At 46.7% G+C, this 144,179-nt stretch overlaps 1 protein-coding gene across 5 annotated transcripts; it reads right to left on the minus strand.

Moving 5' to 3' along the window:
* Positions 1–23,257: 23,257 nt before the first annotated feature.
* Positions 23,258–88,236, minus strand: UMODL1 (uromodulin like 1). 5 transcript variants are annotated; one of them, XM_066370122.1, is made up of 22 exons: positions 88,104–88,236; positions 84,027–84,269; positions 78,636–78,797; positions 76,690–76,811; positions 75,261–75,447; positions 73,368–73,508; positions 65,288–65,542; positions 64,040–64,152; positions 62,481–62,700; positions 57,088–57,225; positions 55,097–55,660; positions 53,802–54,059; positions 43,686–43,798; positions 40,394–40,607; positions 38,143–38,280; positions 36,206–36,543; positions 32,090–32,235; positions 31,319–31,555; positions 30,879–31,038; positions 29,086–29,170; positions 26,271–26,473; positions 23,258–24,428 (listed from the first exon to the last, which is right to left on the minus strand). In XM_066370122.1, exons 1-21 carry the CDS (start codon positions 88,177–88,179, stop codon positions 26,292–26,294), a joined length of 4,092 nt encoding a protein of 1,363 aa, XP_066226219.1. In that variant the 5' UTR covers positions 88,180–88,236; the 3' UTR covers positions 23,258–24,428; positions 26,271–26,291. The 5 variants fall into 5 exon arrangements, with proteins under 5 accessions (XP_066226219.1, XP_066226221.1, XP_066226218.1 ...); XM_066370124.1 differs by having other exon boundaries at positions 30,879–30,984; positions 55,097–55,663; XM_066370121.1 differs by having other exon boundaries at positions 55,097–55,663.
* Positions 88,237–144,179: the final 55,943 nt, after the last annotated feature.

Below are 144,179 nucleotides of genomic sequence, written 5' to 3' on the forward strand. Positions count from 1 at the left end.
AAATTTTAAATATTCCTCCGAATATTGATGAGTTTTTTTCTTGCTTGCACCATTCATTTTACTATGGGCTATAAGAAATAAAAATAAGATCAATTAAAAGCTAATATTAAAATATGTGTTAAAATATATTCAATGTGACATAGAGTAAACGTATACTAAAAATTCATATTTATTTAAATGTATATAACACATTTACTACACTACCACAGCAAATCAAAAGATATCTATATTTTTTCCACTTGACAAAATTTTCTGGAAAGTTATGCTTCTAAAATTAAAATTGTCATACATGCACTATTATAGCCCCAATAATATTTATAAAATATTAGTGCTTTCTAGCCCCAATGCAAGAAGTACTTAATAAAGAGTTTAATATTGATAAAAATAAAATCAAATACTTACCAATTATATCTATACAATATATATATATGTATATTTATTAAATCAATGAGCTTTTACAACAGTTTTGACTGACACTTATTTCAAATTAACACCAACTGAATGATGTGAAACACTACAGAAGTTGCAATGGGCCAATTAGGTGAGAATAACTGCGTTGTTTAGCAAATTTTTAAAACGTCTGGGGTTCCCCGCGGCAGATGGCACGCTCCGCGGTGAACCCAGGACGAAGCTTACTCGACGACACCAATCACCCAGTTGATATTTTGGTCTCGTCAAACGAAATTATACTTAATAATTATTTACCGCAATTATTTAAGAATTGCATTTTTTGTTAAATTTGGCACCGATATCTAGTATTGCATTTAAATGGCCCAGGGCGAAAGAGTTAAAGTCTTGTCGAGTCCATTTTCAAATTGCCCCCCTTAACTATCGAATTGCCCCCCTGTGGGGCGTGGGCCCCTACGTTGGGAAACACCGAACTAGAGAGTAGTAATTTACTAAAGTGATACCTTATCATTTTGGAAGAGGTAATGGAGCTTCTTTTTCTTTTTTTTTAATGGAGCTTCTAAACAACAGCTGGCTTACTTTTTTGGAGCAGTTTTAAAAATTTTTTTGAATTAGTTGAATCAGGTTGAATAGTTCCAGAAAACTAAGCTGTAGCCATAGACTTACTCTTTTATTTTATTTTATTTTATTTTATTTTATTTTATTTTATTTTATTTTATTTTATTTTATTTTAAAGATTTTATTTATTCATTATAGAGAGGGGGGGGAGCAGGAAGCATCAACTCCCATATGTGCCTTGACCAGGCAAGCCCAGGGTTTTGAACTAGCAACCTCAGCGTTTCCAGGTTGATGCTTTATCCACTGCACCACCACAGGTCAGGCTAAACACACAGATGACACAGGTACTATCTCATGTGGTGAAGTTGCTGGAGGTTTTAGATGATGATCTGGAAAGTTTTGGAGCAGACCTGCTGCTCCTCTTCCTGAATGAGCCATATGGGATGTTTCCTGGGGGAAAAGCCCTACCCCAACCTCCTTTGAGGGTCTCCTAGATTCCCTGCCCTCTCCTCACCATCACTAGGTGAGCCGGCAGCTCTCTATACCAGTTGGGGCCCAGATGAACAGGCTTTTTTGCAGGATTCTTTCGCAGCCCTCAGGCTTGGAGAGATCCCTGCTCCCAAGGTTCGCTGGACACTGGGAGTTCAGCCACCAACTCAGCTGGTCATCACTGTTGTAGCTACCAGGCCATTTCCAGATGCCCAGAGATGCCAGTCATTTCCCAAGGCAGGATCTCTTCTCCCTGCCCACACCTTAGCCTTCATTGAGGGATGAGAATGGGCAACACTGATCGGGGGCATGTGACCCCAACTGACCCCAATTGAAATCCTTGTTTTCCTCTTCCTGCCTGTCAAGTATTCAAACTATCCACTGCCCAAGGCTGCTGGGGATAGGACAGAGTGGCAAGCCTCCTACCTGCCACGGGGCAGCCCCTCTTCTGTCTGAGCAACCAGATATCGGCTTCCTTGGCTAAAAGGAAAAGCTTGAAAACTACCACAGTACATTATCCTCGAAGGCCTTTCCAGTTTTGTGACACAGTGAATGGACAGATGGATGGCTAATGCATAGTACATCAAAAAAGACAAAACTAAAGCTGGAGAGACCCGATTTCGTTGGGCAAACTGTCCCATACCTGTCTTTGGGCACAGAGCACCAACTGCCTTATTCTACTATAGTGGACGCATATTACCTTCATCACCCCGTGGACAAGTGCCTGATACATAGGTGTTAGATCAATAAAAGAGGAGACAAGAAGATTGTTGAACCTAAGTTTAATTTTACATTTGAAAGAAATTTTTTAGCTTTTAAAAAATTTTGATGTATGCATTAAAGATCCCTCTTAGAAATAAGTTCTCTCCTAGAAGGTTAACACTCGCCAAAAGGGAGAAATATTGTTTTGCTTTGTTTATTTATGATGTTAAAAAATTTTAAAGCACATTGTGAACATTTTTATAATCTCAACATTTCAAGGATTGGAAAATTACAGAAAAGTCAGCAAAGCAGGGTATCCATAATGCTCTGACTGTTCTGAATTCAAAATGATAGAAGGGAAATATTTCCACAACCTCATTTTCAGCACTGCTGCCTGTTGTGAACCAGCTTTCACTATTCCCAAGCCATCCAACCACTAGAGAAAACATTCAGGACATTACTTCAAAGGTTTAAGCAAGAAATCTCCACATCCCAGATCATTATTACCATCTACATTATCATTCAGCCAATGCTTTAGTTCAGCTGCAGAAATCTTTCTGCATTTGATAAAGCTGTTTAATTTCTCCAGTGAGATCAGAAGCAGTCAAGGCTACAAAGACCCAAGCAGGCACCAGGGCTCTGGGCCACTTCCCAGGCCAGTGAGGACATGATCCAGAAGTGACCCACTCTCCATTCCCAGATCTCACCCAACTGTCACATTTGTTCCCAATACAAACACATCTGAGGCCTCAAATGGCTGATCCACTGGGGCCACACCCAACAGCTCTTGGAATGTGGCCACAGTCAGTTTCCACCCAGAGGCCTGATCTGTGACCTTTTAAGATCTCTTTGAAGTGTGCGTGTGAAGTTCTGGTTTTCCTCTTCCTGCCTGTCAAGGTTTGAATGGGAGGTCAGTGAGGAGAGCTAGGACAGAGGAGAGGAGGTATCCATACCAGCGATTAGGAGGTAGTGTGTGTCTGCCCGCCTGCTAGAGCACGTTCTGTCTGTGCTTCCAGTATTTACGTTGTATCGTCTTGTCATTCTTTCATGGGTAGTCAGGAACTCAACGAGAGGTGTAACGTTTGTTGAACTCCTTCCAGCTAGCTACGCACTATGCTAAGGTTACAAGATGAATAGATATTGTTTTGGCTCTCAAGGACTTTATTGTCTAATGCAGAAGAAAAACAAATAACGACAGCAGAAAAATAATACTGCAATCACAGTACAAACAGGACATTCTGGAAGTGATGCGCTTGCTGTGTCATTGTGGCATTTTACATTAATGCTATTTTTATATTTTTAAAAAATGATGTTTTTATTTGTGATTTTAAAAGGCTTGCTTTTTGTTTTAATGACCGTGTATTGTGAGATTCCTAATGTGCAAAAGTGAAATGTATGAAAATAATAGGACAGAAGAAAGAATGGGAATAAAGAAAGGACAGTCATTGTTCAGCGTTCTCACACTCTTTAGGTGAACTGGCATGATATTACCTGAAGGCAGCCGGTGACGAGTTAAAGGTGCAATTGAGCACAATATGAAAAACAACAGAGCTACCACTAAATGACAAAACAATTAAGTACAGCTAATAAGCCAAAGTGGAGATAAAATGAAATACGGAAAGTACTCAATTTAAAATATGTTATGTTTATGTTACTACCACCCATACATAATAATTGATGCTCATTTGATCAAAATAAGAGAGAAAACAAAGAAAAAGAAACAAGATGATAGGTTTTAACTCAACCATACCCAAATGATCTCTACTCTAAATATGCTAAACATTCCAATTAAAAGGCTGAGATTGTCAAAGTAGACCAGAAAACAGCACCTGAATATTTAAAGAAACCTCCATTAAATACAATGACACAGATAGACTAAAGGTAAAATAAAAGCCAGAAACCGTGGGCCAAACTGAAAACACGAGGCTAGCATGTTCCAAAAGGAAAGTTGATTTTATTTTATTTTTTAAATTTTTATTTATTTATTTATTTTACAGAGACAGAGAGAATCAGAGAGAGGGATAGACAGGGTCCGACAGACAGGAACGGAGAGATGAGAAGCATCAATCATTAGTTTTTCGTTGCACATTGTGACACCTTAGTTGTTCATTGATTGCTTTCTCATATGTGTCTTTACCACGGGCCTTCAGCAGACCGAGTCACTCCTTGCTGGAGTCAGTGACCTTGGGTCCACGCTGGTGAGCTTTTGCTCAAACCAGATGAGCCCACACTCAAGCTGGCAACCTCGGGGTCTCGAACCTGGGTCCTCGGCATCCCAGTCCGACGCTCTATCCACTGCGCCACCGCCTGGTCAGGCAGGAAAGTTGATTTTAAAAATGCCTGGGTGCAGACAGGCTGAGATCAGCAAAGGGTGTCAGCCCCGAGGGAGGGATGGGGCCGGAGTTATATGAATTTGTCAAAGGGCCTTGGGCAAAGGCAGCTGCAAGATAACTTCTTTTGTTTGTGGTTGGGAATGATGCCACAGTTTCTCAAGACGCCACAGTTTCTCAAAATCCTCTTCACCTTGATCCATTGTCCCTATCAGCATTCAGCTACAAGGGAGGTCTGAGCCAGATTACCGAGTAGACAAATCCTTCTTTCTCCTTTCAGGCCTGCTTTGTTCTTAAGAAGGATGGTGGCTGAGTAGCCATTTTATCTATCATAAAAGAATAAAAGAAGATATATAGTGCATATATTAGGCATGAGATTAACTGGACTAGTCATATCAATATCTATCACCAGGATGAAAGGGCAATTTCAGAATGAAAAAGTTCATCACGAGGATGTTTAAGGTATTTTCCGCCACCGAGGAAGAAAGAAGGACGTTGCCACCAAGTGTGGATGAGCAAAAGCTTTATTTAGTGCACATCTTGGGTGAGGTTCACTGGTCCGTAAGACAGGGGCCAGGGAAGTCGCACAGCTTCCCTTGCCGGGGGGGGGGGGGGGGGGGGGGGCGGGGGCTGTATAATTTATAGCATCGGTAGGGTGGTTGGGTTGATATGTTGTGGCGAAATTTCACTGGCTGACAGATCTTTTCAAAATGTTCCCAGGCCATTTCTTTTGGCGGTCATGGGTGTGGGTGGTTTCGGCCAAAGTCCCCAGACCTGGTTCCTCAAGTGACCTTCCCCTATTGCCAAGGGACCTCTCAGATATAATAGTCCCAAATGTGTATGCATCTAATTACAGAGCTTCAAACACACATAAAAGAAAGGCTTACAGACCTAAAAAGAGAAAGAGACAAATTAGCAATTCTAGTTGGAGATTTAACTGTCCCTCCTTCAATAACTAATAGACAGAAAATTAGTAACCATATTATCTTTACTCAGGAACACAGTATCATCCCACTTGCCTAGTTTGTGGTTGTAGACACTCCACCCAACAACAACAAAATAGAACATGCAGCAAGAAAGATCATAGGCCAGGCTATAAGACAAGTCATCATGAATGTAAAGTGGTTCAAATTACATAATGTCTATATTTTGACCATAAAATAATTAAACTAGAACCAATAACAAAAAGTATGGAGAAAAAACTCCCTAAATATTTGGAAATTAAGTAACATACTTCTAAAGAAAAATCCATGGGTCAAAGAAGAAACCACAAAAGTAATTAGAATCTATAAAACTGAATGAAAATGAAATCACAACACATCAAAATTTGTGGGATATTGCTAGAGTGTGCTTACAAGGACACTTAAGGTTTCAGTGCTTCTGTGAGAAAAAAACGAAGGCTTCAAAATCATTGATCTAAGTTTGCAAGTCAAGAAAGTAGAAGGACAACAGTGAGTAAACCCAAATTAAGAAAAAAGGAAATAATGGGTGGAAATCATTGAAAAAGAAAGTAGAATATAATTGAAATGAATAAGTTTCATGAAAAACACCAACTACCAAAGCTCACTCAACAAAAATAAATAACCTGAATATTCCTGTATCTACTAAAAAAAATCAAATTTGTAGTTTAAAACTTTCCTCAAGGAAAACTCTAATCCCAAATGGCCTCATTGGTGAGTTCCACTAAACATGTTAGGAAGAAATGATATTAATTCTGTACAAATATTTCCCCAAAATCCTGGCAGTGTTTTGTTTTGTTTTGTTTTGTTTTGGTAGAAATTGACAAGTTGATTATAAAATACCATAAGAAAATACAAAGAATCTAGAAGAGTCAAATTTTTTTAAAATGAATGAAATTAGAGAAGTTATACTTGTCTTTAAGACTTTTTTTTTTTTAGTTTTTATTTTATTTTATTTATTCATTTTTAGAGAGGAGAGAGAGAGACAGAGAGGGAGAGAGAGACAGAGAGAGAGAAGGGGGGAGGAGCTGGAAGCATCAACTCCCATATGTGCCTTGACCAGGCAAGCCCAGGGTTTCGAACCAGCGACCTCAGCATTTCCAGGTTGATGCTTTATCCACTGCGCCACCACAGGTCAGGCAGTCTTTAAGATTTATTAGAAAGCTACTGTGATCAAGACATTGTAGTATTGATACAAAGACAGACATAGATTCATGGGAACAAATGGAGAATCCAGCAATATACCCTCACGTATATGGTCAATTAATTTTTAATTAATTCATATTTAATTCAATGGGGAAAGACATAGTCTTTTCAGAAATGGTGCTACAATAGAACGACAAGATGTCCATATAAGAAATAATAAATAAACCTCAAACCTTACCTCACATTATATTTATTGGTTGGACACTTAAAATGGATGGATTGTTGGCCATGTAAGCTACTACTCAATCAACTTAAAATTTTTAAGAGCTATTTATTTTTAGCTGATTGTCTCAGGATAAAAAATGTCCACAATATTGGATCCTTAGTCTTATGATGTTCATCTGTGAGTAAATAAATGCTGACACACAAGTGTTTACCTGGCAAAGATCGATCTAATTTTTTACTTGACAAAGGGAGATATATGAATGTCTAAAAAGTACATGAAGGCCCTGGCCGGTTGGCCCAGTGGTAGAGTGTCGGCCTGGAGTGCGGAATTCCTGGGTTTGATTCCCGGCCAGGGCACACAGGAGAGGCGCCCATCTGCTTCTCCACCCCTCCCCCTCTCCTTCCTCTCTGTCTCTCTCTTCCCCTCCCGCAGCCGAGGCTCCATTGGAGCAAAAGATGGCCCGGGCGCTGGGGATGGCTCCTTGGCCTCTGCCCCGGTCGCGACAGAGCGACGCCCCGGATGGGCAGAGCATCGCCCCCTGGTGGGCGTGCCGGGTGGATCCCGGTCGGGCACATGCGGGAGTCTGTCCGACTGCCTCCCCATTTCCAGCTTCGGAAAAATACAAAAAAAAAAAAAAAAAAGTACATGAAAAAATATTTAGCATCATTAGTAATCAGAAAAATCCAAATAAATCATAAAATATCATCACACACTCACCCAAATGGCTGAAACTGAAGAGATGGCAACACCAGTTATTGGACAAGACATGGTACAACTAGAATTCCCATCACTGGGAGGTGAAATGGTTCAATCACTTTAGACTAATTCTGACAATGTTTTATAAAACTAAACATCCACACACCCTGTGACTCAAACGTCTACTTTTAGGTATTTACCCAAGAAAAGTAAAAGCATCAAAGGGGCAGTGTAAGAGACAGTAGCTTTATCCAAACTAACCAAACACTGGAGTCAGCTTGGGAGCCCATCATCAAAAGGAGTAAATAAATATTGGCATAGTCCTACAACAAAATAATAATCTTCACTATCCCCAAGCCACCCAGAGAATTCAGAATGTCACTTCATTCTAATGAAGAAGAAAGGTCTGTACAATCATGATTCTTGTGCGGCGTGGAAAAGCCCTTACACACGAGAGTACAGACTATGCAGTTCCATTTGTATAAAGGGGCAGAACTGGCAAAACTAACCTAGAGTGAAAAAAGAATGGAACTATGATTGCCTCAGTGGGATGATAGGTTTGGGAAAGGCCATGAGAAAATGTCTTCTATTTTCAAAATCTTTTTTACTGATTTATTGATTTTAGAGAGGGGAGGGGGCACAGAGAAAGAGACAAACAGACATCAATTTGTTGTTCCACTTATTCATGCATTCATTGGTTGATTCTTATATGTGCCCTGACCTGGGATCAAACCCATAACCTTGCCAAGGCAGAACTTTATCTTAATAGAAAATTAGACTTAAATATTATACATTTTGTTGTTTGTACAGTTTATTTATTTATTTATTTATTTAGAGGAGAGAGAGAGAGAAAGAGAGAGAGAGAGAGAGAGAGAGAAGGAAAGGGGCAGAAGGAGTGGGAAGCATCAACTGATAGTAATTGCTTCTTGTATGTATGTGCCTTGACTAGGCAAGCTCAGGGTTTTGAACTGGTGACCTCAGTGTTCCAGGTCGATGTTTTATCCAATCTCTGTTTTATTCAATCTCTGTTGCATCTACTCAATGAGTCCACTGGGGCAAGAAACCAGCCATGAAAAATGTGCATGAGCCTATGTTCCCATACAACTCTATTTATAAATGCTGAAATTTGAAGTTCGTGTGATTTTTATATGTCACAAAATATTTCCCTTCTTTGATTAGTTTTCAACCATTTAAAAACATTAAGCCATTCTTAGCTTGCAAGTCATGCAAAAACAACCAATGATTGAGACTGAGCCCCAGGGCTGGAGTTGGCTGATCCCTGACCTGGGAGAGGGCATATGACAGTTTATTGCACAATTCTTTCAACTTTTCTATGTATTTGAAACATTTTCATAGTAAAATATTGGGTAAAAATTTTTAAAGTTAACAAATAAACCACAACAGCTATTTCCTTAAAAGTCTGCCATAAGAACTGTGACCTTGTATACACTTTCTGGTGTCTCCTATAGTTTTTACTTTGCATAGATTGAAATGTATTTGGTACATAAGTATTCACAGTGGGGACAAATATGTTGTGAATTACATTCTTTGTTATGTCAGAGAGCCCTTCACAGTCTTGCCCAGTGCTTTTCAATTTAAACTCAGCCTCACCTTACATCAGCCTCTGTTCTTGGATTTTCAGCCTTTTAACAGGTATAGGATGTCTCCTGGATGGGGCACAGAGTTGGGTTTCTAATATTCAAGGTAATCCCATTTACATTAAATGACCTGACACGTGCTTAATCTGAGTTCTCTGGTGTTCACGTAGATTATACTTTCTCTTTTTAGGAGAAGATGGTGTGACACCCACACCCAGCTTCCTGGTCATGTGGTTTTCCAACTAATTCCTCATTCAGCCCCACAAGCTCTGCTTCTCAAGACCAAGTGGGTTAAGGGTGTCCCCCTGTGCCTGCACCTGGACTTTCTGCTCTCTCCATCTGGGAGAACTTGCCTTCTGCTAGCTGAGTTTTCTAAAATTCACAGCTGCAGGGTCTTCTCTCCAGCTCGCCCATGCTTGCGCTCCCACACCCCTCCCACCTATCTCAAGGCCTGAGATGGAGTTGACCCCACTATCCTCATTCCCCCTGCTGTCTGTGGGTCTTCCTCGAGGTTATGGGAATGTGGACTTGGATTACGGTCTTTAACCCAGAAGTCTGACAGTGTATTCTAAAAGTGTGCCAGCTCTAATGGCCATTTCCTTTCTTCCCATCTCTCCTACCCATCCACCCCAGGCCAGGAAGTTTTCCTCTGCATCCCAAGACTGGGAAAGGAGGCCAGTGGAGGCCTGCTCTCTGTCGAGCACTGGCTTCGGCTGTGGGGCAGGCATTTCATGGGCATTTCCTGGTGTGAGGACAGCGGAGAGGCACACAGCTGGGATAGTCCTGTGTCCCATCTGTCCTACCCACTGCTCCAGAGTGGTTTCCCAACTGCAGGTAATGGGAGAGGAGGTACCAAGATGAATGCCTCCACCTGGGAGTGGGGCAAGTACAGGAGAGGGGCCCCGATAGGGCATGGACAGAGCATTACAGGTACTCCATGGGAGCTCTGCAGCCTCAAGCCAGGTGAGTGGCATTAAATATTTTAAGATCACGGTCAAGAAGTATTTTGTGATCTCAGGGTCTAGGAGGTTGTCCTGGTGCTGACATTCACTAGGTGAAAACCTCAGTCTCCCAGTTGTAAAATGGGGTGATCCTGAGGAAAAAGCCTAGCCCAGGGTCAGGTCTGGCCAGGTTCCAGTAGGCACTGCTGCCATTATTGCTAGCCGAACTGGTCTCTCTCCTGGGATTCCATCTGGCCTCTCCACCTTCACCCCATCCCACTCATCAGGGTTGTCAGTGCCCCATGAAGCAGTGGGGCCAGCACTGCCCTCATTATCACCTCCTGCCATTTGCCAGGGAGTCCTGATTAGAGTGGAGAAAGGGCCGCCCATGAGGACACCCTCCATATCTGGGTTGACTGTGCCGGGGATCCTTGGGAAGCTGTTTTCCTATTAAGTGCCTCACCCTGGATACTGTTTATCCTCTGAGCACACCTGGTGCAGGAACCAGCTTCCAGGCCCCCAGGGTCTTCCCCTGACCTGCCTGGAGTCCTGTGTTCCCCTTCCCCCATGGATTTGCAGAAAAAGACTCTGTCAGGGATGTCAGCCCTCCAGGTGTAGGGGGCTGGTATGTGGTATTCCCCAATGGTCACTTAATGTGCCCAGCGACCCTGTCCACTGGGAGCCAACTCTCTTCAGAACTAGTCTACATCTGTGCTTTCTGTCCTCTTTTCTGTTCCCTTCCATGTCTGGGGAGAGACTTAGAGGAGTTATACACAGTCAAGAACAACTCCAGCTCCTTACAGGAGTGTTCTACCCATTCCATGGAGTAAGTGCTCATTGAGCACCTACTATGTAGGAACTGGGCTACACTGTGCACAGCCAGGGTCAGCAGTGAAGACAGAGGTGGGAGCCTGCTTCCAGTGGATGTGATATGAGTGGAGGTGGAGAGAAGCAGGGGACAATGAGAAAACAGGAGAGGCACTCCGCCCAACATGGGGGTCTGTCTCATAGAGACAATAGCTCCTGGGCAATGTCTGAAGGACAAGCAAGATAAGCAGGCATGGAACAGGGTGGAGTAGGTTGGGGTCTTGCCACACAGAGCAAACAGTATGTGAATAAGCAGGGAGGATTCTGGGAGGTGCAAGTGGTTTAGATGGCAGAACACAGAGCATACGGTGCTGGGAGGTGAGGCTGGGGGAGGGGTGGGCAGTGATATGCTAGTAAGTGCTTAACAACCAGTCCTGTGCAGAAGGAAGCATGTTCCTATCTCTGAACATCAGCTTACTCTTCAGGTTATTGCTATAAAGAGAACATAGTGCACAACTTACAAATAATAATAAAATAGACAGTTTTTTTGGTTGTAAATTTTATAGAGGCAATGTATTCTCACAGAACCCTTTCGTTGAACTTTGTTAAACTCATTATTTGTAGCCTACCAGATCGTTACAGTTCAATTATGATTTCACCAGTTTTGAAGCTATTCACAATGTAACAACAGTTACAAACCTGACAAACTTTTCAGTTAATCTGCATTAATACTTTCTCCATTACTCTAAGTCTAAATAACCACCACCAACAACAAAATAACTCAAGCCCTGATTGGGAGTGTTTGTTCATTTCTATGGCATAAATACTTCCATCGTGGCCAAGTTCAGGCTGCCATCGTGATGTCACTGAACACAGATTTGGCAAGAACACAGGTTTTTTATATGTTTATATAACTTTTTAACAACAGCCATTTAAGACGGATTCCAAAAGCTGAGATAAGCCAGTCCCAGCACATCCCATAGGTAGAGACTGGACCTTGGAGGGATGCCCAGCTCACGTTACAGAGTGAAAGAAGTTCCTGGGGGCACAGATCTGAATGTCACCCCAGCTGAAACCCTTTCCAGGTCCTAATCTTGAAAACTGTGAACATATTATCTAACAGCTGGAAAGGTATTAAGGCAGCAGATGAGATTGAAGTTTATCAGCTAACCTGACAATGGGAAGATTAACCTGGTCATCTGGGCAGGCCTGGAACAAGCGCCAGGATCCTGAGACATGGCAGAGAGAGGCAGAGAGCTCAGAGCAATGAGAAGTGGGAGAGCCTGGACTCGCCCTTCTGCGTTTGAAGGTGGGGAAGGGGCCATGAGCCAAGGAACAAGGGTGCCTCTGGAAGCCAGAACAGACAGATGGGAAACCTCCCCAGACCCTCCAGAGGGAACCAGCCCTGCCGACTCCCCAATTTTAGCCCAGGGAAACACGGGTCATATAAAATCATACAGGGGTATTATTTTAAACTACTACATTTGCGGCAATTCATTGCAGCAGTCACTAGGACACACATAGCCCTGGGATTCCCATGTCCTGTTCTGTGACCACTATGTACCGCCAGCTTGGAGAGCAAACAGCCACGGCCTGGGTGGACCCACAGGGGCCCTGGGCGGTCACTTTGCTTCAGACGGGACTGGAGGCAGGAGGGGCTGAGTCCTCTTTAAGCCAGCTTCTCTGGGAAGACTGGCCTCTCTTTTTCCAGAAACAACAGTGGTTGGAAGCCAATCCAGTCCTCAGGACAAGAACTGCTGTGCATTGTTTCACAACAGATGTGCTGCAGAATCGAGTTCCTAACCATGGTGTGGCCCCAGGCCAGCAAGGCTCTGATGTGTTGTTTGCTTTTAATGATTTGGGAGAAAGCCATCTTTGGGCATTATGTCCTCCAAACAGATCAGCAAAGCAGAAAATGCCCCTTTTCTCCACCACAGCTAGACGGGCGCACCAGGCCCCACCCCAGCGCACGGAGCTGAGCCATATCCCAGCTTTCCAGTTGACCACCGTGTGAACTTGCCTGCCTCCTTCTTACCTGAGAGCAGGTGGAGGGAGCGAGGGTGGGTGTAAGTGCCCTCAGAGGCTGGAGTATGGACCAGCAGGTCTTTCTCCTAAATGCACCTGCTGGGAGAGTGAGGGCTGCCACAGAGCAAGGCTGCTTCCCGGTTTTGAGGTTCTCCGACACCTGCCTCACCAGATGTTATCCTTCACCATCTAGTCCCTGCCAAGTCAGGCCCCCCAGGCTTCATCCAGGGTCAAAGGTGTGGGCTTTGGAGTCTGGAAAAACCCCAGAACGAACTTGCTGTGGCAGGGCAGACTGAGAGAGAAGTAGGGAGCTGGGTGCCAGGCTTTCCTTTCCACCTGTGCCTCTTGCCCCCTCCTCCCACCTGGCCTGGTGTCTCCACCTGTGCCCCGCCCCCTCCAGTCTCAGCAGTGGCCAGGCAGACCTGGGCCAGGAGGATGAGCCTTGAGGCCCGCATGTGAGGAGCTGGGGCGTTGGGCTGCCGGCCCCACACTGGCTTTCTCCAGGGAAGTTCAGGAGAGAAGACTGGGCTCTACTGCAGAGGCCTTCTGGAGGATTCCTGTGTGGACATTAGACTCTGGCAGCCAAGGCCAGGATAGTACTGTGCGAGGTCCTGGACTGTCTGAAGTTTGAGACAGGGTTTGTTGACGTGTGTTTACCAGACCCCATGCACCAAGTCCATGTCACCTAGAAGCACTGGGACACCTGCTGCCTCTCATTTGTTCAGCCCTGCAGAAGGCACAGAGGCCCGGTGCCAAACAAAAAAAAAAAAGAGAGAGAGAGAGAGAGAAACACCCCTTCGTCCCTCTGCCCCGGGAAGGTGGCTACAGTGGGTTGTGGGATTGCAATCGCAGGGCAGCTGGGAGAGAGGGAAACCTCCCACTGCCAGTCTTCACGGTGCCATGCGTGCGTGTGGGTGCTGAGGGAGACAGTGCAGGGCGTGAAGAGTCTCAGGTCAGGACAGGGCAGGGGAGACCTGGCTGAGCAGACAGGCCGCTGGCAGGGCCCCCTGGTGTCGACACAGGCCTGTTTGCTTATGATGGACGGGCTCTGGAGCTCTGCACTGGGCCTTCCCCAGCCCTGCTGAGTTGCGGCACCCCATCTGTACCCCCGCCCTCTAGCACTAGAGCCCCTGGGCAGCACCCTGCTCTGACCTGAGCACTGGCTTCTGTTTCCCCCATTCTCCTCGGCGATCAGCCCTCAGAGGCATGGTTGAGGTCTCATTCCTTTTTCTCTCCTCAGAACCTCTCTTAGCTGTATACACAGTACTGTACTCAACAGGTATTTACTTCGCCAGCAGTTGTACAATTTACCCCACTATGCCCCATAAAGTCCGGTCCAAGAAGCAGGGCCTCAGGTAGCTCCTCCTCTCCAGTTCTCAGCAGAATTCACAGCCCACATCAACCTGAGCCACGTGAACAATGAGGGTCCATCTGCATTTGGAAATCTGCAAGGACGATTCCTGCAGTGCTTGAATCCTCCCAGAAGGGAGGTCCAAGCTTGTAAGAACCGTGAATAAAAAATGAGGCTCCCTCCATTTATTGTATCAGAACTCCTGTGGGTGAAGCCCAGGAATCTCAAATACAACTCCTGCGCCAGTGGTGCTGATGCTGGTGAAAGTTTGGGAGGACCCTGCATCACCACACAGGTCATCCATTGCACAGATAAAGAAGACCCAGGAAGGGCTTCTTCCCACCCTCCGAACACTGGCAGCAAGTAAAGCCAAGCTCCCCACAGTGGCATTTGAGTTCATAGTCTCCACAGTGGCTCTAAGACTGCTCTGCACTAGAAGGACGTGTCAACAACCTGGGATATGTCTCTAGGTTGTTTTCTGCTGGCCTCCTCCCCCCTCCCCCAAGAATCACCAAGAGCCACTAAAGGTGCTCACCTGGCAGGCTGGTCCCATCTCTGCACGCAGCCCATGTGATAGGCCTCCCTACACCCAGCCTCTGGCCCTTCCCTCTTCGTCTGTTCATTTGAGGCCAGGGAACCCCTGGACTCCATCAAATGAGAAAGGAAAGCCACAGGAAGGAGGCTGTGGGCTTTAGGAGTATTTTTTTTTTTTTTTTTTTGTATTTTTCTGAAGCTGGAAACGGGGAGAGACAGTCAGACAGACTCCCACATGCGCCTGACCGGGATCCACCCGGCACACCCACCAGGGGCGACACTCTGCCCACCAGGGGGCGAGGCTCTGCCCATCCGGGGCATCGCTCTGCCACGACCAGAGCCACTCTAGTGCCTGGGGCAGAAGCCAAGGAGCCATCCCCAGCGCCCGGGCCATCTTTGCTCCAATGGAGCCTCGGCTGCGGGAGGGGAAGAGAGAGACAGAGAGGAAGGAGGGGGGGGGTGGAGAAGCAAATGGGTGCTTCTCCTATGTGCCCTGGCCGGGAATCGAACCCGGGTCCCCCGCACGCCAGGCCGACGCTCTACCGCTGAGCCAACCGGCCAGGGCCTTTAGGAGTATTTTTTAAATGTTGTAAGGTGGTTTTTACAAAGCATTTCTTTTCATGTTGCCACGCCCAGCTTAGCTCACACCAGCAATGTGCACGTGCATGGATTGAGACACTTGGCAGCCACTGGCTGTGCCCTGGGCACCTCTCCCTCCCAGGACCACAGTTTCTCGGTGCTCTGGGGATGGGAGTTTTCCTCCTGCTTCAGTGGTGTTTGTCCCATGGCTTATCGACCCCTCTGCTGTTCAACATATTCCTGCATTGATCAACTCAGCATTGCATCTCAGCATTGATGTGGCCCCAAACTCCACGTCTGTCTGCAGAGGCACACTCCTGCACCCTCACAGGGGTGTGGCCGGGGTCTCTTTCTTCTTTTTTTTTTTTATAATTTTATTTTTTTAATGGGGTGACATCAATAAATCAGGATACATATATTCAAAGATAACAAGTCCAGGTTATCTTGTCTTTGTGCCCCTCCCCCCTCCCCCTTTCCCTCTCCCTCTCCCCCCTCGCCCCCTAACCACCACACTCTTATCAATGTCTCTTAGTTTCACTTTTATGTCCTGGGGTCTCTTTCTAACCTCACAGACAGTTGTAGATGTAGCTACGAAGTGAGTGGAGATGCATGTTGAGGGATTTTTCATTGAAAGCTCTGCATGCTAATTTTCTCTCACTCTTAGTTTCTTGAGGTTTTGTTGATGTTATTTTCTTTGTCTCTCTCTCTCTTTTAAATTACAAAATTCGCAGAGAGTGGACTGGAGTTAGCCGGCGAACTTTGCAATACTTTGGCACCAACTTCGTGGAAAGGAAATGCAGACATGGTGGGCATGGCTGAGGGAAGGAAGCCTGGCTGGGCGGTGTCCCCCATCCAGAAAACTGAGCATGGCCTTGGGTGACCGGCCGTCAAGACAGTGACCACGGCTTCTTGTGGGCGCCAATGGTTGTGAAATGGGGACAGACAGCTGCAGGAGGATGGGAGGTACTGCTCCCCGGTGACTGTGAAGGTTAACCGCATTAAACCCGGTCTGCCTGAGACCTTTTCTGGCTACTGCTGAAACGCTCACGTCTCCATGGTTACCCTCGTGCTTCTTTTTTGCTTAGCCGGTAGCAATGTCTGCCACTCTAAGGAGAACAGTTATAAACACTTGGAGAGATGTGTGAAAGGTGACGCAGCCCGACTGACTGAGGGGCCGTCTTCCCGGCCACATACTCCTGTTGGTCTTGTTCTGCAGGCGGGCCGGAGTCCAGGAGACCTGCGCTGAGCCCTGGCCCTCGCAGCTCAACTCTGCCTAGGTCTCAGGGTGGCTTCCCCGCTCTGTAAGGGAATCTGAGCTGGGGGAAGGGAGGGGCCCCCTCCCAGCAGCCAGGATATCTCTTTACAAGAGTTTGGTCAGCAGAGGCCACGGGTACCCTTAGACACTTGCTTCCTCCCACAGGCAAGGCCCTGTGCAGTAAAGGGTTAACTCAGCAGGGTTAGGCCATCCAAACCCTGCATCTTCCCAAAAAAACCACACCAGGTTTCCAGGTTTCTGTGGCTCCTGGGACTGTCCCACCTGAGAAGAGGTCTGCACACCTGGGCCCTGACTGATAGTCATGCACACCAGGTATCTGTTGGTCAGGGGCCACAATGTCCTGGGAGGCTACCGTGCACAGAAGACACCTTCCCCGCTACTGAAAATTTAATGGACAATTTATGGAGGCTAAATTTTTTAAAGACAGCTTATGTTCCTTAAGTACATTCAGCTGATGAATCTTACTTACTTATTGATGTTTTGTGTACATCTGGGAACTTTTAACAATCTTTCGAGGGAACCTTTTGAGTTTGATGAACTCCGGTGATGAAAACCCTTGTAACCAATCAATCCTGTTCATTGAATTGCCTTGGTCATTTAAAACTGTACTTACTACCTAATTTATTCGACTTTCTTTGGAAGGCGTGCGTGCACTTGGACAAACTCTGGTGGAAGTAACGCCGGAAGCAGGGGCGCGCAGCTCTCGGATTGGCGTGCACAGTCTGTTGACATATTTAGTTTTTCTCCCTTGAATCTTGCAACATGGATTCAACAGCCCAGAAAGAACAGCGCATTTTATTTATTCTTATATGTTTATTTATATACATTTTAAAAAAATGAATGGCACATTTTAAACTAAAGGCAGCTTTTCTGAGGCATAAACTCTAAAAAGCTGAGCTGTGGGGGCCTCTGACGTGCCTCCATCTCCCAGCAGCATGAACACTGTAACACACACAGAGATTATTCCTGAACCTACCAGAAAAGTCTTACTCCGATGGCTTGGATTTATCATCTATCTCTGATTCTAAACATTCCTAGAGTTAAAAGGGGCTTCTCACTACACAATTTCCTACCCTAAGCAAGAACAGGGTATGCTCTCAGAGTGTGAGAGATTTTGGTCTGAATTGGAGACCTCGGATGACAGACGTTCTGGCTAGTTAGTTCTATTAGACCACTAATGAGACCTTCTGCCACAGGACTCCATGTTCTACGAAGGAGCTGGCCCCTCAGGCCATGTCCCCAGGTCAGGTGCAGAGCAAGGAAGCCCCAGGAGCTGAAGGCTGAGAAGCCCAGCACCAGAGTGGACAGTGGACAAGCCGGGCAGTGACACTGATCCTGAGGCTGCCTCTTCTCAGCCTCCATCGCAGTCCCTTCCCACCATAGGAGTCACATGGCTTCAGGCCAGCGGGTGAGGGAGGCACCTGGCGGAGAGCTCCCTGCTGGTCAGGAGGGCTGTGTTCATCCCACACCCAGCACCTGCCTCCCTCGGGGCATGGGGTGGGAAGTGGGTGAGAGCTCTGGGCAGGCCCAAGAAGCCAGGCCTTCTGGGCACCTGGGCTTCCCAGAGAGAGCCCGCGGTCCTGCTGTTGGGAGGAGGAAACAGCTGTGAGAAGAGCCCTGGAGGATATGGGGTCTTGGCATTACCGGGGAGCACATGGTCCACCCTTGTGAATCTACAGACTCACACAAGCCTCCCTGGGAAAGGGGAGGAAAGGGGGTGCCTGGTGGTTCAGACTTCTTGTCACAAGTGGGCCAGGCGAGACTTCTTCCTAGAGCAAAGAGCTGCCCTGCCCCCTATAAGGCCCGTTTACTCATAGGTGCTGGGTGAATGGATTCCTTCCCAGCGGGTGGTCCAGTTGGGCGTTCCAGGGGGTGCAAGATAGCTCAGAGCATGGGGGTGGGGGAGGGTGGCAGGAGCCAGAGGCCATGGCAGCCACCATAGTGACCCGACTTCATGTAAAGCATGTATGGTAAGGTGGCCCCCATATCTTCAGTTAAGGCTCCATGGCCACCCACCTCCCTGGGCCACCCACCTCCCCGACTACAGCTCCCTGCTTTGGCTGAGTGACTGGGGGTTCTAGGAGATGAAGTCCCAGCAGGAGGTCCCTGACAGCTACTCAGAGAGAGAGCAGGAACTGCTCTCAGGAGGGTTACACCCCAGCCTCTTTGGGGTCATGCCGGGTGCTGACTCACCACCCCAGGGGGAGGAGGGTGCTGGGGTGACAGTGGCAAGGGGCTAACCTTCACTCAGCTCCCCTTGGGGGGCCAAGTATCATGTTCACCTTGTGTCATGTCTTCACTGTTCTCTCCTGTCTCCCTGAGTCATCGAAACTTCTGTTTCCAGAGATGGAGAGGAAAGGTCAAGGTTACTGCATGGCCAGGACTGGGGCAGAGGCCAGTACACCACCCAGAGAAGTGGCTGAGAGGTCCTGTGACAGCACACTGGTGAGGCTTTGTTTAGTTAGCCTTTCTCACATTTGTTCGGACGTAAACCCTTTCCTCCCTGAACACCCAATAGCACCTAGTAACATGGAACTGCCCTTTTGCAGTCCACACTTTGGGAAGTGGTGTGATGGCCATGGCCATAGAAAGCCCGGGCTCAGGTCCAGCTCCAGCACTGACTGCATAACTGGAGGAAGTTACTGATGTCTCAAGGCCTCCATTCTTTTCTTGTGGTCATGCCTCCCAAGACGATGGCACCAAGAAACAGGCGATGTGTGTCCAGCCCCCAGGGGCTCAAGTGAGCGCTCTACAAGTGTCATCATCGCCTGACTAGGAAGATGAGCATCACAGCCCTGATGCTAAAGGACAGGTGACATCCTCAGTGTCTCTCTCATCTGTTGAAGGCAGAACTCAAAGGAGAACCCGAGTAGCCAGCCTGGGTCCCCTGGATCCCCTCACACACACCACACACACACTGCCAGGACTGCGCTCTCTCTGCAAACGGCTGCAAAGGAGGAATCAGCATGAGCATTCTTGAAGGATCATTTGACAAGGTTGCTTTATTCTTCATGGTTCCTGGAAAACATTCTGAGGGAAGGAAGCCCACAGAGCCTGGAGCCTGGCCAACCCCAGAGTGAGTGGAGAGGTAAACATTGACACAAACTTGTTCAAAATTGTCTCAAGTCCCCTCCTCTTTGCCCAGGTGCCAGGCTTGGGCGGTGTGAATCAGAAACATGGGACCCTTCTCTTTCCTGGGTGCATTAATTTCCTGTGCCCTCCAAGTGGCTGAAACTGACAGGCATGATGCCCCCACCCTGCGCCCCTGCCAGATGGAAGTGGCTTCGTGCTGAGCTGAGGCTCAGATCCCAGCACTCAGCTCAGGAGACCCACCTGGCCAGAGTGTCTGGCTCATGGTTGGGGACATGACCCAGGATGTTTCAATCAAGAGACAATCTCAGGCCCTTTGATCAATAGTTGGGGAGACACTGTCTTTCTTCTAGACATGAATGAAGGAGCATTTAGTCCTGATTACCATCCACAGTTATTTGGGGACAAAGAGAGAACTTTTGGTTGAAGCTGAAACCACAGAAGGAGTGCAAAAGATGGACAAAAGCAGGGTCCTTGAGAGCTGCAAGATTGAACCTTGCCTGAAGCCTGCCTAGGGCTTTGCATTTACAAGAGGGCAAAATTTTTCTCTATTGTTCATTAAAGCCTGTTGGATTAGATGTTTCCATTACTTTTAGCCCAAAGCTCCCTAACCAATGCTAGTACCATCTCCATTTACAGGCAGGGAAACTGGCGCTCAGAGAGAATTGGTGCCTCACATAGGAGAGCTGGTGCCCTTAACCTCAACACCACCCTGACTCCCATAATCACACACTGCACTGTGTGATGCAAAATCTAAATATTCTCTGGTTTAAGGAACCCCCAAGTGAAATCTTTATTGTAAAGTTCTTCCCATCAGAATGACTTTGGTGTTTGCAATCTCAAAGTGAGATCGGCAGTCCCTGATGATGGAAATGACCCTTCCTGCCCAACCACGGTGTTGGTCCAGAGTCCTAATGTGGGAACCAGTAGGGCTGTTGTTCCAACCGCCCAACTCCCAGCCCCTGTATACCTTCCTCCCAGCACTTATGTCCCTCAAAATGCCAAAACTGTGTCCAGGCCGGAAGCACTTCTACTCAAACACACACGCTTGCTTCCTCAAGTCGGCCAGATCTCCAGCTTTGCTCGAACCCTGAGAACCTGCTGTAGGCAGCCACCACTGTCCCCTCCCAGGGTCTTCACTCAGGAAAGCTGCCACCCTCCCTCCGTCCTAGGGGCTCCTTCACACACAGACTGTATCTTGGTGAGGCTGCCCTTTTCCTTCCAGAAATGAGGAGGAAGGGTAAAGAAGGTGACTCCCTCTAGTGAGAAATCAGGGTGGGAAAGCGGAGTCCATACCGGCTTTGCCCATACACCAGTTGCACTGGCCACAGCATCCAATAACTCTTTGTTCATAAAATGCTGGGTATGTGCACCCTAAAGGACCAGTATCGTTTTCTGGGCTGCTTCCAGGGTGCCCCAGACCCCATCTCAGCAGACATGTGCTTCAGGATCCCAAATGCCTTTGTTGGATGGATGAATGGATTTCAAATTTTCTTTTGTTTGCCGGCAAGAGGTTCAAATTGGGCAAAAAGCACCCACAAGAAAAGCGGAGAGGTGAAGGCTGTAGAAATGGAAGGACCTCCCGCCCTGGTCTGCCCCGCCATCTAGTGGTCAAAAGTGGGTGGTGCACCTGGGCCAGGAGGTGCGAGGGAGGCACAGGTGATTCTCCATCAAGACCCTCCATCCACCACAGGGGAAATCACAGCCTGGGTTCCTGGGCATATAGGCACTTAGGGTCCCTGGTGGTGTCTGAATGTGAGAACTACCTAGGACCCAGAAAGTCAGCCGCCCAAGGCCAACTTGCCTTGGGGTATGCCGTCTCAGAGGTCCCTGAGTTCTAAGGTCTTCAAAGGCCCTCCCTCCTATTCCTTGCCAGTAGAACCACTAGGTCTTCCCTGGAGGAGCAGGAGGGGACTGAAGTAGGAGGAAGGAGATCTCAGTTTCCAGTCTGAGTTGCTTGGACCAGAAATGTAAACATTTGGCCTCAGTTTGCTCATCTCTAAAATGGGGTCAGCAACTTCTAACTCATAGGATTGTTGCAACAGTTAGACAAGTGAGGGGAGAACCCCCTCAGTCATGCTCACTGTCCTACCATGGCTCATGGCAGGAGGCAGAGTGGGAACATGGGCTCACAACCAGACAGGCTTGGCTTTGATTCCAGCTCCTGCACTCACTAGCTGTTTGACTTGGGAAAGTTGCATAATATCCCCATTCCTCAAATGTAAAGGGAGAATAATTATACACGGAGGCTTGTAAGGAGGATGAAATGGGATAAAAACTGCAGAGTACATGCATAGCTCCTACAAAATCCCCTCCACAGACACGAAGACCCAGAGCACACTCAGTGTGTGAAGGGGTCCTCCAAGACCTCCAGGTCTGGCTTGCAGGTTGTGCGCTGCATGCCTCAGAGGATGACATCTGCATCGAAGAGCAGGCGCAACCTCTGCAGATGTCCAGGACCACACTGGATGCCTCCTATCTGCCTTCTGTTTCAGGGCGCTTTGGATTTATATAGTTTCTTGAGCTGTGCCAGAAGAAGGAGTCTAGGACTCGAGGATTTGAATGACAAGCAATAGGCTGACTGAGTGGATTCCTACACAGCAGCCTTGACAGAGCAGCACCCCAGAACCCACCCGTGAAGGTAACATGAGCACACACACATGTGCTGGCCCAGGTGCAAACGCGTGCACTATTCTTTTTCTCTCCCTCCCTTCCTAGCCTCCTGGCTATAGTATTCATTCTCCAGATGGAGTTTGAATTCCTAAGGGCAAGGTCTCTACCTCATTCCTTTTGTCTTCTTATGATCAGTAAAAAAAACCCTGAAACTCAGTAAACATTACTTTGTTGGATGGATGAATGGGTGGGCGGATGGTAGAGTGAGTGGTGGGTGGGCAGATGGAGGGGTGATGGATAGATGGTTGAGTGCAGGGATGGAGAGGGGAATGGTGAATGGTTAGGTGAGTGAATGGAGGAACTAGGTCAGGGATGCCTCTTAGCACACATGCATTTGTCCCTCTCAGCATTTGTCATCACAGCCATCATCTGGTGATTTGAGTGTCTCTCTCCCCAACGTGACCATATGCTCAATGAGGCAAAGCTCAATCTGCTCTCTCACAGTTTCCTTTGAGCCCGGGACCTGGAGCATGGTGTGTGCTCAGGAAATATTTGTCAAAGAAGAGACTGGGGCAGGTGAAGGAAGGAAAGGGGAGACCAAACCTTCATTGTTATGGAAAACACAAATGAATAGAAGTAGCCTGTTTCATGAGATGGCATGACAACTGTGGATGGAGTTTCCAAAAGCCATGCACAGCCGCGGAGCTCAAAGCCTGGATTATTGCATGTTTATTGTTTCCTCTTCAAGAAAGGTATGTTGTAGGTCCTGAGCTGATATCAGAACAAATGGACCCAGCTCAGGAAGAGCCAGAGACACATTCTCAGCTTCCCTGGGCTGCCCCGCTCAGCGCTCAGCACTCAGAACCTGGCCCTCAGCAGACACTTAGCTGAGCATATGAACCAAACAGAGCAGCCAGCACAGTCACATGTCAATGTCATATGCAATTTATTCTACTTGTTCAAAATCGCTTTCCACAATATTGCATATTGCAATTCTTTACTGACTCTGAGAATATCCGATAAACCAAAAACTCACTTTCCCCAAATGTCTGTATCAGTGGTAGTTAATGATATCCAACAAAATTAATTTCATGAAATTAAAAACTAAAGATCATGTTACAATTCTAAGTTCATCAAGGAAAAATATTATATACCTTCAGGTGTTTACTATCAAATACAATTCAGTTTGTTTTAAGTAAAGTAAAAGGTGTTAACTGTTAGCATGGTATAATGGAGAAAACTCTAGACAAAAATATTTAGGTTCTAGACCTATCTCCTCATGAATTCATTTTGTGACCTTAAGTCAATAGTCCACCCATTTCTCCTCTGGGTTTCGTTGTGTGATGGTTAAATGGTTCCTCCCACTGTGGCAGGGTTATATTTAAAATGGTTGGGAAAATGTTTGGAAAAATATAAAATGCTGATATATATTATGTTATTTGTATTCATTATAAAAATGTTCATATTACTAGAGTGCCCTTGGGGTCACTGTTGTGTAAATAAAGATAATTTCTCAGGGTTGCAAGAGAAAAGTTAAAGAGCATGGACATCTACTAAACACAACATCAACGATGTGTTTATCACTGACCTTACATCAGAAAAACTTTAAGTGCACAGTCCAATATCTTTGAAAATCAGAAATGTTATGTATTTGACCCAGAGTTCAGGCTGGCTGGCTGGCTGGCTGGCTGAATGAATGAATAGATGGATGGATGGATGGAAGATGAATGGATTCAAAGATGGATGGATGGATGGATGGATGGATGGATGGATGGATGGATGGATGGATGTCAATGGTAGCAAAACCAGGAAGTACCACTTGGACCAAATTGGACGGTAAAGGGGCTGGGAGCACTGGAGTTGTGGAGGTGCGTGGTTTGAAGATCTCTGTGTCTGAAGCTCCAGGCATCTCAGTGCCCTGCCCACTTCTCCAACAGCTCTTCTCACCTGCCTACTTGTCTAGAGCCTACATAGTCGGCAGGCCCCCTAGGGGCAGAGGTTATGTGTCCATCATCTCTGGGGCTCCTCCTCGCTCTGGTTGTGAGATAGAGTAGGCTTCCATCGATGCTTGAAGAAGAACCGAACTTGATTTACAGCTACCTGCATGGGACAGGAGGTCACGCGGGTCAGTGTGCATGCAGAAACGGAAAGGTTCAAACAGGAAAACCCCTAAAGTCTGGGTACTAGAGTGTTACCACCAACCCTGAGGGCACAATTTCTGTGCTGGCCGCACAGGAAGAGACTTCTTCAAAAGAAGGGCAGCAACTCCCGGGAGCCCAGAGGAATGGAACTGAGGGGCTTGTGTCCTGGCTCCTGGTGAGCGCAGCTCCCCTTTGTCAGTGGGTAGGTGTGCTGGCACGCACACCCTTGAGCTGGACAAACACTTCCTCAGGGACTTTGTGTTATCTGCAGAGAACCCCCTGTGGGCACAGGGCTCCTGTGCCAAGGGCCAACCTGGTGTGTGGAGGGGTGGGTGGTTGTTTAACACTTTCCAAAGAGCAGATGTTTGTAGGAAACTGAAAGCTAGTTATACGTGGTTTTCACTTTGGGAGACAGAATCCTCAGCAGAATAAAAAAACCAGAGAGGCCAGTTTCCCCTCTGGTGTTTTAATTTCAAGGAGGGGAAACACCCAGCACAGCCTCAACACCACACACCAGATTTCCTTACATTTCAGAGGACAAGTGTTGGTCCCATTGCTGGGATCCACATTAAGTAAAATCCACTAAAATTCTTTTGTGAGTCTCTCCAGGGAAGTGACTGGCCTCCAGTGTAGCCCTTCCGTCTGGGCGGTAAGGGGTCCGAGACCCCGGGAACAGGTACAGAGCTTTCAGGGTCCTCAGAGCAAAGATGTGATCTTGCCAGCATCTGGGGCAGCTCCTTCACCTCAGATGGAGGTGACACGACCCAGGCAGGGCCGTCACCCTGAAGACGAGTGTGCGGTGACCTCCTCTGCTGTGTGACCCGGGGGAAGGGGGATCTCTGGGGCCGATTTCTTAATTTCCAGGACGCGGCCATATCTATCGCACTTTACTGAGTTGTTCTGAAGGTCTGTCACCTCAAGAGAAGAAGGAGGCAAACGCCGGGAGGTGATCTTGGCTGGGGAGCTGCTGGCCCCAGTGAGGAGATGGGCAGCAGTGGCCAATCACTGTGGCGCATGTCCACATGACAGTACCCCTGACAGGGTACAGGGTGGGACAGGGTCAGTAAGCAGAAGGGTATTCATAACCCAAACCTTGTAGGGCCTAAAGCAGAGACTAAGGCACCACACTGAGGCAGGTGATTTTTTTATGATTAGAGAGTCAAGGTGAACTGAAATTTGCTGCTGTTTGCTCTCCTATTTGGGACTCTCAGGGGTGGCAGAGGACCCCAACTAGTAGGAGGCTTCAGGGATCCCAGGAAAGAGCTGTTCTCCTGACCCCTATAGTCGCTCCATCTACTGTTGGATGTCTGGTACCTCACCTTGAAAATTGTGGATATCTTAGATAAATGCTCCCAGAACCCCATTATTTTTTATGGAGACTTCAATACATGGGCTTGTTTGATTAAATCATCAGTCATTAAGGATTGATCCAACTTCCAACCCCTCCACATTTCCCCAGAGATCAAGGGTTGGGACTGAAATCCCCAACCTTCCAATCACATGGTGGGTTCTCCTGGCAACTGGCCCCATCCTTGGGTGATTTCCAAAAGCCACCTCATCACATAACAGAAGACACCTTTCCTGCTGCCATTACTCAGGAAATCCAAGGGTTTTAGGAGATCTGGCCAGGAACAGTGAGCAAAGACCAAATATATATTTCTTATTATAAATCACAGGCACAAAATGCTGACACCCACGAATCTAGCTTTTGCCAAAGCCACTGGAACACACTGTGCAGCCTCTGTCAGTGGCACAGGCGGGACACGTTACCAGCAGTGTCCCATGCCTGCTCCTCACCCACCGTCAGAGCAGCCAGGATCTGCTAGTCACGGAACACCTGGTAGCTGAAGTTGTCGGGCTGGGTTTTGAAGTTGTACTTTCCGGTCATTCTCTGGTAGCGCACAATGAGAAGGGCAGCTGTCCCGGTCACCACGGCAAAGATGGCCACCACAATGAGGACAATGTAGCCAGGACCCAGGCCTGGTTTCACACCTGGAGATTCACCTGCAGGGTATGAGACAGGCACAAAGTGAAAGGTCTGCCCAAAGGAGAAGCAAAGCATCTTTGAGGGTTGGTACCCCCTGCAATCCCAGCATTGAGACGTTGTTGTGAGTGTGGAATGGAGGGGTCAGGACAGAGCCTGGACAGAGCTAATTCCATGCTCCTGTTAGCTGCTCTGCAGCACTATCACCTGAATGTGGTTCAGCTGAAGCAACATAGCGGTGAGATGTCTGCCCGTGTACCTGGGGGCTCCCAAGGGTGACGAGGAAGGTGTCCCAAGGCCAGAACAGCACAGCAGCCAAGACAGCTCTGCCTGCCCAGCGTTCTGGATAATAAGCACTGGACCACAGGAGGAGGCTATGTGGCAGCAACAGGCCCTAGGTAGAGGGGGACAGCTCAGAGGGACTGCCCACATGGAGACACACAAGGCTCACACACTCTACAGCTCGGAGGAGTGCGGCTGACCTGGACCCAGAAGGGGCAATAATAATAATAATAATAATAATAATAATAATAATAATAATAAACACAGAAAAATGTGGAGCCAAAACAGAACTCAAATACACACTTGTACACCCATGTTCAAAGCAGCACTATTGTGGAAACAATCCAAGTGTCCTTCAAAGAATGAATGAATAAAAATGAGGTACAATGTAGCACATCCATATTCCAGAGAAAAAGCAGTGCCTGGCCTACATAGATAAAATAATGACTAAGTGGGTGGGTGGGTGGGTGGGTGGATAGATGGTCTGATGGATGGATGGTCTGATGAATAGATGATGGATGGATAGAACCCAGAATATTCGGTAATTTTCTCTAGCCCACATCCCATAAGTATGAGAGCTGGTATTCAAACTCAGGTCCCCTGACTCCAAGCCCACTGCTTTCCCACTCTGGATTTTATGCTATCTACCATACCTATGAATAAATAGAAGATGTGTGCCTAGAAACGGCAATGCAGCTCGTGTATGCTCTATTTCATATTAGGACCCCTGTTCTCCCCAGCAATTTAAGAAAATGAAGAGGGTAGGAAAAGCACGTTGTCCTAAGACCCAAGCCTACAACCACTGGAGGACCAGTGAAAACACGAGGGCCTAGCACCCAGCTCTGGACAATGTGTTAGCCAGGGTGTGGCCTGGGACCTGTGAGAGTTTACGTTTCCCAAATGCTCTGGGTGAGAGCCAGCATCTGAGAACCTCTGGCCAAGAAGCCCTCTCTGCCCAATTCCTGATGAGCATTCACATCGTGGCTCAGATCCTACACCCAGAACACAGATGTTCTTGTACCAGAAACTATCAAGAGGAAGGAGGGCCGTCAAAGTGAGGAAGAAAACAACAAAGAAGATTAGGAATAGCTGCAAAAAAAGAAAAAAAGAGAGAGGAAAAACCAAAATAGCAGTGATGAAGACTGTGGAAGTTTCTTTCTTTCTCGCATAAAATCCAGTCGTTGCCTTGCAGCTTTGCTCCACGGTGTCCTCGGGACCTGACTCCCCCAGTGCCTATCCCTGTAGTCCTCACTGTCCAGGACAGTGGCTGGCGGCAGCCGTCCCACCTGCGTGTCAGGCAGCAGGATGGGGAACGAGAAAAAGGATGGGGTAAAGCACAGGCATGGGATGTTTCTGAGGAGGGCAGCCCTTGGGAAGACCTCATGGGGCACTCCCATCTGCCTCTCATTGGCCAGAACTTACTCATATGGCCACACTTGGCTGCCAGGTGGTTATATGTTTAAAAATTACAGTTTTTATTCCTGGCTAAAAACTGAAGTTTCTATTACTGTGGAAGGAAAGGAGAGCAAATATTGGGGACTAGCTAGCAGTTTTTGTCTTAATACCAAAAGCACACAATTTTCCCAGTGGATTTTTTTTTAATATGATAGACCACAAAGAAAAGAAAATGTCTTCTTGAAAACTAATGCTGAATTTCAAAAATAATGGGAATGTCATCAGCTGATGGAAGTTTTATACTGAGAGAGAACTGCAGTGCCATATTTCTTGTCTTGCACCTCTGATTTAGCCAAGCCTAAAATACAACACTGGCCCCATTCACATGCGTGTGTGTGTGCATGCGTACACACACACACACACACATACACACACACACACACACACAGAATTTGATCTGCCTACTGCCTGAGTTCCTTCCTCCTAACTACCCATTGGATGCAGTTATCCAGGATCAGGGAGCTTTACTGTCTTCACGTGGTCCAGCTCCAATATGCATTATTCAAACATGTGCCAACCTCCTGAAGCCTCAGTCTTTTCATCTGCAACATGGAGATAATAATAGACCCAACTTCACAGGGCTGCAAGAACAGCAAATTGCGTTCTGCACGTAAGGAATGTAAGGTGGTGTTTCAGGTGCAGGTTCTGAACCAGGATGTGGATGCTGATCAGGACTTGGGCAGGGAGGGTTTCTCAGCCAGGGGCTCTTAGCTGAAAGGCCGGGCCTCTACATCAGTGTTAGTGGCATTATTGCTACTGTTATGATTCTTTTGGGAAAATAATAGGAGCTCCATGTTCCCAGGAATTGCTTTTTGGTTTACATGCTGGTAAAAATGGAATTGGTTGTGTCTTTTCTTTAATTGTCTTATTGTCTTAAACCAAGTCACCAACTCACCATCAGATCGAACAAGGGGCCCCCAGGACGTCTGGTGTGTTTCAGATTGCTCCCCACTTCTCAGTGACCGGAAGTCATTGCAATTCTGGTTTTAGATTTTTGTTTTTTTTAAAGGAAAGAAATTTCAAGTTAGTTGAACAATGCTTATGAAAAATTTACCCGCTCCCAGGGATGGTACTCTGATTCATGGATATTTGTTTCCTGATGCAGACATGAAACGATGGGTAAGCTCGAACAGGGAGGAGGAAGGCTGCAGAGGGCTGGACCTCAGGCTCTGCCCAATGTGATGGGAGGGAGGATGGAGCAGGGAGGTGCATGAGACAGCAAGATGCAGCCACCCCTGGAGCTGTCTCCAGTTACCAGCACTGGTCCCTTTGTCCCTTTGTGTGTGTGTGTGTGGGGGGGGTCTTTTCTCAGAAAAGCAATCAGAGTCACCTTGCATTTACCATAGTCTGTTGCAGCCACCTTTGCTTTTAATGCCTGTGCCTCACAGAGAGTTTCAGCACTAGGGTAGGTCCCAATCCAATATGACCATGTCCTTAAAAAGGAAACTTGAACACAGGCATAGACACTCATAGAGGAAAGACTTAGATGAACCAGGGAGAAGATGGGCAGCCACAAGCCAAGCAGAGCAGCCTGGAACAGATTCTCCCTCTTGGCCTCAGAAGGAACCAACCCTGCCAACACCCCAGTCTTGGACTTCCAGCCTCCAGAGCCATGAGACAACAAGTGTCTATTGTTTAAGCCAACTCCTTCTGGGGTACAATGTTATAGCAGCCACAGGAAACTGATATAAAACCCATCTCAAAGGAACTTGGGAAGAAATCTGCAGAGCTCATAGTGTAAAGACATTGGGAACTGGCAGCTCTCTGCCGAGGTGAAGTATTACTGTGTCTATTAATATTCTTAGCATTTCTGAGGGGTCAGTGGAACCAGATACAGGCTCACACGAGCCCTTAGCTGGCAATCATCAGTAGGGTATGTCTCTTTCCTCCTGTTCCAGAGATCTAGTGTTTGAGCAGAAGTGCCATCAACAAAACCAATCGTCATTGGCTTTCTCATCCATGACCTACTGGCGCTGGGAAGCGAATCACCCAGGGAAGCCTCAGAACTGTATGAGAAGCAGAGGGACAAGCCTATCTCCCAACATGCAGAGAGACATGAGCAGCCAAACCAACAGCCAGCAGAACCCTCTACGCTGTCCTTGGCCATGGACAACACGTGGCAGCCACTTCTTATACACTTGTTACTGGTATAAAGAAGAGTTTTCAAACTCAGGACTGCAAAGCATATTTTGAATTCAAAGGTCTAAGGAATGAGAATGTAAAATTATTCATAGTCGCAGCAGGAATGCTGCACAGGGGAAAGGAAAATAAGCTTGATTAAATATCATAGTGGCTATGATTCAGCCGTGTTCCATCAATGTAGCTAAAAATAATATTACATGAAAATAACATCTTTACACCTAAATATGCATGAAATCACCTCAAGGAGAAGCACAATAACATCATAACAAGGAGGCTCGGAGGCTCTGAGGTCACAGCCAGCAGATGGTACAGTGTCAAGAAGGACTTATGTAACCATCCAGCTACATCGGTCCTCCACCCACGGCCGCCTGCTGTTGAAATCTCATTTCCCACCTTTCAGGGGCCACATCCGCAGGGCTCAGCACCTCTTCCCACAAGTAGGGCCCCACAGCTGCCCACGCCCCAGGCTTCTGATAACAGAGCAACCCTCCCCACAACAACAAGAAGTGATGACCCAGACAGGAGCTTAGAACACCTAACACCTACAATTTTGCACGTGGTCCCAGGGGTCTCCATGCAGACGCGCAGTTTGCAGTGCAGATAGACGATGGAGTTGTTGATGAAGGAGAAGATTTTCAGCTTAAACTGGGCCCTGTTGGAGTCCCCATTCTCAATCACGTTGGTGTGCGTGTTAGGGATGGGGCAGCTGAGAGGAGAGGAAAGGAGACTCATCTGTTATAAACCCACCCTCTTGTCCTTGTTTCTAGATGATCAAGTTATGATACACCTGACTGCACGTGGAGTTTGCCCATGTAGGCTCGGTGAAAGGCAAGGATGGCTCGCTTGCCAGTTCCCAAGAGGAGAGGGTCTCCTGTGGGTGTTACTCAAAACCCAAGACCATACCTGGGCAAGTCTGGAAATTCAGAGGACCTAAGCAAGCCACAAGCAAGGGGAGCAGTGATGCCCAGGGCCTCCTGAGCCTCTACCTGTTGTTAATGAAGCCAAACATGACCGGGTCCCTGGCGTTGCTGGACGGCGTTGCCCAGCACTCGGTCAGGACCACCTTGAGGTTGCTTTTCTGTTTATAGAGCCCCACTTCGATCTTGACGTCATCGCTGGCAGACACGCTATAATTTCGAGGTATAGGAGAGTCTCCAATAAATAACTGCATTTCGGTGACAAAATTTCCAGCGCCATGGAGGTCCTCGATGATGGTATAAACCCTGCAAAACGGAGCAGTTGTCAGGAGGTTCCCTCCTGGGATCCCTTCATCCCATTCCTCTTGAAAGGCAACCCCAAAGAAGTGTGGAAATAAAGAAAGACCACCCAAGTGAGTACAGGCAAAGAAAGGCTATATAGTCCCAGCTGGCTGCAGCAGGAGCTCAGCCTCCATCACCTGCATAGTGAGGACTCTCAATGACAGGAGAGGGACAGCTTCATGGTGGAGAAGGGGACCTCAGCTGTGCCCTGATGGGGGCGTCTTCCTGGGGAAGCTGTGGGCAGGCTCTCTAGAAGTAAGGTGACCTATGTGGTTGATTCAGAAAGCATATTTGGCTCTCTCTGGCTGATCCTGAGTTAGAAGTGGGAACAAAATTTAGGGAAGCTGGCCATTATTAATCAAGCCCTGGCCACTGGCCATTTGTATGTTCAGTCTCTTGGACGAATCCTCGGGTGATTGGAAGCCTAAAGGAACCCACAGCAGGGGTGCTAGAGAGGAACACGAGCTGGGGAGAGATGGGTGGGGCCTCGCCACTCACCCCCACTCTGGGGTGTAGCCCGATGATGTCAGGAGGTCGTTCTGGAAGGCGCAGTGGATAGGGCTCAGGATCTTCAGATGGTGGATGATACCCTCTGGGGACAGGTCGTTCCTCAGCGTGGTCCTCACTACAGTATTGGTCATGTTCTAAACAAACCAAACGGGGTGTGAGCGAGGTCCCGGGTCCCAGAGGACCCCAGCACAGCTGCAGACCATGGCTCTGGGTGCTGGAGACGGTCTTTTTTTAAAGGTTTCCCCCCCCAAAAGTATAAAAGCCTTAATAATTTTTTTTCTAACATAATTGTCAAAGAGAGGATAAAGTCCCAGTGTTAGCTGTAGCCTGTTTCTTATGCCAGTTTCTCCAATGGAAGAGAACCAGAGGCAGCCTGGATCAGAGAGTCACTGAAATAATAGGTCAGACTCCTGTCCAGGTGACCCCATGTGCATGTCTGGAAATGAGAGCACAAGGCCCCACCGGAGAGTTAAACGAGTAAAGATCTGTGACGCCCTGGCCGGTTGGCTCAGTGGTAGTGCAGGAGTCCCGGGTTTGATTCCCGGCCAGGGCACACAGGAGAAGCGCCCATCTGCTTCTCTGCCCCTCCCCCTCTCCTTCCTCTCTGTCTCTCTCTTCCCCTCCCACAGCCAAGGCTCCATTGGAGCAAAGATGGCCTGGGTACTGAGGATGGCTCTGTGGCCTCTGCCTCAGGCGCTAGAATGGCTCTGGTTGTAACAGAGCGATGCCCTAGATGGGCAGAGCATCGCCCCCTGGTGGGCATGCCGGGTGGATCCCAGTCGGGTGCATGCAGGAGTCTGTCTGACTGCCTCCCCGTTTCCAACTTCAGAAAAATACAAAAAAAAAAAAAAAAGATCTGTGACGAAGCAAACCAGCCCTCCAAGGATGCAGAAGACAACCTAATAGATAGGAATGTGACTCTGACAAGGACTTGGGTGTGAAAGTGACCACACAGCTAACTCTGTGGACTTGAGGCCTTGAGGACTAATATTAAGCCTGGTTAAGCCTGTTAATGTGAATGCAGTGAACCATGCCAAATGGTTCAAGCGTGCAGAGAACCAGTCCAAGGTCAGCTGGGATTGAGGTCTGGTTGCTGGGAATGTGGATGTTTAGCAGAAAGCGAAGCCTTCTGACTGCTGGGCTGGCCAAGACGGGCTTTGCTGAGAGATTCCTGCAACAGGTCACACCAGAGGCGAAGACCTTGAGACGGGCCACTTCGCCATGTGCGTCAGCAGAAGGGGCCGAAGGAGGAGATGGAGCTTTCTGTGAAAAGGACCATCAGGACCCTGGAGTCTTCTGTTGGACAATATATCTTGAAGCTTTAACTATCCATTTAAAGCACTTTGCTGGTTAGTGGCTTGGAGTCTGACTGTCATGGTGGTGGGCTTTCCAAAGCCCCTTTACTGACATCTGTTAGCTCGTTGCCAGAATAGAGCACAGGGTCTGCCAAGGACAGCTCTGGGTCACCTGCAGTGATGACAGTCAGTGTGGGCACTGCTCTGCTCTGAACTCGCCAGCCTCACCTATTTAGAACTAAACAAGGGAAATTTTGTGCGAAATCAGTCAACCAGAACCATCAAACAAGGAGGGTGCAAGGGGCAGGGCTGAGAATTGACGACAGAGAAAAAGTTTGATGAGAGTTTTGAAAAGACAAGCCCATGACCTGACCTGTGGTGGCGCAGTGGATAAAGCATCGACCTGGCATGCTGAGGTCGCCTGTTCGAAACCCTGGGCTTGCCTGATTAAGGCACATATGGGAGTTGATATTTCCTGCTCCTCTCCCCCTTCTCACTCTCTCTCTCTCTCTAAAAATGAATAAATAAAATCTAAAATAAACTTTAAAAAATTATTTAATAAAAAAAGGAAAAAAAGAAAAGACAAGCTTCTCAGGGGACAAGAGGGCGAGGCAGGTGGATTTTGGGCTACAAGGCAACACGTATGGTCCTGATAAGGTTGTCAGTCGGCGTTTGCTGGAAATAAAAATTTTGAGACTAACATTACTAATGGCACCCATGAATCTGATAGACAAAGAATCCAGTGGCCAATCAGGCATCACCATGAGTGGGTTTGAGAACAATATGTTGTAGGTAGGGCAACACTTATGGAGTGGGAGGGCAAGTGGTTGCTTTCGACAGTGCTGACGTCGAAGCCACAAAAGGAGGTGTTTGCAAGTCTCTTTCCAAGTCTCCGTACTTGCTACTTTATACAAAACTGTAGATTGAATGTATTTTCCTGTGTAGTAAACAGACCGGGACAAACTTTGGTAAAGTTGAATTACATCAGAGCCCTTGGTTTTTCTTTGGAAGCTATTAGATATTATTGGTCTAGGTTTTTCTATAAATAGTGAAATTTGAATCATAGTAAACCATGTTAATCTTTAGAATTCATTTTCCTTAGGAGAGATAAGTGATGCATTCTTTTCTGGGAACAAACGTGTATTGTTCTGAAATGATTTGTCCTATATGGAAGCCTCTAAATGTTTTTGAATTTAAGCCTGTCTTTTGTTTGCTTCTTTAAAAAAAAAATTACTTGTCTTTGTATCTCCACGTTTTGGGGTGATTGTCGACATGAGGTTTACAGGCCTTCTGGTTTTTCAGCCAACGAACAGACTGTCATTTTGCTCATTAATTTAAACAACAGTCAGGAAGCCAAGTCTGCGATGGCCCATAGTAGAGACACCGGGTCTGGCACGTCTTCACAGTGATGTACGTTTTGTGCCTGGAGTCATTTGGCAAGTGTCTCAGAAAAACTGAAACGTTCCCTCTGTCTTCATCAGAATTTTACATGTATTTATAAAGATGATTCTGTGCTCCAGTTAAACTTATGGGATATGGACATATTTGTATCTCTTCATCACCACACCTGCATGATCTGTTTATAGTGATCAAACATACAGCTGTGACCTTAAATTTAATTAAAAAACAAACAAACAAACAAACCTGGAGGTCAATAAAATTTAAACTGCTTAACAAAGACACAAGGGAGGTGGCACCTGCCAAATGTGTGCAATCCACTGTGTTTGTACAAATAAATCTTCAAGGCAAAATTAGTTTTCGACAAATATCAAAGAACATGCAGAACTTGCATGAAATCCAGGCCTGGCATGACTCACGAAAGACAGATCACCCTTTGCTGTGACCAGGGCCCAAGCCCGACTAAATGTAACTGCTAACCCAGGGGCTTGTGTACCTCAGAGAAACCAGGGGAGCGAGCTGCAGCCTCGACTCTGGGCCCCCTCGCCCACGCGGTGGCAGACTCACCCTTGGGAACAGCCTACAGGAGCATCACAGGCAGGAGCTGGACAGTTCTGCCCATGCCCAACCTCCACCAACACCCCCCCACACACACATGGCATACTCACTCACACATACACACATTCATGTTCTCTCTCACACACACACACGATGTTCACGTTCACACACAGGCTTGGGCTTTCCTGCCCCTTTTCCTCTCCCACTGGCTCTGCCTGTGCATCACAGTCACCGAGAGGATATTTTGAACCCTGACTCTCAGACCTACCCCAGGTCTTTTGCACCAGAATCCCTGCAGGGAGGGACTCTCAGGTCCCTGGTTCTAGGGTATAACCCAGTGGTAGTCAACCTGGTCCCTACTGCCCACTAGTGGGCGCTCCAGCTTTCATGGTGGGCGGTAGCAGAGCAACCAAAGTATAAATAAAAAGATAGATTTAACTATGGTAAGTTGTTTTATAAAAATTTATTCTGCCAAACAGCGAAAATCTGGCATAAAGTACTTGGTAAGTAATTATTATTATATGCTTTAATTTGCTATAACTCTGCTTTATAAATTTATAAAGTAAAGTTACTTCCCTACTTTATAAATCACCATTACTGTAGAACTGGTGGGCGGTTAGAAAATTTTACGACTAACAGAGATACAAAAGTAGGCGGTAGGTATAAAAAGGTTGACTACCCTTGGTCTAGGCCAATCTCCAGTGAGAACGCAGCCCTATCCTGGCTTCTTTGCCGGGTCCTTCATTTAAAATCAGAGACCTCGAGGCGCTGAGTCCTTCCTGGTCCCCAGGTCAGGTGCGGGCCCTTCCCATATCCAGGCCCAAACAGCTCGGACATCCCCTGCTGGACTCACATTTTGCACGAGGGTTCCACACTCGCTCCATCCGGCCACCAGGAACACGTGTGTGCTGTTGCTGTCGCTTACATTGCAGGACGGGTGCCCCAGGTACAGGGAGGACTCAGGGATGGACTCCTGCTGCAGGAAGCGCCTCTCAATGGCGATGGCCACCTTCTCGATTTCGCAGAGCACCCTGACTGCCCCAGTTAGGTTCAGCCTCTGGGGCAGGTCCTGGGGCACTGGGCTGTCACCTTGCACAGAAGCAGCCCTAGTTTCTGCTGGGGTGGGGGGCTGCTCTCGGCCGGGAGCCAGAGAAGACCCAGGGGCCTGGGTTGTGTTGCCAGAAGAGTCACCTGTAAGGCATGAGGAGACAAAAGCCAAGTGTGGGTCTGTGTTTGGGAACTGGTGTGTGAGCTTGGACAGTGAGGCCAGCACAGAGGGCCAAGCAGTGAAGAGCAGACGGGAACCACCCTGCACCCTGCAGAAGCACACACCTGGGATTTGCACATCCCAGCCACAGCCACACACACATGTGTTGCACGTTTCTGCTAGTCCAGGCAGCTGGGCTTGGCTTGGTTCCCTATGGGTCCCTGTGAGCCAGGGAATCGAGGGACTCTGCCCTCCCAGCCTTACCCAGGCTAGTGCTGGGCATGTGCCAAGCCTGTGGACTTGGGACAAGCTATTTCCTTGAGAGTCCCCAAGTCCTGGCTCTAAGATAATTTAATGATGTTTACTCTCAGGATCCTTGAGTCTCTTGCTCCTGCTCAAGCCTCCTGCTTCTCCTAAAGCACACTTGGTTTCACCCCCAAGAATAATGAAGAGGCTCCTCAAAGGTGTCCACCATTCTCCCCAGGCCCCCTCTCTGGTCTGCATGAAGCAGACCCATGATGCATCTTGGCCCGCCCCTGGGCACTCCTCTGTAGTTCAGTGCCTGTCACCTGGCACCTGCCTTCTCTTGTCTCAAGGTGGGGGACTCTCCCAGCACTCTGCTGCCTCCCCTAACTCCTTTGCCTCCAGGGTGCAGTACAAATCACTGCCCCGGGTGTTTGCAGCCTGCTCAGCTGGGCTTATACAGCACTCTTGGCAGCCCGCCTCCCACTCTCTCCCTCCCATCTCCTGAGGTCACCCACTTGGCAGCCAGCCCAGCTGCGTGCCTGGACCATGCCCGCCTTCAACAGCTCTGTTCTCACCATTGTCCCCACCCACCACAGCCGGTTCCACCACAACGCCCTCTGCCCAGTGCTGAGTCATCTTCTCAGACCAGCTGTGAGACACCTCTCCAGGAAGCCCTTCCTGACCGTACACGTGAAGCTGCTTCTGCCTCAACCAGAGTACATTCCGAATTCCCTGTGACACTGTGTTTACTCGTATAAACGTCTGTCTCCCACCACTTGACCACAAATCCCTGGATGGCAGGCATCATCTCTGAGTCAATGCTGAACCCTCCAAGGCCCCATTGAATGGGGAAAGTGTCGAGTGGCAAGAGGTGCTGAATAGAAATGTTTCACATGTGTTGCTTGTCCCATAAGCTGTACATTTTGCAAGACCATCTTTTAGCATTTGAGAGAAAACACCTCAGTTCGTGTGTGTGTTTTCTCATCTGGTTCAAGAGAAAAAGCATTTGGGGATATGAGGCACCATCCAGAAGGCTGGAGATTTATGGGAGAATGCGAAGGGACAGCATGCACACATGTGTGTGCATACACACATGCATGTATATACATATACATGTATACATGCGCATACACACATGCATGTACACGCTCGTGCACATATGCACCCATGCATGTACACATATCCACTCACACAGGTACATGTGTGTACACACACATTTGGAAACTTGCTTAGGATATAAAAATAGACTGACCTCGTTGGGAAAAAAAGCGCTTTGTTTCTTTTAAAAGAAGAGATGATCCAACAGTATTCCAGAAAAAGGACCAGGAGGATATTACCTTCACAGGGTCTTCCAAAATATTCTGCAGGAAGGTCAGGGGCACCCCCCACACAGCCGCAAGTGAAAGACCCAAGGGTGTTGCGACAGGACGCGCCGGGTTCACAGTCGTCCTCCCTCATCTCACACTCATCGTAATCTGTGTGACATTTAGGGAACAAAACGGGAGAACTTCTCAGGGGGCTGGAGGGTTGTGGTGGGAGGGGTATCCGTGCCAGCAGTTTCCAGACAGCCTTGGGGAAAGTGCCTCTCAGAGAAGGTTGAAAACTATCAAATGACAGCAAAAACAGCCAGTTCTAAAGAGTTCTGGAGACAGGGATGGCTGTTCTGGAAGGAGATTCCTGGTCCCGGGGCTGGGCAGAGTAATGTCACACCAGAGCAGCCAGGAGGTGAGCAGGAGCCACCCAACCCCTGGACCTCAGCCCACCTGCTTTTCATTCCTATGTTCAGTCCCTTATCTTAGTAACAGTAATTAACAGGTTTACTGATGAAAACAGACAGAAACCAGAACAGCCTAGCAAAGAACACGAGATCCACCCCTGAGATAACCTCCCAGATATAACAGTGTTCGCCCGGTTACGTAGTTCACCCTAGTCCTTTATAATACAGACAACCACACAGCTGAAACCATGTTCTGTGCACAGATGTGAGTCCGCGCTTTCTTCCCTTATCCTTTCTCAGGTAGGTTGTCTGTCTCAGCAGAACTCATTTTCAATCATTGCCTGACAGTCTGTGGCACAGCCATACCACAATTTACAGAACATTTCCCCTGTTTTGGGACGGTGGGCGATTTTTAAACTTTTCCTTTTAAAGAAACAGGGAAGTTTCTTTATAAATATCTTTGTGTATAAACTATGGTCCCAGCTGTGACCTACCTACTTTCTTAGGATGGAGTTCCAGATGCAACACTCTGAAGTCAAAGTGGAGGGGGGACATTCTTAAAGCTCTTGACAGATACTGTCAAACTGATTTCCAGGAAGCATGAGCTAATTCTATTCCTGCCTTTAATACACGTTTATCAGTATTACTATTTTAAAAATTGCTCTTAGACAGGGAAGAGGTGCTACTCCTTTAGTGAGAATGCCTTTGGTTATTGAATCTTTGTTAGTCATATGTGTTTCTTCTTTTGCGTATTGTCCGTTTGAGACTTTTCTGCATTTATCTATCAGGTTCTTAGTATCTTATTATCAGTGCAGGGGATCACATTATATATTCAGGGTATAAATCTTCATCAAACTTTTGAAGTAATTATATTTTGGTTTATTGTTGGCTTTAGGTTGTTTGACATAAGAGATCCACATTCTGATGTAGTCAAACAGTCCAGGCTTTTCTTCTGTTGGCTGGTTTTCCTTCTGCTTTTAAACCTGGAAAACCCTTCTCATTCCAAAAAATCAGGAAAATATTTATCTATGTTGTCTTTGACTTTTTTTATACACTAGAAGCCTTTTATCATATATTTTTCAAGCAGGATATAGGCTATGGGATGAGTTGTACCCCCTGAAAGTTCATCTGTTGAAGCCCAGCCCTCCTCCCCCCCAATGTGACAGTGTTTGGAGATGGGGCCTTCAGGAGGTAATTAGGGTTAAATGAGGTCATAAGAGCAGGGCCAGGGATTGATGTCCTCCTAAGAAGAGACACCAAGGAGCTCTCCTTGCGAGGACACACATCAGGAAGCGGACTCTCCTCAGAAACCAAATCAGCTGGCACCTTGATCTTGGACTTCCAGACTCTAGAACTATGAGATAAATGTCTATCGTTTAAGCCACCAGCCTGTGGTATTTTGTTATGACAGCTCAAGCTGACTAAGACAATATGAGAAAAGACTCTAGGTTGCCATTTCTTCCTGCTTTTCTTTTCAATCATTTTCACTAGGATCTCCTTGGCAACTGTGCTTGGGAGGAAGCCGAGCAGCAGGGAGGCACGTATCTGCCCTTGGCCCACGGAAATGGGCAGCGGAGGAGGGGGCAGGATGCAGCCTGCGATGAGGGAGCAGCACCCTGGGAATCTTTGCAGGTTTATGGGAAGATCTTTTCAACCTCTACAACTTAAAAAACAAAAAAACAAACCAAAAAAAAGTAGTAGAAATAAGCGAGAGGAGGGTCCTATCAGTTCCCCATTTTCATCTAACATAGGGAAGCCCTTAAGAGGAAGCACATGGAGGGGCATCTTTCCAAAACAAAGGCAGTAGCTGGGCTCTCGCTGCCTCTTGTTCCAGACCTGGCAAGCCCCCCTCAGGCCCGACCTCCACGTACCCCATATGAAGGTGTCCCTTCCGACCACCTCCAGCAGAGAGGCATTCTGAAAGGCAGCGAGGAATGCAGCAGACACCTCCTGGACATCCAAGTCCGCGATGATCAGTAGGTTAAACTCCACCACAACACTGTCATTGGCGATGCGGGTCACTTCTACCTGCACCCCACCAGTGTCCAGGTGCTGACGCATGGCTGGTGACAAGGAGTCCCGCACCTATAGGGAAACAGAGCTGGTGAGAAGAGCTGCCTGAGAGGAAACAGGGACTTGTCCTTAGGTGGCTCCCCCTGAGATTCCAGCCAGCAGCAAGGCTGGCCTTGGCATAGAGGTCAAAGCCACAGGTCCGTGCTCAGCCCAGTCCCAGTGCCTGCGGCTCTGAGACACTGAGAAGAGCCCTGTTCGCTCCTGACCAGCTGGTCTGTACAGGGCTGGGTGCAAACGCCCTACCCGAGGGGCTTATCACTTGGTAGTGGACTTGCAATGGCACTTAGGATCTGCTTCCTTCAGCTCAGAGTCACGGGGGCCAGGGACTGAATGAGTGGTCACAGGAGGGACACCTCCTCTCTCATTTTGTTTTTTTTTTACAACAATCCTGTTATTCCTGATATGACACATTTCTCCTCTATCTTCCTCCCCACCTCTCTAGAAACTGTTTCTTCATGAACACCCCTACTGGAACAGGCTGTTCCTGCCTCTGAAAGCCTTGTTTTTATTCTACACTTTGGAGAGCACATTATACCACACACGGTAGCATTCCATTCTAGCCCATCATGGCTGAAATGCTCAGGAAGACCCCTGATGTAGTAATGAGCTCTAAGGAATCCATACAATGGAAACCTTCTATGGAGAAGTGCACCTCCAGGCTTTGCTGTCAAGGAGATAACCTCATCCTCCTCTGCACTGTATGCAGTGCGCAGAGCATGGAATTTCCTTCCCAGCCTTGGGACAGTCAACCAAGCCAAGTCTATTGTCACCCATCAGAGGCAACACAGGCCCAGAGAGACCAGGAGCTTCCTACAGTCGCACGGCTGGCATTATTATCATTTGAACAGTCAGCTCTTACCTAACATCTGTCTGTCTATCTATCTATCTATCTATCTATCTATCTATCTATCCATCCATCCATCCATCCATCCATCCATTCATCTATCCATCTCTCCCTCCCTCTCTTCCTTTGTGTCTCTTTTGCTCTTCTGGGACCTCCTAACTGGGATCTGTCACAGTCTTGGATTAATGCCACCTTCAGTTGCTTTTCAAACTAATCTCAAACCAAGTTCCAGGCTCCTTGCTAGCAAGTTACAAAGAACAAGATACTGCATTAACCCACAACTTCCCAGAATTTGTTTTAAAGTCACACCTATGAGGTTAGTGGCACAGTTACTTGCTATCCTGAAATTCTAGACAAACAAACAAACAAACTGCCCTGAAAATAAGCAAAAGAGGAAATGGTTGAAAGAGAAAAGATTAATCAAGACAGTTGGGGTGGAAATTGAGCTCCCTTGTATGCTCACTAGAGAGATGTGGACTGATTTTGTCATTTATGTGTAACTATCACTAACTCTAAAGAAGACAGATACACAAATGAGTCAGACCATCAACTACTCTGGAACCCATGCATTGCACCAGAAGCTGGAGATCCCAGGAAAAATAATGTGAAATCTCAGGTCCTGAGGAGCCTCGATTGAACAGTTTCTAGAAGTGGTGTGACTGTTTATCACGAAGTAATGTTGACAGGGTTGAGCAGATTCAAAGGCGAGGCCACCTTCATTGCTAAGGCATCCCCATGTCATCACACTCCACCACTAGGGGGCGCTGCCAAACTCTTGCCATTCTGTGTCTTAAACTACCAGAATAACGAAAAGCTAAAATACACAAGGGCAGTGAACACACAATACTGCAGGTGATGTATTACAGAATTGTGCACCTGAAACTTACATGATTTTATAAATCACTGTCACCCCCAATAAATTCAATTAAAAAATAAAATAAAATATATGAGATTTCCCCTGTGCAAATAAGATTACTAGGTCATGATTATAAGTATGTCCTTTATTCATCAAAGGGTGATCTAACCTCCATCAAAAGGAATATTGAAATTGTTACCCTGACTAAATGTAACAATATACCATCTCAAAGAATGAGCAAGAAAGAGTAAAAAAAAATAATTTTTTAAGGTAGGGGGTTATGGAAGCACTAGTCTCAGTAGTCAAAAACTGTCTGTCGCCTGACCAGGCAGTGGTACAGTGGATGGAGCATCGGACTGGGATGCGGAGGACCCCAAGGTAGCCTGCTTGAGTGCGGGCTCATCTGGTTTGAGCCAAGTTCACCAGCTTGAACCCAAGGTCGCTGGCTCAAGCAAGTGGTTACTCAGTCTGCTGAAGGCCCACAGTCAAGGCACATATGAGAAAGCAGTCAATGAACAACTAAGGTGTCGCAATGAAAAACTAATGATTGATGCTTCTAATCTCTCTCTGTTCCTGTCTGTCCCTGTCTATCCCTCTCTCTGACTCTCTCTCTGTCTCTGTAAAAAATAAAAAATAAATAAAAAAAACAACTGTCTGTCAATGAGTGAATGCATAAAGAAAATGTGGTCCTTCCCCATGGAGGAATATTATTCAGCCATTAAAAGGAATGAAGTTCTGATACTGCTACAACATAGATGAACCTTGAAGACATTATGCTCAGTGAAATAATTCAGACACAAAAGATCACACATAGTATGATTCCATTTCTATGAAATGTCCAGAATGGGAAAATCCATAGGGACATAAAGCACGTTAGGGGTGGCCAAGGGCAGGGAGAAGGGGAATGGGAAGTGATTACTAATGGGAAGAATTTTGGGGGAGATGATGAAATGTTCTGGAATTTGAAGGTGGTGATTTTTGCACAATTTTGTGACTACAACACAGTCCGAACCACTGAACTATGCATTATAAAACGCTGAGTTTCATGGAGTGCGAAATAGATTTCAATTGTTTTAAGTGTTCTTTTTAAGGCAAGAGGAGAGGCTTTCTGCTTCAAGGGGTCCAACTCAATAATGTTTCATGGAACAGTAAACAGTGTGAGGCAAGGACTCAGCAGAGAGAGAGCTGTGTCTCCCATATACTGCCGAGTCTGCTAGTGGCAGACCCAGGGAACTCAGGCTCCACACCGGGGCGGGGTGTCTCAGCTTCCTTCAGGAAAGAGGAGTCTGCAGCACCTACAGGTCGAAGTGCTGCTTGGCCGCAGCTAGGATTCTATCTGCCAGCCTCCTTCCCACCCTTCAAGGAAACAAGGACAATGCCGCCAACTTACCATCCTAAAGAATAGCTCTAGGAAATCCCGGGTCTCCCTGCTGCTGCCATTGTGGAAGGATTCTGAATAGCTGACGTTTGCTATTTTGACTTTCCCAATGAGCTTCTGGGCAGCTGCAGGATAGAGAGTAAATATGTTTGGAACAACAATATGTTAAGGAACAGATGATCACTTCTATCATAATAGTAGTATTTTTATGTTGGCTAGGAAGGACATCAAATTGAAGCTGACTAGGACTCTATAAGGAAGGAACAGTGCCCGACACACCCAGACACAGCCCACCATCCTGGAGGACACTGGGACAAAGCCTGGGCACAGAAGGAGAACCTTCTGGAGCCCAGGGACCTTCTGGAGCCCCTGTAGCTTTTCCTCCCTGTGCGTAGCATGTCCAGGTAATTTATCAGCTCGTAGGTACAGCTTTGAGAGGGAAAGGAGGCATTACTAGTCTGTTGTGTGCACTGGGTGTCTCTGGCAAGCCAGGACGTGGGTGGCCTTGCCATGCCTCTGCTCAGAGGTCCTGGTGGTCAGTTCTGTCTCCTCCTCAACAGCGCTGCTGTTCTGCAGTTAAAGGGCAGCCCCTGTGTCTGCACTGGCCAGCCCCTTCCTCTGCTTATGACTTCTAGGATGTGTGGTACAGAGCTGGTCCAGGAACGTTGCCTGGTTGCATCCCACTCCCAGCTTGGCAGGTGTCTCACTTCCCATTCAGCCCTTCACCAGACATCTGTGAAGCCCCTGCTATGGTCCAGGCCTTCTGGGCAACAAAGGAAGACAGGGCTCTCCCATTGGGAGCTGGGAGTCGTTCCCCCAGGACCTGCTTGCCCCCGACGTAAGACAAATCACAACACTGTCCCACTATGCATTCCAGCATCAGCCCAAGCTCTATGCCCCTGGATCACTGCCTGCTGCATCTGAGGGCCTCCAGTCCGAACTCAGGACAGCTGGAGTGTGCAGCCTGATCTAAAAGTGTCAGGGGAGTGACGTCATGGAAATGGCGCCGTGAGCAGCGCGTCCGACAGATCTCCCCAAAATCTCAACAAATTTATCAACTAGAAACAGAAAAATTTATCCTCGGAGCATTCCGGAGTTCCACACACACACTGAAAGCAAAAGGACTGTTGCTGAGGAGAGAGCACACCTGTGGTGAGTCAACCCACACGTGCAGCTGCCCGCCCACACTCGGGGACCGCAGCCTGGGCACTGGCAGCCGCCCCAGCATACCCTGAGAAACCCCGCGCGCGCCCCGTGCCGCGGTCCCCGGCCACTGGCGTGCCGAGAAACCGCACGCGCATGCACGCGCCCGAGCCGCAGTCCAGGAGGAGCGCCAAGGCTGTCTTTCTTAGTCAGGAGATTCTCTCCGTGGGCGGGGCACCTCACCCAGCCATTCAAGCTAACAATCAAGCGCTGGGGGGAGCGCAGCCAGCCTGAAATACTTTCTGGAGCACAGCTGCGGATCCAATCAATGAAATTAGCTTAACCCACGAAATCTACGCACCCATGGGGCTCTAATTGATAAGATCTCTCCCAGTTCAGCGATCCAAAACAAGAGGCGTGATATTTTTCAGTGCCTTTCGCTAAAGGGGTGGGGGCAACTTCTGATTGACAGAGCCTCCATATTCAGGGATATACCTAACAAGAGGGACTTGGCAGATATTAAGATCCATAAAGCAAACAGCGACTAGTGCTTCTTCTTCCCAGCCAAAACAGGCTACCAAGTGTGGAAAGCCTGGGTTGAGTGGTCCAACTGAATGATAGGCGCTGAACAGTCACCTTGACAACAATTGACTCCCAGCCCCACCTGATTACGCTGGAGGCTCTGACTACCAGAGCCTTACCCAGAGCCTTGCGCTGAGTGAGGATAGAGTGGGGATTTCCCAGCTCTTTGAGCCTCTTACTCCCCAGTCAGAAGCAGTGGCAGCCTCATAGCTGGATCACCAGGCTGCTAATTCAGGAAGGGGAGACTAGGAAAGAGACTCCAGGAAAGCAAACTCTCTCATTGTTGGACTTTGCAAACGCCAACAAGCCTTGACTACCAGCGAGACTACAGCCAATTATATGACATTGCCATAGAATCCCATCAACTGCAAATTCCTACCTAAGAGTGACACAGGGGCAGAACCTGGGGTACAGAGTCACTGACCAGGAAGAGGGGGAGAAAAGAAAAAAGGAAGAAGTTAACCTCTCAAAATCAAGAAAAATCCACAGACTTTATAACTTGTTCCACTAATTCTTTGTTGTTGTTGTTTCTTTCTTCTATCTTATTGCCTTTATTATTATTTCTATTTCTTCCACCTCGGTCCTTTTACTCTCTGCCCATCTTATGCTACCCTTTTCTTGAACTACACTACCCATGAGTGTTACATTTTATTTCTTTTCTTCATCCTAACTCTCCTTTAGGGTTACACTCCAAAACCCTTAACTCTCACTCTCTCCCCTTTTGTTTTTTTTTTGTTCCTTTCCTTTTTTTCTTCCTTCGTTTCTCTCTTACTCTTATTTTTTCCTTTCTATTCATTTCTTCTTTTCTCCTTTTACTTTTCCTCCCATTTAAGCCTCAATCACGAACAAATTATTTAATTTGGGACTCAAGTTTTTGTGGGTTTTTTTCTGTTGTTGTTCTTTTTTCTTCTTCTTCTTCTGCTTTTGTTCTTGGTTTTCCTCTATTTGTTTGTTTTTGTGGCATTTTGGGCACTTCTTACATTGCTTTTTAACTCACTAGCATTCCTCCCAACCCAAAGTCTCCATTGTATTTAGTCTTCGCTCTACTTAATACAACAGATTTTTACTTATTATTTTTATTTTTATTTTTTAATTATTGTTTTTTCTCTCCTTTTTTCTGTTTCCCTCTCATCCCTCTCATTATATCTCTTAGTCGACCATCACTTACAAGCAAATCATTTTATGCTTGTCTAAGATTTTCTCCCCCCCCCTTTTTTTTTTTTTGTATTTAGTAGGTCCCTACTCCCTTTTTTGCCCCTTGAACTCTTCACCCCAAATTAGGCCCTCCATTATAGGCAGTTTTTGTTCCATTTAGCATAATATAATTCACAGGTCATCACGATATTTCCCTAAGGAGGTGAGAGGGGGGGAAGAGAAGAAAGAAAAAAGGGGGAAATAATAAATTATTACTTTTTTTTTTTTTTTGTGGACTGTTTTCCTTTTTTCTTTTTTTTTCTTTTTTTTTTTTATTAATTCCAATTAACACTATCATCAAGACCACCTTCAGATGCCAATAAGAAAAAGGAAATCGAACATTATGGATACAAAAGACAGAGAGGTAACACAAATAGATGTGGAAAAATCTGTGGAGAAAAGACTTAACATATTGGAAGCCTTGGAGCCAAATGACAGAGAATTTAAAATAGAAATCTTAAAAATACTCAGAGATATACAAGAAAACACAGAAAGGCAATTTAGGGAAATCAGAAAACAACTCAACGATCACAAAGAATATATTACCAAGGAAATTGAAACTATAAAAACAAATCAAACAGAAATGAAAAACTCAATTCAAGAGCTGAAAAACGAGGTAACAAGCTTAGCTAATAGAACAGCCCAGATAGAAGACAGGATCAGTGAAATAGAAGACAAGCAACTTGAGGCACAACAGAGAGAAGAAGAAAGAGACTCAAAAATAATAAAAAACGAGAAAGCCCTACAGGAATTGTCTGACTCCATCAGAAAGAATAACATAAGAATAATAGGTATATCAGAGGAAGAAGAGAAAGAAAATGGAATGGAGAATATACTCAAACAAATAATAGATGAGAACTTCCCAAGCCTATGGAAAGAATTAAAGCCTCAAATTCAAGAAGCAAACAGAACACCAAGTTTTCTTAACCACAACAAACCCACTCCAAGGCACATCATAATGAAGATGACACAAACCAATGACAAAGAAAAAATTCTCAAGGCAGCCAGGGAAAAGAAGAATACAACATATAAAGGAAGGCCTATTAGATTATCATCAGATTTCTCAGCAGAAACTCTACAAGCTAGAAGAGAGTGGACCCCAATATTTAAAGCCCTGAAAGAGAGGAACTTTCAGCCAAGAATACTATACCCATCAAAGCTATCCTTCAAGTATGAAGGAGATATAAAAATATTCACAAATACAGAAAAGATGAGAGAATTTATCATCAGAAAGCCCCCACTCCAGGAAATACTAAAGGGGGTTTTCCAACCAGATTCAAAGAACAAAAGAAAACATAACCACAAGTAACAGCTCCACCAAGAAAACAATAAAACCAAACTTAAACTGTGACAACAAAAGAAAAAACAAAGGGGAGAAAGGATGAAGATTAATAGTAGCAAAGGACGATGAAGTGCAGAAATACTCACAAGAAAGGGTACTACAATGAATATGGTAGGTACCCTTTTCATTACTTAATGGTAACCACCCTTGAAAAAACCACCACAAAAACACTTGACTTAAAAAAGGTAGCAACAGAGGAAAGAAGTATGGAATACAAACAAACAAAAACAAACGATAGAAAAACAAAAGAGAAGAATAAAACAAGATACAAAACTAACAGAAAGCAATTTATAAAATGGCAATAGGGAACCCACAAGTGTCAATAATTACACTAAATGTAAATGGATTAAACTTACCAATAAAAAGACACAGAGTAGCAGAATGGATTAAAAAAGAAAATCCAACTATATGCTGCCTACAAGAAACTCATCTAAGCAACAAGGATAAAAACAAATTCAAAGTAAAAGGCTGGAAAACAATACTCCAAGCAAACAACACCCAAAAAAAAGCAGGTGTAGCAATACTCATATCTAATAATGCTGACTACAAGACAGAAAAAGTACTCAGAGACAAAAATGGTCATTTCATAATGATTAAGGGGACACTGAATCAAGAAGACATAACAATCCTTAATATATATGCACCAAACCAAGGAGCACCAAAATATATAAGACAGCTACTTATTGACCTTAAAACAAAAACTGACAAAAATACAATCATACTTGGAGACCTCAATACACCGCTGATGGCTCTAGATCGGTCATCGAAACAGAGAATCAATAAAGATATAGTGGCCTTAAATGAAATACTAGAACAACTGGATATGATAGACATCTACAGGACATTTCATCCCAAAGTGAAAGAGAATACATTTTTCTCCAGTGTACATGGAACATTCTCAAGAATTGACCATATGTTGGGCCACAAAGACAATATCAGCAAATTTAAAAACATTGAAATTGTGCCAAGCATATTTTCTGATCATAAAGCCTTGAAACTAGAATTCAACTGTAAAAAAAAGGGGGAAAACCCCACAAAATTGTGGAAACTAAACAACATACTTCTAAAAAATGAATGGGTCAAAGAAGAAATAAGCGCAGAGATCAAAAGATATATACAGACAAATGAAAATGAAAATACGACATATCAGAATCTCTGGGATGCAGCAAAAGCAGTAATAAGAGGAAAGTTCATATCACTTCAGGCCTATATGAACAAGCAAGAGAGAGCCGAAGTAAACCACTTAACTTCACACCTTAAGGAACTAGAAAAAGAAGAACAAAGACAACCCAAAACCAGCCGAAGAAAGGAGATAATAAAAATCAGAGCAGAAATAAACGAAATAGAGAACAGAAAAACTATAGAAAAAATCAATAAAACAAGGAGCTGGTTCTTTGAAAAGATCAACAAAATCGACAAACCCTTGGCAAGACTCACCAAGGAAAAAAGACACAGGACTCAAATAAATAAAATCCAAAATGAAAAAGGAGAGATCACCACAGACATCATAGATATACAAAGAATTATTGTAGAATACTATGAAAAACTATATGCCACCAAATACAACAATCTAGAAGAAATGGATAAATTCCTAGAACAATACAACCTTCCTAGACTGAGTCATGAAGAAGCAGAAAGCCTAAACAGACCAATCAGCAGGGAGGAAATAGAAAAAACTATTAAAAACCTCCCCAAAAATAAAAGTCCAGGCCCAGATGGTTATACTAGTGAATTCTATCAAACATTCAAAGAAGACTTGGTTCCTATTCTACTCAAAGTCTTCCAAAAAATTGAAGAAGAAGCAATACTTCCAAACACATTTTATGAGGCCAACATAACCCTCATACCAAAACCTGGCAAGGAGGGCACAAAGAAAGAAAACTACAGACCAATATCTCTAATGAATACAGATGCTAAAATACTAAACAAAATACTGGCAAATCGAATACAACAACATATTAAAAAAATAATACATCATGATCAAGTGGGATTCATCCCAGAATCTCAAGGATGGTTCAACATACGTAAAACAGTTAACGTAATACACCATATCAACAAAACAAAGAACAAAAACCACATGATCTTATCAATAGATGCAGAAAAGGCTTTTGATAAAATACAACACAATTTTATGTTTAAGACTCTCAACAAAATGGGTATAGAAGGAAAATATCTCAACATAATAAAGGCCATATATGATAAACCATCAGCCAACATCATATTAAATGGCGTAAAACTGAGGACTTTCCACCTTAAATCAGGAACATGACAGGGGTGTCCACTCTCTCCACTCTTATTTAACGTGGTGCTAGAAGTTCTGGCCAGAGCAATCAGACAAGACAAAGAAATAAAAGGCATCCATATCGGAAAAGAAGAAGTAAAGGTATCACTTTTTGCTGATGATATGATCCTATACATCGAAAACCCAAAGGACTCCACAAAAAGATTACTAGAAACAATAAACCAATACAGTAAGGTCGCAGGATACAAAATTAACATACAGAAGTCCATAGCCTTTCTATATGCCAACAATGAAATATTAGAAAATGAACTCAAAAAAATAATCCCCTTCACGATTGCAACAAAAAAAATAAAATACCTAGGAATAAACATAACAAAGAATATAAAGGACCTATATAAAGAAAACTACAAGGCATTGCTAAGAGAAATAGAAAAAGACACAATGAGATGGAAAAATATTCCTTGTTCTTGGATAGGAAGAATAAATATAATTAAAATGGCCATATTACCCAAAGTAATATATAAATTTAATGCAATTCCCATCAAAATTCCTATGACATTTTTTAAAGAAATGGAACAAAAAATCATCAGATTTATATGGAACTATAAAAAACCCCGAATAGCCAAAGCAATCCTAAGGAAAAAGAATGAAGCTGGGGGCATTACAATACCTGACTTTAAACTATATTATAGGGCCACAATAATCAAAACTGCATGGTATTGGCAGAAAAATAGACACTCAGACCAATGGAACAGAATAGAAGTAAACCCAGAAATAAAACCACATATATATGGTCAAATAATCTTTGATAAAGGGGCCAACAACACAAAATGGAGAAAAGAAAGCCTCTTCAACAAATGGTGTTGGGAGAACTGGAAAGCCACATGCAAAAGGATGAAACTCGATTACAGCCTGTCCCCGTGTACTAAAATTAATTCAAAATGGATCAAAGACCTAAATATAAGATCTGAAACAATAAAGTACATAGAAGAAGACATAGGTACTAAACTCATGGATCTGGGTTTTAAAGAACATTTTATGAACTTGACTCCAATGGCAAGAGAAGTGAAGGCAAAGATAAATGAATGGGACTACATCAGAATTAAAAGTTTTTGCTCAGCAAGAGAAACTGATATCAAAATAAACAGACAGCCAACTAAATGGGAACTGATATTTTCAAACGACAGCTCAGATAAGGGCCTAATATCCAAAATTTACAAAGAACTCATAAAACTCAACAACAAACAAACAAACAATCCAATAAAAAAATGGGAAGAGGACATGAACAGACACTTCTCCCAGGAAGAAATACAAATGGCCAACAGATATATGAAAAGATGCTCAGCTTCATTAGTTATTAGAGAAATGCAGATCAAGACTACAATGAGATACCACCTCACCCCTGTTAGATTAGCTATTATCAACAAGACGGGTAATAACAAATGTTGGAGAGGCTGTGGAGAAAAAGGAACCCTCATTCACCGTTGGTGGGAATGTAAAGTAGTACAACCACTATGGAGGAAAGTATGGTGGTTCCTCAAAAAACTGCAAATAGAACTACCTTATGACCCAGCAATCCCTCTACTGGGTATATACCCCAAAACCTCAGAATCATTGATACGTAAAGACACATGTAGCCCCATGTTCATAGCAGCACTGTTCACAGTGGCCAAGACATGGAAACAACCAAAAAGCCCTTCAATAGAAGATTGGATAAAGAAGATGTGGCACATATACACTATGGAATACTACTCAGCCATAAGAAATGATGACATTAGATCATTTATAGCAAAATGGTGGGATCTTGATAACATTATACGGAGTGAAATAAGTAAATCAGAAAAAAACAAGAACTACATGATTCCATACATTGGTGGAACATAAAAACAAGACTAAGAGACATGGACAAGAGTGTGGTGGTTACCAGGGGTGGGGGGAGGGAGGACGCAGGAGGGAAGGAGGGAGAGATTTAGGGGGAGGGGGAGGGGCACAGAGAAAACTAGATAGAGGGTGACAGAGGACAATCTGACTCTGGGCGAGGGGTATGCAACATAATTTTTTTTTTTCTTTTTTTTTTTTTTTTTTCATTTTTCTGAAGCTGGAAACAGGGAGTGACAGTCAGACAGACTCCCGCATGCGCCCGACTGGGATCCACCCGGCACGCCCACCAGGGGCGGTGCTCTGCCCCCCAGGGGGCGATGCTCTGCCCATCCTGGGCGTCGCCATATTGCGACCAGAGCCACTCTAGCGCCTGAGGCAGAGGCCACAGAGCCATGCCCAGCGCCCGGGCCATCTTTGCTCCAATGGAGCCTTGGCTGCGGGAGGGGAAGAGAGAGACAGAGAGGAAAGCGCGGCGGAGGGGTGGAGAAGCAAATGGGCGCTTCTCCTATGTGCCCTGGCCGGGAATCGAACCCGGGTCCTCCGCACGCTAGGCCGACGCTCTACCGCTGAGCCAACCGGCCAGGGCTATGCAACATAATTTAATGACAAGATAACCTAGACATGTTTTCTTTGAATATATGTACCCTGAATTATTAATGTCATCCCATTAACATTAATAAAAATTTATTAAGTCTATTAAAAAAAATAATAAAAGTGTCAGGAGTGGGACAGGTGCACAGGGGAGAGCAGAGGTGGATACGCCTCAGGCACCAGCAGCTCCTCCCTCCAGTGGGCAAGACCTTCAGAGGCCAGATCGATGCTGACTCAGGGTCGCCCTGCCTGACTGTCCAGCTGACAGTGACCTCTCCTTTCCAGCTCCCATGAATTTGCACAGAAACATCACCTAACTCCTGTATTTTCCAGTCCATAGCTAATTAGGACTTTAAAACAAATAAACAAAAATTCTCAGCTTTTCTGACTGCATCCCTGTAGGTTACGTTAAGCACTTCCCAAGGAGTGTGCACCCCACCTTTGAGAACCACTGCCATCAACCCCGGACAGCCACTCGAGATTTGAGGACTAACCAGCAACACCTGGTTCCCCTGTATGGATGTTCAGATAAGTTAGACATTCAAGAAACTATCTGGGTGAAAAATGCTAATGAGGAGAAAAAGGGGAATTTTATCTGCATAGGTAACTGTGGTCACCAATCAGCTGTACCTACTCAGAGTCTACATGTGATTTGCTCAATTCTGTTGCCATCCCTTTTACTCTGCAGCCCCAGGCTCAGGGCGGTAGGGGACATTCACGGACACTCTGTGTGTCCAACTCTCTATCGTCATTCTTCCTGAAAACCAAATCCAGGTCTACAGAGTGTGAGAGTGGCCAAAAGGAACAAGTGATATTCCGCAGACCTGCACCACCCCCACCTTCCTGCATGGAGGACCCAGGTAAGCAAGCATCTCCGACCTTGTGGGAAGAGCCCAGAACGCTTTGCCACTCCACCTCTTTGCCCACCATTACCCAACACTTTTTCCTGAAGTGAGCCATCTTCTGTCTGGCTGTCCCATGCCAGTCAAGTATAAAATGAGACAGATATTTCTACATTTGAGAAGCAAAGGGAAACCCAGTAGTCCACAAATACATCCAGCTCTTTCAAGCCTTAACCCACCGAAAATGTTTTTTCATGCATTTTCCTTCCCTTTAAGAACAAATGGTGATGAACGTTTCTGAACCCCATTACCTGTTCTCACTTTCAGGTGTATCCTGGAACTTTCTTTCCCACATGCTTTGGCCACTATCTCAACCAGGTGCAAGACCCCGGGCTCCAGGCCCCACAGCTGCAGACTTGTGTTCTGGGTCTCCAGGCGCACAGTGTGGCTCCGTGTGGACATCAGAGAGAGCAGGAACGTGGGGTGCAGGGTGAGATCTGCCACCCACGCCACACGAAAGCTGGTGCTAGTCAGGTTGGAGACCATGACCCTTCTGATGGGGGAGGGAACTGGGAAGAGGAATTAAATGCTGAGATTAAAAACAAACATTCTGAGCAGAGAGGAAAAGAGAAGATTCATCCAGTGCTAAAATCAAATGTACTCCTCAGATCATAAGACGTCCTCAGGGGACACTAGCCCAGAGAAGTCCTGTGACATCCCCTTGCTGCAAGCAGAGCCCATGGGTACACAGTCCTTGGACAGCACCCCTGACCTTTCAGTTTCATGTCTGCCTCTGAACTCCCTGGGCTTTCCCAAACCAAGGCCTCTTGACCAGGTGTGGGCAGCTCCTCCAGAGGCACTGTTCCCTTCAACTCCTGGGCAGACTTTCCAAGGAGTCAGCTGGTAGCTAGAGCCATTCTTATAGGAGGACCCCGGCACACTCAGCAGTACTGATTTACATGGGCTTAACAATTTTAGTCTTGGAGCCTGAACAGCTCAGCAAAGGAAATGCATTTAACAGCTAGTTCTACGTGGATGCAATCCAGAGAGCTCAAAGAGATGTCAACATGGTTTCCCCCATGGGAGCAGGCACTGCGTGACCATCTCCTGCACAGAGCTGTTGCCTGTCTCCCGAGCTGTCACCCAAGGACCTTGTTGATGACTAACCCCTCAACATGTAATGTAGAACGTGGAGCTGCTGGGGTCAGCACAATCAGGGTCAGCACAGCTGAGGAGGTGCAGAAATGTTGGGAGGCCCAGCACTCTGGGGGCTGTGCCCCAGTGCTTATGGTGATACATGTGCCCCACAGTCTCCTCCAGATGTCTGAATTCCTGTCCCAGCTGTTGGCAAACAGGAGGCTTCAGGAGGGGGAGGAAGAGCTGGAAAGAATGCAGAGACTAAGTTCTGGTCGTAACTAGACCAGAAGTCAGCCACCCAGGGACAGGGCTGCTCTGTAGCCTGGTGTGTCAAGCCTTAAAAGGAGAAATCCACCTGAGTGTTCCTAGAAGGTCTTTGACTCGACAGTTGTATGAGCCTTTGCCATTGGAACTCACTCTGACCACATGGTTCCACAGTTCCCCAGGACGTACCATTCCAGGCACTTACCACAAGCCGAGGTCTTCAGAGACACAGGGGTGGAGGCCAAGGGCAAGTCTGAGGCGCTGGAGGATTCAGAGTCTGTGTTCTGTGGCCATGTGGGGTCCAGAGGTGCTGGTGGTGTGTCCCACGTGGGGAGGCTGGCGTGCCACACGTGGCTAGTGGGGCTCTCATCCGGGGTGGTATATGGCTTTGTGGTAGAATTTCTTAGCAACCATCCAGGGGGATCCAACAGGCTACCCGCGGCCCCAGGAAGGGAGCTGTGGGTTGGCTCGGAAGTTGTGCTGGTCGTCCACTGGCCTGTCCCCAGACCTGGAGTCTCGCTGGGTGCCTTGTCCTCCATGCCTTGCCCTGTGCTGTTCCTGTGCTGCCCAACTATGCCATTGTCCCCTCTCTGGGGCGGGGGCCTTGGGGTCTGGGCCTGGCCTTCTGCAGGGGTGCCCCATGGGTGCCTGGGGCTGGGTGACAAGGCAGGGGTCTCCAGGTCAAGGGTTGTTGTTTCTGTGATGAGAGCTGGGGCTGTTACCCCTGTCACCAGGGATAATGTCCCTTCCATGAGCCTCATTACGTCACCTGCTGGAACACAACCACTCTCAGATGGGGTGTCTGAGCCAAAAAATCTGAGCAAAGCCCACCAGATGCCGCCCACAAGCAAGAGGCCCCCAGGTAGACCTCAAGTAGTGACTATTGACATATAGTGTGGCCATCATCCAAGCAACTCTCGTCACCCAGTAATAAATGAGGATTCTGAGACCTCAAGCATGGGGGTCCTGCTGGGGGGCTGCAGAACCAGGACACAGACACAGGGCTTGGCTCTGGCAGGCCTCAGATGATTCCACCAGCCTCTAGGGGACAGAGCACTTTCCCAGAATGTGTGCTCAAGGTGGAGCTTGATGCTGGCCACTGATCGGCCTGCTGGATGTCACAGGACCAAGAAGACTGGGAGGAGAGAAGCCTGTGGATGTGAGGAGGCAGGGCCATGTATACAAGGGGGCAGGAGCAGAGCTCCTCTCCAGGGACAGGTATTTGCCACTGCTTCCCCAGGGGCCTTCACTGGGATGGCAGAGTTGGTGCAGCGCCCCCACTGCCCACTGCGTCCAGGGCCGACAACACTGCACATCTATATGGGCCTCTTCTACTTCTCACCTCAGCTCTCCAGCTAGACCCAACCAATCAGTTAGAACTGGCCCCAGAAAAAATTCAGGGTAGTTTTCTGGCCCCTCACTAGGGCCTTCTCCACACTTGTCTGGGTCTCTACAGCCTCTTGGGCTCCAGGCCACCTGGGCAGGGACACCCTCCTGGAGGCTGCATTATGACTTTCATGAACACTTTCTTCCATAAAAAATGAAAACTTATATTTTAAAACTGCACTGGATGGTCCTGGCCAGTTGGCTCAGTGGTCGAGTGTTGTCCTAGTGTATGAATGTCCTGGGTTTGATTCCCAGTCACGGCACACATAAGAAGTGACCATCTGCTTCTCCATCCCTTCCCCTCCCTGTTCTCTCTCTCTTCCTCTCTCTCTCTTCCCCTCCTGTGGCCATGGCTTGATTGGCTAGAACACATTGGCCCCGGGCACTGAGGATGGCTCCATGGAACCTCTGCCTCAGGTGCTAAAAATAGCTCAGTTGCAAGCATGGCCCCAGATGGGCAGAGCATCTGCTCCAGACGGGGGTTGCCAGGTGGATTCCTGTCAGGGAGCATGCAGGAAGGAAACTGCTTCTCTGTCTCCTCTCCTCTCACTTGGAAAAAGAAGAAAATAAAACTGCATTGGTATAAAGATTGTGTTCATTGTTGATATTCACTATTATTATATTCATTTATTTCCTTTGATTTTAAAAGAAATTAAAATGAAAACATTTCTGTGTGTTCCTAACAGTATACTGAGCCCTTGTCACTGTGTCCAATGTGCCTGATGTAGAAGTGGGCTCTGCCCCACAGCCAGGTCCCCGGGGTGGGGGCATGGCCCAGAGCTGGGGGAAAGGATGGGTTGGAGGGCTCACCTGCACAGGCCCGGCCAGCTCGGGAGGGGTTGGCGTCCTTGGCCGTTAGGCAGCGGCAGGTGTAGGAGCCCTCGAGGTTGATGCACTGGGCAGCGGGGGAGCAGTCATGCTCCAGGGTGTCTGCACACTCGTCCCAATCTGACAGGTGGGGGAGGAACAAGATGGGAGCCAGAGAGAAAAAGGCCAGAGGCTGCTCAGAAAAATGAATGGTGACAGAACAGACTTCTTCCTCACCATCTTTGCAACGAATAGCCCAAAGGAGAAGGCCAGCAGTGAGTGAAGTATCCACGATGTCCAGCACCCTTGGGAGGAGGCCCTGCACAGACACTCCCCTAGAAGCCTGAACTTGAACGAAGGCCACCCGCTAAGCACCTGTCTGTGCTGACCTGCACCATTGGCTGCCTGATTTGGGAACAAAGATTACTTGTGAAGGTATTAGCACCCACAGGTGTAAATATACTTCTTCCTTGTTTATTCTTTGTTCCCAGACCCTATCTCTTTGAGGTGTCAACACCCCCTAATATTTAGTGTTTTAAGAAAGAAATAGGAAATGACTGAGCTGGATGTCCAGGTAAGCATAGCGTGAGCTTTCCTTGACATGGACAGGAATGGCCCTTCAGTACTTCCTCTGGTGAATGACTCTAAAAGTCCCAAAGACTCATGTCACCAAGAAGCCCTGACCTTTCTGACTTGGAAAAAAATAATGCTAAGCACCCCATCCCTGTAAAATGCCACGGTGGCCCCCAGCCCTGGTTCACTCACATCAGATCCAGCCCTGCCTTTCCCAACAGTGGGCAGACAGGGTTTGCATTGGGCCAAACTGAGAAACACAATTCCTCAGGAACATCATTTTCTTTTCTTCCTCCTGCCCTCTCCTCTCTCCTCTTTGGGGAGCCCCCTGCCCCAGGACCAGCACCCCTACTCCCGAACCTGCTTTAAGAAAGAATCTGATGGTCTCACGCATTTTACACATGACTAATCAATGAAGTGCTACATGCAATAAGTATGATAAACCTTAAGGCATAAATATGTCAAACTGCTTTTCAGGCTGGGAGAAGCTGGGCTGGGATCAGCTTTCCCACACCCTTAGAATTCCATCCTGCAGCCCAGACCCAGCTCTTTGGGTCACTACTTGTCCCATCCCCCTACCCTCCAGGGGAACTAGTGGCTCCGAACAGAGGCACCTCTGCTAGCAAGGCAAACTGGGGCCCAGGAAGGGACTGGCTTCCCCAAGCGGGGGTGGGCTGCCAGGCCCTTCTGCACCCCATCCCTGGAGCCTGGGGCAGAGTGCCCAACCCATGCCCAGTGCACCAGAGGAGCCGGGCTTGGTTGGGATTCAAGTCAAGATAAGGGATGAGTTTGGTTTCGTGTGCAGAAAACCCTGCAGCACAGAAAACGGGTGCTCAGAGGCCCGTTCTGTGGTTTTTAGTTTTGCTGCATGTGATCTTCACGGAAGCAGCTCCCCAGAGATTAGTGGGCTCACTCATTAGCTGATGCAACACTACACACACACACACACACACACACACACACACACACGTGCACCCTGACAAGGGCTCTTTTATAGCCCGGGCCCTGCTGGCCTGTCCCCCAGATGTTCCTGGAACCCTGACTGACCTCCAGCCTACAGGTAGCTCCAGGGTGCTGAGGGGGACTGCACCCCGAGGAGAGCAAAGTCCCAGTCAAGACCTGGAAGATCTGGGCTCAAACCGCAGAGCGCCTGGTGGATATTTTTAGTGCTGGTGACTCATCTAGCATTTGCTCCCCCCAGCACACGGCTCACCAGCAACCCCGAGTAAGGCGGGCACAGCTTTATTTGGTCTTATATGAAAGCCCAAAGCCAGGCAGCTCTCCAGGTCAGAGGGAGGAGGCAGGTCTGGGAGCAACCAGAGCTGCTGAGTGGTCTCTCACCTCCTTAATTGGCCAGAAAAGGACGCAGGGAGTAGCCCCCATAGGATGCTGCTCCTGCCTGTCCTGAAGCTGGGACAAGGGTGTGGCCTACCTCCCACAAGAGGGGGATAATCACTGCAAAGCTTCAACTCCTAGTACAGGACTCCCCTACCCAGGAATGACCGGACCTCTGGGTCCCGGAAGGGGCAGGTTCCTCACAAGGCCCCGCACTGGGGCCCAGGTGCCTTTCGGAGGTGAAGTGTGAGCCAGAACCCTTGTATTCCCTGGGTGCTGGCATCAGATTCACACCCAAGGGAAAGGCAGGCACAGAGAACCTGGTTCTAATGGCACCACATGCAGAAGCTGGACAAGAGGCAGCACCACCGAATGTAAAGAAAGAAAGCTCATGCCAGCAGACCGGGTGCTCGGTGACAGTCCAGGGCCAGGCTCCCTTCTGCTCACATCCCTTCCCCCACTGCAAGCTTTGGGGAGCATGGATAGGCTTGCAGGAGGAGGTGGCTACCCAGTGGCACTGTGGTGATTTCAGGGGTGACAGAAGACCACGGGACCCCTCCCACAGAGCAATGCTGACAGAACATTGAAGCACAGGGGTCCACGTGCAATGTCCTGTGGCAGCCCAGTTGGGAACTGGCACTGAGAGCAACTGAGCAGCATGATCCTTCCTGAGAGCAGATCTTAAGGGACAGGGAGACAGGGGTAGGAGATAGGGGCGATGGGAGGCAGCAGGGAGGAGCCCCTCGAGGAGGAGGACCCATGGGAACCCAGGCAACACTGGAGGACCTTCCAGGCCTGAGAACTCACTCACCTAAGATGTGAATGTTTTTCAAAGGAAAGAGTTAACTCCAAGTGTGTCTGTCATCTGTGTGCCAGGCCCTGTGCTAAATTCCACCCCTGCACTGACCCTTCATGTATTCAACCACCCAAAGAGGTGAAATATGTGGTCATCTCCCCATTTCCCAGGTGAGCACACCGAGGCCCAGGGAGGTGAAGTCACTTGTGCAGGGTCCCATAGTGAACGAGCATCAGCACTGCAATTACAACCTTCCTGTCCTGGGCAAAACCATGAACTGCCTTCCATGTCATGCTTCCTCCTTCATGGCAAAGTGACAGGACCTGCCAGCCCCCCGAGGGTGTGGCTCGCAAGACCAGTGCCTCTTCAGCATCTGGCTTCCCAGCACAGGACACACCTTCCTAGAGGAAGACCCCGGACATGTGGCCACCAGTGACCCTGGATGGACAGGCCTTAGGGAGAAGATGAGGTCAGAACAACGTGACCTCCTCACTGTTGGGACTCGGTGACTCATGGGCAGCAAGTGCTCCCGGATGATCTAACAATACTCAGATAATGCCAACAATGTCATTTCCACATGAGCTACGGGGGAAAGGAGCTCTTTCTGTTTTGATTTTCTGCAGAACAGCAATAAATAAATGTGCTTCTTCTCCTGTTCCTGGCCTGCAAGGTTGGGGACTCTGGGGAGGGGTCACCGCCTTCCCCACATGTGGGCTCGGGCTTGCACTCCCTCTCCTGTGGAGGCTGCGGCCCAGGGACTGTCCTGAGGGTTTTGGTGTCAGAAGTCAGTGGTAACTGGGTCAGAAAACTGTACAGGCAGGGCGCCACTCTTGCCAATAAACAGCCCAAGGCCTCCTGGTCCAGGGCCAAGGGCAATTGCCTGCACAGGGAGGCCTTCCCCCAGGGACTCCTCTGCTCCAAAACGTTATGCAAACAGCCCACTGTTTGTCAGGACCCTGCAGGGCGAAAGCCTTCTCTGGGCTATTCACTTCCAAGGGGACGTCTGGAACTTCCTGGGGATGCCTCAAAATGATGTGCTGAGAACCTTAGAGTGTCAGCAATGCAAGGTGCCTCTTCCTCTTCTGAGCTTTCTGAGGCTGCATACCAAATTACCACAAGCTTTTAAACTGACTTAAAACAACAACATTCATCTCTCATAGTTCTAGAGGCCAAATTCCAAACTCCAGGTGTGTGTGTGGGGGGGGGGGGAGTCCCTCTGAAGTCTCCTGGGGTGGGCGGGGGTCCTCCTCAGCTTCTCAAGGCTCAGGGATTCCTCAGTTTGTGGCCACACCACTCCATCTTCACGTGGCCTTCTCTATCTCTGAGTCTTCTCTTCATCTCTGCTAAGGACATTTGGTTTGCCACTGGATTTAGGGGCCATCCTGATCCAGGATGATCTCAGATCCTACCTTAATTACATCTGTAAAGATCCTTCTTCCAAATAAGGTCCCTTTTGCCGTTCTGTGTGCTATGTCTTCTGGAGGCCACCATTCAGCACACTGCATCTTTGGACAAAGATCTGGAATAACCTAAGCCCTGGGGCACAAGGACAGTGGGAAGTGGTGCCAAAGGGCTGCTGGATCCCTGCACATGGCTCCTAGCTGGTCTCAGGTGGGCCCTGGGGGCGCAAGCTGAAGCCCTGCCCACAGCACACCCAGTGCCCGCTGGGGCTGAGAGCCACTGCCATCCTTCTCCAGGGGCTGAGTGACAGGGCTACTTCCAGGTTAAGCAGGCAGGTATGACTTGAGGTGTGGCACTGTCATCCTTCCCTGCATCTTTAGGTAGAAGGAGGTTGGAACAGCAAGCCAGCACAGGACAGAGTCAAAGGAGATGACAGCTCGTTTTGAGCCCAGTTCCACTGGGGCATCAGAGGGACACTCATCCTACAGACCTCAGTCTGCTGATGTAGAGACTGCAGGTGTGCTTATTGCACAAGGGAACTTGATCTCTGTGTTTGAAAAACAAAACCTTCCTTACATATCAGCCCACTCTGTCTCTATATATGTATCTCTAACTCTGTCTCTAGATTTCTGTCTCTCTCATCTTTCCCAGTCCTCTCTTTCCCATCTCTCTCTGTCTCTTGATATCTCTGTCTCTATCTCTGACTCAATCCCTTTTTTATCTCTCCCTCTTCTCCTCATCTCTCTGTCTTTTATATGTTTCTGTAACTCTCTCTCTCTCTCTCTCTCTCTCTCTCTATCTCTTGGTCTCTTTTTCCTGTCCCTGATTTGTGATTTCCTGCCTCAAGGCAACACCAAGTGAAATTACATAACATTAGGCCCAATGGAATAGACCTGCATGTTAGGGCCCAGGTTCACTTGGGTGCTTGGGCCCTGACACAGCCACAGTAAGCTCTCGCCCTCTTCCCCTCGTGGGCCCTCCAACCTGGTTTGACCCTGAGCTCTGGGCCTGCGGCAGCCAAGAAACACCTCCGAAGCAAGGTCTTCCGGTCCTGGGCTCTTCGGATCACTTTTCCCTTCTGGATCAGCAGGTGTGGGACTCAGGTGGGCTTACAGTTTTGGGGCTGTGGACCTAGTCCCCGGTTTCCGCAGAGAAATACAGAATAAGGATTCAAATTTCATTTACCTTATCTATCTTTTGGAATAAAGTTAATGTTGACCTGAAATACTGTAGTATGGACAGTAGGGGGCATCTTGGTGGGTACACTCGGGTAATGGGGGAATGCCCCTACCTTGCACTAGCGTCCCCCTCTGATCGATCTGAAACACTCTGCTCGCCCACAGCCGTGGGAGCATGGGGGCCAGCGTGGAGACACCCACTGGGAACTCGGGGTCCTGCACCGTCACTTTGAGCTTCACGACCACGCTTCCGGCCTGGAGGGACATGATCTGCAGCCTCAGCTTCCCCCTTCTGTGCAAGTCAGATGCTGCTGGTGGAAGGGCACTTTCCACCTGGCCAAGGAGAGGCAACACCACTTGTTAGAGCCAATTTTCCATCAACACCTTCAAAACTGTTAATCAGGACCTCGGGTGTGGCTGACAGGTGAGACAGAATCCTTTGCTCTCTTCATGACTAAGAAGAGACACTCAGCAATCAGTCTTTTAGGGCAAGCAGACACACTCCCAGGTTCACCGCCCTCCAACACGGCTTCCCCTGGGACAGCAGACTGTGCATTTATGAGAACACAAAGTGACTACTCAGTCAGGCCCCCTATTGTGGAGCATGAGACACACAACACACTCTGGGTGCCCTGGAAATCGGTAGGATGGCAATTTGTGTGAGAGACAACGGACTGTTGGATTGACTGATGCATGGATTATTGATCAAGGGGGACTGCTGAGGAACAACCTCGTGGTTATTTGGTGCTGTTCCCGACTCACAGGGCTGTATCTGCCAGGAAACATGAGCAGAGCCAGGGGCTCAGGGTCAGCCTTCCCTGTAGATGAATGTGGAGAGACAGCCCTCTTTTGAGCTCTCATATTCCTACACATTTTTCAAATAGAAGTACTAACTACCCTTTTGTTCCAGAATATCTTTCCAAGGCCTTGAGGGAGAGAGATCGTGGCCCCTCCAGAGCAAGGGCAGATATGTTGTTCACTCTCTGATGTAATAAAGTAATGTCTCTCTATAGAGTAAGGTTTAGGCAATTTTGCTCACAGCCCATTATAAATGTTCAGGTTCCCTAAGCTTGGGGACTCCTCTGCTATGTTCAGACCTACTGTGTGCATCATCAACCTGGGTCCCTCTGAGTCAACCCCATGGAACCTGGCAACCATGTGAAACTGGCACCAATATAATGGCCAAACCACCCGCTGTACTATAATTAAGTCCTTTGCCTGACCCAGGCATTTCAGGCCTGCTTCCAGCACCAGCAACAGAAAGAGGCTAACTCATGAGTTTTCAAGAAGAGTAAAATCTTAGAACTTCCACAGTTCTTGAAAATTTATCAAGTTATTTTCTCCAATTCATCATCTGAGGACAGATAGTGTTTGCACTGGCCTGGCTCCCCCTTTAGCCACACGGAGGAATGGGTGTCTGATCACTGGTAAGCGCCCCCTCAGTGAAGCTGCCCCCCGATGGGGAGATAGACCCCCGGGTTCCCTGGATAGAAGTTCAACAGAGGACCCAGCTGTGGGTCAAGTGGTGTAGTCCATTTGAACCAAAGGCATATTTCAAAGATGCTTTGGCCCCAAATCTAGATTAAGTCCCCTATAACTGGAGAGTAATGGCTTGTGTAGGTCCCTTGCTTGGAGCATTGGGGGAGCTTACTGGGCCTGCCCTCAGCTTTACCTCATGCAGAAGTTGCTGGGAAAAGTCCTGGTACTCGGGGCTGCTGTGGTTCAGCAGCGGCTCGGTCATTGTGCGGTTCAGGATCCTCACCATGACTCCAAACACACGGGCATCTGAGACAGACAATCATGCAAAGTAACTAAAATCCAGTGATGCAATATTATGCAATTTTCTGTCAATATTTTTCCTAAAGCCTAGACTTACAGGAGAAAGAAAAAAAAAAAGGCCATGGCCAGTTGGCTCAGTGGTAGCGCATCAGTCCAACGTGTGGATGTCCTGGTCAGGGCACACAGGAAACACACCCATCTGCTTCTCCATCCATCCCTCTCTTGATTCTCTCCCTCTTTCTCTCTCTTTCTCTCCCCAACTTGCAAGTTAGCCCCAAGCCCTAAGGATGGCTGGCCTCCACCTCAGGCGCTAAGAAGAGCTTGGTTGCTTAGCAATGAATGGAGCAAAGCCCCACATGGGCAAAGCATCACCTCCTAGTGGGCTTGCTGGGTGGATCCTGGTAGGGGAGCATGTGTGAGTCTGTCTCTTTGCCTCCCCCCTTCTCATTGAATAAAAAAAAATAGATTGAGGCTTACACTGCCCAGGTGTCACTATGACCAGGCAAAGGGGAACTCAAATCATGGAGCAGGACAAAAGTCAGTCACCTGGTAGAGTCACATGGGCTATGCCAGCTGCCTTCTGGACACGAGAATTCCCAGTTCATTCACTGAGCTAGTTTGGAGGATAAAGTTCTTTCACAGCACCAATACGGTGGACATGGTATTAGCTTGTCAAGCACACAGTATGGGAAATGAGGCATGCTTCCTGAGGATTTTGCGTGGTGGCTCAGGTTTTGGTTTGGGGAAGTTATACACACTCAGCCCTGTGGAGTTCAGTGAGACAGTCTTTCAAGGTGTGCAAATCACCACCAGCCTTTGCATCACTTTATCTGACTCCTTTACAAGTCCTTCAAACTATAGAAAGGCGGGGTCCCTATGGATCCCTCAACACCTCAGCCCTCGGACTCAGCCCCGGCAGGACGCTGTGGAGGGGAGCGAGGGACCTTGTGATGGCTATGACCAGCATGACACTGCTCAGAGGACACGGAGCACCCACGGCCCCTTTAGGACAGTGGGGCCTGGTTGATGCCTGCCCCACTTGGTTATAAGAAGAGCCACAATTTGAATCTCTGAGGCCAACAGAACCAGAATAGAAAGACCAGCTCACAGGCACCACGTGGTGTTCAGATGAGTGGCTTACCTGTTCTGACTGTCAGCATGGTGGTGATGTTGGTCCTACACGCCTGGTAGCTGGTCTTCACCCTGTACAGCACTCCGGCCTCTAGCCCAGTCACCTCCAGGGTTATCCCCTGGGTCCTGGCACTCCTGAGCAGCCCCTCACCTCTGTAAACCTGCACGTGAAAGGTGTGGTTCTGGGTGGAATTCAAACTCCAGGACACTTGAAAGCTGTTGCTGGTGACACTGAGGACCATGTAGTCTGTGATGGGAGGTCCATCTATGAATGCACAGAAAGGGAAGATATGGAGAACGCCAGAGAGAGGCAGCAAAAGTAAAAGTCAGCCAGTGAGACTGCACAAACCAAAATGCTTCTGCACGGAAAAAGGAGACCATCAATAAGACGAAAGGGCAACCTACACAATGGGAGATGTTTGCACATCATACACTTGATAAGGTGTTAGTATTCAAAATAAGTATGGAACTTACACAACTTAATAGCAAAAATCAAATAATCTAATCACAAAATGGGCCAAAAATCTGAATAGACATTTCCTAAAGAAGACATGCAGATGGCAGCAAGCCCATGAAAGGACGTTCAGCATCACTGCTCGTAAGGGAAATACAAATCAAAACCACAGTGAGACATCCCCTCGAACTTGTCAGAATGGCTGTTGTCAAAAAGACAAGAGGTGCCCTGGCCGGTTGGCTCAGAGGTAGAGCGTCGGCCTAGCGTGCGGAGGACCCGGGTTCGATTCCCGGCCAGGGCACATAGGAGAAGCGTCCATTTGCTTCTCCACCCCTCCGCCGCGCCTTCCTCTCTGTCTCTCTCTTCCCCTCCCGCAGCCACGGCTCCATTGGAGCAAAGATGGCCCGGGCGCTGGGGATGGCTCTGTGGCCTCTGCCCCAGGCGCTAGAGTGGCTCTGGTCGCAACATGGCGACGCCCAGGATGGGCAGAGCATCGCCCCCTGGTGGGCAGAGCGTCGCCCCATGGTGGGCGTGCCGGGTGGATCCCGGCCGGGCGCATGCGGGAGTCTGTCTGACTGTCTCTCCCTGTTTCCAACTTTAGAAAAATGCAAAAAAAAAAAAAAAAAAGAAAAAAGAAAAAAAAAAAAAAAGACAAGAGGTAAGTGCTGGCAAGGATGTGGAAAAAAAGGGACCCTTGTGCACTGTTGGTGTAGTCACTATGGAGATTCCTCAAAGAATTAAACCTAGAGCTGCCCTACGGTCCAGAAATCCACCTCTGAGTATTTATTCAAAGGAAATAAAACACTACCTCAAAGCGATTTCTGCACCTCAATATTCATTGCAGCACTCTTTACAATAGCCAAGACATACCTGACCAGGCGGTGGCGCAGTGGATAGAGCGTCGAACTGGGATGCGGAAGACCCAGGTTTGAGACCCCGAGGTCGCCAGCTTGAGCGTGGGCTCATCTGGTTTGAGCAAAAGCTCACCAGCTTGGACCCAAGGTCGCTGGCTCAAGCCAGGGGTTACTCGGTCTGCTGAAGGCCCGTGGTCAAGGCACATATGAGAAAGCAATCAATGAACAACTAAGGTGTCACAATGCACAACGAAAAACTAATGATTGATGCTTCTCATCTCTCCGTTCCTATCTGTCTGTCCCTGTCTATCCCTCACTCTGACTTTCTCTCTGTCTCTGTAAAAAAATAAAGTTAAATTAAAATAAAAAATTACAATAACCAAGACACAGGAACAACCACAGTTGTTTTTGCAGCTATGGTCATTGTGGTGTGTCACAGGCTAAATTGTATCCCCAATATTCATAAATTTTAACTCCCAGGACATGAGAATGTGACTGTATTGGGAGACAGGGTCTTTAAAGAGGTAACTAATTTAAAGTTAGGTACTTACAGTGGGCCCTACTCCAATCTGACTGTGTCTTTTAAGAAAGGGAGCTAGGTCCTAGCCAGTTTGCTCAGTGGTAGAGCATCAGCCTGGCATGTGGATGTCTTGGGTTCGATTCTCAGACAGGGCACACAGGAGAAGCGCCCATCTGCTTCTCCACCTTTCCCCCTCTCCTTTCTCTCTATTTCTTTCTTCCCCTCCTGCAACCAAGGCTCCATTGGAGCAAAGTTGGCCCAGATGCTGAGGATGGCTCCGTGGCCTCTGCCTCAGGCACTAGAATGGCTCAAGTTTCAATGGAGCAATGCCCTAGATGGGTAGAGCATCACTCCCTAGTGAGCTTGTCTGTTGTATCCCAGTCGGGTGAGTGCACAAGTCTGTCTCTCTGCCTCCCTGCTTCTCACTTCAGAGAGATAAAAATTTTTAAAAAAGGGAGCCAGATTCAGGAATCAGGCTGAGGCTTCTTATGTTTTTATATTGAGGTCCATGTTTGAGGGAAAAATGCTCTAATTTAACACTCTAGTTTATAATACTCTAATATAACAATTAATATACATTTTAATATTCAAATATAATTAAATATTGTTATGGAAGAAAAATTCTGGCAGACAACAAGGTAATGTGAATTATGTAAAACATGGGGCCCTGGCTGGTTGGCTCAACGGTGGAGCATTGGCCCAGTGTGTGGAAGTCCTGGGTTCGATTCCCAGTCAGGGCACATAGGAGAAGCGTCCATCTGCTTCTCCACTCTTCCCTCCCTCCTTTCTCTCTATCTCTCTCTTCCCCTCCCACAGCCAAGGTTCCATTGGAGCAAAGTTGGCCCAGGCGCTGAGGATGGCTACATGGCTTCTACCTCAGGTGCTAGAAAGGCTCCAGCCACAACAGAGCATCACCCCCTAGTGGATCCCAGTCGGGCACATGCAGGAGTCTGTCTGACTGCCTCCCTACTTCTAACTTTGGAAAAATACCCCTCAAAAAATAAATAAATAAAAATAAAAAATAGGTTGGTCCTCAGTCTAGGCACAATAATTTTTACATCTAAATTTGAGTTCTATAAAAAGCAAGCCATGAAGATATATTTTTAAAATTTTTTGCAAAACTATAGTAAAAAGAAACAATTTTTTAAAAATCTGGTTTCCCAAAGCCCTTTATGTAAGGATACATAAAACATGTTTTCTAGTATCATGAAAAAATTGTTTTCTAGACAAGTGTGTAGGCTTCCTTTCAGTAAAAAATAAATAAATAAAAATAAGTCTAATTCGACCCATTTCCCTTTTTGCCTTGACTGCCAAGAGGCTCAGAATCACGTTTAGTGCCTCACCCTAGTTCTGTGACTCAGCTCTGCTGTGTCCTCCTCCAACTGAGTACTGAAATTCCCTTTATAAGTGGGGGTGCCCTGTGTGTGCATGCTTTCTTACTGTGAACCCCTAGGGATCCCCCTCAAAGCAGGTGGAAAAGATAAATGACTGGCAGCCACGACAGTGGTGAGCCCCGCCCCCCCCCCCCCCCCCCCCCACACACACACACTGCCATACTCAGATGGGACTGGGAGCCTCTACTTAAACTCCTGCTGTTCCCTGATAACTCTCCCAGGACGAGGAGGGGGTAGAGTGTATTTGAAGATGACTCACCTCTCCCTTACAGACTTCTGTCCTGCAGAACTATGACAGAATACATTTCTGTTGTTTTATTCTTTTTTTTAAATTAAGCTGGTCACTTTCTTTCTTTCTTTTTTCTTTTTCCCCTTTTCCCCACTGTTTTATACCACCAGGCATGTGGCGCTTTGTTACAGCAGCCATAGTAGATGAGGCCACCTCCCAGTCTTCCCTAACGAGTTTTCAAGGCAGTTGTTGGCTGGACAGCAACTTGGAAAGTTTGTATTGCTGCAAAATCTGCCAGCTTCTGACACACTAATCCTTCTCTTGTAGAACAGAGCATGAGACGTGCTCAACTGGGAATAGTCTGCCTGCCCTTATGCTCAAACCCAGATTTTAGTCCTTCATCAGCCAGGATACCCTGGCTCTCACTGGCCCTTTAGGATTTTGACAGCCCTCTTAAAATGTGGCCCTAAGAAATAACACCCAATTGTTGGATCTCAATGGTGGGCAGACACTGCTGCCATGTGGCCCTTCCCGTCCTTCAGTCGGGAACTTGACCTTCATCTCGGGGAAGCACATTGGATTTCCTGTGTCTGTGGGTCTAGGCCTTGTTTCACCTGGGCAGCTCTAACCTGTCACTGGTGAAGCAGGAAGGGACCTGTTGGGGATGCTGCCTTTCCCAGGATATCCCATGTCAAGCTGTTCCCTTGTCCCTTGGACTTGTCACCCTGACAAGCCAAGAGTTGGAGCATTCATTTAGGGGTGAGGAGTCTCGGCCCCAGTGAACTTGGGAGGCCACTTCCTGTCAGCCTGGCCGCCTCTCGAGAGGGCAGTCCTGCCCTGGCCAAGCTCAAGTACAGGAGACGTTTCTCTATGGAGCAGAATAGCTGTCCAGTTCCAGCTGGGAAGCAGACCATGTCAGAGGGAGTAAAGATGACCTTGAATACAGTTCCACTCTGTCCTGAAAGCAGAACGTGTTCCTGGAATATTACTGCCAACTGGGCACATTTTTACGGTTTCTATTTTGTGCAAGAATCCAGCTGCCTTGTGTGTCATTAATTGAATGACTAATTTTCACAAGAAAAGCATGTGAATTTTGCGCTGTATTTTCCATGGGTTTGTACCTCTCAGCCATTCCAGCAGATTGCTCATTTATGTTATCTTCTAAATGTAAAACATGTGGGGCTCCTCTGAGCAGTACACCACTGGATTCTCTCTAAGGGTCGGAGCTGGCAAAGCTGGGTCCTCCCTTTCTACCCTATGAGGGGTGAAGGTGGGCGGGCCATTCCCCGTTTGTGTTTACCTGTGGAGCGGACCTTTACTGGAAGGAATCTCACAACTCAGTACCTGGGCAGCATGGTGGAGTTTGGCTGCTGACATCTCTAACTAGAAATAGAGTCTAACGTTTCTCTCAGATTACTGTATTTGAATCTATTCTCAATGATGGACAGGATTCTCTCCCCACACCCAAGGCCACAGCAAAGGAGATCTAAGGATGGTCTGCAGGGCAATCTGTGCAAAGCTGGATGGACACAGTTGTGCGTGGAGGGAATGCACAGCTCTAATTAGACCCTCCACATCGTAAGCTGCATAGTGGGGGAGTGTCTTGTTGCTAGAAATGGGCTGGTAGGTGTACCATTCAAACCTCCAGATACCCAAGGAATACAAGGAATAGCCATCACTCAAGTATCCCTTTTCATTCATTGATATCAAGTATGTGTTGAATGTCTATTATTTGCCAAGTATCGGGACTCACTGGCAGTGACTAGGAGACCTTCCCTGGGGAGCTTCATCCTGGGGGAGGTAGAATATTCTAGTAGATGAAGACTGACCCCAGACCCCTCTGGGTCCTCCAGTGGTGCTGGGAGCCAGCCCCTCCCCAGTGTCTTCCTGCAGCCTCCACCCTCTCCCCCACACAGCACAGCCAGAAGGCTCAGTAAGGGCCTTGCACTCATTATCCTGTTGGGCTCTGGATCACCAGAGGAAACATCCCACAGCTCTAGAGCTCTAGTCAAGCCCTGACAGATGGGGGAGCATGGCCAGGGGGTAGCACAATGCCTATGATGAGGCACAGCCCCTGGGGGATGCACTGTGGGGCAGTTGCCTGGTGGCATTGTTTTAAGGATTAAATAAATTGATACTGTAAGAGTGCTTATTACAGAGCCTGGGTGACTTAAGTGCTAAGCAGCTCTATGCTGTGTTATTATGAACAAAGGAAAGGCCCTTTAAAGGGGACAGGACATGTAAATTAAACTAAGTGATTCGAACATGATCATAACAATATTCTTCATACCCACTTCACAATGTTAATGAAAGTTCTAGTTTTTATAGCAAAATGTTAGAAGCCACCTTAATGCCTCCCATGAGGCAAATAGCTAAAACATTATATCACAGCTATACAACAGCATTATTATTCAACCATTGAAAATTTCGAATTATGAAGACCAGGTTGCTTCTTGGAAACTTTTATATGACATAATGGTGGACGAATAAGGCAAACTACAAAACTGCCTACATAGAAGGATTGAAATCAGGCAGAAAACCTGGGAGGCAGCAGAGAAAAATAAAACAGTTTGTGGGGGCATTGGGAGTTGAGGTGACTTATCTTTCCACTGTTACTAGAATGTTGCTAAAGTAATAAATCAGAGTCTGCAATGACAAGAGACAGTTTTAGTGGCCAAATTGAATACGTGGTATCTGCTCTAGGCCAAACTATGAGAGAAGTACCCAGTCCATCCAAGTCCCACCCTACAGCCTCCTCTCCTGCCAACGCCCTCCCGGCCTGTGGTTGGGGCCCAGTTGTCCTCAGGGAGGCCTGGTGCTTGTCCAGCACACACACCTCCCCACCATACCTGCTGTCCCACCACCAGCCACCTGCTCCCAGGACCCTACCCGATTGTGCCTCCCTGCTCCCTGCCTTGTCCTATGTCACCTGGATTAGGATCAACTGCTCCATTTAATAGGAAACCCCACATAACAGGATTTGACCTCCATCAGGTATACTCCTTGCCCAGGCCCCCTCACTGTCTTTGCTTAGCCTTATCCTCAAGGTCACCACGTGGCTCAGACGGCTAATGGGGCCTTGGCCATAACAGTCCTGTGCCCCGCCTGGTCTCAGCAAGGCCTGTAACTAATAAGTAGTCTTCCTGACTCTCGTGGAAACTTCTGCTACATCTCATTGGCTAAGATGAGTCACATGGCCACACAAGAGAGGTAGGAAAATGTAGTCTTTTCAACTGACACATTTCCACACAAAACTCAATCTAAGTTCTGTCACAAAGGAAAAAAGAATGGACTTGGGGTCTACCCTGAGCTCTATTCTTCACCTAGCATAGTAGGCACAGTACCTGGCACATAGTAAGCACTCATTAAAACGTGTCCCTTAAGTGAAGGAATGCAGACTAACCAAACCCTCCCTGCTTATTCATGAAAGCTAGAAGATTCCATCTGAGTGTCTCCTGCTCACTTCCCCAGCTGCACCTGCAGCCTCACTCACCTGCAGATAGTCCTGCAGCCTGTGGGCACTGAACCTCTCCTGACCACAGGCCAGCCATTGGAGCAGCTGCAGGTGACCATCACCCCCAGCTGGGGAAGCCCTAAGGGGAGGGCAGAAGTTCAAGAGCAGCTTCTCAGAAGAGAAAAAGATTTTCTGGGCTCCAGAGCTGCAAGAATTGGCTAGGTCTTGCCCATCAGTACACAAGCCTGCTTTGGTATCACCCATCTTTCAAAAAGACTTCCTAGGAGTCTTCCTCTTCCTCCAAGTTCTGCTTGATTTCTGAGCCTCGTCATTGTGAACAGACTCCCAAGGCCTCTTTCCTACTGTCCTTCTCACCTCTCTCAGTCTCTTTGCAAGCCCCTCATCCTATACTGACTTCTAAATAGGGGGACTCCTCAGCCACAGTCCCCGAGCCACCTCACTTCTCCCAACCATGCCCATAGTGCAATGTCACCTGGACATGGATGGCCCCAGATTTCCAAATGCAGCTCTGCCTGCCTGTGAGCTCCAGCACCCAATATCCAGCTCAGGCAGCATCCTGGCCTCTCCACTCAATTTCCACCCCTTCTCAATTTAAACTACAATAATAATAATAATAATAATAATAACCCTAGTCTTCCCCCTACTCATTCAGGAATCACCATCTATTCCATTGTTCAGGTAAGACGTGTACATTCTGCCTCGTCTCCCTCTTTCTCTTTTGCATCTAATTTATCAGTAATCCCAGGGATGGTCCAGATTATTCCTGGTCTCAATGTAAGTATTAATCAGGCTCCTTCCACTCTGAAAGGTGTCTCAATTTAAACAATAAGTTGCATGGGCATCCTACCACTTTCTATGCATCACGCTTGGCCAGCAGTTGGCATGTTCTCCACTAAGTGTCTTGGGCATAGAGATGATGATATAGCCATACATGTTTCTGGCACCAGCATCTCACACAGTGAGTGGCACATAAACAAACATCAGTTTGATCAAAGGATGAAGGGGAGAAGAGAACAATATGAGATTAAGAACGATCTACAGAACTAGGGGACTATTCTCTGCCCCTGAGCCCCCTGGTCCCTCTTTGCAAGAAGAGAGGATCTCTGTGGTCGATGGGCCGTTGAGCCTGAAAAGGTTCCTTAAGCGAGTCCTGCGCCATCTTACCTTCACACGTGCAGTTCAGCTTCTGGGGAGATGAGGCCGGTGGCTCTGGGTGGTGGTCGCACTGGTAAGAGCCCTCCACATTTAAACATAGCTCCCTTTCAGGGCAGCCGTTGAGTTCCTCATAGAAACATTCGTTGAAGTCTATTGAAAAGAAGAATAGGTGAGTTGTAACCACCTGGTCATTCTCATTAACCTCCAAATATGTGTCCTACTAGCTGAGGAAGTGGCCTGGGCAGTGGGCCCCAGCTACCTCTTGCAGCCCTGTCTGAGAAAGCCTGCAGGCCCCCTGGGCCCACATCTCAGGACATATGGTGTGCTCACCGCAACCGCCAAATGGGCATTGGTGGCTGCTGTTGCCTGTGCGAATCACTTTGGGGATTTATTGAGTCTGAAGGGTCAGAAATGGTGGGGCCCAACATCCCGCTCGATAATCTATCTGGTGGGTGGGCACCTTTCCTCCTGAGATGGAGAGCAGAGCAGCCCCAATATTCGGAAGTGGCCCGTCACTCTCAGCTGGGCCCTGTCACTATCCTAGCAACAGAAACAATCTCACAGAACACACAAGGCTACTCCCCGACCAGGATAAAGTGACACAGAGCCATGCCCCTGTACAATTTCAGCAAAGCCAGAGAGAAAAAATGACCACCGTGTCATCCACCAAATATCACCTTCCCCCTTGGGCAAAAGGAGAGACTCTTACTTTTTTACTACTGATAGCTTATCTTTGGGCTAGTTTGCCTCTCTCCATAAACTAGGTTTATTGAGATGCCCACTCACTTTCTGACAGCATACACTCTAGCACAAAGCCACCCCTCCAAAACCTCCCAGTCAATGGTCATGTCCCATAACATTCCATCTGCCTTCTCGTGTGCCTTCTCTGCCCCGCCCCATTATGTGCCTTCTCTCACCGCTGCCAGTACAACCCCACTTTGTTCACCTACAGTACGCCCCTGTGGTCTCCGCCCAGGGCCTTGACAGACCAGACAGGCACTTCTCTTATCGGTACTGCTCGTTTGGTCCTCAAGAACATCTGTGGATTTTCAGGGGAATTAAATGATCCAGATCCTGGCACCATTATATGTGACCTTCACTGTCTTAGAAGGAGCTGCACCAGAAGGAGCAGCCACCTCCAGAGGGAGCGGAAACTCAGCTGCCACCTGCTGTGGGGAAGAACATCCCGCTGGTCATGTGCTCACGCCATGTCCACGGCTCCGTCCATGCCCATGCAGCTCAGCAGTTGAGACAGCGGCCACGTGGCCCACCACTTGCAGTACTTACTGTTTTACGCTTTTCAGAAAATGTTTGCTGACCTCTAAGATAGACCCAAAAGAAAGAAAAAAGAAGGAAAGAGAGAGAGAAAAAAGGAAGGAAGGAAGGAAGGAAGGAAGGAAGGAAGGAAGGAAGGAAGGAAGGAAGGAAGGAAGGAGAAAGGAGGGAGGAAGGGAAAGAGGGAGGGAGGGAGAAGAGAAAGAAAAAGAAAGACAAGAAAAGAAAAAAAAAGAAAAGAAGAATGATCAGGTAATTTTTCTCAGAAACAAGGTCACATCTGTGTGCTCTACCAAATTCAACTTTGTACAAATTCTCCTGCAAGGCCTTCTAGGTACAAGGATGTTCTTGGTGAGGTTGGGGAAAAGACAACATGGAAGTGTAGGAGCCTGAGAACTGAAGAAAGAAATTTTGGTGTTGTTCTGGGATCTGTTCGCCAGTGCCCACCTGAATGGGAGGAGAAACCTGGGTGGGGTGGGGGGGGAGAAGGAGTTTACACTTAGAGTTTGAACTTGGTTTGGGTCAGAATAAGCTAAAATGGGTCAGCCTCCTCTTACCTGGCAGATTGTTGCCCCACTCCTGCCCCCCCCCCCCACCACTAAGGAGAGGATCAAGGAAAAGCACCACCTTGCACCTGGATGTTGATCACTTCATAGACACGCTTCACAATGCTGTCCAACAATGCGGAGACATTGGCCATGGGCACCGGCTGCTGCAGGCCTAGCAACAGCCTTGACACTGTGGTCGAAGTATCCCCACAGGCTGAGTGCAGGTGGTAGACCGCTGCATCCACTGGCCTCAGGGCACTGGTGACCTGTGAGGCCAGAGTCAGAACATCACCCAGTAGAAAGTGCCCTTGTCAGACAGGACAGGGACACGGAGGCCTGGAGAAGTTCGAGTTCATTACACACGCACCACTCTGGTCTGCAGAAAAGAACCTCTATAATAGTTTATTTCTGTCACCAACCCAGTAAAAGTCCTGCAAACCATATTATAAACACTTTTCTGCAACACCAGTTGTCATGGACTGCGGAGTGCTCCCCCCATAAATCCTTATGTTGGAGTCCTACCCCCAGGACTTCTGAATAGGCCCTTATTTGGAAATAGGGTCCTGCAGATGTAATCAGTTAAGATGAGGTCATTCGGATGAGCCTTTGCCCAGTCTGACTGGTGTCCTTACACAAAGAAGAGATTTGGACACAGAGACAGATGCTGATAGAAGGAAATGTTGTGGGGACACAAGGAGAAGACAGCCACCTACAAGCCTAGAAGAGGGGTTTGGAAGGGACCCTTCCCTCACAGCCTCAGAAAGAGCAGCCCTGCTCACACTTAGACCTCAGGTCTCCACCTGCAGACCTGCAGGAGCATAAATGTCTGCTATGTAAGCCCCTCAGTCTATGGTGTTGTGTCATGGCCACCCCCGAAAAGAAAACACTGGTCAACCCCTGGCCCTTCAGTCCCCACCCTCACAGCTTATGACAGAAAAGTAGATCAGCAATTACAGAGCTGGGTGTCAAGCCATGGTCTTATGTTGCACATCTGATGTTTTTAGCTTCAGTGATCCCTTTTTTCTTTCATATGAATGCTTTCTACTCCAGCCTAATATCTCTTTATGCTCTTTCCATGTACTGTTTAAACCTCACAGCCACTGTCTCCATAGGATTATGACTATTTCTAATCAATGGAAGTGTTCTCTAAGGTACAGAGAGGTTAGGTAACTTGCCCAAGGCCACACAGCTGATGAGTAACAGCAATGGGATTTGAGCCCAGGCCATCTGGCTCCTGAGACATGCTCTCACTGGCCCGTTGGGCCATCTTCCCCTGTCAGCAGTGAGCTCAGAGGAGACAAACCCTCCCCCCGCCCCAGCTGGGGCAGTCAAGGAGAAGCCGTTTTACTGGAGAGTCCAGAGCGAGGTGAGTGTGTGTGCCACCTGTTCTGTGGGGAAGTGACCCAAATCTGGGTCACTCGTGGAACCTCCCTCCCAACTCCCAGTCCCCACCAGGCCCCCATGTGTGCCAGCAGGGGTGCCTGGGGGCTCTCTATCCCGTCACCTACCATAGAGTGCAGCAGCCGCATGTGGTTCAGGAGCCTGGGGTCCACCTGCTGGAGCTCTTGGAAGTTCATTTTCACCAGGACAGTCACGTTGTACCAGGAACTCACCAGGGTCCTCTCTGGAGCTGCAGGAAGGCACATGCAGTTACAGATCCAGGACCAGGTGGGGCAACCAGAGGCCCCGGGGTGAGAAGTGGAACAGGAGGCCTGGAAGGCAGGAGGCTGGCCCTTTGGCTTTTCCCCTCTTACATCAGGGTCTGCAGCCTGGCTGGCGTAGGACACTTCCCCCACCTCCTGTCCCACACTTCTCTTCCATTATCATATATATAACCCTACGTGTACTATTAATAACATACCGTATTTTTCCATGTATAAGACGCACTCTTTTTCTAAAAATTTGGGGTCCAAAAACTGGGTGTGTCTCATTTTATTTTATTTTATTTTTCTTTATTTTATTTTATTTTTGTGGCAGAGACAGAGAGAGTCAGAGAGAGGGACAGATAGGGACAGACAGACAGGAAGGGAGAGAGATGAGAAACATCAATTCTTTCTTGCGACTCCTTAGTTGTTCATTGATTGCTTTCTCATATGTGCCTTGACTGGGGGGCTACTGCAAACCGACTGACCCCTTGCTCGAGCCAAAGACCTTGAGTTCAAGCTGGCAACCTCAGAGTCTCGAACCTGGGTCCTTCACATCCCAGTCCGACACTCTATCCACTGCGCCACCGCCTGGTCAGGCAAAATTGGGTATGTCTTATACAGTGGTTGTGGCATTTCAAATGCCATAGATGGAACTGAGGACGAGGTAATATATGAAGACAATAATAAGTCATCAGACGCAGATGAGGACAAGCTAGTGGATGGGAGTTTTGACAGTGATGAGGAGTTGTATGAATTTTATGATGAATAAAACTTGATTGAGTTCAATAACTTTAAGTGATACTTTTTTTTCAAATTTGGGCCCTCAAATTAAGGTACATCTTATACATGGGAGCATCTTATACATGGGGAAATATGGTATTACTATAGATAATGTATACTAGATAATACTGTCTGCAATATATAGTGTACAAAATATATATACTGTGATGTATATAGCAAAAGAGCATCATTAATATGTGATACGTAATACTTTACATTATTTATACTATACTAATACTAGAATATATAATACACATTGTATATGATTTTTTAAATTGTTTTATTTTTTTATTTTATTTATTCATTTTAGAAAGGAGAGAGAGAGAGAGAGAGAGAGAGAGAGAAGAGAGACAGAGACAGAGAGAGAGAAAGGGGGGAGAAGCAGGAAGCATCAACTCCCATATGTGCCTTGACCAGGGTTTCGAACCAGCAACCTCAGCATTTCCAGGTCGACATTTTATCCACTGCGTCACCACAGGTCAGGCCAATATATGATTTATTTTTCCCTAGCACTGAACCTTCACCAACCTGTTCTGGGAGCAGCCATGGTTAAGACCAGAACCTTCCAAACCAGACAGACAGACGTGCCCTGAAGGCTGAGCTACAGACCTGCCAAGCAGGTGCTGTGAGCAGGATTTTGGGTCCCTGTGGTGTTTCAGGAGCAGCTGCACACTTTCTTACTGTGAGGCAGTCAGCTTCCAATAAGTGCCGCCCAGAGCTCTAGGGCTCCCCAGGTGAACTTGGGACACTTGGGGGAGTCACTGCTCTGCCAGAAATGTCTTCCCCACTCAGAGTGCCTGTGAGCATTCCTCTCTCTCTTAGACATCAGTGGCCAGATTTTGACAGAGGCGTTGCATTGAGCAGAAGTGGGATGTGCCTTGCACACAGCTACAGGCCCCACATGACATCATGACATCAGCTGGTATTCCTGGAAACTGTTCCCCTCTCTGCCTTCACCAGATCAGAGCCAGCCGCAGCCCATCGGCAACTGCCTAACTGGACACCTTTGCTGCAGGGCTCAGTCCTACCTTGGGGTGTGGGAGCCACACAGCGGTGGCCCCATGACAAGGGGCAGCATTTCTGAAGTCCAGGGCAGTCAGCATCCATAATACAGGGCAAGGTGGACACTTCCTGTCCCACCTTAGGGCAGACCCCAGGTCTTGACGCAAACTCCCAGGACCGATTCAGGGCTGGGGAGAAAGCAATGAGCAGTTAATGGTGTTAGCAATAAAAGCTGAGTGAGCTGCTCAGGCATCACACCTGGGTACCTCCTGATACCAATTCTGTCTGCGGTTTGTTTTTGTTTTTTTGTTTGTTTGTTTTTTCAGAGAGAGAGAGAGAGGGATAGACAGGGACAGACAGACAGGAACAGAGAGAGATGAGAAGCATCAATCATCAGTTTTTCATTGCGTGTTGCAACACCTTAGTTGTTCATTGATTGCTTTCCCATATGTGCCTTGACCATGGACCTTCAGCAGACCGAGTAACCCCTTGCTGGAGCCAGCGACCTTTGGTTCAAGCTGGTGGGCTTTTTGCTCAAACCAGATGAGCCCACGCTCAATCTGGCGACCTTGGGGTCTCGAACCTGGGTCCTCTGCATCCCAGTCCGATGCTCTATCCACTGCGCCACCGCCTGGTCAGGCTCTGTCTGCAGTTTGTAGAGGCACACAGGGCATCCACTCAAGGGCCATGGCCAGGTCTAACTAGTGGCATTCTGATGTCTGAAGTCCTGGAGAAGTTGCCACACAAAAACTGGCTTTGGGGCGAGCCACGGAGACAGAAGTGACAGGCTCCCTGTGGGATCACTAACCAAGGACCCAAAGGTTTTTGCTTTCTCCCCCATCATAAAAATCATAGGCCCCAGGGCTAAGGAGGCATGAGACTAAATGTGAGATGGCTTCCAGGACAGAAAAATGACTTCAGGAGAAAGAAAAGTGAAATTCATATGAAGTATTCAGTTGAACTAACAGCAGTGCACCATGTCAGTTCCTGGGGGGAGGGGGGCGGTACACGTGAACCATGGTAACACAAGACACTAACACTAGGGGACACTATTGAAGGGTATGGGAGAACTCTCTCCACCATCTTTGCAACTTGTCTGTCAATCTAAACTATTCTAAACTGAAAGGTTTATTTAAATGAAAAGAAATTACAGACCACCAAGCAAAACCAGCTCCCAAAAATGGCTGTTCACAACAGACATATTTTCAATTTCAAGTTCATCTTGATCTGACCACTACTGGAACTCCAGCCCTTCCTTATCACAGGGCTGGTACTCACTGAGAGCCTAAAAGGACAGTCAACAATTTTAACTTTGTAGACAGTCAGAAATCTCCTTCTCCTTCCATTACCTTAACACAAATAATGAAACAGGACTGCCTAGTGCCTGGCAACCCAATTTAGTCATGGTTCCTGGGGACTAACCACCAGAGATTTCTGTCTGAGCAGCAGCACTCAGGTCTCCTGGACTCAAATGGGATCCTTCTGGAATATCATTCCCACTCTCGCCTCCTCCCCAGATGTCTTCCTTCCCCAAAGAGGCCCTGATCTCAACCTGGGAGGAATGTGGAGTTTGAGGTAGTCTCCAGGTGCAGTGGGGTCCTCTATCATGATGATGGGCTCATGGTGAGGATGGGTTGAGTGGGAACCAGGGTGTCACTGCAGGTGGTGAGCATCAGCTAAGATGCTCACTCAGTTAGTTCTACCCCTGCAACTTGGATCTGAGGGAATAACTCAGCATATGCATAGTGGTGTTTGGACTGTTGGACACTCATCACAGCATTATTTATAATAATGAAAACTTGGAAGCAACTAGATGTTAAATGGTAGGAGATTGCTTCATGCTGATACATCCATATGAGGTAATGCCATGTGGCCATTGAATCATGCTTCAGGACAATTATTTATTGATATGAAACGTAGTCCAGATACATTGCTAAATGGTAAAAGCATGTTACAGAAAAATCTCAAACAGGGTGACCATGCTTTTGCAAAATGTCTGCTCTGAATGAAGATAGAAGAAAATGTTCACTGTTGGCTATGCTTGGGGAGGGGGGTGGCTTATGGATAATGTCTCTGTGTTCTTTTCTATATTTTTGGATTTTCTGCGTGACTTATTTATTAGTTTTTGTAATGCTAGTACAAAGATACATTTAAAGAAAATAATGTATGAGCTATCATTGCATCTCAAATGCTGTATTTTTAGAAATTGAAAGTCATTTAGACTGAAAGGCATCACTTGTGTTCTCATAACGTTCTTCCCTTTTTAGTGGATCGGTTGTTGAATGGGAGGGGAAAGAAGGAAGTTAGTCTGAGGCCTTGCTGCTGCCTAGAGATGAGGGCTCTGAGCTGAGAGCACCAGGCTGTGAACACACAAGTCACCTCACGCCCAGGAAGAGGCCTGGAAGTCCTCCTGTTCTCCCCAAATTCCCAGGCTCTCCCCATAGCTACCACATACAGGGTTTGGCTTCTGCCCTATTCTGTGCAAAACAACTAGCAGGTTGAGGCATCACTTACAGAGAATTCTCTCTTCAGGTTCCAAAAATCCAGCCTGTCACCAGGCTTCTCTAAATGAGCTCTGACCAGTCAAGCCCTGAAGAATCTGTACCAGTGTGGAAAAGGCCATGTTGCCAATACCTGTGGAGTAAATGCTTTCACCATGGGCAGCTCCAGCTGCCCATGCACTGGCCCTGAGCACGGAAGTGGGAAGAATTGCTCAGTGTGTCCGCCTACATCCCCACTCTCCTACTCCAGCCGCATTCCTACTTAACTCCCAGAGCAGCCCTGCTCACTGGACTTTCTAACTAGAATATTCTGACCCTCCCCCCACCAGGTGAATTCCAGATTAAAAGTGCTAACACTTTAGAAGTGGGGTCGATGTCCCATGAGAAACATTTCTTGGCAGCTGGTTTGTTGAGGGGAAAGAAGATGAGCAGCAGGTGGCAGGGAAGGAACACCAACCTCCCTACCTTCCTTTGGGACTTTACTTGTTTAGCTCAGCAGAACAGCAGCCCTTAGAGAAAGGTCAGCCTTTGATGCTGGGGCTGGTGTGGCTTAGCCAATCAATCCTGGGTTCTCCCCTAGGCCACTGGACCTGTGACCTCACTAGCCCCAACAACAACTTGCATGTCTCCGACTGTGTGGCCTTCACAGGTGAAGACAAACAGAGCAGGGCCACACCTTCCTTCTTTCACCGGATTCTAATGCATTGTACCAAGGTGCCACAGGCCCCAAGGTCACCATAAATAATGGGAGCCTCCATCCCCCGGGAAGAGAGGGGCTCCCAGGGCAGGAGCAGCAGCTCAGCTGGTCGCCCCTTTGTGCACATGGCCCTTGAAGACAGGGAGAGCGGAGAGGGGGCTAGTGTCAGAATAGGAAGGGACTCCTTTTACCCAGCACCTGGGCAGGTCCTGCAGGGGACAGCTCCTTCCTTCAAGTGCCCTTTAGAAAAACAACATGAATATACAATGTCACCAAGCCATGGGCCCTGCGGTCAGCCAGCCCTGTCTGGTTTTTATGGGTGGTGGCAGCGTTAGTGATACTGGTATTTTAATATGCAACCCTGAGCCCTCAGGACATCTCTGTGCCTGGCCCTCTAAACGGGGTCTGTAGAAGGTGGCAGGCATCCCTGTCCTCTGGAAGATTCTTCTCTGTTTCCATATTTTCTGCATGGCTCATGTATTTATATGTAAAATTATAGTAAGAAGATAATTTTTAAATAAAATAGTGTAGGAGTTACCATTGTGTTCCTAATGCTGAATTTAAAAAAAATGAACAAGTCATTTAGGCTAAAAGAAATATTACATGTGTCCTCATAACACTCTTTCTATTTTAAATCATTGGTTGTTGAGTTGTTTAGGGGACCTGAGGAAGGCAGGCACAGGATGACTCAGCGAGCCAAGCCCACGCAGCCTTCTGCAGGGTCTGCAGGACACAAGACTGCATCCTGGGCCCCAGGTGTGGGGAGGAGGTCAGTACCCCTGATGTGCAATGTCCACACACCCTAGCCGATGCTGTACTTGCTCGTGCCCCAGGTGTGGGTCACGTGAGATGCCCCTCATGGCTCCCTGACCTGGAACTTTCTGTACTCTGGGGGCAGCCGCCCTCACAGCTTGGGATGACCCTGTTGACATTCATCAGAGTCACATCCTTCTCACTTCTCCTCTATGACAGGGTGGGGACAGGGGGACCATCTGACTGCTCAGAAACTCATCTGAGATCTGGTATTGACTCAAATGTAACAATCACCACTACCCACACACTCACATATGCACTCTTTCCCCTGAATGAGGTCTTCTGGAAAGTTCCCTTCATATCGAGAGGCTGAGCTCTGAACCCTCACACAGCACAACCCACCTGGCCTCAGACACAGGTCTGGCATAGCCACACTGATCACCCTGGTAACCATGCCCAGCATCTTCCAAACCACACTGGAGGAATGACAGGACTTAGGGGCCTCTAAGCAGTTCAGAGGGGTTATGAAGGGGCTTCTTCCATCTCTTTCACATAGTGGAGTTCAGATTAGGATTTCAGATAAAGAAAGCATCCACTGCAACTTTTAAAAAGAAAAGGATGACTGCTAACACAGAAGAGATGACAAAATTGGTTCTCAAACTCAGCCACAGGTTAGTGCTTAGGGAGCTTTAAAATCATCCCAATGCCTGACCCTGGCTAGTTGGCTCAGTGGTAGAACGTCGGTCCACTCTGTGGATGTCCTGGGTTTGATTTCCAGTCAGGGCACACAGGAGGGGTGACCACCTGCTTCTCCATCCTCCCCTTTCTCCCCCTCTTCTCCCCACCCCTGCAGCCATAGCTCAACTGATTCGATGGAGTTGGCCCAGGTGCTAAAAATATCTCAGTTGCCTAGCAATGGAGCAATGCCCCAGATGGGAAGAGCACCCCCCCCCATAGGGAGCTTGCCAGGTAGATGCCAGTTGGGGCACATGTGAAAGTCTGACTCTCTGCCTCCCCTGTTCTCACTTAATTTAAAAAAAAGATCATCCCAATGCCTAACCTATGCCCCGGACCAACTCCATCACAATTTCTGTAGGCAGGACACAGGCATCAGCATTTTCAAAGCTGCCCAGGGGCCTTCAGTGTGCAATCAGGTCTGAAAACCACTGCTCCAGAACAATGGTTCTCAAACTGGGGCCCTCGAGTGAGCAGCACCAGCACCACCTGGGAACTGGTACTTCACCCCTGACCTACTTACTGGAGCCCAGGGGTGGGGCCCATGATCTGTGCTTGGACAAGCCCTCCAGATGCTCCTGATGCTCAAAGTTGAAAACCAGCATTCCAGAAGGATCTACTAAGTTCAGTGCTAAGGGATGTGAATGATGACTATCCCAAGACTCATCAGGATTCCCAGGGAGAAGGAAATGGAGGAGTGTCCTGCAGCCCGCCCGCGGCCCTGGACTCACGTAGGACGCAGTAGAGACCCAGCTGCTCATAGCCCTCGCAGCAGTCGGTCACATTTCTGGATTCAGGGACATCCACTGCCAGGTATCGGGTCTTGTAAATGGTCTTAGGGCACCGCCTCCACGGAATCCAACCGCCACAAGGGGCATAGGTCACATGGGACATCCGGACCGCCTCCACTTTCTGGACATTTTGGGTCATGCTGTAGTTGCACAGCTGGTAGCTCAGCAAGGACAAGCCTTTCTCTGCAAAGGGGGAAGGAGAACAGAGGAACCAAAGAGAGAGCAAGCACCAGAATAAAATTGAAGTCTTCACTTCCGCAGGAGCAAATGAAGCAAGACCCCTGACCCTGTGCAAACCCTCAGAACCTGCCCACCTGCCCGCTGAGAAGTCAGGGCAGCAACATAAGCTGGAAGGGATAAAGCGGAAACAGAGACCTGCCCACGAAGAAACCCGCCTGCACAGAATGTGGACCTGCCACCAGGACACACCACACTGCCCACAACTCCGGGGTGCACAGAGACACAAGGGAGCCAGACTTCCAGGGCTCAGGTCCCCTTTTCTACTCTGTGCTCTGTGATTCTGCCACCAGAGAATCTAGTGCATGTCTCGGTCTCCATGAGCCACATTTTGTCACATGGGAAACGCATCAGTAACAATCCCACAGGAACTGTATCTGAAGGCTTACTACGCACCAGGCTCGGATGACAATGACATCCCTTTATGAAATGATATAGAACACAAACAAACAAAAATCTTAAGCAAACGTGAGGGGCCATAGATGGTAAAGTTCAGGCCAAGTGTTAGTCTTCATCAATAAATGAGGGCATAGTGCCCACTGTAGGATGACACTGCGGGTTCCTGTGCCCACGGCCCCTTTATCACCACACTCACTCAGCTCTCTGACCCTGAGGCACCCACTACCATCACCAACCCTGTGCCTCTTTGTCATGGACCCTGTGGCACCTGGGGTATCCAGTCTGCCCGAGGGGCTTCTGTTGTCTCACATTGCAGGGACTGTTACGGGCTGAATTACATCCCCCATCCACCCAAAAGGCGTATGTTGAAGTCCTCACTCTCGGTGTTTTACAATGTGACCTTAACTATCAATAGAAATAGGGGTTTTGCAGATATAATTAGTTAAGATGAGGTTATATTAGAATAAGGTGGCCCCCATCCAATAGGACAGGTATCCTTATACAAGAAGACATTTGGACACAGAGACTGGAATGCACACAGGGAAGCCGTGTAATGATGAAGGCAGAGATTGAGGTGATACTTCTATGAGCCACAGAACCCCTAGGTTGCCAGGAAGCCAGCAGGAGTGGGGGTTGAGGATGGGACAGAGTTTCTCTCATAGCCATCAGGAGGATCCAGCCCTGCTGTCACTTTGATCTCAGAGTCCTGGACTCTAGAACTGAGGGAAGAATCCTGCTATCTAAGCCCCCAGCCTGTGGTACTTTGTCTAGGCAGCTCCCGGGAACCCATGCAGCTAGCACCGAGTCTCTGCACTTGGGGCTCTCAGTGCAGGATGGATACATGGTCTGAACATATCAATACTTCACATTTTCAGATTCTCAATCTCTGAGCTCCACGCTTGATGAAACTGCACAGCCAATGGGGAAGCACCCAATTGCATAGTGTACAACCCTCAGTGAGAAGCTGGGTGTCTGGGGAGGAACTCAGGCTGACAGCAGGAATCATCTTCATCCCCAACACCAGGCAACACCCCTGAAGGCTCCTTTCTTTGGCCTCGCAGCAGAAAGTGAGACTCGGGGAGTCAGTGGTTCCCAGGATAAATGGTCTGAGCCCGTGCTGGTGAGAAAGCCCACAGCCTTACTCTGGGCTGAACACAGTGCTGAAATTCCCCAACCCCAGAACGAGCCCACCCACAGCCATGTGAGCCACTTGGCTGCCTCCCCATCGCCACGGCAGGTGGCAGGGCCTCTGGGAATAGAGACACCTGTTGCCCATCTCCACCTAAGGGGTGGGTTATAATAAGCTTTGGGAAGGAATGGGAAGCCCCTCATTATGTGGGTGAAGCAGGAGAAATCAGCCTCCGAGACCAGGGTTATTTGGTCCGAAGTTTACCAGTGACTTGGATGAAGAACTGGGGACAGTGACCACTGTGAAAGTTTGAGTGATCTGTAATAAGACGTAGTGCAAGGACATCCTGCATGGAGAGTTTGGCACAATGAACCTAGATTTTGTTTTTCACCTAAACCTAAGACGAGATGCCAACCACTAATGAAGGTTACACATCCCTGTCTCTAGAGAGTCACCAGTTCCCATCTGATTGTGACAAGGTCTTAGCTGACCATTAGCACACACACCACACATGCACGCACACACACACACACACACACACACACACACATCTCCTGTGAAACCGCACTTGGGAGCAACTTGTTTTTTTTTTGTTTTTTTTTTATATACTCCCAGAGACTGCTGGGTCATCTCCAAACCTGACTTCTTAGCAGATCCTGCCATTCAGTAAACCCCTTCATGAGCCATCAGCATGGAAGTTGCGGTCCTGGGTTCCAGTCTCAGAGGTGGGACATCTTCACACTCCAAAATCAGCCTGGGCCCTGTTCACACCAGCTTTACAAATACCAGCTGTATGATTCTGAACCTGTTTCAAGCCCTTCCAGTGCCCCAGTCTTGTCATTTGTAAAGTACTAGCTATGGCCTGACCAGGCGGTGGCACAGTGGATAGAGTGTTGGACTGGGATGCAGAGGGCCCAGGTTTGAGACCCCGAGGTCACCTGCTTGAATGCGGGCTCATCTAGCTTGAGCAAAAAGCTCACCAGCTTGGACCCAAGGTCACTGGCTCGAGCAAGAGTTTACTCGGTCTGCTGAAGGCCCGCGTTCAGGGCACATATGAGAAAGCAGTCAATGAACAACTAAGGTGTCGCGATGAAAAAACTGATGATTGATGCTTCTCATCTCTCTCCATTCCTGTCTGTCTATCCCTGTCTATTCCTCACTCTGACTCTCTCTCTGTCCCTGTAAAAAAACAAAACAAAACAAAACAAAAAAAGTACTAGCTGTGCCCTGAGTTGTAGAATTAACTGAAATAATTCCTGTAAAGGCAGTACCCAGTAAGTAAGCTAGACCACATAGAGGAGCGACCCTGAGCTTCTGTTCCCCATGGCCTCATGTGTGCAGCTGGGGTTCACGAGACATCTCCTTTAGCTTCGCGCTAGTTCCACATATTCTGCCACTGAGCTGTGTGGCTCACATGTGACCCATTCCAAAGGAAACATCAAGGGAAAACAATCACAATGGAACCAAAATCCTACTTATGGGTGAAAAAACTTTAAACAGGAACAAAACTGAAGTTAATTACAGGAACAAAATAGATCTGTTTGAGTTCCCAACTGAATAAGATAGCTTTCAGGAGTAAAATGATTCAAAAGTTTTCAGATATCAATCCCAGAATCTGGGGTTTCAGAAATTCAATTTGTTTTTTTGGGGATTTTTTTTTAGCAGCAGACCATGTTCCTCACAAAGGCTTTGGACAGGTACCCTCGATCAGCTCCTCACCCCCCACCCCCACCGGCCACTTTGGTCCTCATTTACCGCAGAGCTCAATTGAGGGACAGATGGACAGAAGCCCACTTCATGATGCTGCCTCCCCATCAGGACTGCCCTGGTGGAAACTCTGCCCTCAGCCACTGTGTGGCCTTGGTCAAATTCCTGACCATGTGGGCCTCCATCTCCTTCTCTGTAAGTTGAGGACACCAGGGTCCGGAGACCTCAATGCTGTGTCTCCTCTCAGTGTGGCCCGTGGGCCGGCACCACCCACACGACCAGCAGAAATGCACAGCTCCAAGCCCCACCCAGACCCAGTGAATTAGATTCTGCATTTGAACCCCACAGACCCCCCAGGTGATTCAGAGGCAAACACGCCACCTCTTTTGTGGTTACAAGAAGGTCTGGTGAAAAGGAACAGATGCTACCTCTCAGAGCAGAAGTGTCCTTGCCTGCCCAGCGTTCAGCAGGGCTGCCATCCTTACCCACCGAGACCTGCTTCCAGGAACCCCCTCTTCCAGCACCACCGAGCCCAGATCCCTCACCTGTGAAGCCGCTGGCCTGGCTGGAGCCGACAGTGCTGAGCAGAGGCAGCAGGGCCAGCCCGAGGGTCCTGAGCATGGCTGGGCAGTGGTGGTGGTTCTGGGCCTCTCCTGAGCAGAAGCACAAAGGGGCCCAGGCTGCCCAGACCAGAGAAAGGGCCCTTCTGTTTCCTGTGCTGCCAACAGTGGCAATGGCTTCAGAGGGAGCGCTCCCAGGGAGCGGTCCCTTATGCTTGCTCATTAATGCCTGCCACTGCCACAACGGTGTCCCCAGGGGCACCTGTGTGTCATAGCACATTCTCACTCCAGGCAGATGGCATCTTTGAGGAAAGGTGAGTACCCAAAAGCCAGGCTACATCGCTGGGTCCCATCTTGCTGTTACGCAGAAAACACATTTCAGGCCCGAATCTGACTCCATCAAATACAAAGTATTCTCTGAACCTTATCAGAGCGAGCTGGCAGGAGAAAACAGCGTCAGATCAAAGTGGTCCATCAGATTCAAAAAAGCATCCTTCCCACAAGTGGACAGTACAGATCAAAAGCCATGAAAATGTCCCTATGGCTTAACCCAATGATCTCGCCTGAGGATCTAGCTGCCTGAGGGCCAGGAAGCTGCAGTCCCAGAGATGTGCGTGACTTGTCAGGATTTAAAATGGAAAAGTATCGAGTCATCGAGTGAGCCATTGCGGGAAAGCGAGAAAGTAAATTACAACAGGGCCTCTGGACATGGCCTCCCACAGATAGGGCAAGCTCAGCTGAAGGCCCTGAGCAGAAGGAAAACAAAACTTCATGGTGCAAAGTCAAAGCAGCAGCTCATACAGCTCTGTCCCCATGAAAGTACGACTCTGTGTGACCGTGGAAACATGGGCACGATCCTGAAAGGGCCACAGGAATAAAAGAACACATAGTGAGGGGTGATAGAATGATGGCTGATTTTTGTTTTATTTTCATGGCCGTTATGTGTATAAAATGAATTTTAAAATTTCGCATGAAATCCTGTCTAATGGGTGCTGTTTCTCCTTCTCCGGATGGATTGTCTTTCAGGGCTTGATACTGAAAACTGAGTTGGCCCTGGCCGGTTGGCTCAGTGGTAGAGTGTCAGCCTGGTGTGCAGAAGTCCCGGGTTCGATTCCCGGCCAGGGCACACAGGAGAAGCGCCCATCTGTTTCTCCACCCCTCCCCCTTCCCTTCCTCTCTGTCTCTCTCTTCCCCTCCCGCAGCCGAGGCTCCATTGGAGCAAAGATGGCCCGGGCGCTGGGGATGACTCCTCGGTCTCTGCCCCAGGCGCTAGAGTGGCTCTGGTCGCGGCAGAGCATCGCCCCCTGGTGGGCGTGACGGATGGATCCCGGTTGGGCGCATGCAGGAGTCTGTCTGACTGTCTCTCCCCGTTTCCAGCTTCAGAAAAAAAAAACAAAAAAAAAACCTGAGTCATGATTTTTAACACTGGGTGAAGATCTCATTAGTTCTGCTGAGAAAACATCCAATGAGGGCAACAAAGACCCATTTTGGCCAGTGGTTCAGAAGTCTAAGTCCCTTGTGTCTGAAATACTAACCAGCTTTTCCAGAGGGGAGCTTCTAACCTGGCGCCCGCATCAGCATTGTTGCTATGTTTTATTCTCAGTAGATTAACCTCTGAGTTGATTAACTGTTGTATTTATAATGTTAATGGCTAAATGGGCATGCTTGCTAGGACAAGAACACACACACAAAAAAGGAGCTGGAAATAATTGTGGTGTTAAGGGGCTCAGCCCGAGTCTCCCTTTATCTAGAGAACAGGATTGACTCACCGACTGTGTTGGAATAGAGGTTAAAAAAAAGTTTCAATAGAAAAAAAACACACTTTAAGGCTATAATATAATAGTGAAGAAAATAAAATTTAATTAGTACTAACAGAATAAATAAAAATATATTATAATTTAGGTAAATTTGAATGTTTAAAAATGTGGGATGAATCTGTATTATGATAATCTATTATATCATCTTTTAGAATATTTGCTTCTATAATGTACAACCATTTCTATAAAATACAAAGGTGAAACAAAGGGTGATAATACATTTTAAAACTGAAGCTGGTGCTATGCACCATTTTCTTTCATCAGGACCACCTTATGAAGTAGGTCACTTATTCCTATCGCACAGAAAAAGAAACTGAGGGTCTAAAAGGCCACACAGCCAGTGAGTAGGAATTTGAACCCTGAAACCTGAGCCCTTCATGCTCCACTCCACTCCCTATCTGGTCATGGTACCAACCAGGAGGCCATCCAGCCACAGTGCCCAAGAGAGGAGGAAGCAAAGTCAAAACATTTTACCAGGTTGCTAATTTGGAATTCCCCATAAAATATCATTGTGCGTGCTTTCTTTTTATATTAAAACTTATATCATCAAAACCCCCTCGAATGCAGGGGTGGGGGGATGCATTCGGGGCAACACTAGAATCTATGCAAACACAATAAATTAAAATCAATTAAAAAAACAACCTCAAAAACCCTCAAGTCTGACCAGGTGGTGGAGCAGTGGATAGAGTGTCGGAATGGGATGTGGAGGACCCAGGTTCAAAACCCCAAGGTCGCCAGCTTGAGCTCAGGCTCATCTCGTTTGAGCAAAGATCACCAGCTCAAGCCCAAGGTCGCTGGCTTGAGCAAGGGGTCACTCAGTCTGCTGTAGCCCCTCGGGTCAAGACACATATGAGAAATCAATCAATGAACAACTAAGGTGCTGCAACGAAGAATTGATGCTTCTCATCTCTCTCCCTTCCTGTCTGTCTGTCCCTATCTGTCCCTCTCTCTGTCTCTCTTTATCTCTGTCACACAAAAAAACCCTCAAAATTGACAGTCTGTTTCTAGGTTAGCTTAGCCCTCTCACAACTTCCCTTTCATACAGGGACAGAAAGGATGTGTGTGTGTGTGTGTGTGTGTGAATTTAATCAACAATGAAGTCTCTCCTTCAGTTTAATTATGGAGGCACATTTTTCCGCATGATGACTATAGGGATTTTACACATCTGCCTCTTTCATGTAAACACTTTGAAGAGAAAACAACCATGCACAATAACCCAGCAGGAAGAGAGCTGTCCTGCTAGGTCAGGACATCACATCTAAAACCTCCAGGGTGTGCCTGGCTACAGGTTCCTCCAACAAAGAGTCCCAGGTTCACTCCATGTCCAAGAACTGGAGACTAGGGCAGCCACCATGCTGCAGTGCTAGATTTAAGGATACAAATATACACTCTCACTCATGCATGGACTCACATTCACACTCACACTCTCCTATGTACACATGCATACAGGCACATTCACACATGTCCACACTCATGCATACTCACACTCCCGTGTGCAGTCACACACTGTTACTTTCACATATGCACACTCATGCATATCCACACCCTCTCACACTGATATGTGCAAACGCTCACACAAACTTGTAGTCACACAATCACTCACGCATGTGCATACACACACATGTGCTTGTGTACCTGTAGATGTGTACACCTTAGCACACTCATACACATGCACAAACACACAGGAGGAGCATGCTCCCTGTCCCTGGAACCAGTGTCTCCGTGGACATGAGCCATGCTCCCTACGTTCAGTGTTAGTCCCCAAGCTGAGCTCTGCCTGCTTTCTCCACCTGTGGAAGGAAGAGGCCTTTCTCACTGCAGGTACTGAGTTCTGCAGTCCTGCCACAGAAACAGAGGTTCAACAGTCTCCACTATAGAATTGTGTCTGTCGTTACCCTGTGAGCCAAAATGTATATATTCCCAGTGCTGCCCTTGAATCTGGTGGTCGTGTCCCGAGGGACACTGTAAGTAATCTGGTCCTTGTTTCCCCCCAATTCAGTCTGTTCTCTGTACCTAAAACAGTGCTTCCTGGGCGACAGTGAGGCCACTCCTGTTGGAATCATAAGGAGGGAGCTTATCACAAATGCAGGTACCTCCCCAGAGCAACCTTTCTGCACCTCAGTTTCCCCGATCTACAGGATGGGAATAGTGGTGTCTTCTAATTTACTAGTGTGTTAATGCCCCTCAATTCTGCAAGAACCAACTAAAACTGTGTGGAAAAGTCTTCTAGAACTGCAGGGCACTTTTAAGGTATCCATCTTCTATGGTCACTAACTGTGGTAAAGGTATTATTGGGAAAATTTAACAACAAAATCTGCCCCCCCCTCAGAAATCCTCTCCCAAAGGTGGAAGAGAAAGCAAGAACTTTTATGATTGAGTAAGCATTATAGAATGTAATGAGTGCCACCAGCAACCCACCAGGAGATGACAGACGCAGACAAAAATCTCACCTTTTCCATAAGTAAGCATACACAGCCCATTACATTTGGGTTCTCAAGATAAATGATAACCAGTCCCCATGTAAAAGGATTGCCAGCACCATTGGTCACACACACTCCACCCTAAACTCACCCTGAAATGGAACTGATGATCTAATTGACTTTATCCAGAAGAAAAATAAAACTTCTCACCCTTTATTACAGGGCATTTTGCAAGTTAAAGCAAGCAGCCCACCCAGGCTAGGCTCCCACCCCCCAACAGAGACTGGAAGGTCGTAACTACCTCCCTGGGATTTTACATCAAAAAGACACGGTCCAGGCCCTGGCTGGTTGGCTCAGTGGTAGAGTGTTGGCCTGGCGTGCAGGAGTCTTGGGTTCAATTCCCGGCCAGGGCACACAGGAGAAGCGCCCATATGCTTCTCCACCCCTCCCCCTCTCCTTCCTCTCTGTCTCTCTCTTCCCCTCCCGCAGCCGAGGCTCCATTGGAGCAAAGTTGGCCTGGGCACTGAGGATGGCTCTGTGGCCTCTGCCTCAGGCACTAGAATGGCTCTGGTTGCAACAGAGCAACGCCCCAGATGGGCAGAGCATCGCCCCCTGGTGGGCATGCCAGGTGGATCCCGGTCGGGCGCATGCAAGAGTCTGTCTGACTGCCTCCCCATTTCCAACTTCAGAAAAATACAAAAAAAGAGAGAGACGATCTCAAGACCCAAAGCCACAAAAGAAACGCCAATCTAGTCTTCAAAAGGATTTATGTACCATTTCAAAGACAGGAGCAGTTCTTCAATTACAAGTTTTCTAAAGTATAAGCTCAAAAAAAAAAAAAAAAAAGGAGAGGAGAGAAATATCTCCCCTTATTTTCCACAGGGAGAATTGGGCCTCTTGTTTTCAGTTTGTTTTGTCCTTATAGAGCAAAGGGTAGGACACAATCTGCTGGAGCTTAGGGCCACATACCAGACAAGCCTGGCTGGATGCCCTGTCAGGCCCCTCAGCACTCAGCTTCTGAGTGTCACAGATGACTTTTAGAATCTGTTAATACAAGCACAAATACTATGATCAGACATTACATTGCTCCTAATAAATAGTCTTATAATATAGGATTAATTGTTCTCATAGATACTAATGCAAGTGCAGAAGCAAAAATGTATCCAAATCAGGGTCCTCAAACTTGGCAGCGGACAGGTGCTGGGCTGAGACAGTATGTCCTGGGTTCCAGACTGCACTCCAGCTGCTCCTGTGTGAGCTGGGGACGTCCTCCGTTTTCGGATTTCAGCTCTCAAGTGCACACAGTGGGAGGATGATGAACCATGTGCCCCATCAGCATTGACATGTCATGATGGTATTACCTCTCCCAGGACAGGTTGAAAGAGTGCATCCAGAACTATCGGTGGTAAACTGCATTAACACAGTATCTCCTAGAAACACCACTATCCCATGGCTGGGAATCACCGAGTGTCAGGGTGAGAGCTAAAAGCACATCACAGGAGTTATTTACCACTACCCTGAGTCAGTTTGTTTTCAAGGGGTAAAGAGAAAACATCTGCAGACCCTCCCCACCAAGGATTCTAGAAATTAAATTAGGAAACAACTGACTCAATAAATAAAATATATAATTTTAAAATTCTCAGATATACACTATATTTATCAGGGTTCCTGAAAGAAACAGAAGAAATAAGAGATAGATAGATAGATAGATAGATAGATAGATAGATAGATAGATAGATAGATGAGATTTAGTATAAAGAATTGGCCACATAATTATAAAAGCCAATGAGTCCAGAGATCTGCAAGTTGAGTCAGCAAGTCTGAGACTCAGGAGAACCAATGGTGAAGTTCTGCTCTAACTGTTCCAGACTTCAGACCCAAGAAGAGCCCATGTTTCAGTTCAAGTTTAAAAGCAGGGAAAAGCCAGTGGCCTGGTCCAAAGGTAGTCAAGCAGGTAGTCTTGCTTAGGGTCACAGGCTTTGTTCTATTCAAGCCTTCAACTGAATAAGCAAGTCCCATCTCTCATAGAGGAGGGCAATCTGCTTTACCTTAGTCTACCGATTCAAATGTCAATCTTATCCAAAACACCACCAAGAATAACATGTGACCAAATTCCTGGGCACCCCATAGCCCAGTCAAGTTGACACACACAATTAACCATCCTATGTACCCATTTGCATTTCCCAGTTTTGGCTTAGAGTAGCCAATAGGAATTTTCAAGAAACATACAGAAGACTAAATTAAATAAAAGCCAATCTGAGCTTTGGCTCATGGTTCTTTCCTGAACTAAGAATCGTGTAAAAATAACAGATAAGCAGAAATGTCCTAAGAAGGACAGCAGAAAGTTGTTGAAAATCTAGAGCGTTCTGGCCATCTGCCTCTGCATGGCTGCCACCTCAAATGGGTCAGCAAGCCCATAGCTTTTCATCATTAGAGGGCTGCTCATGCCCTTGAGCTGGTACCCCAGTGACAGAAGTGTGGATCCACAATTTACCAACTAAATCTGGTTTTTATACAGAATTAACATTATCACTGACCTCAGCTCTAAAATTAGAGAATGAGGAATAGAGGTGTTCCATGATCTTGTTTTTAGAGATTTGGCCACATGAGAGATATTTAATGGACTCTGTGTAAGAGGTTTTGTTCATGTTGTTCATCTCTGAGCAGAGGTGGTTGGTTTGGAATGAATGTAGGTGAATAATAGAGAAGAAAATTTGAGGAAGACAAGAACAATCAAAGTGCTAGCCTGGGCTGACTGACTCCCCACTCCCCCCACTCCAACCCCACACACATACATCCCACAGAAAAGAAGGAAGGGGACGACAAGAACAGCCACACCCAATGAGAAGCAGATGATCCCCAAAGCACAGGCCTGTGCTCAGACCCTGACTCGTTCAGCTTTCTTCACAGTGCCATGGGAAGGTCGTTGTGCTCAGGGACTGCGCTGCCTCATGTAGCTATGGTGCCCAGAGGACAGTGGGGAGCAGGCAAGGGCAGTGCTGCTGCAGCCGTGGCCCGTTACTCAGAGTGACCCAGTCTGGAGGAGCGGTGGCCTTTATGACCCTGTGAAAACCCTTGAGAGTGTTCCTAGGTGTTTCATTCTTCCTGTTCACAACCTCCTTGCATGTGACAGCTTGTCCCCCACCCCTTTTATACCCTCCTCCAGGGCTGGGCACTGGGCAGTGGGGTCCAGACACCGTGCTTCATTCAGCCAGCATTACGTGAGCTCATTGCCGTGCCCAGCTTGCTAGGCCGTGGCAGGTGGCTGCGCCTGGCTGTGCCCTCAGGGTGCTCAGTGAGGAGCAGTCTGGGCCACCCTCAGATCCCACTCAGGGAACAGAGTGCAGAAAAAGGTGCCCCAAAGCTTGGAGCTGAGGGCATGCAGAAGGAAGGGCAGCCTGGGGGCAGCTGTCCTGTGCGCCACTCCAGGTTGCTTCTGAAAGGATATCTGACTTTAATTACAGCACTAAGTGCAGGCTGTGTACATACCACAAAGCCACCCCTGGGGCAAAGGGAAGGAGCAAGTAAGTGGCAGGTGAGGGTGACATTCATAGTGGCTCTCTAAGTGTCCTTACCCTAGAGTCTCAGAGGCAAAAGGGCCCCTCTAAAGCGTGGGAGGGTCTAGTCTAGTGGTTTTCACTCCATCTGCTCTCAGGATAGAGTGACCAACTGTCCTGATTTGCCAGGGATTGAGGCATTTCTCAGGATGTGAGACTTTCACTACTAACACCAGGAAAATCCCGGGAAAACAGTATGAGTGTACTAACTACTGGGAAGCTCTTTAAGGAATACCAGTGTCTACCCCCAACCCAGGAAAAAGACCTGGAATCTGGGTACAGGAAGGAAACCCCCTTTCTGTAAGTCACCTGGGGGAATTTCAAGGGACAACAAGACTGACGTCCTGGGACCCAGTCCAAACCAAGGCAGTTTACCAATGAGGAAACAGAAGTGGGGTGCCCTTGTCCAAAGTCATCCCATATATTGGCTTGAATGATAGACCCTGAAAAGATATAACCATGTCCTGAACCCTGTTACCTGTGACTATGACCTTATTTGGAAAGAGTCTTTACAGATGTGGTTAACCCAAGCGTCCAGGGTTTAGAATGAGTTTCATTCCAATAACTGGTGTCTTACTAGAGAAGGAACAGAACTGTAGACACAGTAGGGAAGGCCAAGGGAAGACAGAGGCAGAGACTGCAGTGATGCATCTATAAGTCAAAAACACCATGGGTGGGGGGAGACACCAGATTTGGGAAAGATAAGGGAGGATTCTCCCCCTGAGCCTCCAGAAGAAACCAGCCCTGCTGATATCTTGGGTTCAGATTTCCAGCCTCCAGACTGTGAGAGAAGAAACTTCAATTGTGTAAGCCACCCAGGACCCTCACACACCCTGTTGGTCAGAGTTGGAGACTCACTCACTTTCCATCAGACCCCCAGCTCTCACTCTTACCCCCACCCCCTTTGTCCTCTGCCCTATCTCCCCTTTTTACCCCATAAGCCAAGACCCTCCCCAGTGCCAGCAGAGCTTATCTTTATCTACGATGAACTGTGAGAGGCACTCGGCACACACAGGATCTGTGGGTGGACACGTGCCTTAGTCTGCTCAGGAAGTGTACGTAGCAATCTAAACAGCACAGCCAGGGTTCTGTGCCTCCCTGACTTGGGAGGTTTCTGCAGTTTGCAGAGCCTGAAGAAGGCCTTCCAGAACCATCTCCAGTGGTGACTGTAAGTCAGATCCCTTGGCGTTTCTGTTCACAGCCCCCTAGGAAGTCCCGCCTTTGATCTGATGGGTCTATAGTGCCTTCATCCCACTGAATAGGTGCCTTTTCCTCCTCTGAGGGTGGCTGTGTCATCTCTGCCACTTCTGTGTGGCTGCCCTGGTGGCCGCTGGCCTCTGACCCAGCACATCCCTGCCTGGATTCTCTGCAAACTTTCCCCGCTTTCACTTGAAAATTATTTCACGTTCTGTCTACAGCGAGTGGTTTAAAAGAGCACTGTTTTGTCCTCAGGTCTCTCTTTACCATGGTGAGATAGTCCCAGGGTCAGCACTCCAGCCTTAGCAGGACCGAGGGGGAAAGTGACAGAACACCCAGCACTGGGGTATCCAGGGCCCCGACCCAGACTCTGTCCTTACTGCTTTTGCCTGTCTCAGCCTCAGCCAGGTGTCCACACAGCATTCTTCTCTGTGCCTGACAGGAGACAAGGAGATCTTTCCTGAAAAAGACTACTGTGCATGCTGTGGGCAGAACGTTTGTGTCCCCTCAAAATTCATAGGCCAGAGCCCTGACCCCCAGTGTGGCTATGTTAAGGGTAAGGAAGTTATTTAGGTTAAATGAGGTCATAAGGGTGGTACCCTGATCAGATAGATAAGATTGGTGCTCTTATATGAGGAAACACCAGAGCCCCTACCCCCTTCTCTTCCACTTTCCCTCTCTTCCATGTGGGGACTCAGTAAGAATGTGGCAGTATGAAAGGTAAGAAGAACCCTCACCAGAAACTGGCCATACTAGCACCTTGATCTTGGACTTCCAGCCTCCAGACCCTGAGGGATAAGTTTCTGTTGTCAAAGTCATACAGCTGTGGAATTTTGTTATGGTGGGCCCAGAGACTAAGACAGTGTAATTTGAGAGGCTACCAAAGATGTTGGTAGCCACAAGCACCTAGCACTAAGCAGTCTTACTGATTTTTTGAGACCTGGTCAGAGATGAGCTCAGAGCCTCTTGGGTGACGAAGAAATTTCCCAAGATCAAAGCCAGAGCCGGCCTCGCAAGATCCCTGTGCGGGATTTGGCCCTGCAGACAAGTTGGAATAAAACGGGGCATGAGAAGGCCTAGCCCAGGGGTCCCCAAACTTTTTACATAGGGGGCCAGTTCTCTGTCCCTCAGACCGTTGGAGGGCCAGAGTATAAAAAAAACTATGAACAAATCCCTATGCACACTGCACATATCTTTTTTTTTTTTTTTTCCTGAAGCTGGAAACGGGGAGAGACAGTCAGACAGACTCCTGCATGCGCCCGACCAGGATCCACCCGGCACGCCCACCAGGGGCGATGCTCTGCCCACCAGGGGGCGATGCTCTGCCCCTCCGGGGCGTCACTCTGCCGCGACCAGAGCCACCCCAGCGCCTGGGGCAGAGGCCAAGGAGCCATCCCCAGCGCCCGGGCCATCTTTGCTCCAATGGAGCCTTGGCTGCGGGAGGGGAAGAGAGAGACAGAGAGGAAGGAGAGGGGGAGGGGTGGAGAAGCAGATGGGCGCTTCTCCTGTGTGCCCTGGCCGGAAATCGAACCCGGGTCCCCCGCACGCCAGGCCGACGCTCTACCACTGAGCCAACCAGCCAGGGCTGCACATATCTTATTTTTAAGTAAAAAAACAAAACGGGAACAAATACAATATTTAAAATAAAGAACAAGTAAATTTAAATCAACAAACTGACCAGTATTTCAATGGGAACTATGCTCCTCTCACTGACCACCAATGAAACAGGTGCCCCTTCCAGAAGTGCGGTGGGGGCTGGATAAATGGCCTCAGGGGGCCGCATGTGGCCCGCGGGCCGTAGTTTGGGGACCCCTGGCCTAGCCTCTGAGAATCAAAGCAGGTCAGCATCACACCAGCAGAGCTCACCCTGAGAGCAGTTTTCAAGGGCCAACGTCCCCAGCAGCCCCAGAAGGACACAGGAAGCTGCTGGGGGTATGTGTGGGGCCAGAGCTCAGGAGAAAGCTGCGTCCGTCACTGCTCCTTATTCAGGAAGAAGCGCGCCTTCTCTCATTGGCATGTCCAGCCCTGATTCTTTCGACTTCTGAAACAGTTCAGATGAGAGGCAGGAAACAGGAAGTGAGAACGGAGAGGGGGTGGCGAAGACGAGAGAATACAAAGAATTCACAGTTTGGGAAAGAAGACTCAAAACATACAAGAAAGTGGAGGAAAAGAGAAAAACCACCAGCTCGAGCTGGACTTTTCTTGGATGTCCGGTCTTCATTCCAGTCTGTTTGCAGGCTCTCTGCCTGCTCACTCATCGCTCCACAGACACTCCCCCGTGCCTTCCAGGGTCTTTACAGATGCAACCTAGCTAAAATGATGTTAGTCTGGCCTTAACTCCAATATGACTCGGGTCCTTATAAGAAAGAAGTTTGGGTACAGACACACAGAGAGAAAAGACCATGTGATAGTGAGACAGATTGGAGGGATAACAGCGGCTAGCCAAGGGATGCCAGGCAGTGCTGGCCACTGCAGAGGAGAGGGCAGCCCTGCTGATACCTGGATCTCAGACTCCTGGTCTCCAGAACAGTGAGAATAAATGTCTGCTGTTTGAAGCCCCCCAGGGTGTGGTACTTCGTTGCAGCAGCCCCAGGAATCTAACAGAGTGCAATGCAGAAGACGGACAATAAACCTAATTTCACAGCTGGTTATGTCATGACAACAGAGTCCATGGATACAAGTTGAGACTTGAAGGCAGGGGGCATAGCCTGCAAAGGCTCTGGGGCCAGGAGCTTGGTTCCTTCAAGAAATTGGTGGAGGGGAGGGACCCTGAGACTCAGAGAGAGCCAAGTGTGCCCCCCTCCCCCCGCATCGCATCACACTGTCCTTCCAGCCGTAGCTCAGAAGAGCAGGGCATCTGAGGACCGAGCTTCTCTTAAAGTGGGCATCGAGGCAGAGTGCCAGGGAAAGTGGGTCTCAGTCATCTTCTGTCCCTGACCCCCCCAGGGGTATGTGATGGGGCCTCAGTGTCACTCAGGGCCAGATCCACAGAGGTCTCAACTTCAATTGCAGCAAGAGGTATTTGGGTCAGATAATGAGGGCTGTTAAGGGGTGGAATGCCTTATCTAGAGCCCTGTGATGAGGAGAGGCTGGCCTGGAGATGATTGTACCGGCCAGAGGCAGGTGGGGCTCCCCGCCCACATCCCACCCAGCCTCTGTGTCTGAGATCACAGCTTCAGAGCGAGGTGCCCTTCACAAGTGGGTGGTTTCAGCTGAGAGTAAGCAGGTACTTAGCCCCAGGAAATAAGATATAGAACCAGTGAGACCCACTGGTGCCGGAAGGAAAAGAAGAAAGGACCTTCCATGGGCCTTGCTGTCCTGCTCCCACCCTGCCTCACCACTCAGCCTCTGAGCAGCCTCGGAAGGCAGCTGGGCTGTGTTCTCACCTGCAAGCAGGGAACAGCACCTGCTCCCAGGTGGCCCTGTAGGCTCACTCACTCACAACTGGTGCTTCATCAAGGTGCCTGTCTTTGCTTCATCCTTATGAAGATCAACAACAAGAGTGACCATGAGACAACCTTTGTACAGGGAAGGGCTGTCCATGCATGGGAGCTGCTGGCCAAGCAGACTCTCTGTCACTGGTCGTCTAGGGAGAGACAGGCAGACAGGAAGGGCCTGGCCTAGAGGTAGAGCCCTACTGGACCCAGGTAAGAACAGGCCAGGGCTGGCGGTGGGGGGGGGGGGGTGTCCCCACCAGTGGTACAGCAGGGGCACTCAGCCTGGGTCAGGTCAAGCATTCCAATGGGGTCCAGCAGTAGCTGATTAAACAGGTTGCAGTGTGGCGGACAGGACAGCATGGACCATGAGTACATGAATTTCACAGATGGGAAATGGGGCTGGGGTCGGGTGGCTGTCTTCGGGGAGGTGCACGATAGGTGGCAGGGCTGGTCTGGGCCCAGAAACTCCTGACCCAGAAGGTACTGGGAAAGGTCACTGTGGACAGGGTGTCACAACCAGAACACAGACAGAAGCAAAGCTGAGCAAAGGAGTTGGGCTCAGGGTCCACACTGGCCTGGCATCAGAGGCCAAGGTCAGGTATCACAACTGGGCCTGGCCTAAGGGGCTAATGCTTAAGAAAAGCACCAGGGCCATCTGGTCAGGGCTGGACTACAAGGAAACAATATTGGTCCAATCAGTACAGGCTCAAACACTAATTTCTCCCTGTGCCTTCCTGCCCTCACCCAGCTCCATCCCTCTGTCTTCTGACATCTTTGGCCCTTTTTTCTTTTATATGCATGTGAGCAAAGGGCTCTTCTTCCTTGATAAACACTGGGCAGCACAACCAGAGGCAGCATGGCTAAGCCACCCCTCCAGGCACCCAGCCCGTGTCTGGCATGTAGCAGGTGCTCAATCAGTGCTCACTGACTGCATGGCCTAGGGTTGGCCAAGTGCACGTTAGGGGATCATGAGGACATGCATGCAGAAGAGAGAACGCCACCATTGGCCTCCCCACCCTCTGCCCAAAGACACCTTATTTTCGAGTAAATAGATGGCCGACAGAGCCACAGCCACTCTTCCCAAAGTGGACATGAACCGTCAGGAAAATGCTTCATTCTGGTGTTGAGGGCTCAAGCTGGCTGCACCCCCTTTCCCACAGAGATCACACACAGGAAAAGTTACTGTTTCAGCCACTTTCTCTACCGATTTCTTGGCAAGGGAGTCCAAGAGTGAGAGGAAGCATCTCGGGTGAGAAATGGATGCCCAGTGGCTCGCTTGGCCTTAGGAGAATATTTACACTGAATTTTGTTATACATTTAAAATTCTTACAGGGGCAACAGTCCCCTCTAAAGTGGACCACTTTCCAAGCCAGTGACCTAGAAAAGACTGAGTGCTGCACCTTAACACAGGCCAGCTAGGAAGCGGGCCTTTCCAGTCCCTCACTCTGGCTCCTCTGCCTTGCCAGGCATGCAGACCAGCCAGTGCTGAGTGAACCCTGGCACGGGTGGACCCTGCAGAGGGGCTTTTTCCGGTGAGCAAGAGGATCCACTGGAGAACCGTGGCTGGGCATTCAAACCTGTGACAGCAGCAAAACATAATGCTCAGAATGTCTGCTGGGCCGGTGGAGCCATGGAGAACATTTTTCCATCCCAGAAGGAAAAAGACAATGTAGCATTTCCAGCTCACTTCAGGGATCTGGGCATGAGTCAGGGAGAAACTACATGGGCGTTGTCTGGGGCCACTGCTCCGTGGAAGTGTCCCAACAGTGTCTGAAGAGAAAAAGAACCAGTCAGGGCCACCCTGAGAAGGAAGAGGTGCAAGCATGGATAGCAGCCATAGTAAGTTGGCTAGTGTCTTCCCAAAATTCATGTGCACCCAGAAATTCAGAATGTGACTTTATTTGGCAATAAGACCTTTGCAGATGTTATTAAGGTGAGGCTCACGAATGCAATTCAGGGTCAGTCTGAGCCCTGAATCCTTGGAAGGAGGCGGAAGACAGACACACAGAGGAGGCAGACACTGGAGTGATGCAACCAAAGCCAAGGGCGCGAGAACCACCAGGAGCTGGGGGAGGCAGCAAGGATGGTCCCCCAGAGCCTTCGGAGCAAGTGAGACCCTACCCACACCTTGATGTCAGGCTTCTGGTTTCCAGAAATGCAAGAAAATAAATTTCTCTTTTTTTTTAACTCACAAATTCATTAACAGCAGGGATGGGACACTATTAGAAATGGAAAGGACAGAAAGAATCCCCCGGGATGCAGGCAGTGCCCTTGCCTCAGTCTTTGCTTGTCCTTGTCCTTCCCGTGAAGACAGCTGAGTGTGGAAGCCGGCTTAATGTTTGCTCGGAGATGAACCACCTAGAAGGAAATTATTCTCTTACTGAGATTCGTTTGCTCACAGAGAAGATGGTGCCTCTGGATGCTAAAGCCAGCACAAAATTTTAAAGGGATTTGCCCCAAGATTTCCCAAAATGTTTTGAGAAAATTAGGTGAAGAAACTATTGAGCAGGCCAGAGGTATCCTGAAAGCAAGCTCTGATTAGACATCCAAGCGGAAGCATCCCTCCTGCCTGGCCTGTGAGCCAACCAGAGGAATAGCTCTTGGTCAGAAGTTCCATGGAGAAAGGCTGCAAGGCGATGGGGAGGTCTGGCTGTGCCACAATCCAGAGGAGCTTGAACCAGGGATGCGACCATGCAGTACCACCCTGTCAGCTTGTAAACGCAGGGATTCGGCCACACCGTCCAGGGCCTTCCAGAGCAAAACCCAGATGTGCACAGTCATTTCAAATTCTCCTTCTTTCAACTTTTATAAAGTAGAAATAAAATGACTGTTTGTTGTCTAATGTATCCTCTTAGAAATATCCTTTCTTAGATGAATGAAAAGAAAAAAATGAAAGGAAGGAAGGAAAAGGGAGAAGGGTGAGAAAGAAAGGAAGGAAAGGAGCAGGAGAGAGGGGAGGGAGGAGAGAGGAAGAGAGTCAGGGAGGAATTCCAGAGGCAAGGGCCTTACCTGGGGTTAGGGCCACACTCTTGCTCTGTCCCTCTATTTCTCACGCTGCCTCCCCGCCACCTTCAGTTAGGGAGTCCAGCTCTGCGCTTGGGCCCACAGAGGTTTCACAGCCTCGTGTGTTTGGAGTCCCAGTAGAGGATGTCTGAGACTTTGCCCTTGAACCTTATCTCTGCAATGAGGACCCTGAATGAGAACTGAAACTGCAGAGATCAGGGAAAGGCAAGAGGGCAAGGCCGCCTCCATGCTGCGGCTGCCCCCTTGTCCCATGTTCCCCACACACAGGAAGTTTCGGGTGATGGGACTTCCTGCTCCAGTGGTGTCAGGATTGCTCCACCCTGTGCCCATGGGCAGTCTAAGATGGAGCAGCCCAGGCAGGTCTAGGAGGCAGGCACCACAGTCTCACTCCACTCTTTCTTGAGGTCCTCCCACTCCATCCTAGCCTTCTGGCATCTTCTTGCTGATCCAGGCTCAAGACCCCCACCCATACCCCCACCATTCATTCCACCCTCAGGATGCCAGATTTACCAACATGCAGACGCTGTGTGGGGTAAGGGCACAGCAAGGTTAGGCCCAACTCCTATTGCTTGTCGTGCCGTCCCCTGCCCTGGACACCCACTCTTCCCTGGATGCCCACTGTGCTCTGGCACACTCCAGTTGGAATTGGGATTCTCATGGGTGCATAGACCCCATCACTAATTAGTTGACATTTATGCAGGAGATGAAAATATTGACAGATAGTGGACACACGTGGGAAGGTGCAGTGCATGAGCAGAGCAGGTCTGGTGCCCATTTCCGAGAAGAGTCTTCTTGGAGAAAACTGAAGTAGGCATGGTGGCTGATGGCAAGTATTTGAAGGAGTGTCATGGGAAAGAACATATTTATTTGGTAGAAAGCTGAAAATTAGAAAAAGGGACAATGACTAGAGGCTATCCCCAGGTGGGCTTTGACTCAGTAAGAAAGCAGTTTTTCAGCCCTGGCTGGTTGGCTCAGTGGTAGAGCGTCGGCCTGGCATGCAGAAGTCCTGGGTTCAATTCCCGGCCAGGGCACACAGGAGAAGTGCCCATATGCTTCTCCACCCCTCCCCCTCTCCTTCCTCTCTGTCTCTCTCTTCCCCTCCCGCAGCCAAGGCTCCATTGGAGCAAAGTTGGCCCGGGCGCTGAGGATGGCTCTATGGTCTCTGCCTCAGGTGCTAGAATGGCTCTGGTCGCAACAGAGTGACGCCCCAGATGGGCAAAGCATCGCCCCCTGGTGGGCATGCTGGGTGGATCCCGGTCGGGCACATGCGGAAGTCTGTCTGACTGCCTCCCTGTTTCCAACTTCAGAAAAATACAAAAAAAAAAAAAAGGAAGCAGTTTTTCATATAATTACAGCTGGGCAGTAATGGCTGCCTTGTGTGGTCATGGGCTCCCTGACACTGGGAGTATTCAAGCAGACCAAAGGTCCGTGCAAGGTCCTATGAGCTGAAGTATTGTGAAGGCAGGCCCTGTGTGACCAGGGACAAGCTGAGGCTTTGTTGAGTGCAGCAGAGGTGAACTAATCCATGGGCTGAGATATTCCCAGACTGTCCAGACTGTCTCTGAAGTTCCATCAGATCTGGAAGCCTTTGAATCAGAGCCACAAAGAATGTAAGAGAGTCAGGGGCCAGTGACAAACTAATTCACACAAAGGTGTGAACACCTGGTCCTTGCCCGTTTCCTGGAAACAGTAGGAAGGATGACAACCAAACCTATGCCTAAAAGAAGAGAAGTGCCAACCAGCCAGGCTATTTCGGTTGCAGTGAAGATAAATTTCAGAATCTACACAACTTTGGTTCTTGATCTATTGATTCGAATAAATGTTCACAGGCCTTCAAAAATGGATGGAGACAAACAAGAGGATGTATGACCTTGGGGTTTTTGAAAGGCTATTGAAGTTGCTCTCCTGAGGGGCAAACATTTGAAACAACAATACACAATGCCGACAAGGACATGAAGCTCATAAACACTGTTGCCGGAAGTGTGAAACACACCACCACTTAGAAAAGGGATCCGTAAGATTCTTATAAAACCACATACACCTACCCTAGACCCAACAGTTCCAAACCCAGATGTTTACCCAAGATACATAAAAGACTATATTCACACACAAAAAATGTGTTCTTGACACAGCAGCTGTTTTCGTAATAGCCCCAAATTGGAAACAATCCACAAGTCCATTACCTGGGGGGGGGGGGGGGAATAAACAAATTGCACTGTGTTCTTGCAATGCGGCATTACTCAGTAATAAAAAGAATGAACTATCACTGAATCACGAACAGCATGAGTGCCTCACAAAAACAATGGGTTGACCGGAACAAGCCAGAACAACTGAGTACATACTCTGTGATTACATTTGTAGAACATTCTAGAAGGGGCTAACCATCTTTGTGATGAAGAGAACTCAGAGCATGGTTGATTCTGAAGGATGAACATGGTTTTTGCTTGGGAAGGAGCGTTAGAGAACTTCCTGGGGTTCTGGTGCCATTTAGTACATAGATGGAGGTTTACACATTTTTCAAAACTCAGTGGGTATAGACTTCACATTTGTGCTTTTCACTGTATCTAAATTTTACCTTGAAAAGCAAATGTTGAACTCTAAGTGATGGTATGGGTGATGGAGTTTTTAGGATGATAGGTACAGATGTCTGCAGGTGACCCTGAAATTCATCAGAAGCAAGATAGCAGGGGTTGAAAGATGTGGGGTAAACAGATGGGGAGACACATGGTAAAAGAAATATAGAAAATGTTCATGGTAGAATCCAGGGTGTTCACCTTCACAGCTCTTTCAACTTTTCTGTATGTTTAAAATTTTTCATAATAAATGTGAAAAAACAAAGCTGGCTCCTGGGAAGCCCTTGCTCCACAGGTCACGGATGTAGAAGACACTCCACAGCTTCCAAAGACCTCCCATCCCCTCCGATGTGGGAATTGATCGTGTTGACTGGACACCTGTCAAGATCCTGCTTTTAGATACAAAATTAACATACAGAAGTCAATAGCCTTTCTATATGCCAACAATGAAACAACTGAGAAGGAACTCAAAAGAACAATCCCCTTCACGATTGCAACAAAAAAAATAAAATACTTAGGAATAAACATAACAAAGAATGTAAAGGACTTATATAATGAAAACTATAAACCATTGTTAAGGGAAATCGAAAAAGATATAATGAGATGGAAGAATATACCTTGTTCTTGGCTAGGAAGAATAAATATAATCAAGATGGCTATATTACCCAAAGCAATATACAAATTTAATGCAATTCCCATCAAACTTCCAATGACATTTTTTAAAGAAATAGAGCAAAAAATCATCAGATTTATATGGAACTATAAAAAACCCCGAATAGCCAAAGCAATCCTAAAGAAAAAGAATGAAGCTGGGGGCATTTCAATACCTGACTTCAAACTCTATTATAGGGCCACGACAATCAAAACAGCATGGTATTGGCAGAAAAATAGACACTCAGACCAATGGAACAGAATAGAAAGTCCAGAAATAAAACCACATATATATAGTCAAATAATTTTTGATAAAGGGGCCAACAACACACAATGGAGAAAAGAAAGCCTCTTCAATAAATGGTGCTGGGAAAACTGGAAAGCCACATGCAAAAGAATGAAACTGGACTACAGTCTCTCCCCCTGTACAAAAATTAACTCAAAATGGATCAAAGATCTAAACATAAGACCTGAAACAATTAAGTACATAGAAGAAGACATAGGTACTCAACTCAGGGACCTGGGTTTTAAAGAGCATTTTATGAATTTGACTCCAATGGCAAGAGAAGTGAAGGCAAAAATTAATGAATGGGACTACATCAGACTAAGAAGTTTTTGCTCAGCAAGAGAAACTGATAACAAAATAAACAGAAAGCCAACTAAATGGGAAATGATCTTTTCAAACGACAGCTCAGATAAGGGCCTAATATCCAAAATATACAAAGAACTCATAAAACTCAACAACAAACAAACAAACAATCCAATAAAAAAATGGGAAGAGGATATGAATAGACACTTCTCCCAGGAAGAAATACAAATGGCCAACAGATATATGAAAAGATGCTCATCTTCTTTAGCTATTAGAGAAATGCAAATCAAAACGGCAATGAGATACCACCTCACACCTGTTCGATTAGCTGTTATTAGCAAGTCAGGTAACAGCAAATGTTGGAGAGGCTGTGGAGAAAAAGGAACCCTCATACACTGTTGGTGGGAATGTAAAGTAGTACAACCATTATGGAAGAAAGTATGGTGGTTCCTCAAAAAACTGAAAATAGAACTACCTTATGACCCAGCAATCCCTCTACTGGGTATATATCCCAAAAACTCAGAAACATTGATACGTAAAGACACATGCAGCCCCATGTTTATTGCAGCATTGTTCACAGTGGCCAGGACATGGAAACAACCAAAAAGCCCATCAATAGATGACTGGATAAAGAAGATGTGGCACATATACACTATGGAATACTACTCAGCCATAAGAAATGATGACATCGGAACATTTACAGCAAAATGGTGGGATCTTGATAACATGATACGAAGCGAAATAAGTAAATCAGAAAAAAACAGGAACTGTATTATTCCATACGTAGGTGGGACATAATAGTGAAACTAAGAGACATTTACAAGAGTGTGGTGGTTACGGGGGGGAGGGGGGAATGGGAGAGGGATAGGGGGTGGGGAGGGGCACAAAGAAAACAAGATAGAAGGTGACAGAGGACAATCTGACTTTGGGTGGTGGGTATGCAACATAATTGAATGGCAAGATAACCTGGACTTGTTATCTTTGAATATATGTATCCTGATTTATTGATGTCACCCCATTAAAAAAATAAAATTATATATATATAAAAAAAAAAAAAAAAAAAAAGATCCTGCTTTTATATTCGTGACTTTGTGTATCCTTAAAACAACCACAGAAGTTGCGAGGAAAAGGTGTCACAGCTCATTTCCTGATGCAAACTCAGATCATCTGATTCCAACTTCCTATCCTGACTCAGCAGAGAATCAGGTGCTTTTTACAGAAATATACACGCAAGGGAGTGTCTTATAGGAGCCTGTCAGCTGTTAACCAATGAAGTGACAGTGCCTGGAAAATCAGGGCCACGAGCAAAAGCCCTTGTGGCTGCTTACCAGCTGCCTGAGAGCTCCTGCTATAGATAAGGTCTGTCCCCACAGCACTGGCAGCCCTCTGTGACCAAGTCCCATGCGGTGACCTCTGAGCTGGTGACCTCTCAGGTGGCCTCGGGAATAACCTGGCTACACCCTTTACCATTGTCACCTTGGACAAACTCTCTACATGAGCTTCATCATCTTCCTCTGCAAATGAGAACAGGTTTTCTAGAAATGTCTATTATTATTATCACTATTCAAGCACATTTAAGAAAGTGACACCACCTTCAACACCTCATGTTAAAAAATTGAATGTGTTGCCTGTCCAGTGGTGGCACAATGGATAGAGCTTTGACCTGAGACACTGAGGTCTCAGGTTCAAAACCCTGACGTCGCTGGCTTGAGTGCGGGCTCATCAGCTGGAGCGCAAGGTTTCTGGCTTGAGCATGGGATTATCAACATGATCTCAAGGTCACTGGATTGAGCAAGGGGTCACTGGTTTAGCTGGAGCATCCTCCCCACCCGCCCCCAGTCAAGGCATGTATGAGAAGCAATCAATGAACAACTAAAGTGCCGCAACTACGAGTTGATGCTTCTCTTTCCCTCTCTTGCTTAAAAAGAGAGAGAGAGAAAGAAAGAAAATAAGAAAATGTGTAACCCAAGCCAGATTCAGTTAACTTGTAATGTCTTTTAGTTATTATAAAACATCTTGCTGTTAGGCAAAAGGTGTTATAAATGTTAAAATGATTTTTTTTGTTTTTGTTTGTTGTTCTTGTTTTTGTTTTTTAAAGTAAAAGGCAAGCTAAAAACAGCTTCTCAGTGAATCTCACTTGCTGAAGACTGGGACGCAGGAGGTCTGCCTGAGTAGGTCAGGAGGCTCTGGTCTAAATCCCTTGCTGGCTTGGGACCTGGGGACTGTGGCCAAAAGCAATCTCATCATCGCCTCTCCTGCTCCTTATCTCCACCACACATCCCTTGGAGATAAAGCCACCACAAAGGGCTCTGAGGTTGGGGGTAACTGACATCACTCTGGACAAAGAATTATTTATTATTCAGTTATGAAAAAGCAGGCTGATCTTGTTGAAAACTGGCAAAGCACTGTTTTCATTTAGCTCGGAAGTTTTCATTGCTTCATCACTAGGGCAAAATTTGTAATTAAATTCATGGCAAAGAGCATGGCTAGAAATCTACCTTTTAACATAAAAACAGCTTCTAACATCGGGTTTGAGAACAGAACCAGGTGCAGACTGGTTCTCCGGACAGACCAGAGTCAAGATGACACTGCTTCAGCAGCTTGAAGACAGCACTTTGGTGTCAGGCACATCAGGTTCGCCCGGGTCAACTTCTTTTAAAAATTTGTCTACTGATGCATGGAAAGGATCTGTGGATTCCAGGCCTTTAGATGAAAGCAATATTTATGCCATTGACTCTAGTTCATACTTTATTGAGGAAGTGAAAATAACACTTTTGCTCTATATCATCATGATCCTGACAACTAAATCCAATATGTGATCCTGGAGAGGCCCTGGACTGAAAAAAGTAGCCAGAAAGGGCATTAGATATGTTATAAACTACAAAAAAAAAGTTTAACTTAATTGTATGATTTCATTATGTTCACTCATCATCAGTGGCTACATCTCCACCCCCATCTCCACAAAATAAGTGTTCCCCAGAGGAAGTAATCTCTGAAAAAGTCAGTATTTGAACATTTTTCAAACCTTCGAGACCTTTCCAATGGAACAGAAACAGGCAAAGAGAGCCTCCATTATTCGTCCTGGGGAAGGAACTTGTGAGGATGATGACAACAGGCCAACCAACCAGCAGCATTAATCCACCAGGAAGATGTCGCAACAAACCTGTCCCATTTCATACCATCCTATTCCTACGCACTCTCTACCATCATTTTTTATTTACTCAAATGTACTACTGATGGTGTCAGTGGAAGCTGAACAGTATCAGAAATTCACAATAAATGTCAACCAGAGTGACACATTTTTAACTTTTAAAAAGGGCATCATATTTGAAAATGGACAGTGGATTAGAGATGAGGATGTAGTCATGTTAGGTCTCCTGATTTTGATAAGTGTACTCTGTTGATGTAAGAGACTATAGTTCATTTGTAATGAGAATATGTACGTAGACAGATATTGTGTACATGAAAAGATGTATACATAGAAAAAAAGTGTATCTCTGTATGTGTATATGTTTAAATGAAAAGCTATATGGAGAGATAGAGTGTCTTAGTCCATTTAGACTGCTGTAACAGAATACCACAGAATGCCTTATAAACCAGACAAATTGATTTCCACAATTCTGACGGTTGGGAGTCCAGATCAAGGCTCTAGCAGATTCGATGTCTGGTGAGGACCCATTTTCTGTTTCAAAGACTTGTCTCCTCACTGTCCTCACATGGTGGCTGGGGGGAGGGAGCTCTGTGAGCTCTCTGTTACCTCCTCACAGCCCAGCACCTGGTATGGCGCAGGATCAAAAAGTGCAATAATGTAACCAGGGTGGTGGATCTGGTATAAATCTGCCCTTGGCAGCAGCCAGCCAGTGACCTCACACCTGGCTTCCGTCTGAGCTTTGTGGTAATGACTAAAGCTGGTGTGAGGCATCTCCGACTTTAAGACAGGGCTCATTGCTCAGAAAAATAAAGTACGGTGCTGATGACTTCAGAATCTCAAAATAAATTTCATTCGGCTACAAGTTTCTAAGGTCTAGTGTTGCATCTTAATATCGCTTTACTTCCCTTCTAAATTCTACCGTGCACAGGGGGATCTTTCATATGCATCAGGAGTGGTACATTTCTCCCCCCCACCCCCCACATACCACCCAACCCGCTGTACAGTCACACTGGACTTAGCACAATGAGGTCATCCAGTTCTCCGTCAGACATGGAAACCAATGGCTCCCAACTGTTTGGACTAGAGATGCTTAAACCCACTTTTGGTTTCCCAGAATTCTTCCTCCCTCCCTTTCAACACAGCCATGGTAAACCAAATATTTCTTTCTTTCACTGAAACACATTTTGAATAAATACTGCCATTAAAGATTTCGTCGTGCTTCAAATAAACATGGAAAAGTCAGTTGCCAATGTCTGCCTTATTGTTTCAAAAACAAATTTTAAAGGCTATGGTCCCTCAACCCTGCCTCGCCCCAGAATCTGATGTATGGCAAGTCTTTTTCTTTTGCAATTTAAGACACAGAGAGAAGACAAGTAGTGCATGCTGATCTTTGTCCTCAAATGATGCTGAGTCAAGGAAGCAGATGTTCATTCCTTCCAAAGCCACCCATCCTGTCTCTGGCGGGGAGATGGACAGATGCTGAGCAGAGGTCAGTCTCTGTTCCAGGGGGATGAGCAGCTCCCAGATGTCTGAGATAAGCTCCCAGACATACTGGGCAGCCGGCCTCATGTGGCTTAGGTCAAAGTGGAAATGGAGACTGCAGTCGTGTAGCAATAAAAGGGTCCCTCACCTGGCAAGTCCAGAGACCTTGATAATAGGGCCACCTATTAATCTGTTAGGAGCCTGGACAAGAATGGGGACTATTACCTAACTATAACCATATGCTACACAGAAAGCAAATTCCACTTGATATTTTTTAGCTCACTTATCTGTTACTTTTCAAACTTCCCCATGGAAAGGGCCACTTCTGAGCCTTATGGAAACCTGTGGTGTTATTCATTCATTCATCACTCTGCTGATGACCCTTTCCTCCCAATTGCTTCCATACCAGATCATGCCTCCGAGTCTCCAGGTCACACACCGGGAAGGTACCCTCCCTGCCTCCCTCTTTGGGGTGTTTGGGGAGGACTAATCAGGCCACCTTAGGCCACCTGGAGAGCCTGCATTCAAACACAAATCCTTAGGATACCTGGGCTGTATTCTCTGCCTAAATTCCAGTACAGGAGAACAGTCAGCTACATTTGAAAACATCCATTTTCAAAGCTAACAAAGCTGACTGAATTTTCAGCACCCCCCCACACACCCCGCTGTGCCAGACCCAGCACTGGTTGGCGGATGAGGGGAACATGGGCCTTAGCTGACCTGACACATATGGCAGGAAAGGGGAATTTCCCATGGTGGGCATGGGGCAGGGGGTTGGGGAGGTGGTGAAAGAAGAACACTTGAGATCCACAGGTCTCAAAAGTCTGAAGGTGGGAAAAATCACAGATGCTTGCAGGCACCTGCTTTCCTACTCCACAGCTTCCATGTTTGTTTCAGGTCTCACCCAGCCAACTGTGATGGAGGGGAGGGTCAGCTCATGGCAAGAAGATCAGGGCTGACTCAGGTGCAGGCACAGCCCACCTGATGGGGCCTCAAACTGCATTAGGAAGGTCACGTACCCCAGACTCATCCCTGATGGTTGGTCCTCTCCTCCCCCTCGCAATCATATAAGATGGCACTAGGCAGCCATGTGCCAATTTTGTGGAGCAAATTAATTTAGAAACAAGTTTTAAACAAGTTTTAAAAGCCTAGCTCCCAATGACTCTGTTATTTCCCAAAGAACACAATGCATAAATAAGACTCTGTGACAGAATGAAATGTCTTGCACAGCGTTACTCCTATGACCGTACTTTTTAATTCTAAAAAAGCAATGTTCCCTTGTTGGTTTTTCAGTGAAATGGACTTTCTGCCATGACACACCCTTTATCAATTTTCCAAGTAGATGGACAGAATTGACCATAGTATGTAAAGAGGACATTCACTAATGCCTGAGCTTGGCTTCCTTCATAACAGATCCTAAGACAAAAATTTGTGTGCAAATCATTGGTTTGTATGGTAGTCCTGGAATGCACAAGGGAAAAGGGAGGACAGGGACTTTAATGAGAGGGTCAGTCCCTCTGGGGTTCCACTGAATGACCAGGCAGAACAACCACAAAATTGTGCCAATGAGTCAGGAAGGAGCTGAAGCATTTCCCCAACTCTTGTTCGTTGGGTGTCACTCCTGCCTGGGACCTTGACTCCCCATCCTTTAGCCAGTCCTGTGAGCAGGATGGGCTCATGTCTCAGTCTAGAGAATGTCCTTGTCCTCAGCAGACAGACACAGGCTGAACTCCGTTGGTGTGCACTGCATTTTTGCCCAGCTCCAGAATGCTAAGGGAGGGCACCCTGCGTATGTGGCTGGGGTGAAGACAGCATCCAAGAGGAGGAACAATACTTGGTTTTGTCCTCTGTAAGCTGTAGAGCTTCCCTCTGCATGCAAGTTTATAGAATCTGGGTGCTGCCAATAGTCCCATCAGGGATCTTCAGAAAGTCTTGCTTCTCTCTACAGTATTTTGTCCCTCTCTTTCCCCACAGGTGGCCTGTGCCTGTGACCGGTATGTATGTCCAAAGAGGAACCATGGCTCCATACCCCCCAAAATTTCCTTCTTCTCTGAACTCGCTACCTGCCTTATAAAACTCCACAATCTATCAGTTGTTCATGCAGAAGACAGGGTCACCACGATGCTTCGTGCCTTCATGCTTCACTTCCCATCAGCCTCAGTTCAGGGAAACTCAGCCCCGAGTCTGCTTCTGATCCAGCCTCTTCTCTCCCTGCTGCCACTCTGGCCTAAGCCACCATCTCTCTCTGCTCTGGACCTGAGTGGCCACTTGCCAATGTTCATTGTCCCTTCAATCCATACTGGGCATGGCAGCTCCAAACACTTTACCCTCTGACTTGCTGATCATAGTAGTTCCCACGTGAATAAATGAGTGAGTGAATGAATGCTGTTCCTTTCAAGCATATTTGCAACCCACCACCTGCCACACATAGAAACACGCTCCTCCCTTCATTGTCACTCAACTTACAATCCTTAGCCTAATGTCACTTGCTTATAGTAGATGTTTTTATTGGCTCTGAGGCCAGATAAGTTTCAGTTGTAACAACGTAGATGTTTTCATTATATCCCTTATCACAATGGAATTATAGGTTGGTATGATTTCATATGTGGTGATCAGGTCTTCTCTGTGAGAATGTAAACTCCCTGGAGGCCGGCATAACTATATACTTTCTTGGGACCAAGCACATGTGCTGAGCAGTACATGAATGAGTCAAACTGGATTTGAGGTAGTGATGCTGCTAATCGCCCACTGGGTGTTCAAATGAGCTGAGAGCTCAAAGCAACTGTCAAGTGGGAAATAAGGGCTTAGAAGTGTCAGCTTTGAAGCCAAAGAGAATGGGGTCTGCTGGAGGTGGCTGGGTATAGGGAGCTTGGCTCCTGCTCCGTCACCCATGGGCCAGGTAGGAAGGCTTAGCCAATGCATCTACTTAGAACTTAGATGACCAAGCTGAGCCTCAGCTAAGGAAACATCCAGACTCTTTACCCAGAATCCGGAGTCCAGGCAAGCTACCAGGGGTTGAGGCCAGATGCCTCAGGAAGGTGCGGGGGAGCCCAGAGCCTGAGGATGGGGCCAGGAAGCACATGCTCAGGACAAGTAATGACGAGTCTGAGAATGACACCAGAAGAGGTGGTGACGCAGCACTGTAGTCAAGTCCAGTCGCCTGGCACAAACTCTGACTTGGCCAGAGTTGGACAAGACTGACCCCTCTGAAAGAATTGGGAAACTCCTTGGGTAAGTGTTAACAAAAGAGTTAGAGACCCAATCATGGAAAACAGGCCTGAGCCTGCTTATACTGGGGAACTAGAACTAGTAACCTTCAGAATTTCTTGCAACTCCTTTTTATGCTCAACCTTGCATAGTTCTCTGCTTTGGCCAATAGTAAAACCCATGTATCAGTTTCCTGTCTTTTCTGTGATGACAAGTACAATACAGCTGATGACTTAAAGCCACACAAATTTATTATCTTAAAATTCTGGAGGTCAGCAATTTGAAAATCAAGGTGTTTGGTGGAGCTGCATTCCTCCCAGAATCTCTAGGAGAGCATTCTCCTGCCTTTTCCAGCTGCTAGAGGCTGCCTGCACTCCTTGGGTTGTGGCCCTTCCTCCATCTTCAGAGCTGCAGCACGGTGCCTTCCTTCCTCTCTGACCTCTGCTTCCATCACCACATCTGCTTCTCTGACCCTCTCGCCTTCCTCTTTCCCTTGTAAGGACCCTTGTGATCACACTCAGGGCCAACCTGGATACTCCAGGGCCATCTTCTCCTCTGAAGATCCTTAACTTAATCACATCTCCAGTGCCCCTCTGCCATGTAAGGGAGCCTATTCACAGGTTCTGGGGATCCAGATGTAGGCCTCTTGGGGGGAGGTCATTATTCTGTTTATGACAGCCCTTAGGAATCTGAAAAGCAGCTTGTGTCCTTGTTCTCAAGAGAACAGAATAGAGAAAACAATGGAGATCTTGCACCCAACTCTGATGTTGGGGGGCTGAGAGGAGATACAGCAGATGAACCCAAGGGGAGACAAGCCATCACAGCCAAAGCAGAGCCTCAGATAGGAGGCAGCCCCAGACCAAAGAGCAGGAAGATGACAGCAGGTGGGGAGCTGTGCAGAATGGAGAAACAGTTCCATGGTTCAGCCAGCAAGTAGGCTGGGTTTTCCAACTTGGATAAGGGCAAGATTTTGGAGACACATTCTAGAAGGTCATCATAACCTACTGGGCTATTGTCCTTCCAAATATCATCGTGAAAGGAATATTATCCCCTTGGAGAAGAACCTTAGACTCCTACCTGCGTTGAGAGCTACCTTGCTCATTTCCATTCTTTAAGACCCAGAATACATGGCTCTACATGACAGTGATTGACAAACTGAACATCAGCTCAAGATAAAACTTGTTGGCATGTCAAACCCTGTTCTTCGCCAACCTTGATGCTGAAATGTTGCATCTGTTTATATTCCTGTCACTCATTTATTCAGTTGTGCAATCCCCAAGAGATTGGCATAAACTATGTCACAGACCTTTGATCTGCTCCCAGGAGTTCAGGACCTCTTTTTCCACCATTTCCACTAGGTGTTGTTGTATCATGGGCAACTCTTCAAGGTGAAATGGCAGCATAAGAATTTAACTGGGAGGTCCCACATATTCTACAATAGAACCCAGGTGGGCAGGAGGGCTGTGAGGGCAGAAAAGGAAGGAGGGCCCCAACGTCAGCTGTGGGGACACCTGAATAGTCCACCCAAGCTGGCCCACTTTTGTTTGTTTCTTTTTTGTTGTTTGTTGTAACACCTTTATTGGGATTTAACTCAGACACCATATAATTCACTCATGTAACGTGTAAAAGAGTCAATTATTTTTAGTGTAAACACAGTATTGTGCAGTCATCACCACAATCCTTTTTAGAACATTTTTATCACCCTTCAAAGAACCCTTTTAGTTATCACCTCCCCAAGTCTTCCAGCCCTCTTCTCACCCCAGCCCTGCTGGACCACTAATCTATTTTCTGTCTTAGTGGATTTGCCTCTTCTGGACATTTCATGCAAAAGGAATCATCCAATATGTGGCCTTCTGTGTCTGGTTTCTTTCACATATCAGAGTGTTTACAAGGTTTGTCCCTGTTGTTGCAGGTATCAGGGCTTATTTCTTTTCATGGCTGAATAATATTCCACTGCATGGGTAGAAAACATTTCACTTTCATCTGGTAAAGGGCGTGTGGGTTGTTTTGGGCCCTAGGCTCTTCAGAAGAGTGCGGCAGCTGCTCCTTGAGTTTAGTTTTGGCTTTTGCACCAGAAACAAGCTCTAGCATGGTCTCATGGCTGCCCCTTCTCTGTCTCCCTGGCAGGACCTGCAAGGAGTACCCCCAGGTTTCCTTTCATCTCTTGGAAACCACAGCCAGCATCACCCTTAGTGTATGATCTGAGGATACACCAGGCCCAGTTCTGCTGCTGATGGCCTGTGTGTCCATTTAAATCCCACGTAAGGGTTTTCAGCAGGTCTGCTCTCCCTGGCAGACCTAACCGTGAACTCCATCTCACTGCTCTGAGCATCCTGGGGTGAGTCCATCCAGCCAATGTCGCCACCAGCCACCAGCTCAGATGCCTGCTCAGGGGGTGGATAGCTGCCACCATGGGCCTCCAAAGTGCCATGACTAACTGAAACCTCAAGGGTTAGGCTCTCTCCTGTAATATCATACCATGAAATCTGGCCATTCATGAATGCAAGTGTCTATATATTCAAGAATTGGTTTTCGTAACCCCTCATCAAAACATCACGATGTATGTCACTGGCTGTGATGCCCATACCCAAACACTACCGTTAAAAAATCTTTGGAGCAAAACCTATCCCAGCAAAGACATATAAAATTCTCACCTGAAATTTAGTCACTGGGACTGAAATCAATGTATTGCTTCTTCTGCTCTCTTGCTGGGAAATCAGTGGGAATCTTACCTAAAACTTTACCATATCCAACCCCAGGGAGATGAAACACTGGCAGAGGAAAGGGGAGAGGCAAGTCCTATGTGCAAATGAGTCTATGACATGTGCTTACATAGTCACACAAGCATGACGTTGTGCCCTTGGAGTCCAGCCCTTGGAGTACCCTGGGACTACAAAAAAAGGAAGGGACAGTGGGCAGTGGGCCCTGAGGACCTTTCAGAGAACTGATCCAACCAGGTCTCGGCTACATGGAGGGTATTTTAGCCCCACTGGTGGAGGGGAGCCATGCAGGGAGAAGACCAAAGTCACATTAGCCAGAGGTTTGGAACTGGGGAAAGAAAGTTCTGGAGAGGAGAGAACAATAGCCTACGAGGGAACAGTCAAAAATGGAGAGTAACTCAAATCAATGGGCCACTTCATCTGGACAAGAGCAGACAGAGGGAAAGGCCCTAAAAGAAAGCAGAGAATCCAAACTCAGGACATGTGAAATGGCAGGGGACAAGGCAGAGAAAGGAGACAGCAGAAGACCATGGCAACAGTGTCTGCGATGGGCGAGCTGGGGAAAGGCGCCTGAATACACAGTGACCTGGGAGGGAGAATATTGAGAATCCTTTGAAGTTAAAAAAAAATGCTGCAAGGTGCTGGGAGAGTCTATGAAAAGATTAGAAGATAAAGGGGGGAGGGGCCTGGGAGTTCCGCTGTTGGATGGTGTCTGGTTTTCACAGGAAGGAGAGCCAGGGTGATAGGTGTTGGTGCAGCGCTCTGCAGGGCTACCTGCTGCTCTCACATTCAGTCTGTCTCCCCCTTGTGCAGGTGCGGACACTGGCTCAGAGCAAGGTCTTCGCTGAGCTGACTCATGAGGAAAGACTGCATCTCTGACAAGCCCAGATCTCCTGGCTGCAGACCTGGGCTCACAGGTTGGGCCACTTGAAAGAGAGGGTTTTGTGGCCGCAGGTGAGACACCTGCCCCTGGCTGGGCCTGGTACCAAAGTATGGCAGGGGAGGTCAGCACACAGGAGGGAGGAAGAGGATGGGGGGCGGCCCCAGCTACCCTCCTGGAAACAGAAGGCAGGTTCAGGGAGGGCCACACCCATGAAGGCCCAGCACCTGCCTGTCAGGTTACACCAGTCCTGGGGGTGTTTCTCCCGTCCAGTTCAGCACCGGCCAGCTATGGGATCTATTTTGTTACGGACTAAATAGGAGGACCAGAGATGGAGCCAGCCCCCCAGTGCAGAGCCTCAACCAGGAGAGGAATCCCCAAAGGAAAGTTTAGGGTCAAAGATCACCTCCCAGGACCTCACCTCATAACTCCTCACCTCTGGAAGCTTCTGGATTAACTTGGCCTCCCGGTCCTTGCAGCATCTGTAAGACTTTTAACCCCCAGTAGAGGGAAGAGAGCGTCCCTGAGTGTGAAAAGCCCAGCTGTGCCTGGTCAGGTTGCTATTCTTAAACGGGGCGACTGGTTCTCCAGAAAGACACTTTCAGTAAAGCATGCACCTACTGAGTGCCCACCGCCAACCCTCTGGGTGCCTCAGGGTCTCTTTGACACCACCTCCCCCCACCTCCAGGCTTGCCTTTGCCTGGGGCACAAGTGGTCAGCGCTGAGGGCCCTGGACCTGGACCACTCACTCCTAAGCTCAGTTCTCCCTACTGCTTCAGGGTACCAGCTGCCAGGGTTTCAAAAGGGTGTCCTCTGCAGGGAGGTGGGTGGGAGCTTCAGAGTCACTGATGTATTTCTCTTGTCTCTGTCCTGGACCAAGAGAAAGCCAAGTCACTAATGTAGGAACAAGAAGGACACCCCATTTATCTGAGTTCACCAGGCCCATTTAACTCAGCAGTTTTCAGACCCCCCAGGGCTAACCGTATTTCTAGTCACCAAATATATGCCCGGGTACTTTTAACCTCTTTGTACTAAGGTGTCTTCATTTGATTGTGACCTATGGAACATGTTAGGATTAGGTTTGGCTGAATAGAGCAAAAGTCTGACTACTGTGGCATAAACACAGAAAAGTTTGATTCTCATGAATAAAAGAAGTCTGAAAGCAAGCATTCCTGGGTAGAGCTGGCCGCTTCAAGAAGTGATCAGAGACCTGTGGTGGCGCAGTGGATAAAGCATCGACCTGGAAATGCTGAGGTCGCCGGTTCGAAACCTTGGGCTTGCCTGGTCAAGGCACATATGGGAGTTGATGCTTCCAGCTCCTCCCCCCTTCTCTCTCTCTCTGTCTCTCTCTCCTGTCTCTCTCTCTCCCTCTCTCTGTCTTCTCTAAAAATGAATAAATAAAATTAAAAAATAAAAATAAATAAAAAAACATTTCTTTAAAAAAAAAAAAAAGAAGTGATCAGAACCCCAGGCTTCTTTATTTTTCCGTTCTGCCACACACGATTTCCCTTCTCAGAACCAACTCATGGCCCAGGATGGCTGCTGGGTCTCCAGCTATGGCACCCGCATTCCAGGAAATGGACAGAAAGAAGCAGGGCTGAGAGAGGGTCCTGTTCCTTGGAAAGAGAGTTGCCAGAATTCCCATGACATGTTTCCATGGACATCCTTGGCAGAACATCGCATGAGGACCACGAGGGCCAAGAGGCTGGGAAAAGCAAGCACTCCTTTAGTGGGCACACTGTCATCCCAAATAAAAGTGGAATTCCATTACTCAGAAGGAAGGGGAGGGAGGGCATTGGGTGGGTACCAGAAATCTCTTGCAGTGCTTAGTATTCTTTGAAAAGAAAGTTTTTATGGGCATTCATCATGACTGTTCTCTCTCTTATTTCCATAGTTAACAGATGAAGAGTCAAAGTTGTAGTTGGTGATGACAGCAGTTTCCTAAGGGTATTAGGGAGTCGAGAAAAGCAAGACAGATGGGGAAGAGCACTGCAAGGCCTAACTTCTGTTTTTCTGCTGTGATGCAGTTTCTGCATCCATGGCCACACTTGTTGACCAATCAGCAGTTGACTTATCAGCACTTACTTTGTGCCTGTTACCCTGGGCTTAGAGCTTGCAGCCTTTGTAGGGCTTTTCATTGAACTTAGATGCTGCTTCTGGCTGCTCTCCACTCCGTATTAATCAGCTCAAGCTTCCATAACAAAATACCACAAGCTGGCAGTTTAAACAAAAGAGATTTATGTCCTCACAGTTCCAGAGGCTGGAAGACCAAGATCAAGGTGTCGGTAGGGTTGGTTTCTCCTGATGCCTCTCTTCCTGGTTTGAAGACCCTCTTTCTGCCCCTACTTGCTGTCTCTTCACATGGTCATCCTTCTGGTCCCTCTGTGTGTCCCTATGTCCTGATCTCTTCTTTAAGGATGCCAGTTAGATTGGATTGGGGCCACACTAATAACCTTGTTTTAACTAATCAGCTCTTTATGTTAAAGGCCCCATCTCCAAATAAGGTGATGAGGTGAGGGTTAGAACTTCACCATATGACTTTAGTGAGAACATAATTCATCCCCTAACACCCCTCAAAGCCTGGCTACAGTCACCATTTTCTATTTAAGACAGTGCTAATAATTTGATGGAAACTATGCTTCAGCAATTCTACAAAACGTATTCTCTCCTCAATTCTATTTCACCAGCGCAGAGGTACATTAACATCTGCCTCAAGTGACTGGTTACTCAAAGTCATAATAAACAGCTCCAATGCCTCAAAAGGTGATTGTGTTCCTCTGTCAGGCTTTTGGTGCTTCTGGAAAAAAACAACTTATTTTAGGGAATCTGTTGTTTTCCTAGATGAAAGCAGTATTCCCCATTTTGGAGCACATATCCTGAAATCAGTTTGCACCTAATCTTGAGCGTCAGCTTCCTCTGAAGACTGCCCCAGTCTGTGAAGTTCAACTGTGCCTTGTCTGTGTTTCTTACACAGAGCCAGCTCAGCGGGTGGACAGGTTTACAGGAACAGGGACACAGCACACCTGCGCAGGTCCTGGACACCTGAACTCAAAGGCTGGTGACATGGATTCTCGCTACTTGTTCCGTGTGTTGCAAGTTTTGGGAAGGAAGTTAATGGGAGTGTGTTGGAGGTAAGGGAGAATGCTCCACACTCCACAACTTGGGGCCAGGTGGCAGCGGGACCAGTGCCTGCAAAGACATCCGGAGCTAGGGAAGGAAAAGCCAATTGAAGGATAAGCTTGTCCCACCTCTGGAAGACCCAGCTCCATGGCTTCGACATTCGAGTTCACCTTCCCATGAAAAGGCTTTAAGCTGTCTCACTGTTTCATCGCAGACCAGAAGAGAATGGTGCCCAGAAAACTAGAGGCAGGCAGAGGGCTCTCTCCAGGATTCCCAACCATTGGAGCCAAGTGCCCTGGAGTTCAAGGTCAGAGTTTTGACTCTGATGCAGCCTCGGCCCTGTGTGCTCACAGCTGCCCATCTGAGAGGGCAGCACCCGGAACTCGGGAACTTCTTTTCCACCTCTGGAGACCTGTGACTTTTTCTTGGGAACAAAGAAAAATTGGTTCGGTAAGCAGTTTTGGGGGTTCAACTGTGCCCTTAGAATCCAGAAGTCCCACAGCTGGCCCCTGTCCACCCAGGGCCCTGCCCCCGCCCAGACACAGGGAGCTCTAGGACGCCCGGCTCTTGACTCCATTTGGTCAGACACTGCTCCTCTCCCATCTTCCTCAGCCATCTGCCTTCAGATGAAATATTTATGAAAATATTTCATAAATTGTTATTTATGAAATATTAGCTATCATAAGAGTTTTATTTTTTTAATTATTTTTATTTATTCATTTCAGAGGAGACAGAGAGAGAGAGAAAGAGAGAAGCAGGGGAGGAGCAGGAAGCATCAACTCCCATATGTGCCTTGACCTGGCAAGCCCAGGGTTTTGAACCAGCGACCTCAGCATTCCAGGTCCATGCTTGATCCACTGTGCCACCACAGGTCAGGCCTATCATAGGAGTTTTAGAAGGGGCACCTTTCTCTTCTCTTCTTAGAATACATATAACTTTATACATGCTTTTTTAAAAAAACAAAAAAACTCTATCTCAGTTCAAAAGAGACTGAGAAGCATGTGTGCCCTGCACTTTTTGGCTGATTAAAAAACAGCTTGAGCCTGACCAGGCGGTGGCGCAGTGGATGGAGCGTCGGACTGGGATGCAGAGGACTCGGGTTCGAGACCCCGAGGTCGTCAGCTTGAGTGCGGGCTCATCTGGTTTGAGGAAAAAAAAAAAAGCCCACCAGCTTGAACCCAAAGTCGCTGGCTCCAGCAAGGGGTTACTCGGTCTGCTGAAGGCCCGCAGTCAAGGCACATATGAGAAAGCAATCAATGAACAACTAAGGTGTTGCAACGCGCAATGAAAAACTAACGATTGATGCTTCTCATCTCTCCATTCCTATCTGTCTGTCCCTGTCTATTCCTCTCTCTGACTCACTCTCTGTCTCTGTAAAAAATAAATAAATAAATAAAATAAAATAAAAAAAGTAAAAAAAAAAAAAAAACAGCTTGACCCAATCAACGGAAATGTTAAGGCATTTCCAGAGTCTAGAAAGAAGCAGAGAAGCAAATCTGAGCACAGAATGAAAATACCATCTGGGGTTTGGTGACAATGAGTAACAACACTGGCTTTTCTGAGCTCAGATGATTATTATATGGAAAAAGGTGGGGGGGGGGGTTAAGCCTGCACAGTTAAAATGGTAAAAGGTGTCTAACGATGACTAAAAAGACAAAAATAATCCCAATAGTCATGCACTGCACACCCTCAGACACAGGACGTTCATCCTGTCTGGAAACAGAAGCTCGGGATAGAGAATGGCATTGAGGACATCTCAACCTGTCAGTGTGTAAAGTGACATCATCTGTCACTTTCAGAGTTCGTGGTCGCTCCATATACCCAGTCACTAAAGAAGAGGTGGGGTGTGGGGCACGGAGGCAGGAGAAAGTTCATTAGCTAGTACCATGGCACTTTGTCAAAATATTTGAGCTCCAATCAAACCAACACGCATCGATGAGGAGCATCTCGTGTCTTGCACCCCATGGCTTAGTCTTCCCTGGAGACTTCTTAAACCAGCCAGAAGCCATCGATCTCCCCCAGTTCTAGGATCTCTGCCTCCCCCTGTCCATACCTAGGCCAGCTCTGAAAGTACAAAGATTTCTCTTTTCAAAGCTAAAAGCCACATCCCGTGGCCGTGGTCCAAAGGAGACTGCCCGCCACCCACTGTGCCACCCGTGGTGAAGAGCAAGAGATGGGAGTGGTGGAGGCCTTCGCGAGCTGCTAGTCCCTGGAGCATGTAGCAAGAAGCACGGACATTTCTGCTAGTGTGGTTGTAATACTCACAGCTCACATTTCTTGAGCCTTTAGATGTGCCAAGCATATGAGAGCATATCCTTACTTTCAGTAAATGCACACTGAAGTATTCCAGAGTAAAGCTCAGGACCAAGCCAGTGTACTCTCAGATGAGGCAGGTCCACGTATAGGTATGTGCAAAGTGTAAGCAAACGCACAAGCAAAGAGGGCAAACTCAATGACAGGGGGGCTGGGCCCAGATGGATACGGGCATTCTCATACACTTCCTGTGCCTGCAGCTTTTTGGCAAGTTCCAAGTCATTTCTATCTAAAATGCTCTTTGCAAAAAGAAGCTAAAGGCAAAACTGTGCAGACCCCATCAGTAGTTGCTGGGGGATTGGGGGAGGGAGGGACGAACAGGCAGCCACAGAGGATGTTTAGGGCAGTGAAGCAACTCTGTAAGAGACCGTAATGATGAGTATGTGTGTCCAAATTCATGGGGTGTACAACACGAAAAGTGACCCTGGTGTAGACAGTAAACTTCAGGGGGTGATGATGTGTCAACGCCAGTTCGTTGACTGTCATGAAGGTACCACTCTGGGGGATGTTGACGGTGGGGGAGGCCATGCCTGTGCAGAGGCAGGAGATACATGGGGAATCTCTGCACTTTCCCCTTAATTTTGCTGGGAACCTAAAACTGTTTGAAAACATCAAGTCTTTAAAATTTTGAAATGCAGCAGCATCTGAGCCTATTTAACACGAAGTTAACCAGAAGAACCCATCTTCCTGAAACGCCAGTGGACAGCAGTCCAGTACCTTGTTCTCTCCACAACCTGCACCAGCAGATCGGCCTCTCAGAGGCCCATGGATCCCTGCCAGACCTCAGGCCTCCCCCAGTGACCGGGCCCTTAGGGCAGGGACACGTGGTGGGGGTGCTGTGATGGAAAGAAGCCGAGGACTGCCCATGTAGGGGAAGCTGTGTGCAAGGAACAAGAGCCAAGGCCACTGTGTTGACATCTGGGAAAGGCGTTATTGGCACCCCGTCCCCATATGCAGGCTGCTCTGGAGAAACTGGCTGTCAGTGGCCATAGCTGAGATCTGGAGGTCTGACTGAGACCTCTCACTTCCTCCCCCGACCCAAACCTCAGACTTGTTCAAGTTCATCTGTAGGAAGAAGGAGCTGACCAGGCCCCAGGATAGCATCTCCTGCCTAATGGAGAACAACCTAGCTCCACCTCCCAAGGAAAGATCCAGAAGGTGGCAGAAGCTGTGTCTGAGACAGCACAAGGGGGCAAGCCCACACAGTGTAAGCACTATTTAGAGCAGGTTCAAAGTTCTGGGATGGACTTCAGAGTCTGCATCCCAGGTTCTCACAGGGCTGGTGACTCACTGCCTGGGCAGTTCACCCACATGGCACTGGGGCTAGGGCAGCTGAGAAGAGGGTGGGCAAAGGAGCAAGCCCACCAGGGCAGATGCAGGAGGCAAAGCATGCGCCTGCCCCACAGGATTACAACCAATTTGTTTTTTCCCCGTTCTGAGGCATCAGTATTAAACCTGGGCTCTCAACTAATGTTTTATTTCAAGGTGTATAAATACCATAGGGTTGATCAAAGTTTTTACTCCTCACTTCAAAAATATTCACCAAAACTACAGACTAATTTCCCCATTCACATTTCTGCTTAGAAATATCCCAAAGCAAAGCAAAGTATCCACAACACTTGCCAAAAATACTGTTTCCTAATAGCCTTGTTTATAGAAAAGCAAAATGTCTGTACCAAAGCCTCAGCAGTTGGAGGGATGACCCCCTACATGAAGGAAGCCAGCAGAGATTTATTGCCTCTGTCAGAGATCGTGTGGGTTATGCTCCAAACCTAGAACCTAGAAATAAGAAGATCTGGGAGGGACTGCTCCAAAATCTGCCCTCTGGGCTTTTCAGGGGAGCACAGAGCTATTCCAGAAAACATCAGGACCGTATGAAGTTGAGCTTTCAGACCTTTGAAAGCTTGTTTTGCATTTTTCTTTTCTTTTGAAATTAGATTTAATTCAATGATCAATAAGAGTACATAGGTTTCAGGTGGACATCTCTATAGCATTGAACTGTTGATTGCGTTGTGTGCACACCACCCAAAGTCAAATCATTTTCCGTCACCGTATATTTCTCCCTCTTTACTTCCCTCCTCCTACCCCTTGCCCCAGTAACCACATCACTTTTATCTATGTCCATGAGTCCCGGTTTTATATCTCACCTATATGGGAAATCATAGAGTTCTTAGCTTTTTCTGATTTACTTATTTCACTTAGCATAATGTTCTCAATGTCCATTGTTTTGCATTCTTTATGTTTTTCTAAGATGGATTTATTGAAGTGAAACATATTGAAGTTGAAATTCATCCCTCGTGGGTACGCAGTTCTGGAAGTGTTGACAATCATGCTATAAGAACCATAGTAAAGCTATAGAACATCCTATTACCCCCAAAAGTTCTCTTGTGCCCCTTTGCAATCAATCACCTACCTCCACTCTCAGCACCCCTGTTACAGCCCTATAGTTATGCCTTTACCAAAATGTCATATAAATAGTCACACAGTTTGGAGCTTTAGTGTTTGGCTTCTTTCACCCAGCCTAATGCTTCTGAGGTCATCCACACTCTTGTGGAATTGTTTATTACTGAGTAGTGTTCGATTGTATGGACACGACACCATTTCCCTATCTGAGTACCAGTTAGTTAATGGCCATTTTTTTTTTTTAATAATTTTATTTTTTTAATGGGGTGACATCAATAAATCAGGATACATATATTCAAAGATAACAAGTCCAGGTTATCTTGTCGTTCAATTATGTTGCATACCCACCACCCAAAGTCAGATTGTCCTCTGTCACCTTCTATCTTGTTTTCTTTGTGCCCCTCCCCACCCCCCTTTCCCTCTCCCATTCCCCCCTCCCCCCCCGTAACCACCACACTCTTATCAATGTCTCTTAGTTTCACTTTTATGTCCCACCTACGTATGGAATAATGCAGTTCCTGGTTTTTTCTGATTTACTTATTTCGCTTTGTATCATGTTATCAAGATCCCACCATTTTGCTGTAAATGTTCTAATGTCATCATTTCTTATGGCTGAGTAGTATTCCATAGTGTATATGTGCCACATCTTCTTTATCCAGTCATCTATTGATGGGCTTTTTGGTTGTTTCCATGTCCTGGCCACTGTGAACAATGCTGCAATAAACATGGGGCTGCATGTGTCTTTACGTATCAATGTTTCTGAGTTTTTGGGATATATACCCAGTAGAGGGATTGCTGGGTCATAAGGTAGTTCTATTTTCAGTTTTTTGAGGAACCACCATACTTTCTTCCATAATGGTTGTACTACTTTACATTCCCACCAACAGTGGATGAGGGTTCCTTTTTCTCCACAGCCTCTCCAACATTTGCTATTACCTGTCTTGCTAATAACAGCTAATCGAACAGGTGTGAGGTGGTATCTCATTGCTGTTTTGATTTGCATTTCTCTAATAGCTAAAGAAGATGAGCATCTTTTCATATATCTGTTGGCCATTTGTATTTCTTCCTGGGAGAAGTGTCTATTCATATCCTCTTCCCATTTTTTTATTGGATTGTTTGTTTGTTTGTTGTTGAGTTTTATGAGTTCTTTGTATATTTTGGATATTAGGCCCTTATCTGAGCTGTTGTTTGAAAATATCATTTCCCATTTAGTTGGCTTTCTGTTTATTTTGTTATCAGTTTCTCTTGCTGAGCAAAAACTTCTTAGTCTGATGTAGTCCCATTCATTAATTTTTGCCTTCACTTCTCTTGCCTGTGGAGTCCAATTCATAAAATGCTCTTTAAAACCCAGGTCCATGAGTTGAGTACCTATGTCTTCTTCTATGTACTTAATTGTTTCAGGTCTTATGTTTAGATCTTTGATCCATTTTGAGTTAATTTTTGTACAGGGGGAGAGACAAAGTCCAGTTTCATTCTTTTGCATGTGGCTTTCCAGTTTTCCCAGCACCATTTATTGAAGAGGCTTTCTTTTCTCCATTGTGTGTTGTTGGCCCCTTTATCAAAAATTATTTGACTATATATATGTGGTTTTATTTCTGGACTTTCTATTCTGTTCCATTGGTCTGAGTGTCTATTTTTCTGCCAATACCATGCTGTTTTGATTGTCGTGGCCCTATAATATAGTTTGAAGTCAGGTATTGTAATGCCCCCAGCTTCATTCTTTTTCTTTAGGATTGCTTTGGCTATTCGGGGTTTTTTATAGTTCCATATAAATCTGATGATTTTTTGCTCTATTTCTTTAAAAAACGTCATTGGAAGTGTGATGGGAATTGCATTAAATTTGTATATTGCTTTGGGTAATATAGCCATCTTGATTATATTTATTCTTCCTAGCCAAGAACAAGGTATATTCTTCCATCTCATTATATCTTTTTCGATTTCCCTTAACAATGGTTTATAGTTTTCATTATATAAGTCCTTTACATTCTTTGTTATGTTTATTCCTAAGTATTTTATTTTTTTTGTTGCAATCGTGAAGAGGATTATTCTTTTGAGTTCCTTCTCAGTTGTTTCATTGTTGGCATATAGAAAGGCTATTGACTTCTGTATGTTAATTTTGTATCCTGCGACCTTACTGTATTGGCTTATTGTTTCTAGTAGTCTTTTTGTGGATTCTTTGGGGTTTTCGATGTATAGGATCATATCATCTGCAAAAAGTGATACCTTTACTTCTTCTTTTCCGATATGGATGCCTTTTATTTCTTTGTCTTGTCTGATTGCTCTGGCTAGAACCTCTAGTACCACATTAAATAAGAGTGGAGAGAGTGGACAACCCTGTCGTGTTCCTGATTTAAGGGGGAAAGCCTTCAGTTTAGTGCCATTTAATATGATGTTAGCTGATGGTTTATCATATATGGCCTTTATCATGTTGAGATATTTTCCTTCTATACCCATTTTGTTGAGAGTCTTAAACATAAAATTGTGTTGTATTTTATCGAAAGCCTTTTCTGCATCTATTGATAAGATCATGTGGTTTTTGTTCTTTGTTTTGTTGATATGGTGTATTACGTTAACTGTTTTACGTATGTTGAACCATCCTTGAGATTCTGGGATGAATCCCACTTGATCATGATGTATTATTTTTTTAATATGTTGTTGTATTCGATTTGCTAGTATTTTGTTTAGTATTTTAGCATCTGTATTCATTAGAGATATTGGTCTGTAGTTTTCTTTTTTTGTGCCCTCCTTGCCTGGTTTTGGTATGAGGGTTATGTTGGCCTCATAAAATGTGTTTGGAAGTATTGCTTCTTCTTCAATTTTTTGGAAGACTTTGAGTAGAATAGGAACCAAGTATTCTTTGAATGTTTGATAAAATTCGCTTGTATAGCTGTCAGGGCCTGGACTTTTATTTTTGGGGAGGTTTTTAATGGTTTTTTTTATTTCTTCTCTACTGATAGGTCTGTTTAGGCTTTCTGCTTCTTCTTGACTCAGTCTAGGAAGGTTGTATTGTTCTAGGAATTTATCCATTTCTTCTAGGTTGTTGAATTTAGTGGCATAAAGTTTTTCATAGTATTCTACAATAATTCTTTGTATATCTACGGTGTCCGTGGTAATTTCTCCTCTTTCATTTTGGATTTTGTTTATATGAGTTCTTTCTCTTTTTTCTTTGGTAAGTCTTGCCAAGGGTTTGTCAATTTTGTTGATCTTTTCAAAGAACCAGCTCCTTGTTCTATTAATTTTTTCTATAGTTTTTCTGTTCTCTAATTCATTTATTTCTGCTCTGATTTTTATTATCTCCTTTCTTCGGCTGGTTTTGGGTTGTCTTTGTTCTTCTTTTTCTAGTTCCTTAAGGTGGGAAGTTAAGTGGTTCACTTGGGCTCTCTCTTGTTTGTTCATATATGCCTAAAGTGATATGAACTTCCCTCTTATTACTGCTTTTGCTGCATCCCATAGATTCTGATATGTTGTATTGTCATTTTCATTAGTCTGTATATATCTTTTGATCTCTGCACTTATTTCTTCTTTGACCCATTCATTTTTTAAAAGTATGTTGTTTAGTTTCCACATTTTTGTGGGATTTTTTTCCTCTTTTTTGCAGTTGAATTCTAGTTTCAAGGCTTTATGATCAGAAAATATGCTTGGTACAACTTCAATTTTTCTGAATTTGCTGATGTTGTTTTTGTGGCCCAACATATGGTCAATTCTTGAGAATGATCCATCTACACTGGAGAAAAATGTATACTCAGTCACTTAGGGATGAAATGTCCTGTAGATGTCTATCATATCCAGGTGCTCTAGTGTTTTGTTTAAGGCCACTATGTCTTTGTTGATTCTCTGTTTGGATGACCGATCTAGAGCCGTCAGCGGTGTATTGAGGTCTCCAAGTATGATTGTGTTTTTGTCAGTTTTTGTTTTAAGATCAATAAGTAGCTGTCTTATATATTTTGGTGCTCCTTGGTTTGGTGCATATATATTAAGAATTGTTATGTCTTCTTGATTCAGTGTCCCCTTAGCCATTATGAAATGGCCATTTTTGTCTCTGAGTACTTTTCCTGTCTTGTAGCCAGCATTATCCGATATGAGTATTGCTACACCTGCTTTTTTTTTGGATGTTATTTGCTTGGAGTATTGTTTTCCAGCCTTTCACTTTGAATTTGTTTTTATCCTTGTTACTTAGATGAGTTTCCTGTAGGCAGCATACAGTTGGATTTTCTTTTTTAATCCATTCTGCTACTCTGTGCCTTTTTATTGGTGAGTTTAATCCATTTACATTTAGTGTAATTATTGATACTTGTGAGTTCCCTATTGCCATTTTATATCTTGCTTTCTGTTAGTTTTGTGTCTTGTTTGATCCTTCTCTTTCGTTTTTCTATCTTTTGTTTTTATTTGGTTGTATTCCATACATCTTTCCTCTGTTGCTATCTTTTTTATCTCATGTGCTTCTGTGGTGGTTTTTTCAATGGTGGTTACCTTTGAGTAATGAAAAGGGTCCCTACCCTGTTCATTGTAGCTAACTATTTTGTGAGTACTTTTGCACTCCATCGTCCTTTGCTACTGTTAATCTCCATCTTCTCCCCCTCTTTCTTTTTGTTGTTGTCACAGTTTAAATTTGGTTTTATTGTGTTCTTCTTGGAGCTTTTACTTGTGGCTCTGTTTTTTTTTTTTGTTCTTTGTATCTGATTGGAGAACCCCCTTTAGTAATTCCTGGAGTGGGGGTTTTCTGATGATAAATTCCCTCATCTTTTCTGTATCTGTGAATGTTTTTATTTCTCCTTCATATTTGAAGGATAGCTTTGATGGGTATAGTATTCGTGGCTGAAAGTTCCTCTCTTTCGGGACTTTAAATATTGGGGTCCACTCTCTTCTAGCTTGTAGAGTTTCTGCTGAGAAATCTGATGATAATCTAATGGGCCTTCCTTTATATGTTGTATTTTTCTTTTCCCTGGCTGCCTTGAGAATTTTTTCTTTGCTGTTGGTTTGTGTCAATTTCATTATGATATGCCTTGGAGTAGGTTTGTTGGGGTTAAGAAAACTCGGAGTTCTGTTTGCTTCTTGAACTTGAGGCTTTAGTTCTTTCCACAGGCTTGGGAAGTTCTCATCTATTATTTGTTTGAGTATGTTCTCCATTCCATTTTCTCTCTCTTCTCCCTCTGATATACCTATTATTCTTATGTTATTCTTTTTGATAGAGTCAGATAATTCTTGTAGGGCTATCTCATTTTTTTAATTTTGAGTCTCTTTCTTCTTCTCTCTGTTGTGCCTCAAGTTGCTTGTCTTCTATTTCACTAATCCTCTCTTCTATCTGACCTGTTCTATTAGCTAAGCTTGTTACTTCGTTTTTCAGCTCGTGAATTGAGTTTTTCATCTCTGATTTGTTTTTATAGTTTCAATTTCCTTGGACATATATTCTTTTTTTTTTTTTTTAATTTTTTAATTTTTTATTTATTCATTTTGGAGAGGAGAGGGAGAGACAGAGAGAGAGAGAGGAGAGACAGAGAGAGATGAGGGGAGGAGCTGGAAGCATCAACTCCCATATGTGCCTTGACCAGGCAAGCCCAGGGTTTTGAACCGGCATCCTCAGCATTTCCAAGTGGACGCTTTATCCACTGTGCCACGACAGGTCAGGCTGGACATATATTCTTTGTGTTCATTGAGTTGTTTTCTGAGCTCCCTAAATTGCCTTTCTGTGTTTTCTTGTATATCTCGGAGGATTTTTAGGATTTCTATCTTGAATTCTCTGTCATTTAGCTCCAAGGTTTCCAATATATTAAATTTTTTCTCCATAGATTTTTCCTCATCTAGCTGTGTTACCTTTCTTTGTATCCATGATATTCGATTTTCTCTTCCTTAATGGCATCTGAGGGTGGTTTTGTTGATAGTATTAATGAGATTTAATAAAGAATAAAAAGTTAAAAAAAATAATAAAAAAATAAAAAATCGAAGAGTTGTTTTTTTTAAAACAATTAATAATGAAATAAAGAAAAATAAAATAAAATAAAAATTTTTTAAAAAGGAAATTATTCCCCCCCTCCTTTTTTCCTCTCCTCTCCTCTCCCCTCTTTCTTGAGAAAATCTTGTGGTGAACTGTGAATTATAACAAACAATGCCTGTGATGGAGGGCCTTGAATTGGGGAAAAGTAATAAAGAGGCAAAAAGAAAAAAAAAGAAAAAAAAAGAGCGTATGGACCCACAAAAAGCAAATAAGGAAAAAATTTGGGTCAAGAATAAAATGATTTGTTTTTAGGTGTTGGTTGTCTAAGAGTTATGATGAGAGGAATAAGAGGAAAACGGAAAAATGGGGGGACAAATTAAAAAATTACTATTGTATTTAGTGGAACAAGAACTAGATAAAATGGAGAGCCAGGGATGGGAGCACTGCTAGTGAGTTAAAAAGGTGAAGTAAAAACCCCCCAAAATGCCACAAACATAAGTTTGAGTCCCAGATAAGATAATTTGTTTGTTATTGAGGTTTGAATGAGAGGAGATGTAAAGGAGAAAGGAAGAAACTAATATAGAGGGAGAAAAGAAAGAGAGAGAGAGAAAAAAAGAGGGAACCACTAAAAAAAGAAAAAAGAAAGGAGAGAGAGAGAGAGAGTTAAGGGTTTTGGAGTGCAACCCTCATACAGAGAAAGGAAGAGAAGAGAAAAGATAATGGGAGATGTAACACTTATGGGTAGTGTAGTTCAAGGAGAGGAGAGAGTAAGACCGGCAGAGAGTTTATCGGCCAAATTGGAGGAGGAAAAAAAGTATCAAGAATGAAGATAAGAGAAACAAACGAACAAATATAATAAAACGGGATAGGTTATAAAGTCTGCAGATTATTCTTGATTTTGAGAGGTTATCTTCTTGCTTTTTCTTTTCTCTCCCTCTTCCTGGTCGGTGACTCTGTACCCCGGGTTCTGCCCCTTTGGCACGCTCAGGTAGAGGTTTGCAGTTGATAAGTCTCTATGGCAATGTCATGTATTGTGCTTTAGTCTCGTTGGCAGTCGTGGCTCATTAGCATTTATAGGCTCCGACAGTGAGAGAGTCTGTGTTCCTGGAGCCTTTCTCCTAGTCTTTCCTTCCTCAATTAGTAGCCTGATAATCCAGCTATGGGGTTGCTGCTGCCTCTGCCTGGATAGTAAGAGGCTCAAAGAGCTGGCAACTCCCCACTCTATTTCCACTCAGCACAGGGCTCTGGGTAAGGCTCAGTCAGTCAGAGCTGCTAGCATAATCAGGCGGGCTTTCCGCCCACTCAAAGACCTCTGGCTCTGTCTGCCACTCTGTCTGGTAACACAGGCGGGCGCCCACTTCCGGGGCACTTGGAGGAAACTCTCACTCACTGGCTGCGCGTGCAGACCAGGATATCCGGCCAGCGGTCTCACGCTCTGAGTGAAACCCCCAACCGCAGGGAAAAGTTGCAGCGTTGGAATTGTCTTGCTCCGTCCCCATGCGCGGCTTTTGCAAGGCGCTGGGGCGGCCCGAGATTCCGCTTTGGCCCACACAAAGGTCCCTGACTCTGCCCCTCTGTGCGATAACACGGGCGCGCACTGCCGAGGCACTCGGAGAAATCTCTCACTATCTGCGCGCGCAAACCAGGATATGAGGCCGGCCGCGTTTTCCTCTGAGTGAAACCCCCTCCAGCACGGAAAATCTCCACCGTTGGAATTAGTTCTCACTCCCTCCCATGCGTGGCTTTCCCAGGGCGCTGGGGCTGCCCAGAGACTCTGCCCTCGGCCCACAGAAAGGCCTCTGACCCTGCCTCTCCGTGGGGCAACACGGGCACCCACTCTCGGGGCCTAGGAAGAAATCTCTCACCCACTAACTGCGCACCGACCAGGAGACCGGGTAAAATGGCTGCCCCGCTTGTCTTTCTTTGTTTGGGTTTGGCGCGAGTGTTAGCTTGTATTGCCCGGGTTGCCACAGGATCAGTTTTTCCTCGGCTTGGATCTCCGTGCCACAGCCTGGTTCGGCCGTTTGTGCCGCGGCCTGGATCTATTCACCCCCTTTGCCCGCCTCAGTTTCTATATTCACAGTTACCAGAGAAAGCCGCCCTGTTTAGGTTAGTGAGGAAGGTGGAGCATTTCTTACTCCCTATTTCCTTCGGGGTTTGGTTATATATTTAGCCAATTTTTCACTCGACCATACCTTTGGGTGTATTGCGAAGCATCTGGAGGCTTCAAGTATAGGTTTTTCTGTTTCTGGTTGAAGATCTTGTTGAGTTTTGGGGGAGATTTATTGGAATCGCTTCCTACCCCGCCATTACTCTGACGTCATCTCTGCAAATGCCTTAATGGCCATTTTTGATGTTTCCAGTTGGGTGATAAAGCTGCTGGATGACTCTTTTCTCTTGGGGAATGTCACTCTAGGAATGACACTGCTGCGTCACGGAGGACAGCATGTGTTTAACTGCATAAGGCGATGCCAAGTGTCTTCCAAAATGGTTGTACCATTTCACATTCCCACCAGCTGGGTGTGACAGTTTTAGCTGCTACACACACACACACACACACACACACACAGTTGTTGGTTCTGTTCCTCTGGAGAATACTGACTCATGCACTATATTTATTATTTTTCATATAAAGTGGCAGACACTTCATTATTCACATGACATTGGCTTTTCAATCCTTCACAAAGATTTTGAATTTCATTACTATCTGGGTCACCTGTGGGCATGGGTAGTGTGTGTAACCCATCATCAGGGAGTATGTCCGAAGAACAATGTTGAGAACACTGTCCTGCCCACCTAGAGTAGGGATGGAAAAACATGGAAGCTCCGAGAGGTCCAGCCACAAGCAAGACAGAAACTCAAATCATGCGTGTCTGCCTTCTGGCCATGCGGGCCAGGATTTAGGAGGCCGCCCTGATTTAGATTGGAAAATGGGAAGTGTAGAGGAGAAAAAAGGCTTATGATGAGCTTCAAGCCAGAGCTAAACCTGGACCAGAGTTTGTTGAAAAGTCGGGTGAGGCACAGGGAAAAATAGCATGCCATTGCTTGACACTGACCGACAACTCCAAGGAGATGATGGCAGGGTGAGGACTAGGTCCTCATAGCACCTTTTCTTGTTCCTGGATACTAGAATGCAGTGTTTGTTGAATGAACAAATGAATGATTGATTTCCATAAAGTCAAAATACAGGAAGTTTCTATGCACAGAGGGCTATGATTTCTTCACCTCCCAAACCTATTAATGAACTCTCACACAGCTGTGGCCAACACTCAGTGCCCATTTTAACATCTGCTTCAGTCATTTCCCCCCCAAAATTGGGGAACACATTTTTTATGGTAATTATTTTTTTATTTAAATTTACTGTGTTTACATAGATTCAAGTGTCCCACAGAATACATCCCCCTCCCCCGTGTTCTCTCAACATCCCCCTGGCCCCCTCCCCCCAATGCCCTCCCCACTTCCCTCCAGGATTTGCTTTCCTGCTCTCTATAATGCTATGTTATATATATATGGGGTTGGGGAATAAGTTCGTAGTGTTTTTACGGAAGACTTTTATTTAAACAAAAAATAATTATATCAATAAGTTAATCAATGATATATTTGCCGTTGCTGTTTACAACCTCTTCCCACCTCTTGACCAATTTGTTGATGCCGTTCCGCCAAAAATCACCTGGTCTGGTGTCAAAGAAGTTGTTGAGCCAGTTTTTAAGGACCTCTTTGTTATCGAAGGTAACGCCCTTCATATGGTTTGACAGGGAGCGGAAAAGATGGTAATCGGTCGATGCAAGGTCCGGAGAATACGGCGGATGCTGAAGGACCTCCCAATCGAGCTCTTGGAGTGCGGCTTTGACGACTTGTGCAACATGGGGCCTGGCGTTGTTGTGAAGGAGTATGGTTTGACCATGTCGATCAGGTCTTTTCAGTCGAATAGCCTCATTCACGTGGTGTAGCTGGGCAATGTAAAGCTCCTTGTTGACCGTGGCATTCTTTTCAAGCATTTCCCAGTTCTTCATCGAATTCAGAAGGCCTTCCGCTGCGGCACATGTCATCGACGTCAAAGTCGCCATTTTTGAACTTTGCAAACCATTTCCATGCTGTAGACTCACCTATGACACCTTCTCCATACACGTCGCAAATGTCCCGGGCTGCTTTGGCAGCTTTTTGACCTCGATGAAAAGCAAAGAAGAGCAGGTGTTGAAAATGTTGATTTTTGCCTCCTGGGTATTCCATTTCTAAGCCTCAAAACTAATAAAAAATTAAATAACTCAAAAATACAATTAACATAGTTTTGTAGAGCAGAAAGAGTTTTATCCAATGAATACTTACCCTTTTCCAAACAGCAAACAAATCGTTGTAAAATAAAATATAAAAACGCTATGAACTTATTCCCCAACCCAATATATATATAATTTCACCAATCTCTTTCCCTTCTCTGATCACATCCTCTCATCCCCTTTCCCTCTGTCCGCTTTCCCTCTGGTCCCTTTGATCCTACCTATGCTTCTATTCCATTCCTAAGTTCACATTGTTCACTGGATTTCTCAAATGAGTGAGGTATATGATTTTTTCCTTTCTCTGCCTGGCTTATTTCACTTAGCATAATAGTTTCCAGGTCCATCCATGTTGTCACAAAAGGTAAGATTTCCTTCTTTTTCATGGCCCCATGCTATTCCATTGTGTATATGTACCATAGCTTTTTAATCTACTCGTCCACTGACAGACACTTTGGCTGTTTCCAGATCTTGGCTATTGTGAACAATGCTGCCATAAACATGGGGGTGCATTTCTTCTTTTGAATCAGTAATGTGGTGTTCTTAGGATATACAGTATTCCTAAAAGTGGGATGGCTGGGTCAAAAGGGAGTTCCATTTTTAATTTTTTGAGGAATCTCCATACTGTTTTTTGTGGAACACATTTTTTTTAATCTGTTGTTTCAAGTGCCTAAAATGAAACTACCTCCCCACAATTTTTAGAGGTTTTCATAAGAGACACTGCTATAGGTTGAATGCATTCCCCCAAAAGATATGTTGAAGTCTTAATCCCCAATACCCAAGAACATGACATTTGGAAATAGGGCCCTTAGAGATGTCATCAAGTTCCGATGAGGTCAGACTGGAGTAGAGTGATCTCTAATCTAATGACTGATGTTCTTAGATGGGACACAGGAAGAAGGCCATGTCTAGACAGAGGTGGAGATTGGAGTGATGCAGCCACAAGCCAAGGAACCCAAGGAGTGCTGGCAGCACCAAAAGGTGAAAGAGACAAGGAAGAATTTTCCCCTAGAGCCTTTTGAGGAAGCAGGGCCCTGCTGACATCATGATTTTTGGACCTCTGGCCTCCAGAACTGTGAGAGAATCAAGTTCTATTGTGTAAGCCTCCAGCCTGTGGTACTATAGAAATGAGTACAGGTAAAATGGCATAGAACAAGTATTAGTGCTGAACTGAACAGGATGGTTAAATTCTGAAATATGGAACCTTTCACATGTAACTAATATTCTTAGGGTGCTACTATAACAAATGACATGTCTTAAAAACCTCGATAGCCTGACCAGGTGGTGGCGCAGTGGATAGAGTGTCGAACTGGGATGCGGAAGGACCCAGGTTCGAGACCCCGGGGTCGCCAGCTTGAGCGCGGGCTCATCTGGCTTGAGCAAAGAGCTCACCAGCTTGGACCCAAGGTCGCTGGCTCCAGCAGGGGGTTACTCGGTCTGCTGAAGGCCCACGGTCAAGGCACATGTGAGAAAGCAATCAATGAACAACTAAGAAGTCGCAACGTGCAACGAGAAACTGATGATTGATGCTTCTCATCTCTCTCCGTTCCTGTCTGTCTGTCCCTGTCTATCTCTGCCTCTGTAAAAAAATAAAATAAAAAATATTTAAACAAAACAAAACAAAACAAAAAAAAACCTCGATTAGTTTATGCCAGCTAAAACAAGTAATGGTTTGTATTATAGCATACAACTAGTGCTCGACTTACGACCACGATTGGTTCTGACAGACCGGTCGTAAGTTGAGTAGGCTATATGTACAGTACTGTGAAATGATGTTATAAAAATCTTTAAGTCATATTTTATCATAATTTTCTCTCATTATTGTTATATATCATAATTTTCTTTGTTCATTTTATGCCATTGTATCATCTCTACACCATTTTGTTTCTTATTTTTACATTCCTCAGGTTTAAGTAAAACACTGCATTACCAGTACAACTGGTTTAATAATTGCAAAATACAGGTGCATACAAAAACACAAAATATAGGTGTAAAAAATACCATTTTCCCAATTGCAAAACATATCAAAATACCTGTAATTCACTCAGACTATCAACAAACTTACATGCTCCTTCCTCATCCGCACTCGCTGCTTCTCCAGTCACTCGAACACTATGCATTTGGAATCTTTTCTTGAATCTCTGGAAGTAGCCAGTGCTTACTACAAATTCTTGACTGTAATCTTCTCCAGCATGCTCCTTCACAGTCTGAAATAGACTTCTCACCTTTATCTGCACAATAAAAAGATTTAATGGTGTCCGTTTTTGAATTTGATCTTCCATCCAAATATATAGCAATTTCTCCATTTTGTGGATGGGCCCATTTCGTTGCTTTGTTATAACTGTTGATTGCATGGGTGCAGAACCTTTCACAGCTTCACGAATTCTTTATCTTTCAAAATTGTCAACACAGTCGAATGTGATAACTTCGTATCACGTGCGATCACATTCACTTTCTTTCCTCCTTCGTACTGCTTAATTACCTTCATTTTCGTGTCGAGATCGATGGCCTTTCTTTCTTTCTTGGCAGGCTGAGGCATAGACAAAGACAATTTCCTCTTGGTAGACATCTTGGAAGGGGTTTGATGAAAAATATCCAAGACACAGAACACAAATTGCTGTACTGAGTCTGGGATAACAGTTGAAATAGTGCATGCGAAGATGGTAGTGCTGTTGGAAGCTGGTCTGCACTGTCGTATGCCCAGCTGGGCAATACTTGCGCTGCCAGATGTGGAGAAGTTGTGGCTAGCGATTGTGGTCATAAAGTCGAATGGTCATAAGTTGCATAGGTCGTAAGTCGATCAATACCGGTAATTGTCTTGGTGACCATTTAGATTTTTTTTTTTTGGCACCTGAGCCTAAGATAGGCCACTTACTCTACTGGCCAGTTAAGGGCAATGAAAGCAGTGAGGCCTCCCTCTCAGAGCACTGGGAGAGGATTTTGCTTTTAATACTGAATTCTGACATGCTAACTTCAATTCCAGGAGAAAGCACACAACACTTAATTTTAGAGTAATTATGACACTGCTGATAACAGTGGTAACACTGTCTTAATAAGCATGCCACCATGATGAAATCAGGCACTACAGCCCAGTGGTTATGAAGGGAAACTCAATCTGAAAAGGAAATCATATTTCAGACAGATGCCCATTTTTCTCCACCCTTACTTCCTTATCCCATACTCCAACCATTGTAACTTACTTGATTTTCATAAGTCAAATATTCTTGGGAATAGTTCCATCATTATTTGAAAAGTCTAAACTTCTTATAGCAAATGATATGTCCACTAAATTCAATATGCGACTTGGTCACACCTCAGATGACATCACTGTGGTTCTCAGCCATTTGGTCAGTACCACTTGTCACTTTTCAAAGTGACAATAATTTGCCAACCTTAGGTGGGAAAAGCATTAGAAGAATATGGCATCTATTTTTAGGTAGTAATTTCACAGATATCAGGGAGCCAGACAGTGTCCCAAATCAATGGAGTCACAAGGTGGAGGGGAGGGGCTGCTCCTGCAATGGAGAAAGAACATTAAGTCATTCGCCCCAGTTTTTATGAGAGTGCTTCATACACAAACTTTCAGTTCCAGAATGTTTTGTCAAGTCTAGTTCTAAAATCACTATTTTAATGTAAATTTTTGGGAAAATACTGATGTTTAAATGAGTCAAATTTACAGCATAAAACATGCCAAATACCCACATGAGTTTGGAGATGATGAAGTAACAGAAAGTCCTTTTAAAATGAGACTTTGAATGCACGTTCATTTCTTTTTTTCAGTAGGGTGACTCATGTTCTGGACCAGGACAAGGCTGACTATTACTAAAAGAGAAGGGGCAAAGCTCTGAAGTTGCCAACATTTAAATAAAAAAAGAAAGGGGAGGGGAGGGGAGGGGAGGGGAGGGGAGGGAAAAGAAACAGACAAAAAACAGTCACATCTCTGGTCTTTTAAAAATAATTTCAGGATCAAATAAATTTAGTCAGCATTCCAAACCACCTATTCATGTGTGCAGAACCACATGAGGCTTGAGGTCCAAACAAGACAAATGAGGTGCAAACAGGACAAACATGCTCGGCTGTTCTGAAATGTCGTGATAAGAAACATCATCACTTTGCCTGTTAACACACAGTATAACAGCTGTTTGGAAAGGTCTTCCCAGACCAAGTCCCGATGGTGAGTTCATCACTCTTCCCCACAACCTAGTGTCTCAGTCTAGAAATCCAGAATGACAGTGGTCAGCTCCCTCTCGCCTGTGCCGGAAACAGCACAGCTTATGTCGGGGACAAAGCTGGATCCCCTGATTTGTGGTCATTGTACTGATTGACTCGAGTTCCCTTCATAGCACTGAGAGGACCGAGGCTGGCATGGCCACCAGGTCACAGGACCTCCTCCCTTTGTGTCTCATAGTCCTGAATACACAAGTTTCACAGCACTTACCACTTGGACTGATGGTTCACATCTGTTTCCCTGGAGAGGATGGCAGTCTCTTGAGGGTGGCACTTGTCTTTCAGACCCAAAGCCTGGGCCATGCCAGGCACAGAAATCATAATGTTGAATGGCTAAGAGACAGACCTGGACCATATCCCCTCACACCTCACTCTTCATAGAGTAAGCGGCTCACCCAAACAAACTGTGGAGTACGAGTCCTCTGCTTCTGGCTTTCTGCTAGCTTATCCCCGTCTGCACACACCATCTCCCGTCCCAAAGCTTCTAACCAGAGCTCTATGCTCTGGATACCCCCCTTCCCATTAGGAGGAAAAGAAGACCAAGGGCTGACCAGTGAGCAAATTTCACCCAACACGTCTGAAATACTTTCAGAACAGCTTGTTTAAAAGGTGATGGACTTTGCTAACAGACCTGGTTCCAATCCCCATTTTCCACCTCCTAGCCTTAAAGGGCCTCATTCTTCTGGTGTGTAAAAGGGCATTTATTATTCCTAAAGAGCATGGTGGCTGTGTGGATTGAATCATAATTGAGGGCAGGCGCTTGTTCAACAGTAGTTGTCAATCTTCATCCCATTTCTCAGCCTTGGGAAGGTAGGGGTCTATCTTTCACAAACAAGCCCATGGTGTAGATTTTAAAGAAATTGTATTCCTCACCTTCTTTCATGATAGCAACTTGTAGATTACCAAATAAGAAATTCCATTTCTTATTGAACGGTTTTCTAAGTCCATTTCCTTATTGTACAGTTCATAATCAAGTGCCGAGAATTACTACCACTATTACAAACACACACGCACATATACACACGAAGCCCTCCAGTCTTGTTTAAGGCAAAAGGGTAACTAGAAACTAGTTATAATCCAGTTACTATTAGTGATGACTGTCTCCTGAACTGGAAGACTTCGAGGTGTCTTTGGTCTTATAGGACCAGGCTGTTTGGAAGAGAGAGGAAGGCAACCAACCCGTCTAAGAAAGGGAAACACACAGCAGACATGTGTGCGTCTGGCTGGGGAGACACTTCATCTTGGTACTCCTCTTTTTTGATGATAATGTTTAAAGACAAGGCTCCTCAATTGTGAAAACCCAGTGGGGTTGACACTTAACCAGACCCAATTTCAACAATACTGAAGCTAGAGCCACAGCCCTCTCCAGTTCTGAGCCTAACTGAGCATTTCACATGGTGTTCACAATGAAGGTGATGGTCATAAACCATCCACACAGCAATCTAACATTTCACCACTTCTCAGTCCCATCCCCTTCTCTTCTTCTTTCTTTATTTTTGTATCATATGCTTTTCAAAGACCTTCCTCCACTGCTAACATGAACACAGGAAAACTGCCTCACCTGAAGTAGGTTGAATATTTGTTTCCAAAGATAACAGGTCCTAATTCCTAGAACCCATAATATGACCTTTTATAGAAAAGGGGTCTTTGCAGATGTTATTAAGTTAAAGATTTTGAGAAGGGGAGATTATCTTTGATTTTTGGTAGAGGGGCTAAAAGCTATCGCAAATGTCCTTATAAAAGAGAGACAGAGGGAAGAGTCAACACTCAGAGAGAAGGCAATTTGACCACAGAGGCAGAGACTGAAGAGATGGAAGAGATGTGGCCATAAGCTAAGGAATGCCAGCAGCCACCAGAATCTGGAAGAGGCAGGAAAGGCTTGCCCTCTTGAGCCTCCAAAGGGAGCACAGTCCTGCCAGCACCTTGATTTCAGCCCAGTGATACAATAATAGACAGTGAAAGAATAAATTTCTGCTGTTCTAAGCCACCAAAATTGTAATTTGTGACACCAGCAATAAAAACTAATATATCATCCTCTCTACCCCAACCAAATTATTTAAAAGGGCAACCTCCCCTTTAATGACACATGTTCAAAATGAAAGATGGTTAAGAGGATCACAGCTGATTAAAATTTTCCACCTTCAAAAAATGTGGAGGCTTAGGTTTGTAAACCCATATAGACCTCCCTCTCCCCAATTTATGAAAGGGCTGTTTGTTTGGTACATAAAATGCAAACAAACTAGGTTGTATAGTATTACCAATACCACTGAATCAGAACACAGGTTCTAAGGGGAAACTGGCCATTGGGAACAGCCTTAGTAATGGGCCCAAAGCTCTGGGAATACACAGGTTAACAGACATGGTCTCTGAACTAAGGAGCTCACAAGCTAGTGCAAAGGCTGGACTGTGAGCAGCCAGTGAAAGATGGATGGTAGAGGGATGGAAACACAGAGGCAGGAGGCCTTGGGCTGGTGCTTGGAAGAGCAGTCAGATCTCCCAGATGGCTGAGTAACAAAAGGGGATCCTAGTCAGTGCCTGTCCCAGCCAAGTGTGGTTGAAGTTGATGCGGGGGAGGAGCTGAGAGAAGCTATCTCAACCATATGCTATAGGCCACCCTAGCAGACATCAGATTTGCATTTAGAAAGATGATTTGACTGAAAGCAGACTGACTGGGAAGGGAAGGAGCAAAACCAGAGGAACTTGGTTGAGGAGCTACAGTGATTGCCCAGAGACCACAGAAGCCAGGAGCAGCAGGAGGGCTGGTGAGGACAGATTTAAGGGGCCATTTAAGAGATAGATTGCTAGGTTTTACTGACAGGTGGATGCAGAAATTGAGAGAGATCTCTAAAATAACTATCAAGTATATGGCCTGGGTAATGGGGCAGATAGCAGCCCCAGTGAGGACAGAGACCGGGAAGGAAGAACAAGTAAAGGGAAGATAGCAGATTGGAAGTTTAGCTGAGATTGCTGAGTCAGCAGTGTGGGTTATCCAGATGGGGCTAACAAGAAGCTATGTAAATGTTGAAATGTTGTGAACTGTGTATAAATAAATAAACAAATATGATGCTAGAGAGCCTGTTGGGATGCATC

Source organism: Saccopteryx leptura, chromosome 2 (genome assembly GCF_036850995.1).
Source record: "Saccopteryx leptura isolate mSacLep1 chromosome 2, mSacLep1_pri_phased_curated, whole genome shotgun sequence".
In the NCBI taxonomy this organism is placed as follows: Eukaryota; Metazoa; Chordata; class Mammalia; order Chiroptera; family Emballonuridae; genus Saccopteryx; species Saccopteryx leptura.

Coding starts and splice junctions, on each gene's coding strand:
- UMODL1 (XM_066370121.1), bottom strand. CDS start 88,179: ATGCTCAGGACCCTCGGGCTGGCCCTGCTGCCTCTGCTCAGCACTGTC. Junction 84,270..88,103: donor CCAGGCCAGCGGCTTCACAG/GTGAGGGATCTG, acceptor CCCCCTTTGCAG/AGAAAGGCTTGTCCTTGCTG. Junction 54,060..55,096: donor TCTGAAGACCTCGGCTTGTG/GTAAGTGCCTGG, acceptor TCCTCTTCCCAG/TTCCCTCCCCCATCAGAAGG.